This window comes from Malus sylvestris, chromosome 16 (assembly GCF_916048215.2).
Source record: "Malus sylvestris chromosome 16, drMalSylv7.2, whole genome shotgun sequence".
Classification (NCBI taxonomy): Eukaryota; Viridiplantae; Streptophyta; class Magnoliopsida; order Rosales; family Rosaceae; genus Malus; species Malus sylvestris.
In genome coordinates, this window is record NC_062275.1 from 4,633,161 (window position 1) to 4,742,758 (window position 109,598).

A 109,598-nucleotide genomic window follows, 5' to 3' on the forward strand; every position below is an offset into this window, starting at 1 on the left:
TATTATTTCTTACCTTAGTTAGTTCAAACTTATTTGCGTATCAAAAGGCAACCCTAAGTCAGCATTATTTTGTATCAAAAGGCGATCCTAAACCAACAATATTACTGTTCATTAGTTATTATTTCTTACAGTGATATAATTAAAGAATTTGTAACTTAATTAATTACGGATATTTATTTATGCACCTGAAGTTTTATGTTTGATTTACTCCACTCAAATATCATTTTGTGTATATATATATATATATGTATGTATGAATTGGATTATTCAGCAGTGTGTGTTTAATTAGCTGCTGATTCGATGTCATTAGAATCTTTTGCTTCTATATAATAAGGTCATTAGAATCCTGGATTATGGAAGCCATAAATAATGAAATTGATGTCTTCCCTACGTACATGACTCGTGAACCCCCTCCTCTCTGAAAGAGACAGAAACAGGTGGAGAGGTGGGGTTTAGGGTGACGTTACGGAAGTGGCCTTTTTGGACTGTCATAAAAGTTGTGAAAGAAGGGACATGAAAAAATCAAAGCAAATTATTCATGGCCAAATTGGGTTTGGTGATGGTCGTTGGGTCAACTTCAGGTGCTTAACTGAAACCCAAGGTAAACCCCCTCCTCTCTCTCTCTCTCTCTCTCTCTCTCTCTCTCTCTCCCTCTCTCCCTCCCTCCCTCCCTCCCTCCCTCCTGCAACTCCCTACAGAGACCGTGTAGGTTTCTGAACACTATTTGCTATTTTTGCTGTTTCTAGTTTTCTCACCTGCAAAACACACAGTCCTTTCTCTTCCTACCTAGCTTTTACTGAGCTCTCTCTCTCTCTCTCGCTTCTAATTTATTTTTCCGATCTTTTCAAAGATGACTTTGTAACAGTTCTTCAACGTAAAAAAAATGATGGCCAACAATGGTGCTATATATGCAACAGAAAACGCAAATGTCTTAAGCTGTTTCTCCTCCTCCTCCTCTTCTTCCCCTTCTTCAATGGGAATGGTTTATGCGGACATGGGCTCTCTTTCTCTGAGATCCAACTGTGGGGTATATTCATCAGTTTCTTCCCAGGACAACAGCTACATCTCTAAGCTTTCTGAACCAGAAAATGGGAGGGCTTTCTGGGGTTTTCCTTCTACCAGAAGTTATGAGGATCACCACAACAGCAGTGACATGAAGGGCTCAGAATATACCAGCAGTGATCATGATAAGAATCCTAATGAGAGTGGGGTGAGTGTTAGTGAGAGGGAAACAGAAAATGGGCGATCAAAACTGTGTGCCAGAGGGCATTGGAGGCCTGCTGAGGATTCCAAGCTCAAGGAGCTTGTGACTCTTTATGGCCCTCAGAACTGGAACCTTATTGCAGAGAAGCTGGAAGGAAGATCAGGTAAATAATATGTGAAATTTTATAGTCCTTTTTTTTTTGTATGGTTAAGTTTTCTTCTTGGGAAGTGATTTTCGTACTCATGTTTCCTCCAATGCACTCTACTTTTTTTCTCTTTGATTTTATGGTAGTCACTCTAATGAATATTTTTGCATATTTGTGTTTGTTAAAAAGGTAAGAGCTGCAGATTAAGATGGTTTAACCAGCTGGACCCAAGAATCAACAGAAGAGCTTTTACTGAGGAGGAAGAAGAAAAACTAATGCAAGCTCATAGAATATATGGCAACAAGTGGGCCATGATAGCCAGGCTCTTTCCTGGAAGAACTGATAATGCTTTGAAGAACCATTGGCATGTTATCATGGCCAGGAAGTACAGAAAGCAATCCAGTGCTTATCGGAGGAAGCTAAACCAAACTGTTTACAGAAGCGTGGACGAAAATCCAAGGGTCAATGCAGCCTCGAGGAGTACCGAACCTCCGCCACCTTACGTTGGTCTCAGTCTCCCCAATGGCGGCCTCAGCGGCGGTAGTTCTATATCGGATTTTTCATATGGAACAAGCTATTATGGTGGTGTTGGTTGTGGGGTTGGTTATTATGGCTCAAATGGTTCACAAAACTTGATTAGTTTGGGAGAAGAAGAAGCAATCACAAGGAAAAAATTGCTTTCTTATAATAATAGTGGATTTTGCTCACAACAACAACGAACTCCTTTTGAATTCTTCCCTGGTATGTCGTTGTTCTTATTCTTTTTAATTTGTCACCTTTCCATTTGCCTAAAACTCTCTTCCAATACCCTGCTTAAATTTGAAATGTCACGGTAGCAGTATCTTTTAAGTCCATAATCATGCATTGTCATGTGTATGATTAATTTGGGATACAGACGGATATCATTTTCTATGTCTATAATCACGCATTGTCATGTGTATGATTAACTTGGGCTACAGACACACGGATGTCCTAGCTGCATGCAAATCTCAAATACATAATGGTGGTTGTTTTATTGCAGGTCGGAAGAGCAATGAGGTGATGGGGATGATGAGCCAGAGCAGATGTCGGGATGGTTCAGGTGAGGTGGAGGATCATTCATGCGGGGATATGTACACCCACCATCCACCACCATACATGAATATGATGGCAATGCAAGAGTCAAACTTCCACAGCCTTGTTCATCAAAGCTACTCATATTCTTCATGTCAAGTTTCCGGCGGCAAACCCTCACCATCCTCATCAGCATCTGACAGAGTTATTGGCAGCGGCGGCGGCCACCGTGAGACGAGCATTCCACCACCGCCATTCTTTGATTTTCTTGGGGTGGGAGGCAGATGAAGTAAGAACCGCCCCCCCCCCCAAAAAAAAAAAAACCTGAAAAGGGTTGGTTTTATTTTTTATTTTTTATTATTCACTTGAATTATCAGAAAAAAGGGGCTCAACGTGGTTGTGGTCCAAGGAACACTACGAAGCTAATACCTTACCCAACTCTTAGAAATTTTAGGTTCTAATGTCATCTTCAATCGATCTGGCCAGAGGATCATAGGGCTAAAAATAGTCCGAAATAACACGAAAACTGTTTACAACCGATAATTAGGCCAAAGGGCTCGTGGACCCAACCAGGCCAAAAACACCAAATCAGGCCAACCAGCTAGCCCAAATGTTCAAATCCAACGACTACCTGGCGTCAGCATGACGCCAGCTAGCTAATGTCATGTTGACGCCAAGTTACTGTTGGATTTGAAAAAAAAAAAATCGAACAAAATTAAAAAATTTTAAAAAAAATTCTAATTTTTTTCCTATAAATACCTAAGTTATTCCTAAACCATTTCTTACATAATTTTCACCATGGCGGCTGATGATGATAATGATTATCGACTTTAAATTTAAGTTGTTGTAGTCTTTAATATTTAAATTGTAGTTTTTAAATTTAAGTTGTTGTAGTCTTTAATATTTAAGTTGTAGTTTTTAAATTTAAGTTGTTGTAGTCTTTAAATTGAAGTAATAAATTATGTTTGACCTATGACCCTTTGATCCCCTCGGTTGTAGATGGTTTTTTGTTACAGGACTATGTTTGGCTTATGACATTTTGGCCCCCTCAATTGGAGATGGTATGAAATATGGCATGACATTGTTCATTAAAATATAATTTCTTGGAGAGCTATAGGGCTAAAAAGAGCCATCTTGCCCTCATTCAGTTGGAAATGGCCTAAACTTACTCCAACTTGGTCTAACCTTTGGGACAAATATGAGTTTTAACCCAAAACTCATTTCTAGGACAAATTTAGCCCATAATTCATCTGAATTAGTAGGGTTGGTCCACCATATATGTGTAGTTTTTTTAGTTTATATTTATAAATTCATTGAATCCAACGGTTAAGATCTAATATGATCAAATCCAATGATACAAAAGATCCAACGGTCCAAATTTAAATCTAATAGTTAAAGTAATTAAAAAGATATTTTATGTGTTTCATATTCTTTTATAGTGTTTCACGTGTTTTATGGTATTGGTTTAATGATTTTTCAATATTTATAGAAATCTAAATTCTTTTACGTTAAAATGTTCATAAAATTAAATTAGAATAGTCTACAATTTTTTTTTTAAAGTTACTTCAAGAAAAAAATTATCATAAATTCATTCTTTAATAGTTTTAGGTTAAAATTTTAACTCAGAAGGGATTAGGGGAAAAAATTATTTTTGGGTTAAAATTGAAATTTTCTAGGTTAAAATTTTTAAATTTTAACCAAAGAATTGGAGATGGTTTTAAAGAAAAAAAAGAAAAAATTATTGTTGTTTTAGTTAAATCTCAGCTGACAGTGAAAAATTTACATCATTCCCTTTTAGTCATATGACTCATATCCTACCACCATCTTTTTCAATGTACCCCCAAACTCTCACGGGAGAACCCCTCATCAAAAGGAAAAAAACGAATAAATTAGATTACTGTCACACATTGACTTGTCATTTTTTTTCCATGTTTTCTTCTTTCCTTCAAATGCTGTACATGGAGCTCAAGAAAACAAAGATTTTTTATTTTTTTTGGTCAAATCAAGAAAACAAGGATCAAATTAACTTAAAGTATGGTAGAAGCGGATATTGCACTTCTTTTTTATACCTTGCAATCGCTCCTTATTTATTATTTCTTAGTCTTATATTTGAATAAATGAATAGAGAATTAAGAGACAAAAACAAAAAAAATGAGTGTAGAAGGACAAATCGTAAGTGAAAATCACACTCTTCAAATTTTGTATTTGTTTGAAGCTTAGGAAATTAAATAGTAGTAAAGGATACCAAAAATTGTGATGCTGATGAAATAATGAGGCAAAAAAAGACAAGAACAGGGGCGTTAGATGATAAGGGAAACGCTAAGGAGACTCTTTTAAAGTAAGATTTTTTGTGGATTCTCTATAATTTCATAGTTTAATGTTGATTTTCATATTAACATTATAAAATGTTGTGCCAAAAATATAAAGTATCAAAAAGTCTATAAAAAATTATACTGTGAGAGTCTCTCTCAATAGGACCCGGCTTCCCTGCCCTCCCACTTCCCATACACTCCCATCCCCTCATATTTTGTGCGGTCACGGTTAAGCCACGTCAATATTTTATATTGATTTTTTTTATAGAGATAATAAGATAAAAAACAATAATAATATAAAATGTTGACGTAGCTTAATTGTGATAGCACAAATAAGAAGGGGATAAGAGTGTATGGGAAGTGGGAGGGCAGAGAAGCTAGGTCCCTCTCAATATCCTTGGGAAATCCTGGACTCCTTGTCTCATCCCATCCCATCACATCCCATCCCACTGCAAAATAGTGATAAGTACGAATTAAGACAGTTCCATACGGCTATGTGCACACATCTCATTTTACTTCTCACACATCTTTTTAATTTTCGACCGTCGGATCGAATGAATTGAAGAAGATAAACGGACATAAATTATTAATAGGTGTATGAAAAGTAAAATGGGATGTGTGGATAGCACACCAAAAAAAAAAAAAAGATGTTCCGAATAGTTGTAAACATGTTTTATAATGTTCTATAAAAATTAACGTTAAACTGTGAAGTGACAGGAAATTCATAAAAAATTCACTTTGAGTGAATGTCCTTAGCATTTCTCAAGGATATTACTATTTGCTGAAAGCTTGAAACAAGTAACATCAGTGCTAATTGCAGATATTACTATCTGCTGAAAGCCTAAAACAAATGGCATTAGCCTAATCTAAAACCGTTCAACTTAGTCTTTGAAGTTAGTCCAGTTCGAAATACTCTGTCATAACAAATGCATTCTCGAAGTCTCCAATTCAGAAGCCAAAGGGGTTCTTTATTGTTAATCCAATCCAGTCCAATCCAACATGTATTGAACTGGTCCAGTACTGTAACACATAATTACAGTGAGATTTGGTAGGCAAGTTTTATTTGAAATGTCTGTCACCCACAACAGGAAAATATTGGGTGGTCATCCAGACTCCATGCATTGATGGAATTTGACTTGAGAGCTCTCAGTCCACATCAGCTGAGACTTGACATTGATAGAGGAGGTGCCACGCTTCACAAGGCTTAATTAGTGCTTGGGCCTTGGGCTTCGTACAAATTCCAATTTCAAGCCAGTTGTCTTGGGCTCAATTGGGAGAGATTCTTGTATACGACTATCAGTATGCAGCGTTAGACTTACTAGGGTGGAGTCAATTTTAGGGTAGTACAAGTACAACGGGATTATATCGATATCGATACCGGTTGTTTTAAAAAAAAATTATGGAAATTTGTAATAAGGTGGGTATATCAACACAGTCAGATTTAGTTGAAATTAGAGACAAGTTTCTCAAAAAAAAATCAAAGGTTCAAAATTTGCAATCATTTCTAGGAAAATTTCTCCAGTAAATCGGTAAGTATCGTCAATATTCATTGATTTTCATATATCTTACCGATAAAAGGTAGAGTTTGCATTTCACCTTTCTTTCCATATCGATTCTTGATTTTTGAATATTTCGAACTTTTACAAATATTTTAAACGCTGGGCCCAAGGCGTATGCCCTCTTCGCCTGCCTCCGAGTAGTTTGAGATACCGGGTTGGGCCCAACTAAAAGTCCAAAAGCTTTGAGGCCCAAAATTATTACTTTAAAATAACGAGGCCCAAGCGACGAGGAAATAATATACACGTGTGACGTGTCCGTTCAAACAACAAACAAAAGAAAATGAAAAGGTCTTCATACGAATTATCTTCTATTTTATGTATCAAAAGAGGAAATTAAAACCGTACGGCAGCCAGTAAAGAACGTAATTGGTAAGGTTTGGTTGAAAGTGTTGGATGTTAACACGCGAACATATTACAACCACATGAGCTTTTATGGATATTTGAATCAACGTCCGGTATCAGGTCTCGTTTAGAAGTGTTATTAAAATAACTGAAAGCATTTTTAATAAAAATATTTTTGAAATCAATTCTTAGTAAAGTTCAAGTGGATCCTGAAAAATCACGTGAAATACCTCTTTCAAGAAACATATATTTGATGATTTTCAACAAAAAAAAACCACAAAATACTTTTAAAATCTAAAATTAATTACACCAGAAACGCCTTCAATAATGCCTTTAGTTATTCATACTGCAAAAAGCAACATACTTTGATTTTACGATTTAATAAAAAAGGGAAAAAAAGTTTCTCCTTTTCATACAAGTGATAGTTCTAAATATACTGATTTACAGAAAAAAAATTTGAATTTAAATGTAAAGCGGCCGACACATTAACTTGACTGACTGGTGTGGACACCTGCAACTCATCTTTGTTTGCATCTTAAAAGTCTTGGTATTTTGATAAATAATATAAAAACATCATACATCCCAAATTTAGAAATTTTCTGTAAAAATCTCATGTAGTGGGTCCCACAACAACTAATTATGCGCATAAATTGTGGCCACATCCAAGTGACAACAAAGACAAGGAAATATCTGGATGCTTCGGTTGGTGAAGGATGAAAAACTCGTATAAAATTATAAAAATAAAAGTAATACTATTCACGTACTTCTTTTTACATTCTACATTTTTATTCATTTTGTCTATTACTTTTTTTAATTACGACGATCAAAATTAAAAAGAGTACGTAAGAAATAAAAATAAATATATAAATAGCATAGCTATATAATTGTTGAGTGTGATTTTGATATATTATCCAGCAAGCAAAGTGGAAAGAGAAAGAAAGCCACTTTTTTGTGTTTGTGGATATACTTGGCTCACACTGCCTTACACTTTATGGAATATTACCAATTTGGATTCCTTGTGTTTTTGAAAGGGAGAGGATGCCCCTCAAATTGATCAATAGTTGAAAGCTTATCTTCCCAATTGAGGCCCTACCTTGACTTTTCACTCTTTTGATTTTTCAATCCTTAAGCTTTCAAAAAAATTATTTCCCCACTAAGTTTTTTACATTTTAAAACACTGGTAATCAACGTTCATCTTTTTCTAACTTGTTAAGTTTGTGATACTTGATTAGATCAATACGTTTTGAGCTTGATCGACACTTGTTTAACACCAGCGTATCATAATTACCAAATAAGCACGAAAAACACATGAAATAAAAATTAAAGTTCATTCAACAAATATTGGATTTTGTTTACCTCGAAGTATCGCTCTTTTTATTAGCTATCTTATGTCTCGAAACACTTTCTGCAGCATCTAACTGAGTTGAAAACAAAAAGGACCTATCCATAATGTTACAAAGAGATTTAAGAAAATACATGTATATGATCTAACTCAGAAACAAAGAGGCTGATCAGTAAACATTCCCTTATGGTAAGCAAGAGAAAAAAGGTGTCATATTTGTCAGCAGCAAAAGGTTGAAGGGTCCCTTCCATCACATTCACATTGCCAAAGTTTTCAACTCAAACTTCAGCCTTGATCATGTTCTCTCATGGAAGTTGAGTGACCGGGAAAACGCTGCAGGATTCGATTGCAACGCTCGAGAAGCTTCAACTGCGGGACTTTTCTCATCTCCCTTTGATTGAAATGCCTTGAAATGACCTCCTCCCTCGTTAGCACAATTTCCCCTTTCATTCCTAATGCCAAGCGTTGCCCATGCAGAGCTTCTTGCAGCCTCATTAGAATCATCGATCCTTAATGTTTTTGGGATCCAAACACATCTTTCGGAACTGTAATCTTTCGCGGGCTCTTCATTCTCAGAGCTGGATGGATTAGGAATGTCCTCGTCTCTTGAATGTTTCCCTAAGGTTGGGGAATTTGGACCGGAGCTTGTAGTGCAATGGCTAAGAGTAGAGGACGGTGAGAGACATGGTACATTCCAAGAGCCCGGCACAGTGCAGCCCCAATATGGTGGTGCAGGGTAGAATGCCATCGGAAAGCCTGAATGGCAGAAGCCCGGTGGAGGCATTGCAGAGGCCCACTGAGCTGAGTTGCATGGATAAGGCCAGGGGGAACCCGGAAAGCATGGTACTTGAGGAGGGAAGCTTTGACACTTTTGAGCTGAAGGCTCTTGTAAATTAGCTTTGCCTCCTCTCTCTGTCGAATTTGAAGCTGTAATGGATGATCCACTTGAGCGGTCGTCCCCATTATCTCCAGCAGTGGGAGAAACTAGGAGTCTTTGTTCGGGTCCACGAAATCCATTTTGCATACAATTTTGGTTTTTCTCTGCAAGGTTCAACACAGAAGCCATTGATTCACAAAGAGGAGAATCTGAACCAAAGTTAAGGACAGTGCCGTTGCTTCCCAAAGTAGCATTGTGCACACCATTTGCAGCGCTAGCATGAGCTGCTTGGAAAGCATCTGACATTAATACGTGATGAAACTGTGAAGCTGAAGAGTTCTTATTCTTGCGACGACCAGCACCCACCGGCACATTCCTCATGATTCCTCCAGCAGTCCAATATCTCTGGCAGTTCTTGCAGAAATGGCGAGGCTGGTTAACATTGTAGTTGTTGTAGTAACAGAACTTGGTGTCCATACTATTACATCGAGGGCATGGAAGTATCTTGTCTGGCTTCTTCAGAGTCTTATCTTGTGAGCTACTAGTCTCGCTCTGGTCTCCATTCTTACATGAAGTTTCTCTATCAGCTGAAGGAGTTTTAGGATTCTCGCTAATTCCGGATGATGTTGTAGGAGCTTTTAGGTCTTCTGTGATTAGATCTGAGGTATCAGCATCCTGTTTATCAGCTGCCAGTTCTTTTCCTGATTTTGTTTCCTATATTTCAAACAATAATATCTGATCAGAAAAGTGCTTTACAAGACTAGTTCCGAGTTCCCTCAATGTACTGATAAACAGATTGTTGTGACCATACATGCTAAAACATTGATTTATAAATTAAACAGAGAAAAAGGGTATGAAGAACTTTCGATACATAAAATTTCGTTATTGTTTACTCCGAAACTTTGTCATTCACAAAACATATATAAAAACGGAGCTAAATAAAGAAAAACAAATGAAGTTACAGGAGCAGACGATGCAAAACATTAAAGTTGCCCAGAAAGAAAAAGGTATAAGAGGCTTTTTGGAGAAAAAAACTGAATCACTGCAGAAAAACCGAAAGCACATATCGGAATTTATAAGCAGTTGTTCAACTGGCACAGAGTTATCCAATCCCGACGAAAACAAAGTAAAACTCTACAATTCTCTGTTTTTTTTTCCTCTCTATTGTTTACCAGCCGCGTCAATCTACAAACTTGACATAAATGGATAAATCCTTCCTATAAAAACAGAGTAAGCACTTCAAAGTATCCGTGGAAGGAGTCTCAGAAGCCAAAAGCATAATCAGCTACTTCTAAAGTGCAGTGAAAAAAGCAACTTCTGCCTTTTGATTTCCAAACCATTTCAACTGAAATTTTATGATTATATTTTGACCAAAAACTAAAAATGTATTAACCAAATCAACAAAAATCCAATTTTTCGGAAACTTGAACGGGATCAAACTAAACCTAGAATAAGATTGATAAATCCAACACAGCCACCATCCGAATATCATGACGTAATCCTCGAGTTCTCCAGATACGACCTCAGGATAATCAAGAGGACAGAAAAGAAAGGAATAATCCAAACCAAATCGACAATCTTGACTTCAGGACAGCAAATAATCAAGAAAATTCAAGTAATTCAATTTTTCAGATCCCAAAATCACAAACTCAAGAGCAAGTAAAATCGACCCATTTAAACTTCTGAGTTTCTGAAAAATGGGTTGTTCTTAGAATAAAACAACAGCCGCCATAGAAGATTAAAGCTCAAACATACCTCTTGTTGTGCATCTCCTTCCCTCTCCAAGTTATCTTCCCCTGAATTGGTAGCAGCTGAAGAAGAGGAGGAAAGCTTCTGCCTGGTTTCAGAACAGTCTTCAGCACCGCCCCCACCCCCGCCACAAGCAGTGGCGGCGACATCATGGTCCACCGATCCACAAGGTTCGTCAATGGCGGAAGAAGACTCACGGTTCAGTGGCGCCATAGCCAAAGGTATAGTCTTTCCGAACAGCTTTATCGTGTGGCCTCCTCCTCCTTCACCCTCCGACGACATTCTTGTAATTCGATCAAAACCCAGAAGAAAAAATCCGTCTTCCGACCAAAAAGCACAGAAAGTTCGAGTCTTTTGATGTTTTTTGAGTACTGGTTTTGGTGCTCTCGGTGGTTGTTTCTGTTGTTCTGTTGAGAGTTTTGATCGAGGAGGGAGCAGAGGGAGTTAAGAGAAGGGGGAAGGGGGTGAGTGGGGTTTAACGGGGTGGGAATGCCACATCATCAAAGGGGGAGATTTGTGAGCCACAAGTTGTATGTGGCGTTTGGAGATCTTTCGCGCTGTTCGATTCCCCACATTTCCTAAAAAGATAGTGCTTCTCTTTCTCCTCCCTCTTTTCAATTCCATGTCAGCATTTGAATTTCCACCCCTTTTTCTCCATTTACCAATTATTCCTTTTCCGTCACGACATATGTTTCAATGTATTTATAATACAAACGCATACGTCATATCTCAATAAACAAGTGAATAGGCATTTAAAAAGACATTTCCTTTCACTTTAATAATAAGACTACCCGAATTTCAAACACATTGAAAAATCTTTCCTCCTTTATCTGCCTTTGTCTGGCTTCTTAAATATTCTCTTTTTTGTTTTCACTTATGTGTGCTATTTGCCTTTATTAGATTCTTCACTTATTTGCCTATGTTTTCTTTGCCTTTTTTTTATCCAAATTATATATACTATAAGAGTTAGGCAAATAAATTTGTATCGAGCTCTTCATTTACGATATTCGAAATTAAAATATCTCATTTATAAATTATGAAGAATCTCACTATAATGTAATATTGATTGCCAAAAAAAAACATTTTCTTATCACAACATTTTGTTCTGTACTCCGCTAGAAAATGACTTTAAAGTACTTACTATTGACTGTACAAAATTGATTCCTGGTGATTGGAACCTATAGATATTTTACCATCGATAAAGTATAGAACATAGCAATTTTTCAAAGATAAGAATGTTTGGATTTCTATTTACTTTTCCAAAAATATTTTTTTTTATAATCTGAATATTATACGAGTCAAACTTGTAAATAGGAAATGACTAAGACAAGTTCGGCGTCGACAAATGAAATATATAAACACTTACTATCATTGCCCCTATAGAATATCGTGAATTTTTAGGATAAGTATGTATGAAGTTGTGTTTCTAGGTTTCTACAAGAGAAATATCAACTGTGTTCATTGGGCATCAACTATGTATATCTCGTTGTTGTGGAAGGATTTCATAAATCCGTTTGATAGGCTAAATGGGATTGAGCCTTAAGGACATGATCAGATTGTAGGACAGTATTTGTAACTCATGTATAAAAATATGTTAGATAACTCAATCTCACATTTTGATACAACAAACAACAGACTGAACTCAAGTCTATTTTAATTGGTCATAACCTATCTCATCTAGCTCACTAAACAGGGCCATAGGGCTACTGATAACCCAACCCCCAAATGAAATTATATAAGGCTATTAAATACTTGCTATTGATGCAATGTGTTGAATCTTGTTTCTTTTTTATGATTAGAAAGTTAGATTTTGCAATGGGGGAAGTAAATAAAGTTTACCAAATGAAATATTACCTCAATAAACATAACCCAAGAATATTACCTTAATAAACTTTTGAATTTAACTGTCTTTCTCTCACTTTGTTAGGATACTTTCAAATCTTATTTATGTCTGTTAAACGACAAAGAAAGGTACTCATATGATATATCTTTTGTGATAGTTTCATTTTGCAGCATGTTTCATCACCATAGCACCACATTCATCTCATTCGCCCAACCAAGCTCGATTGTAAATTTGCACGACTACATCAACAGGAAGACCTAACTAGCCGGCTTGAACGCCGCGTAAGTTTTATAATGGGAGTTTTAACGAAAAGCCCACGGTATCGTTCACTTTAACGAAAAATCACATTTTTACACTAAAAAGTCAATCATGGTACTATTCATTTTACCCTTTATTTTGTCCTTATCGTTAAAACTCAAAGTTTTCAAGTTATTTTCATTAGTTTTTCTTTTTATAATTTGTAGAGTCAACACACGCATACACATTTGTGGACCTTTTTTTTATAATAAGAAAAAGATCAGAAAAAGGAAAAGAAAAGTAGGTATAATGATTAAATTGTAAAGTCTCTAAGAAATAGAATATTGTAAAATAGTGGAAGCGTGCAAGTTAACATGTTTGAACTTTTATAAAATAATAGCCTTGATATTGGAAATAAAAACCTCTGGGTATATAATTAAAATATTATCCAGAAATAGAAAATATGAAATCACTTTTGTGAATACTTTTCTTGGACATTGTGGTATAAACTAGTTTCGACACCTGAAAAGAAATCGGATAACATTTTTAAAAAAATATATCGGATATCATATTTGAGTTTGGACAAATTGACTAAAGTAAGACTCATTTGGAAATACTTTTAAAATAACAAAAAACACTTTTGAAGAAAATATTTTTCGAATCAATTTTTAGTAAAATGAGCAAGTGAATCTTAAAAAATCACTTTATTAACTTATTGCATCAAGCACTTTAAGTGCTTTTGAAATCAAATAAATATTTTTTCTAAAAGTGTTTAAATTGAGTTGCAAAAATACTCCCTAAATGGGAGTTTTTTTAATTTTTAATTTTATTTTTTATAATTTATATGAATTTAACATAAAATAGCACTAGTATATAAAAAGGAAGAAATGTAATTTCAGAATAAAAAATGTGGTAGTTGATTGTTTTTGTTGGAAAATAAAAAAGAAAGTATTTCAGGGATGTCATTTAATTAGTGATTTTACACAATTTAATTAAGATTTTTATATGATTTGATTTGGTCTGAATTTTCTTATTTTGTAAACGAATGATTTTTTTAAATTTATTTATTAATATTGCACGTTTATAATCTTATAAGTACAAGAAGAATAAAACACTGAAATTATACTTAAAAACTGTAAAATTGTAGATAATTTTAAATTTATCCTTAAACTTTATATTTTCAACTGTTTTGTGTTAGCCAAAATTCTTGTGTGGGTTTTGGTAGGCAGAGTAAGGTCGATATGTTTGCCAGCTGTGGGAACTGTAGATTGGGTTGGGTGCAGTAGAAAACACGTGGCGGCAGCAGCTTTGAATTCGATCAGCTACCAAGGAATGGAGGGCTGGGGAGGGACCCACCTGCAGAAAGCGTAATGAAAAGGGCATCTGATATCACCGCCGTTCATTCCGCAGTTCGAAGCTGATGGTACTTTACTGTCTCTCTCTCTGTCTCTCTCTCCGTGGCTGCCCTGCCAAGACCACTTAATATCTACTTCTGGTGGCTCCGCAAATTTGTATTATCTGATTTTTAATACCTAATATTTACATCACGTGACACATTGTCTTTTAATGTCTATTTTTCATGATTAGTTACGTGCCGATCCTTCTAATGAACAAACTAAACTTTACCTAAAAATGCGATTCATCTGCTAATATGAAGATCTATTAACATGCACGGCCGCTTATATAACAAGTAGTCTTTGATTTCTGTCTCGCGATTGCAAATAGATTTGCAACAGTTGAGGAGGGAGTCGAAGAAGCGAAGCCTATCGCCGCTTCGCCATGCCTACCATCAAATAAGAGATCGGGCCTCTTCTCATAGATTTGATAGAGCAAAGGGATATACCGTAAGTTTCTATGAGGACTTACAACAGGGTTTGTAGTCTTTTTTTGGTTTTACAAATTGTCTATTAAGAGAATTATCCAACAATGAAACTCAAATCTAGACCTTAATAAAGCGAAAAGAACGATCATTATCAACTCAATCAATACTCATTTTATTTAACAAAATAAAGAAGATGCTTGTAATTTCCACTTTTCTGGTCGACATATCTGTTAAAATAGTACGTATAGATATGTTGGCAAAGTCAAAAGGAAGGTGTCTTGTTTGTATTCTCTAAGATGCATGCACGTACACGTTTCTGGGTTTCCAGCTAACTCAGAAGGTAAAAGTTTTGTTTCTATATATGTATATTATGTATGTGGTTAGCTTTTCATCTTCAGGGATTCCACTTACGGAAGCTTTTAGTACTGCTAATTTATCTTTTAATTATTTATCGTGTGATCTAGTTTATAAAACAATAATACAATATCTGTGGCTGCCATTCCACACAGCTGATGTAATTGAATATCATAATATATTGCTCCAGAGTGAAATGCATATCAGATAGAGGAAGTAGGCTGGTTCAGTATACAGGTGTGGAACTGGAGAAGGTCGAGTGGAACGAGAGAGGATCCTCTCTGCATCCTCTTTGTGAGAATCTCGGGAATCATTTAATCACATCCGTTCATCGTACATCATGCGACCAGTTTTCATCAAGTACTGTTTATATTTAATTTTAAATAAAAAAATTTATAATAATTTCTGACCGCACGATATACAATAAATATATATAATTTGAAGATCTTCGGAATTTGACGAGGAACCTCACTCGAGTGGAACTTTACCCTTTAGAAAAGGATGTCGTGCTTGTGATGCTCATCCACAAACCACAATGTGTTGTGTTTTCTTTTCTCTTTGTTTTTTCTTTTCTGTTTTCGTACGAAAGAATAAGACTTATAGAGAGAGTTCCAAAATTCAAGTCCTTAATTATAATTGCTTGCCACAACTTGTTCTGCTGGCCGACATCAATATGTCTTGCATCTTAAAGTCTAAAACCAAAAGTCATGAACTTTTTGGTTGCTTGGAAAATTTTAAATATGATGTTCATCTTCTGCTTAGAATTCAAGGACCTACGCTTGTGATTCTAATTTGACATTCATTTTGTAAGACTCAATTCGTAATGTATTTTAAAAATTCGTACTGTTTCTTTTTTGGTATATCATTCATATATCATCTTGCAAAAAATTAGACAAATCCAAAACCATTAAGACAGTCATTTGAAGTGAAGAAAATGTACATATACGATTTTACGAAAAAAATAGTAAATTTCATCCAATAGTCATATGATTTAGATTTGGCTTATTTGTGGTGGACATGATTTTTGAGGGAATATCTAAAAAATTGACAATTCAAATTGTTAAAATACATTATGAAGCAGACCTTATTTTTTATTTTTTTTAACAAACGATATTATCTACACTAAGGGGGAGGGGATGAACTTATTCTCACAATGAGCTAGCAATAATGTAGTTCAAACTCGTATTTGGTGAAAATCGAATCTAAGACCTCTCACTTATAAGAGAAGATGAATACCACTAGACCAGAGTATGAAACGGATCTTTAAAAAACGTATACGTAGTTTAAGTAGTAGGACATATTTGACTTTCCATCGAGTTACATGGAAACTTAGATTTGAGTAATTTGACAATTACTTAATTTTAAAAGTAAGGTTGGATTTTTTTGACTATTTGAAATCTAGTTTAATTAATTAGTACACGCAAAACCACTGGAAAACTGGAGAGGAAACATCAACTTGTAGATATTCATCTATCTAATCTAATTCATTAAGCTAAGATTATTATCTTTCAATTGTAACATGAAAGTTGAGACTGTATTCACATCTGCTTATCTTATCTAATTAGTACTAATTAGGGTTCTCTTCTTTAAGCTAGAAATTTCAAATGCGACGTGAGCGTTGAGACCATACAAGAGTAGTACTTTGATGTAATATGTGTACATCACCATGCATTAGGGTTGATCAATCATCCTATGTAATATGTATCTTAACACATTTGTTAACTTTGAAAAAGTTATGAAGGGGGAAGGATAGTCTTCCATTATATAGTTAACAATGTATGTAAAAACTTACAGCTCAAGCGATTAGGATTAAAAAAAAAAAAAAAGTCTTGTACATGTGATTGGTGTATAAAGAGAGAAAGCAGAGAAATTGAAGAGACTGGAAAATTGAATTTTCTCATTACTACGTAAAGTGAGTACAAGAGTATATTTATGGGAACTTTAACGAAAAATTACATGCATTTTTTACTTTAACGAAAAACCATATTTTTACACTAAAAAATTAATGTTGGTACTATTCACTTTACCCTTTATTTTGTCTTTATCGTTAAAATTCAAAATTTTAAAATCCTTTTAATTAGTTTTCCTTATATTTATACATAAATGCCTACAGGTTATTACCAACTTACTAAGCAATAATACATAACCGAATATAACAGCCTAAAGCTTAACTACTAAGCTAGAATCTAATCTGGTGCCTTACGCTCATGATGAGTAGGTGGTCCTTCACTACTCTTAACAAGTGGTACATGCTTTTTTACTTATAACCTATCTTAAATTGCATTGTTTGTGATAATACGGGAATTAAAATTGAGACAATTGAAGCCACATGATCAAAAGTGAACACTTTGTTTGGCTTTTCATACACCAATGTTTATTCTTGACGATTGAATGAAATAAATCAAACGAAAACAACAGAAATGAATCATCAAACAAAGATGTGAATTTGACTAAGAGCACCTTTTTTTTACTCCGCTCCAATACGGTGCGTTCGGAAGCGGACGAGGAATGCAGAAAGAACGCACGAGATGACGTTTCGATGGAGTGCACTGAACTACTGAAGTGGGTGACGATGACAGCAATGAAAACAGCGCACTTTCTTCCTTCAATTTGCGCACTTGGGCTCTGATTTTTTGCCATTGCCGGAACTGGGTGCTACCTGAAATCTCTCTGCAACCACAAAGCCTTCAACTTTTTAGGTAAACCCCTCATCAATTCCTTACATTTTCACTTGTCTGAAACTGTTCTGTGTTTGATTAATGAGTTATCTGTTCTAAACAAATCATGGGTTTTTTTTATCCAATTGTCCATAATATTGTCTGCTTCGGAAGTTTTGAGGTGCATTGGCTGAAAAAAGTTGGTAAATCCTGGTTGTCCTGCTTTTTCCTTATCTCACAAATCACAAATCACAAATTGTGGTATCCATGACCAGAAAACTTTGTTAAGTGATGCAGCCCATTTGACATTCACCCTTGAAGCATGCAATAACCATGACCAGAAAACTTTGTTTCAAATCCATCAAATTTTCTGATTGTCTTGGTGTATTTAGTCTGAAAATACAGCTTACACTAATCGGAAAGCTTGTTTTCAGCATGCCTATCTTCTGCCTCGTAATTAGTATTGCTCAGCTTCTTAACCATTCTGCTATTCTGTGAATGATCTTGACTTGTGTAGACATCCCTCATCTAAGGAGTCTTAGATTTCCCTCACCTTTGGAGAACTTGGTATCATGATATCACCAACCCGGTTTGAGTATGTTTTCCACAAATGAGCCGGTAAAACTAGAGCAGTGGAAGTTTGACAACCTAATCTTTTGAGAGATGAGACTTCATAACGGAGTTAGATTTGGGAGGCTTAGGTGGGGTAAATTTGTGATATATCAAATTGTTTGAAGTAGGTGAAGTATTAGTTAAAATTAGTCTTTCTTAGCTCTTTTTAGTTGCTTAGAAGGAAGAAATAAGAATGGGCTCAAAACCATTACAAAGTTAGAAAATTTCAAGTTCCAAATCATCGTTAGCCGTTAGGCCTGTTATGGAACCTAGCAGGCATTAGGGGTCTTAGAACTTGTTCTTTGAACTTTTCCAGATACAAGTCACTGAAATGCGTGGTGTATGTGTAGTGAAGACCTTTCTCCGAAGCTACATTATATTGAAGGATTGTTACTTAGAAGTTGATGATATACCATATACATCAGATCCTTTTGCTGCAAATAATTCTTATATTCTGTATCTAATACTGCTAGCAATAACCACACAATGAGAACAAAAATATAACAGTAAGAACTTTAATAACAATAATAACAGCAATACTAATAACAATAGAGAGTAATAGTAGTACTACCACTAGCAGTAAATCAACTTCTCAATGAATCGAGTAGAAATTAGAGTGACCCTATTTGTTTTCTTGAGAATATTTATCCAATTAACCAGGGCCTTTCCTCTCCATGTACCTGCGCCACGCTGCTATGTCTTGGATTCATTGATGCCAACCAAGAGGTATAACTGTATCGGTTGTAATGTTTCGTTGGAAATAACCTGGTCTTGCATGAATTATTTGAGGGAATATTATTCTTCATGATTGTGTTTTGTGTAGTCATGTTATGGGGTCTTGACAAAGATGGCGTGCCTAGTACATATTCTAGAATTGGACGTCACTTACTTAAACAATTGTGAGATACGTACCATCTTGATTCTTGATATATCCACCATACGCTAATTAAACATGTGCTTGCTCGACCCTCTGTATATCTATGTGTAGCTTGCAACATTCTAAGATGTATAATGAACCTAAGCTTGCATGATCAGCTGAGCATACCCTACAATGAGAAGTTCTATTGTCGGAAAGTTCAACGGAAGATTGGCTTGTTGACTCTCCATACATGTTCCTTCTAGAAGTTATACACATATTTGGTATTGATCATTTGACTGGTTTCATTCTTTATTAGTCTTAATACTAAAGTGATATTGAGAGCTTGCCGCTCTGTTTTTCAAATCATTTGAGACGGTTGAATTTGATGCAGTTGGACACTCTTGTCAGTCATAATGGCTCTCCATCGTAGTAGATTCCCATCTCAATGAGGTTGTGTCGTATATTGTTCTTAGCGCACTTGCATTAAATACTAGGCCGAGGAAAAAAAATCCGACACACTGGAACGATATATAGCCCTCCTTTTCATCTGGAAGAAATGAGTCAATATTTTAGGTGTAGTGTTTTTCTCTGATTACAAAACCGAGTGCAGTGGTGTTCTAGGATTCATATAGCCAACCCCATTAGTGAGATAAGGCTTTGTTGTTGTTGTTGATTTGTTCGTGTAGAATCCATGTAAAAATAAGGACATTGACACCAGTTGCAATGTGCATGAAGACGCTTTGCGAACATGCTCGTATATTAATGTAACTGTTCTTTGATTTTGGGGAGTGGGTGTTCTCCTGCCCTTCACTATAACCCTTTGAAAAGTTGAGGTGCAAGAAAAGTATACAAGTTGTCATTTATATACAAAGATGAAGCCCATAACCATGGACTTGTGTGTTTCAGAAAGAAATTGATCGGTGACATAATGCTCACGTCATTTTCAGTAAGCAATTGTGATTTTGACGCAATATTACCAACAATTATTTATGGTATGCTTTTGGTGCGATTTTGACAGGTTCCTTTTGTTTCACTTTTCTTGATTCCTGAGGCCATATTCTTCTCATCTTCTATCTCCATGCTTTTGTATTGTGAGATCTCCAGTAACGGGGTCCCTTGAAGAATAATAATTGCTGAGAGAGTGAGAGGCACCTTTGTTTGTGTGACTTTATGATTCACTGGACCTTCACCTCCTGACGGAAAAATACCAGGGGCCATTTGGCATCGTCCTAGAATCTCCTTTACCTGTTATGGAATATATTAAAGCGACGAAAAGAGCTTCAAGTACAGCAGCTGGTTAAAGAGAAAGGTACGTCAATAACTCTTGCTTCTTTTCTTGGTTTTCAAACATTCGGGCCACACTACCATAAGAACTTGTCAATAATTATATTCCTTTCTTTGAACGTGAACTATGAGCTTCCCACTAGGGATATGTTAGTCCAATGGAGGAGAGGCCAATGCTTGCTCAGGAAGAACCCTCCACCACCACCATGATACTAGACCCAGCCTCTTGTGGGTCCCACCGCCACCGGTGCTGTCTTTCGACTAACCATTTTAGCTGAAGGAATGATGAGAGTAACAACCTGATTAGTGAAAATGTTTCCCCCATGCTAACGGTTTTAGGATCAAATGCTTGAACAGTCTCGACGGTGCAGCCTCTAGTTTGTTGATATCGTTAATGTGTTAAGAAATACTTAAATTAGTACTTGAACTTTGAATCCTGGGGCATTTGTTTATGTATGCAGCAGGCAGAGCAAGTGAATGTTAAGCACTGGGATGGCAAGTCTTTGGAAGATGAATAATCATTGGATTTTGATTCCCGTGATCAAACTCTTGACCACAACCCAAGAAATCCCGAGATCAATCCGATTCCGATTGACTTTTACGATTTGTTGTTGGCCACTGTGATTTGTGGCCTCCTTTTCTCTTTTCTTTTTCTCTTTTGTGATCAAAATTTTCTTTATATTCAGTTGGTTTTGGATATGGATTACAGATTTAAAGCTAACAATCCCATTGGAATATATTTCTTTTTGAGACTTTTGTGCAGAGAGAGAGAGCCCTGGTGAGTGCCCTTTATGTCATTTCCATTTGTTTAGAGAGAGAAATCAGAGAGAGAGAGAGAGGAGTTGTGTTGCTTCATACCATAACAATACTAATTCAACGTTCATCTTTCGCATCCGAGTTTGAATTCTCCACCGCCCTATATTAAAGTAATTTGACGTATCGTGAGAAAAACAAGTGCAATTATGATTCATGTATTTTCATGGAACATTGATTTTTGGACGTAATCGTCGTATTTGATGCAATTATATTCTGATTCCCCGTCTCTGATACATCCAAGGCAGGAACCATTGATTGATGTAACCTCATGTGGCATTTAGTCCTATATATTAACCCTTATAGTTGGCACCCTGGATTCCCCTCCCCTATATTTGGATAATGTTACAGGTACAAAAAACTACCACATTATCATATTTCGATCAATTTAGTAAGATATTGTCTCCGTCTTAACCACCTTAAACGGAAAGTTATACACAGAGTTCTGATGATTACGCATACATGTCTCTTATTTCAATAAAATTGGTGTGACTTGATTCACTTTATGTGGGAATACTTCTTTAGGAGAAAAAATACGTTAGGGTTTGGGGTCCCAAAATCCAACGTTAGATTCTTTGATTCCTCCATCCTTACAAAGAACAAAAGAATCTGACAATCACACACCACCTCCTTCCTCACGAAAAGAAATACCCAAAAAATAAAAAAAACTAAAAGAAATGGGAAAGAAATATTAAAAAAGAAAAGAAATCCCCATTTCCCTTTCAATCACCAAAAGAAAAAAAAAATATCTCAATTATTATTATTTATTATTATTTAGCTGCACTGCATTGCTTCTCACACCATTATTCATCATGGTGGGGTTCCTTATTCATCAGGGAATCATGCATTAGAGAGAGAATCTAGAGAGAGAAAAACAAACCCTACACTTTTCCTCCTTTCTCTCCTTTTTAAGACTCACAAATTGAACTCTCTGTGTTTTTGCTGCATCAGAGATTCTCTCTACCTCTTTCAAGTCAAAAGAAGCAAGAAAAATATATAATTTTATAAAATTATTTTTCTAAAAAAGTTGGTATGAAATGAGAGAGAGAGAGAGATGGAGGAAAGGAGGCACTACAGCTCATGGCATATATTCTCTGCCTCCAACATAACCCCACTTATGTTTCCAGATATGGAGTGAGAATATAGGACACCCCCACAACTACTCCCCTCCCAAATTATAAAGACCAACCCCCTTCCCTTATAGCTTGGATCATACAAAGCAGTCCACCATTATATATTTATGTTCCTGCAGTCTGCTGTCTCCATCTCTCATCCACCTCCACCACCACAAAAATGGTTCTGCAGAATATGCAAAATCAGAACATGAATTTGGTTTTGTCCACCGACGCGAAGCCGCGGCTAAAGTGGACTCCAGAGCTTCATCAGCGATTCGTCGAGGCTGTTAATCAGCTCGGAGGGGCAGACAGTGAGTATATGACCTTGATGATGTAGGGGGAAGGGCGGGTGGCTCCTAGAAGTGTAGGTCATGTCCCCTCTTCTTTAGGAGCTGACCTCGCCTAATCCCTATTTTTAGTATCGTATACAATACAATACAAAGTTCTAATGTGTGTGTGTATATATGGGCAGAGGCCACACCAAAGAGTTTGATGAGGATGATGGGAATTCATGGACTCACTTTGTACCACCTAAAGAGCCACTTACAGGCATTTTCTCTCTCGAGTTTTGTCACATCTAATCTTTGTCCAGATCATGATCGAAAAAGCGTAATTCTAAAACTCCTTTTGTGGTCTTGTGCAGAAATACAGGCTAGGGAAAAGCCAACAATCCGAAAACTGCGCTGACATTAGGCAAGAAGGTGAGTCCATCACATTAGATTCCGAAAACTATAGAGGATCATCATTTGGTGTTCATTCTTTAATCCTTGTGGATTCTTAATATTTGTCCTCTCCTTTGATGCAGATTACAAGGAGCTTCAGAGCAGTGATGGTCATTTCGGTGCGGATATCAGCGATGAAGATCACAGTCAGATTAATGAGTAATATAGTTAGAAATAGATCCCAATCTCTTCGATTAATTTAGATGGAAAAATGACACCACAAAGAGCTCCCTATTAATTAAGTGTTGTTATGTTTATATCAGAAGCTTGCAGATAGCTCGGTCTCTCCAGTTGCAAATGGAAGTGCAGAGGCAGCTTCATGAACAAATTGAGGTAAAAACGATAAACGAATACCATCTTTACCATTCTCGGTTCATAAAAAGATTGAAAGAGTACCATAACTTGCCAATAAACCCGGTTTTTGTTGTCAGGTGCAGAGACATCTTCAGCTGAGAATTGAAGCTCAAGGGAAGTATTTACAATCGGTGTTGAAGAAAGCACAAGAAACTCTTTCAGGGTATACTTCTTCTTCAGTGGGAGTAGAACTTGCAAAGGCTGAACTCACTCAGCTAGTTTCAATGGTTAACAATGGATGTCCGAGTTCTTCGTTCTCAGAGTTAACGGAAACAGGAACTCCAACCCTAAAAGACGTGGAGCGGAAGCAAATGAGAGGCTCCATGGAGAGTTCCTTGACATCTTCCGAACGTTCAGGAAGGGAGGACGAGAAGCTCCCTGAAAATTCTAATGCCACCTGTGTTGAACTACCATTAATGGACATTCACCCGGACAATAAGGCGTGGAATAATGTTGCAAATAATCATGTTTTTGGGAGGAAGAGAAGCGGCAGTCCGATTTCTGAAGGTGTATCTGTGGAGCAACCAGTTGCTAAAAGGACACAAACACAACGAGATAAAGGTGGAAACAATCTGAGAAAGTCTGGATTGTTGGCTACAATTGATCTGAATAGAAAATATCAGAGTGACAACATTGATTCGGGACCGAAAGCAATAGACTTGAACTGCAAGGGAATCTGATTCTTCAAATGCCTTGGAGCCATCTGGTTTAGTGATATATAGTTTATGGAGCAAACTTAATTCTCTCCAGTCCTAATCTTTTGTTTATATACATGTATGTACACTGTTATATATGTATGGCACTTTTGAAAGTATATTCATGTCAAAAGAAGGTGTAATATATTGTGGGGATACATCTCTTTCTCGTTCTCACTATCGCACTCTCGCACTCTCGCATGTGTGTCACAAATGTGCGCGTTTGAATGCCAGATGGAAACTGCTTATTGCTTAATGCTTCTGAGATCTGATTAAGCTAATTCGCCTAAAGAAGGTAGAGAATGTTATGTATATGATTCCCTACTTTTGTAGGTGCAAGTCGCATGACTTGATGTTAATCATGTCAATCACTAGAAATATTTCTTTTCAATGTTTGTGGAGGGACAAGCAGAGGAGGAGGGTGAGAAATCATCATGGAAAAGAAAATTATGAACTAAGCATGCGCATGTTAGCTAATCAATGCCTAAGAACTCACTCATTTATATGTCCCATCACACGACAATAAACTACGAAAACTCGAGAATGCATCAATGTATGGAATTCATTGCCCGGCGGGATCCTTCAGACCGTCAGATATGAAAGTTTCATCTGAAACGTTTAAATCTAGCCGTTCAGTTGAGCAACATAAAGTAGTTAAACTTCAATAAATAATTCATACCTTCATCTTCCTAATCCTTTTATATGAAAGCACCAATCTTGGAGTTTCTAATGCTACACACTAACTATTCAAGGCAATGAGCGTTTTATTCCATCTATTCCTCCTATTTGTAAGCTTGGTTTTGTGTTCTTCATGGATTCAAGGTTTGTTACTAACCCTATTTACTTTTAGTAACATCTCATTTTAGAAGCTTGAATGTTCTGCATTGATGTCGGTTTTCGAAATTGCAGGGCAAACACTCCCCCATATAACTTCAGATGTCAATGAAGCTTCGGGCAAGTCCTTCGATTACATTGTCATTGGAGGAGGCACTGCCGGCTGTCCCCTAGCTGCAACCCTGTCTGAGAAATTCTCAGTGCTCTTGGTGGAACGAGGCGGCTCTCCATATGGAGATCCCTTGGTGCTGGATACAAAGTACTATGGGTTCTCATTGCTCCGAACTGATCAATATACATCAGTTGCACAAAGCTTTGTGTCCAACGACGGTGTGAGAAATCTCAGAGGCAGAGTTCTAGGAGGAGGATCTGCTATAAATGGCGGGTTTTACAGCAGAGCAAGTGAGGATTTTGTCGAAAAGGTTGGGTGGGATAAGGAGATGGTAACAAATGCTTATCAATGGGTCGAATCTAGAATCGTTTTTAAACCCGAACTGACCCCATGGCAGTATGCTGCTGAGTTTAGCTTTCTTGAGGCAGGGGTTTTCCCTTACAATGGTTTTAGTTTGGATCACATTGAGGGAACAAAGATCGGTGCGAGCGTGTTTGATGAACAGGGACGAAGACACACCTCCGCTGATCTTCTTGAGGCAGGAAATCCAAACCATATCACAGTTCTTCTGAATGCAACTGTTACTAATGTCATCTTTCATGAAAGAGGTAAGCCTTAAACGTGTAGTATTCCTTTGCGGGGAGTGACTTCCGCACCCCACTAGCCTGTAGTCCCCTCATTTTTTATAGATTGGATACGTCAAAAGATAAGTAACCGATGGAAACAAGGAAAGCAGTGCAGAAGGAGAAAGGAGGAGCACAAAGATCACTTTCCTTAACCGATAACCCTATTTTCAGCTGAATTTCTAAATGATTTTGCAGGTGACAGAAATGAGACAATGGCTAGAGGCATAAGATTCATCAAGAGCAACGGAAACTCAAGCGAAATTTATGAAGCTCACCTCAACCAGCCAGAGAATTCATGCTCAGGGGGTGATGTGATACTAGCAGCAGGGGCCTTAGGCAGCCCTCAGATTCTATTGTTAAGTGGTATTGGCCCTCATCAACACCTAAACAACTTCAACATCCAACTAGTTCTCGACCTAGAGGCTGTCGGAAAAGGAATGAAAGACAATCCTGGCATTGCACTCTTAGCTGACCCTACCCCGAAAAATTTCCCACCAGAACCTCCAAAAGTTGTCGGTATAGCAGATGACTTCAAGATCATAATTGAGGCAGGAATTTTACCTGTCAGCTCCAATGCAACAATAATGCCAATAGCTGCGAAACTCGCCTTTCCAGAATCAGAAGGAAAGCTTGAGCTGAACAGCACTGACCCCAGAGAAAACCCTTCAGTCACATTCAACTATCTAGCAAAGGAGAAAGATTTGGCACAATGTTTGAAGCTGGCTCAGTTGCTTGAGCGAGTGGTAAGGTCTGAATCGATTGCATTCTTCCTGGGGATCGAACGCAAGCCAAAAGACAAGTTGATGTCTACGGAAGATGAGTTGAGAAAACTTTGCACGAAGAATGTGATTACATTCTTTCACTACCATGGAGGTTGCACCATGGGATCAGTGGTTGACAAGGATTACAGGGTTTACGGAGTTAAGGGACTCAGAGTAGTTGATGGATCAACATTTTTCGAATCACCAGGTACAAATCCAATGGCCACTTTGTTAATGCTTGGAAGATACCAAGGGATGAAGGTTCTTCAAGAAAGAGAAAATGCTTAAACCCGAAAGATCGATCCTAGATCCAACTTCATCAACTTGTACTTTCAGCCATACTAATCATGTCAAATTAAGATTTTCTTGTACAAACGCATCTTGTTAACAGTGGACTCTGATAAACCAAACAAACCAACCAACCACAAAGCAAATACCAAAACACCGAGCAAAAACAAACGAACACGAAGAACTTGAGTTAGGAATAAAATATAGAACAAATAATCGTGTTAACTGCAGACTTTGTGTTGGTGCAGCCAACGAAGACTGAATTGTTAATGCATAAAAATGGGAGAACTGGTCTATTGGTTTAATTAATTTAATAGCAATTAGCTGGTAACAGATAATTGACTTTGCCTATTAATCCAGAAAATATGTTAGTAGAAGATAAGCTTGAGAGAGAGAGCATTCATGGCAATGGGGTTTTCATTGTATCTGTTCCTCCTGTTTGTTCATCTGGCACTGTGTTGTTCATGGATTCAAGGTATGCTATGTCCTCTAATTACCTTCCTGTTTAATTAATTTTAAATCCCGTTCGATAACTATTTTATTTTTTAATTTTTAGCCAAGCGATGGATTTTGTTTGATTAGATGTTTGATTAGTGAAATTGAAAAATGAAATGGTTACCAAACGGCCTATAAAATGCCATTTTGTAGCTTTAAATGTTGAGAATTTAGGATCTATTCTGATTTCTTCCTAATGGCAGGACAAACACTCCCTCGTAAGACTACTTCAGATGTCAATCAAGTCTCGGGCAAGTCCTTCGATTACATTATTGTTGGAGGAGGCACCGCCGGCTGTCCCCTAGCCGCTACCCTGTCTGAGAAATTCTCGGTGCTCTTGGTTGAGCGAGGTGGCTCTCCGTATGAAAATCCCTTGATCATGGAAAACAAGAACTTCGGGCTCTCATTGGTCCAAACTGACGAGTACACATCAGTTGCACAAAGCTTCGTCTCCAAGGACGGGGTTTCCAATCTCCGAGGAAGAGTTCTAGGAGGAGGATCGGCTATCAACGGCGGGTTTTTCAGCAGAGCAAGTGAGGATTATGTCAAAAGGGTTGGGTGGAATAAGCAGATGGTATCGGACGCTTATAAATGGGTGGAGTCTAGAAATGCCTTTAAACCAAAACTAACCCCGTGGCCCTATGTTGCTGAGCTTAGCCTTCTTGAGGCGGGGATTTTCCCTTACAATGGTTTTAGTTTGGATCACATCGAGGGAACAAAGATTGGCGCGACTATTTATGATGAACAGGGGCGAAGACACACCTCAGCTGATCTTCTAATGGCAGGGAATCCGAACAACATCACACTTCTTTTGAATGCAACTGTGACAAGCATAATCTTTCATAAAAAAGGTAAGCATGAAACTTTTGAGAGTCTGAATCCCACGTCGGAAAATTAACTCTATTGATTATGGCTACATTCCTAAATGGATTTTGCAGGTAACAGAAATGTGACAGTTGTTCGAGGCATAAGATTCATCAAGAGCGACGGGAGTTCTTCGCAAACCCATGAAGCTTACCTCAACACACAGAACAACTCGAGGAGTTCAACAGGCGATGTGATACTAGCAGCAGGGGCTTTAGGCAGCCCTCAAATTCTATTGTTAAGTGGCATTGGCCCTCCGAAACACCTAAACAAGTTCGACATTCCAGTTGCAGTGAACTTAAAGAGCGTTGGAAAAGGAATGCAAGATAATCCTTCCATTGCACTCGTACCTGAGGTAGCTGACGCGAAGCCCAAAAATTTCCCACCAGATTCTCCCAAAGTTATCGCCATTGCAGACGACTTCAAACTCATAGTTGGGTCAATGATTTTACCAATCAGCTTCAACGCAACAATAATGCTAATCTCATGCAAACTTGCCTTCCCAGAATCAGAAGGACAGCTTGAGCTGAACAGCACCGACCCTCGGAAAAACCCTTCAGTCACATTCAACTATCTGGCAACGGAGAAAGATATGGCAGAATGCGTGAAGCTGGGTAGGTTGCTTGAGCAAATTGTAAGGTCTAAATCGATTGCTTACTTTCTTGGGGTCGAAGGCAAACGCAGAAACGAGTCCATGTCTACCGACGATGAGCTGAGAAAACTTTGCAAGAACAATGTGAGGACCTTCTACCACTATCATGGAGGTTGCACCATGGGATCAGTGGTTGACAAAAATTACAGGGTTTTCGGTGTCGAGGGATTGAGAGTAATTGACGGGTCAACTTTCCTGGAATCTCCGGGCACAAATCCAATGGCCACATTGTTAATGCTTGGAAGATACCAAGGGATCAAGATTCTTCAAGAGAGAGAAAATGCTTAAACCCTAGTGATGATCGATCTTATATTGAGCCTCAAGAGCTTGTATTAGCCATATAATCAAATAAGGGATACTTCGGATGCGGTTTCTAATCCTTAACATTCTTTGACTAAACTTTAATGGTATTCAAAGTTTGATCAAAGTCCCTTGACTTTGTACACCTCATTATATTACTATTAATATTTATATTTTTGTAGTTTTGACATTAATTGTTTGATATTTTATGAGATTTATAATCCTAGAAATTTAAAATCCCTCATTATAATACTATTAGAAATGGTTACAATAAAAAAATTCAAACATTTTGATTGAATAAATATATAAAAACTATGTAAAAATAAGAAATAATAAATGGCAAAGGAATGTATCCATAGTGTTAAAAAAATTGGTACATTTTACAAAAAAATTGGTACATTTCACATATAACAAAGTGGTACATTAATAAAGAAGAATGGATACATTATAAATAAATTAGGATACAGATAAAAAATTAAAAAATTATGAGTACAAATGAATTTTTAAAAAATATAGGTGCTAAAAGAAATTAATACATGGGTACAAAATAAAACTAAAAATAAAATACTACAAATTTAAAAAAATGTTGCAAATTAAAAGTGGGTACAAACTAAAAATATAAATATATGATACAAAGTTTAGGCATAAAACATAAATATACCATATGTAATTTTTCTATCATTGATTAAATATACAATGTCATGTAACGGTATACACATGGGTACAAACACAAATAAAACTTTAAAAAATATGGGCACAAAAAGAAACTAATATATGGGTACAAATTAAAAATGAAAAAAAAAATTGGTACAAACTAAAAATAAAAATATATGATAAAAAATTTAGCCATAAATATAAATATACTAATTGTAACATTTTTAAAACTAAAGGAATATATTTAAAAATAAAAATATTTTATTATTCAAATAATTAATGATGTTATTAATACCCAAGGATTTTGATAAAAAATTGAAAATGAATAGAATTTTAATCAATGAAATAGTAAAAAGAATGATGTGAACCTAATTTCTCTATCAAATAATAATCATGTCAAATGAAAGCAGTATAGCCAAATTTTAATTATTATAACGCCGACCGGTCCGGTAGCTAGGCCGAACGGTTGCTCCATGTGACGCTCGAATCCTGATGCCTTTGTGAAAAGAAAAAAAAGACGGGTCGGCCTGTCTCCACTAGTAAGCAAAAGCCCGTAGTAGCCAACGGAGACTGAATTGTTAATGCATAAAAATGGGAGAACTGGTGTAATAGTTTAATTAATTTAATAGCAACTAGGTGGTAACAGATCAATGACTTTGCCTACTAATCATGTCAAATTAAGATTTTCTTGTACAACATCTTGTTATCAGTGGACCAAAACAAACCAACCAACCACAAAGCAAAGACCAAAACACTGAGCAAAAACAAACGAACACGAAAAACTTGAGTTAGGAATAAGATATAGAACAAATAATCGTGTGAACTGCAGACTTTGTGTGGGTGCAGCCAACGGAGACTGGATTGTTAATGCATAAAAATTGGAGAACTGGTCTATTGGTTTAATTAATTTAATAGCAATTAGCTGGTAACAGATCATTGCCTTTGCCTATTAATCCAGAAAATATGTTAGTAGAAGATAAGCTTTAGAGAGAGAGAGAGCATTCATGGCAATGGGGTTTTCATTGTATCTGTTCCTCCTGTTTGTTCATCTGGCCCTGTGTTCTTCATGGATTCAAGGTATGCTATGTCCTCTAATTATCTTCCTGTTTAATTAATTTTAAATCCCGTTCGATAACTGATTAATTTTTTTTTTCCCAAGTGATAAATTTTGTTTGATTAGATGTTAGATTACTCACGAGGTTCGAACCCACGCCGTGATGAGGGCTTAACTCCCTTCCACCATTATGGGAAATGGCTACTTGCATAACTAATTCAATTTTTAGTTTTTAGTTTTCAAAATAAGTAAAAACTGAAAACGAAATATCAAACGGCATATAAAATGTCATTGTGTAAGTAGCTTTGAATGTGGAGAATTGAGGATCTATTCTGGCTTCTTTCCTAATTGCAGGACAAACACTCCCTCGTAAGACTACTTCAGATGTCAATCAAGTCTCGGGCAAGTCGTTCGATTACATTATTGTTGGAGGAGGCACCGCCGGCTGTCCCCTAGCTGCAACCCTGTCTGAGAAGTTCTCGGTGCTCTTGGTGGAGCGAGGTGGCTCGCCGTATGAAAATCCCTTGATCATGGAAAACAAGAACTATGGGCTCTCATTGGTCCAAACTGACGAGTACACATCAGTTGCACAAAGCTTCGTCTCCAAGGACGGTGTTTCCAATCTCCGAGGAAGAGTTCTAGGAGGAGGATCGGCTATCAACGGCGGGTTTTTCAGCAGAGCAAGTGACGATTATGTCAAAAGGGTTGGGTGGAATAAGGAGATGGTGTCGGATGCTTATAAATGGGTGGAGTCTAGAAATGCCTTTAAACCTAAACTGACCCCATGGCAGTATGTTGCTGAGCTTAGCTTTCTTGAGGCAGGGATTTTTCCTTACAATGGTTTTAGTTTGGATCACATTGAGGGAACAAAGATTGGCGCGACTACATTTGATGAACAGGGACGAAGACACACCTCAGCTGATCTTCTCACGGCAGGGAATCCGAACAACATCACACTTCTTTTGAATGCAACTGTGACAAGCATCATCTTTCATGAAAAAGGTAAGCAAGAACCTTTTGAGAGTGAATCCCAGGTCGAAAAATTAATCCCCATTGATTATGGCTAAATTCCTAAATGGCTTTTGCAGGTAGCAGATATGAGACAATAGTTAGAGGCATAAGATTCATCAAGAGCGACGGGAGTTCTTCGCAAACCCATGAAGCTTACCTCAACACGCAGAACAACTCGAGAAGTTCAACAGGCGATGTGATACTAGCAGCAGGGGCTTTAGGCAGCCCTCAAATTTTGTTGTTAAGTGGCATTGGCCCTCAGAAACACCTAAACAAGTTCAACATTCCAGTTGCAGTAAACTTGAAGAGCGTTGGAAAAGGAATGACAGACAATCCTTGCATTGCACTCCTAGCTGAGATAGCTGACGCGAAGCCCAAAAATTTCCCACCGGATTCTCCCAAAGTTACTGTCATTGCAGACGACTTCAAACTCGTAATTCAGGCATTGATTTTACCTACCAGCTTCAACGCAACAATAATGCCGATCGTTGGCAAACTTGCATTCCCAGAATCAGAAGGAGAGCTTGAGCTGAACAGCACCGACCCTCGGAAAAACCCTTCAGTCACATTCAACTATCTGGCAAAGGAGAAAGATATGGCAGAATGCGTGAAGCTGGGTAGGTTGCTTGAGAAAATTGTAAGGTCTAAATCGATTGCTTACTTCCTTGGGATCGAAGGCAAACGCAGAAACGAGTCCATGTCCACAGACGATGAGCTGAGAAAACTTTGCAAGAACAATGTGAGGACCTTCTACCACTATCATGGAGGTTGCACCATGGGATCAGTGGTTGACAAAAATTACAGGGTTTTCGGCATCGAGGGGTTGAGAGTAATTGATGGGTCAACTTTCCTGGAATCTCCGGGCACAAATCCAATGGCTACATTGTTAATGCTTGGAAGATACCAAGGGATCAAGATTCTTCAAGAGAGAGAAAATGCTTAAACCTTAGTGACGATCGATCTTACTTTGATCCTCAAGAGCTTGTATTAGCCATATAATCATATAATAATCACGTCAAATGAAGGCAGTATAGTTAACTTTTACTTATAACGGTGGCCGGTCCGTAGCTAGGCCGAACGGTTGCCCTATGTGACACTCGAAAGTCGAATCCTGATGCCTTGGTAAAACAACGACGAGTCACCGGTCTCCACTCGTAAACAAAAGCGATTTCAGTGGTAGGGGCGAGCTAAATTAATGGAGCGGCCTACATCCACCACACTTGAGTGCAAACCAACTTGACAAGAGGTTTTGTGTCGATGCAGCGAATGAAGAATTTGCCGTGCAGGTGCAGCAACCTTACCTTCCGCAATTTGATGAAGACCTGTGTATTGATGGAAGACCAAACTTGGTCTTCGTTTGGATATTTTGTTGGGGATCCCTCGACTTTAAATGGTCATTCAATTACCACTTAGTACTACGGTCTGATTGTATTCATTTTCACTTGTAAGTGAGTGGTTTTATATTTGATTCTTGTCAAAGATGATTTTGAACCACATTATTGCTAGCTCATTGTGAGACTTAGTTAGCCCGCTCTCACACCCTCTTAATGTAAATGATATCGTTTGTTCGAAAAAAAAAATATTGGTTCCTCAACTAAAAATCCTTAGCCATTGGTCCCGTAACTCATCAAAACGTGCAGTTATGATTGTTTTCGTCAACTCCGTCAAAACTCTAGTTAAAATGAGTCATGTTAAAAGAATCATTGCTATGATTGAGTTAAGGTTGAGGGAACATTGCTCTAATAGAGTTAAAGTTGAAAACTTAATGGATTAAAGTTGAGGAACCATTTCTCAATTTGGATTAAAATTGAAAAAAAACATTGTTACAATCTTTTCATTTTGTTTTCTATATTTGTCTTTTGATTCAACTTCATGTGCATGGCACGTGATTCATTTTGACAAAAATTCAAACGGAATTGTCAAAAAAGACCATAACTACACATTTTAATGTGTTAAGCGATCAATAATTATTCCAATAAAATTAAAGTTAAAAGATTATTGCTGTGATTTTCTATGGTGACTTCGTGTATTTTTTAATGTATGAGGTGTCCCATCACCAATGGGTGACAATCTAATGCAGTTTCATATAGCATGAGGTGGTAGAGTACTTTTAACCCTCGAGTCAAACGATAAGCCAAATCATAGCTAGTTTTGAACTCAGATTGAGGTCTCCAACGATAGCTTGAAGTCGAAGAGCTGAGGCAAGTGCAAGAGGTCTCCAACGATAGTTTGAAGTCAGTATATATAATGAAGAAGAGCGGAGGCAAGTGCAAGAAGAACGTGAGGATTCACTACCATGGTGGTGCAAGGATTCAATACCATGGTGGTTGACCAGATTATCATGGCCACTTTGCTAATGCTTGGAAGATATCGAGAATCTCCAAGCCACTAAAATGCTTAATCAAATTCGTAGTTATCGTAATCCGCTTATTTATATATATATTTTAAAAAAGAAACCAATTAGATTTGTCATGGTAATCCTCTCTTTCAAGGACCAAAAGAATTCACAAAAACGTTTCAACCTTCCGTTAGACTAGAGTGCGATTCTCGGTATTTTAGAGTATCTTCGAAAGAAATGTCAAAAGATAAATGTTTAATTTGATAATTGATATGATAATATTAAATTTTTTTTGTTTTCTAACCGATATGTTTTTTTTATTATAAATAATATTTGTATGATTCATTTTAAAAGAAATTAATTAAAATAAAATTTTCAAATATATAATTAGTACATTAATGGGACTTATACAATAAAATAATTTAAAATTATCACATTTTCTCTAACTCAATTTTATATATAAAAACTCATATGTCAAAACATATAAGATTGGCATATCATTTATAACTTACTCGTATCTTCAAATTTGATTAAATGACATTCCATTTAAAGATTTGACATCTTCTTTAAAGATAGTCTTAGCCTCCTCTAATCACTCTCAGCAATTCACCGGTAATTCAGCCAAATCAAACTCAAAGCGTGCCATATAAAATAGAGTCTGAAATTCATCCCTAAATACTAAGCAGTTGTTTCCAAATCCGCTTGTTTCAGTCAATCAAATTCACAAATTTCACAACAAGAAAAAAAAAAAAAAAAAAAAAAAAAGACTTTATGAACAAAATATAAAATTTATTTTGAAACAAAAATAAAAATAATTTTGCTTTGAGATTCTGTACAATATTCCTAATCGTTCACAAATTCATAATTTTCTCCTAACTCTGCATCGTATCCTCATCACTGGCTTGATCTGGACCCTCACTTGCTCTCCTGCGATTGTGAACAAACACCCTGACCCTAATCTCTCCGTCGACCCTCCTTCCCTCTCCGCCCGTTTCTTCGCTCTTCTTTACCACCTCCTCCTCCTCAACCGGCATCGTAAACCTGCAAACCGGGCACGACCCATGAAGCGTCAGCCACTGCTCTATACAACCCCCATGAAACCTGTGATTGCAAGGCATCTCCTTCGCCACGCCGTCCACCTCAAACTGCTCCAAGCAAATCGCGCACTCGGACCCACCATCCGCCTCGCCAATCTCCACACTCGGCATGGCGTCGATCGACGCCTTCGACGCCGGCGGCTGACCGTCCTTGCCACCCAGCCCCTGGAGCAGCGAGTCCAGGTCCGAACCACCTTCGATCACCGCCACGCGTTGGCTGAAAGGGTCGATGAGGACTATTCGCTCCCGCGGGGTTCGTCTTTCGGGGTTTCCTCCATCTGGGTCTTCCGTGTCGGGTGTCGCGGCGGAGGCCGCCGCGGCTGCACCTAATATTAAGGGCATGAGCACAGAGAGCTCTCGGGCTCGATCCCTCCTCGTGAGCCAGTCGAAGAAGGAAGAGAACTCAGCTTCGGAATCCATGAAATTCTCTGGGTTTTTTCGGGATTGAGAACGAAAAAAGAGAGAAACTTTGAGAGGGATTTGGGAAGACGAAGAATCAGAATGGTTTGGGAAAATTGCAGGATGAGGGTTTGGGGATTTGGAGGGGGAGGATTTAAGAGGGGAGAGTGACCACATAAAGAAGAAAGAAGGGCGTAGAAGGATCTGGAACTTCTGGAGAAAAATGATAAGTATTAACGTCATAGAGTGAAGAGAAACTAGGTAGCGCCGCACGACACGTGGCGAGTGCTGTAAAATTAAGCATTTTTTGTGTTATTTTTATTCAAACAATTTTTTTGTTATATATAAAAAAGGAAGAAGGAAATATTGCCAATATTCATACAGGACAAATTCAGGTTTACCTTCATCTTCAAAAGGGTGTCTTTTTTCGGTTTGGGAGGATATTTTAGGCGTGAGTATCCTCACTGAATCTTTTGTGACGGATCCTTCAATCACATTCGTTTATCATATATCGTGCGTCAATTTTTATCAAGTGTTGTTTATATTTAATTTTAAATATAATAATTTATAATAATTTTTTATCGTACAATGTACAATGAACATATGTAATTAAAAAATCCGACCAGGATCCTCGGAGATATTTTAGGGCATAGGATGCCTTTAGAATCTTTTATTAATGGTATCTCCATGAAAAGATAAGAATATATATTGTATAGGGCAACTCAGTTCAAATTTTTAATAATAATTGTCACAAAGTAAACTTTGTTGTTAATGCGTTTGTGATTGTCTAATATTCTAGTAGATAAAATATTGACATTTCACCATGCATTTCAGGTTCAAAACTCTCTCTTGCTTAAATTTTAATAATGGTTTTGAACCTTCATCTCTTAATCTTTATTAATTAATGAAACATTCTTTGTCAACCAAAAGATTGTGAAAAGACAACTTAGTATTCTATCACACAAAAAAAATTATGGGCAATAATATAATTTCACAGGTCTAAATTTTACTGTTTTTTATTGAAGCCTCACATACCGGTGATGTTAAAATATCTCTAATATTTAAAATAAAAAAAAATAACTAAAAACAAAAACCTCCAGCTCCCCCCCCCCCACGTTCTCTCATTCTTATTTTCTAAAAAAATGTGTTCATACACACAAAGTGTGTAGGCAAATGCTAATATTAATAAAAAAAAGTTAAAAACAAAGGACAATTTTAATGAATTAAATTTCCTTCTTGTCTTAGAGACTCATCTCCATAATCTTTATTTTCGCTTTGAAAAAAATAAATAAAAGTCGCCTGTATACTCAAATTTTGACCAAAATTCCCAGAAGAAAAAGCCAAATTTGACACGCACCGTCGTAGTTAATACGACATCGTCTACCAGTAAGCATTTCTGCTACGTTCAAGCTGGACTTTTATTTATTTTCTTTTTAATTCCTGAGCCTGCTGGATTTCTCGAGTAATCTCCACTAAGCAGATTCCACAGAGCCGCCAAACAGGAAACTGCACCTCTTCGCCAGAATACACCCGCTACGAAACTTCTAAAATATTCCAATTAAACTTCCTGAAAAGGCCGCACGTAAGGTGTTTGATGAAATTCCTCAACGACCTTCTTTCGAACGTAAAGTGATATGGCCCTTGCGAATGCTGCTGCTCTCAAGTTCTCGACTTCTGCATTTTTGGGTCTCCGTTCAGCAACTTCCAACTTTCAAATTCAACCCATGCAGCAGACGAAAAGAACAAGTAAGTGAATGATCCCAACGTACACTACTAGGGCGTGCAACTTTGTACTACGGGTTTACTCTCAAATCTTGGGTTTCATGTAGGTTTCTCGGCGCAGCCGTTAGTTATGAGAGCGAGGGGGAATGCCAGGACGGATAGTGCGAAAACTCGTAACAGAAGAATGCAGAAGAAGGTATGTCATTGGCGTCTTCCATACATTTGATGGAATATGTGTGTTTTGGTGTTGAGACCCCACATTGATGGGAGGAGGGACTTGCATGAGCTTATAAGAAGTTGGGTACCCCACATTGATGGGAGGAGGGACTTGCATGAGCTTATAAGAAGTTGGGTTAATCTCCATTTTTTTCAATTGGTTTTACGGTGGAACTCCAATTTTCTTCATGATATCAGAGCATGTCCCACATGTGAAGTCAAAAGACCAAGCGCTCCATGTGTTAGGTTTGAAAATTTCCCACCCGTGAGGGGCATGTTGAGAATGAATCTTACATTGATGGAATGAGAGACCTTGCATGGGCTTATAAGAGGTTGGGCTACTCCCCATATTGCCATATTGCCATATTGCCAAGAGATTGGGCTACTCTCCATATTGCCAATTGGTTTTATGATGGAACCCAACTAACTTTCTTCATTTGGTTGGTTTGAATTCGAACAGATTGATACTCTTGTTTCGTGAGAAGTATCATTGTTGTAGTTTCTGATTCCCGGAATGGTGTTTTTTTTGTTTTCACTTCTGATTCAGTACAATGGCACGTCTAAGAGACCGAGGCTTTCGGTGTTCTGTTCAGATAAACAGTTGTATGCAATGCTGGTAGATGACCAAAACAAGAACTGTTTGTTTTACGGAAGCACCCTGCAGAAATCTATTCGTCAGAATCCCGATTGTAGTACCAGCGTAAGTAATCCAAGCTTGTGCAGGAGAGATCTCAGCTACTGACGATTTAGACAAGCATTGCGTGACGCAAGCTCTCTAAACTACTTTCTGTTATTACATCTTGTAGGAAGCTGCTAAACGCCTGGGCGAGGAGCTCGTCAAGGCCTGCAACAATCTCAACATACACGAAATATCATCGTATGATCGCAATGGTTTTGCCACTGGGGAAAGGATTCAGGCTTTCGAGATTGCAATTTCTCAGCATGGTTTCTTGCCAAGATAGATTTGTATCTGCTTCTGTGTACAACTCTTGTTGATAACGATAGAATGGAATCGTTCTTTTGCAATATAAAACTGGGTTAGATTGTTTTCGTTGAACGCTACATCTCTATTTTTCTGTATTTTCCATTGAATTACTGCAAAAAAAGTATCGGATGCAAATGGAAAGAGCCAAGAGTGCGAAAATAACGCTAATGCTACTCTGCGCGGATTCTACACATCAACAGATCTCTCCACCTCTCCTCTGTCATACTATATCCTATGGCACACCTAAAATATACAGTAATAGTAAGCTCGTTACTAAGATGACCATCTCCTCTCTTAGTTAGTGCCTTGGTAGGGTCTCGGCTCTGGTCAATCTCGGTCATCTACTCTCGACAAAATGATCGGGCTACCAAGATTTCTCTCTTCAGCTTCGGAGGTTGATCGTGAAACTCTTAACTAAAAGGTTCCAATATGGAACGAATGATCTAATTGTGTCTACCTATCACCACCACAGCATTTAGCAACTTGCCCTTCTTGAATTTTCTGCCAGAGACAAAGCATCTCCCTGGGACCTTGGTAATGTGCAACGACATACCCGTCCTTGCACCCTTCGTTGTAGACCTTCTCTTCCTTCTCATACCGTACATTCAGACCTTCCTTTTTCATATCCGCAATCCAGATTCCCATCGCCACATCTTCCAGCTTAAACATCTGATCATAACAAAGCATCATTCTCTTTCAGATACAGAAACCATTCCAAATCCAAATAAAATTTTGATGGAGAAGCTATAGTGATAACACTGGTTGCAAAATGTAGATTGTTTCTTACCTTTAATCTGCCGTTTTTATATCGCTGGGAAACTGTCTTTGCTATGTCATTCGATACCACATAACCAGGACCATGTGCCCAAGGTGGGTAAGTCTCTTCGGGCCATTCCTTCATTAGCGCAGCAGACACAACGAATGGAACAAAAAATGTGAGAAGCAGAATACGATTTCTTTAACTCTTTATCAATGATAAACTACGCATCAATTAACTTGATTCCTAATTTGGAGAACAAACCGAGTTATACCAGAGCTTGCAACGTTGGCAAAGCTTGAAAATTACCTCAGAGCTGATATACCATTTGCTGTCTGGATTTCGATGAGGTCGGGAATCTGAGTTAATGAGGCCATAAAGCAAGCCACGATTCACTTTGATCCTGTGTAAGGAAGCTAGCACTTCATCCACACGAACAAATGCATCATCATCCGTCTTCATGACAAACTTTGCTGAAACAACCTCCGTCTGTTGAAGAGATAAAATCAATTAGACAAAGAAGGGATCTCCCTGCGCACTCGAGGAAAAGTAAGTATTTTACCCCAAAGATGCAGATGGCCAGAGTTTTCCAGGTAATGAGGCCATAGTAATCAACAAAAGGCATCAGCTGTATGTCTCCATAGGTTTGTGCCTCTTTCCAAAGTTCCTCATTCACTATTTGGTTCTTATGCTGCATTACGTTACAAACTCAGATGAATAATTTAGCAAACAGACTCAACAAAAACATAACGAGGATATAAGAAAGACAGCATAAATATGTTGTGGTGAAAACACAACATAAATTTTGCACATTAATGAACAACACACCCGATGTCGAGAAAATAAACATTGTAATAAGTTAATAACAAAGAACAAGGTTTCACAAGTGAGCTCACCAAACCAACAAAAAAGCGCACTGAAACTGCCCCTGATCGTACAGCAGCATACTGCATCCATGTTCTTCGAACAGCCATCCGTCGTTTAAAATTGTTTGCAGTAGAGAAAACACCAATAAAGAGATCCATTTGTTTGTGAGGCGAGAGAGGAGCAGATTTGAGTTCTTGTAAATTAATTATGTGCTCTGAATCCTCTGACGTGGGTAAACCGCTGGCTAGGACAGAAATTAATTTCAAGTCTCCAGATATCCTTAATTCACTGACAAGCCATGGCTCCAATGTCTGAACAAAAAACCATGAAAACAGCATATGAATTCACAGGGACAAGTGTTTATCATCTACTTCCAAAAGCAACACGAAGAATTAAATTTGAAGAACTTACTTCGCGGAATGCAAAAGACGTTAGATGCTTCCCATCAACGGTCATTTGGATTCCTTCTGAACCCACTCTAAGTGTAGCAACAAATGGATAACCTTGCTTAAATGGAAAGTATCTTCTGGACTTTGATCCATCTTGTGCAGTTGAAGCCTGCCTTGAAACATTGGAACGTATTCTCTGCTCTTCAGTTTTTCCGACTATCTTGTTGCACTGGTCCAACTCATCCACTGGCAACAATTAAAATTTTCAAGGCAAAGTAACAGTAAGTATAAATAGGACTTATAGAACAATGCCGAATAAGTGATCAACTGTAACATGTTAATATACCAAGTTATATACTAAATCTTTGATATAATTGACTAATAGAAGAGACAGGTAAGTTACCCTTATTGTTCTTTTCAGGAGTTGGAGATGGGCAACGCTCTTCTTCACCCCAATCATGAGCAACAGTCCAGGTGTTCTGGACAATTACAGGGTCCTCAGTTACCTTATCACCGCTTAGCCTAACATTATAATGCAATATTACAGGTGGATCGGGCTCCCCCGGAAGAGGCTCGCCCATCAATTCAATTCGAAAATTTCCAAGAAGTCCATTCGGAATGCCAATAACTGTAATTGAAGAACCTTGGGTTAGGCCACAAGGGACCCGCAACTTAGAAACACTATTGTCGACTCCTGTCCCGTTCATTTTATTAAGAAAATGAGGACACTGTTTTTCTTTTGTTTTCCCAGGTGAACTTTCGTTTGTATAACCAAGTCTTTGCTCTTCAACCGAAGCCATAAGACTATTCCATGCAACTCCAGCTTCCCTTATAGCGTCCACCGCATTAGGCAAACCCCGAGTTTGATTAATCAGGTGTTTCAAACGGTTCCACGTCTGCATAGTTTGCTGCTCTTCATTGGATACATTCCTCTGAGCAAAGAGGCTAAAGACTATAATCTCGGCAGAAATCACTTCAGAAGCATTCTCTCGATTCTGAACTGCAGGTAGAGTAGTATTTAACCATTCAAGAGGATTACTAGTATTGATGTAGAGTGCATTGCTTAAGAAACTATCCCCAGCGGGATAGTTTAAGATGCCATATCTCAAAACTAGCATCATGAATAGACATGCAGCCACAATAATGCCATACGATTTCTTCATTCTGGTGATTACAAAATTTCATCAACAGCTCTGAGCCCAATTTCCCAAGTTATTGCTCATCATGAAGCCCAATTAACACCATTTGGTAATCATGTGCATGAATCAATAAACGTCAACCCCTCACAGGAAAATCCAAGAGACCAGGTGCTTATACAGAGAGAGAAGAATGATCTGCCAAACGCAAATAGCTAAGGATCTTCAGTAAGAGATAAACAGGTCACAAGATGTATACGTGGAAGGATCTCTACTTCTGTCAAGTGTCAAGTAAACGTTTCACATCTTCCTTTTCCCACTGCCATCCAAAGAGAAACCAACTATGGTTCTGCCAACAAATTTATCCTCCAGAGACACTACCACACTGAAACCAAACCCAAATCAATAAGTCTACAAAAACTCACAAAAATCTGCTTGTGAATCATAAGCCAAACGATGACGTTTGTGAGTGCAGATTCATGTAAACAAAAGATTCATTCAATGTTCAATAGCAAAAAAAAACACTAAAAAAAACTTAAATGATAAGAAAGCGCAGATGGTTCCATACAAAAAAAACAAATTATAGATTCATCTTACATTAAATAGTGAGAACATCTACTGAAACAAAAGAGCAACTGAAAAATCCGACGAAAACGAATAACCAACAAGCAATGCCATACATACATATAATTCTCAAGGTCCAACTTCAATCGTTTCGATCGCATATTATCTGGAATCAAAATCCACTTTGCTTCCCAGGCTATTTCCAGAAACACCAGAGACTTGCTCTAACGAAGATGAAAACTTCCATTAAAAAAAGAACTTGTAACATTTAAGACTTTTCAACAAAATACAACCAGTAGCAGTTAATTCCTTGCATAAATTTCCACTGACCAATTAGTCAAGTCAAATCCCTACCAGTAGTTTACGATATTATTATTATTATTATTATTATTATTATTATTATGTTTTCCCCTTCACCAGATGAGAAGCCACAATGCTATATTTTACTCAACTATGGCGTACAGAAGTAGGAAACCAGGACGATTCTGCAATAACTAAAAGTTCACGGACCATAATGAAAAATTGAAATCTACAAAACTCACAGTGAATTAATAATAAATTCATACAAAATTACGGGAAAATAAGTGAATTAGATTTTTCGGTCGAATCATTATAATTATACATGCTTAATTTATACAACATTTTCTTCTTCGACTCATTCGAAGCGTAATTTACAGTAGAATTTTCCAGAAAGCAAAAATTAATTAAAATAAGAGTAAGAAAATCAATCTTCTTGTTCTTGAACTCATACAAATCTACTCTGAGCAAAATAAACTAGATTAAATTTCGAAATTATAAATCATCGAAGTTCTAGAGTGAAAAATTCAATACCTCCGATCGTCTTGTGACTAGAAACGGCAAATACAAATGCTAAGCTCGATTCTGGTTGAATAGTCAACTTTCCCGGCAACCAAACAGTTCTCGAATCGATTGAATCAAGAAGCAAGCTACTGGACTGGACTGGACTGGATTGGCAGATCCGAACGCGGAAGCAGCCGAAGAAGATCAAAATGCAAGCTACAGTACAAGAAGAAAATTATAAAGAGAGAAAAACAGAGGACTTAAAATTAGCGATATGACTAATAAGGACAAAGGTTCAAAGTTACCTCGTGAGGAGAAGAAGCCGAAGCCGAAGCGGAAACTTTCTGTTTGGGAAGAATGCCGGAAAGTGAGAGAAAATTCACCGAGAAAATTTGAAATGGGAGAGAAAGTGCAGGGGGTGATGGATCGTTGTCGTTTGAAAAACTTCGCGTCTACGCCTTAACGGTGGGAAACCATAAAGAAGAAACTGTTTTGGTCTTTCTTTATAAACTGTTGATTATTTCGTCCCCTTTAAACGTCTTGGTTCGATCATTTTTACTTTAATTTAACATCACTTTAATCGATTGATTAGGAAAATTAATAACAATATTTATATTTGTAACATAATGTTTAGGAAGAGATTAACTACTTTCATCAAAGTCAAGCTAAAAGTACTTACTCGTAACACCTAACTGTCATCTAAGAATTTAAGTAGAAATTTACAGATAATGCACCGACAAGAATCGATGGCAGCTAGATTAATAATATTTATTTGTAGTTAATGCATAATTAAAATTATTTAAGAATTGAGACATAGTGATTTGCAGTTCAACTTTTTATTTTCTTTTTTTCAGTCAAAAGTAAATGAACGATTTTCCTTTGGGACAAAGTTAATTACCTAAATAGAGTTTTCTTTGCTTGTACTCTTATTTAACAGGTGATATTTATTTGGACTGCAATTAATATTACTGATATCTTCGTAATTGCCACGTCATTAACATAATACCTAAAAGGTTAAGATGTCATTTTCTACCAACAATATCAGTAATTTTTTTTTAGGTGAAACTGTTATATTGTTATGTGATTTATTAATCAACTTATGTTATCATACGTTTCTCCATTAAATTTTTGACAAACGACAAGATAATATATTCTTCTAAATTATAAATAAGGGGAAGGGAGAGTATGAACTCAAGCACAATGAGTCAAAGAAGAAATGTTTTACCACTAGAGCAATTCACAACTTGTATATTTATTTATTAATAAATAAAAACATTAGATCCATAAAATATCAATTATATCATCCATCTGAATTATAATACATGTTCGTTACAATGTGTTAGTTACATTAAAAAAATTTCTCAAGACCAGTTTCATATTTATGAATTTCTTTTACAAACTTACTATTTGCATGTGAGGCAAACAAATTATAGTTAGGAAAATGCTAGGAAGACTATTTTTGTAAACTATATTTTGTAAACTACATGATACGGCGTTTGATGATTAGATTATTTTCTTAATGATTTAGAAAAAAATCCAACCATAAATTGCTACTTTATGTTTTCTACAAAATTCGTTCTTAAAAAAAGTCTCTCTCTAGCATCTCTTGTGGTTATGTCAAAAACTAAATTATTTGAACCAAAATAATTTAGGCAGGTAGCTCTTTATCACAGTAATGAAAAAGTGTTGAGCCTTTATATGACGGTGTGAATTCAAATCTCGTCGATGATTAATCTAACAAAATTCATTATTTGACAAAAAAAAAAAAAACCAAAATATTTTAGCAACATGTTCATCCGGTCTGAGTGAGAAGGTGGTATTAATTGAAGAAAGCTTTTTGGTTTTTACCAAAAAAGAAAAATTGAGAAATGATTTCCCTAAAATGTCCCGTCCAGCCGTTGACGAAATTATTGAATATTGACCGGGAAAAACCGACCGGACAACGATAATTTGCGCGTTGGCGGTCGTTTTAATCTCCCTAACTACGTGGCGCTCTGTCAGTGGCCGGCCCCATGCTGTATGAAATTTTATTTTATTTTATAATAATTTCACAGAGTTTTGTCCATTTATATGGTAAGGACGTTACTTAGTACTACAATTTAGTGATATTATTTTTTCATTTGTAAGTGAAAAATTTTAAGTTTGATTCTCACAAATTAAACCATATTATTGACAATCTATTGTGAGACTAAACTCGACATTTTTTTTTAATATAGATAATATCGTTTATTAAAAAATAAAAAATAAAGTCAGTAACAGCTCAAATGGATCGATAGAAATCATGGTGAAGTGATGAGTCCTTCTGGGATGGGACCCGCAAAGAGGCCCGCCTCATAAACATCGAAAGGCGGTCCGTACGTTACCAAGTGTGTGTTTGCTTGCGCCTTGAAATTGCAGGCGGGGGCCGACTGCCGATATAGTTAAAGAGTGTGGGTAGTGCTCAAAGGTACATGGACGGTTTTGTCCTTCAACTTGACCCATAATTCCGAGAATTTTCAGTGTAATAGTCACAATATCCCGTAATCTATTTATATATATAAAGTGAGCATCTAAAATGACGAAACATTTAAAATACCATAAATTATCTTTTAAGAATTTCATAAATTACAATTGAACCAAAAAAGCTAAAGTATTTAACCATATTTTTATTTTGAATTAATTTAATATTTAAAATTACAGAAAACAAAAACAAAACCTCCCACGTTATTAATTCATTTCTTTTTTTCTTAAAATATATTTTTTTAAATATGTAAATTAATTATTTAAATAAAAAAAATTTAAAATGTCAATTGCCACACGCATACGCGTGTGGCAAGAGGCTAATATTCTTATACATTCGCTCATGCTATGTGCATGTATAGATTGATATTGTATCATGGATTCATGACATACAACCATATCGTCTATCACATCACACCTTGTTGATTAGTATTGTACAAGGAAAACTTTGGTACGTCAATTTTTCATGCCACGATCACAAAGGATGTGTTTGTGAGGATTGAACGTTTGATTCATATGGATTGGAATTGGATGATACCTAAATATGACGACTCTTGTTCTTTGTGAAAGTGTATAACCATTTAGCTAGTCAAGATGTCATAAGGTGAAGTTATTGTTTTTGTACTTATATGAGCTCAAATATTACCTAATGTAATGATCCTCTCATTTCTTTATGGAAATATCTAACCATCCAACTAATTATGTAGTCTTAGACAAAAAATTATTTTGTAATATTACATGTTGGTATAACTGTTTTAGTAAATTTTTTACCCATAATCAACATTAAGGCCTTATACATTACTGTTATCTTAGTGGAAGTTTAATATATTAATATCGCACTCATGAATTTAATATATTTAACACATAATTTCAATATAATGGCATCCTACTCAAATTTTCCAGCTCTCTATAAAAATAAAAGAAAACTAATAAAAATAGTTTGAAAATTTTGAGTTTTAACGATAAAGATAAAATAAAGGTAAAATAAATAGTACCATAATTAACTTTTTTATATAAAAATATAATTTTTCGTTAAAATAAATAATATTGAGAGTTTTTCGTTAAAATTCTTTAAAAATAATTCCTATATAAGTACAATACATCTCACAATCGCTTTTTTTAGTCTACTGTGTAAGACTTTAGTACTATTTAGCGGTCCGTAGTTTGCGGGTGAAATGCAACTTTCAACAAGGGTGGCCATAGGGGCAGGCTTTAGCTAGGGACAACTCAACAAGCGACTTTGCCAAAGGTGGAATAATGACCAAATCAACATCACTAAGCTTCCCTTTTATTTACTGAACAATACTTGACTACTCAAAGATGAATATGAATTCATATTCCAAAAATTTTAAAATGGTTCATTGTTAATTTATAGAACTTCATGTTTATAGTTAGAACCGTTCATATTATAATTCACCTTATAAAGATCGTCTCTGCAAAAAATAAATTAAAACTAAGATTGTTTAGTCATAAAACTATTTAAAAACAAATGAATGATATTTGTAAAAGTATTACGAACCGTCTATGTATTTGCTATAATAAATTGACTAAATGACCTTAGTTTTAAGGGAACTTTAACGAAAAGCTCCCGGTCCTGTTCACTTTAATGAAAAACCACATTTTTACACTAAAAAGTTAATCCTTGTACTATTCACTTTACCCTTTATTTTTCCATTATCATTAAAACTCAAAGTTTTCAAGTCCTTTACATTAATTTTCCTTAGTTTTAATTTATTTTTTGCAGAGATGATTGTGATTCATAATATGAAAGGTTCTGATCATAAGCACAAAATTATGTGATTAAAACACTAAAAGTTTTAAGTAGGAGTTTCAACTCATTTTTAAGTAGTCAAGTATTATTCGTATTTATTTTGTTTATGGTTGTTAATTAAGGTAAACATAGCATCATTAAGCTTTGGACGTTGATTAATGCCATGTTTTGCATATAATGAAAACATTTAGTAAAGCGGTACCATGCACGACCGACAGGTTTTTTTTTTTTTTTTGTTGTACGACCGACAGTTTGCCAAATCTTACGGTGAAGGTGAATGTAAATTTAATAATAAAAAAAAGAATTAATAAATGAACTAGACTTGACTGCTGTAAATTCAGCAGCGGCTACGGTTTATACCTAATTTTGACTGGACTCATATCTGAATTTTAATTATTTTAATCAAAACTAAGATACGTGTCCAACTGGAATTGAGGGTAAGCAGCAGCGAGTGTTCACCTTATTAAATAACGTTTTTCGGGGGATTAAATTTGGAATAGGACAGCCTACTAAAAATAAAATAGAACAGCTCAGGCACGTGTAGGGACGAAGAAACAGATCTCTATTGAAAAATGTAGGGATCCAGTAAACAATTGTTACTCAAATTATTTATAATTTGCCATATGTCAGCGCGTAATGTTTTAATGCTTTCTTTTTTTGTTTTTGAATAATATTTGAGTACTGACTAGTTGTATTTAAAAATGAAAACCTTTAAAGGAATGGATTTCTATTTAAAAAAAATAAATAAGGACATCCTCTTGACTGTTAAATTTAGCTTGAATGAAATTTTGTGGTTGAGATTCTGTGGCTTGTGATTTAATCTCAGCCACAGAATTTCATTAAAGTCAAATTTAATAGTCAAGAGAGTGTCCCCATTTTTTTTGAAAAATGGGGATCCCTTCCCTTAAACGGTCTGTTTAAAAATACCCACATATGTTCTTTTCCTACAACGTCAACTTTTGCCCCCTCATATCCTTGTTTGTTTTTATATTATTACCAGATATATTTTTATTATAATTTAGATTAGAGTAAATTGTAGCTATGGTCTCTTAACTTTAACGCAATTGGAGTAATGGTCCTTCAACTAAAAATTCATTACCACTAATCATTCAACTCATCAAAACATGCAGCTATGGTCCTTCAACTAAAAATATATTACCGTTGGCATCTCAACTTTAATTCAATTGGAGAAATGATCCCTTAACTTTAACCCAAGTGTAGCAATGGTCTTTCCAACATAACTCGATTTGACAAAAAATTTGACGTAGTTGACGAAAAGGACCATAATTACACACTTCGATGAGTTGAGGGACCCTAATTATATAAATGGTTATTCCAACATAACTTATTTTGACAAAATTTTGACGAAATTGATGAAAATGACTATAGCTACATATTTTGTTAAGTTGAGGGATCAATGGTAATGGATTTTTAGTTGAGAGATCATTGCTCCAATTTGATTAAAATTAAGGGATCATTGCTACAATTTACTTTTTAGAATAAAGGAAAAAGAAATGTTTAAATGCAAGATGCAATAGGTCGAAGAGATAGAGTCCGCTCATCACGAAAATCCATCACTTGCACCCTTATTTTGGTCTTTTGACCTTTCTTCTTAATGCTAACGTAGGGTTGCAACTTGGGCTGGGGCCAACCTGAACCTTCCCATGTTCAACCCAACTTTAAGTTTTTTTTTTAGTTATAACCCGCCCGAAACCCCCCCCCCCCCCCCAAAAATTTCAACCCGTTCATTGATTGGGTTGAGCTGTGCAACATGCTTCTCAATGACCTTTGCACCTTCGTGGAGGATTCACTAGTGACTTTTAATGGATTATGATAGAAAAGTGCATGGAGTTGCAATAAGCAATTGTTTTTCTGGCAGCCGTACTTTGATTTTTGCTCGAATAAGGCTTGTAATCTATGTCTGGTTGGGTACTAGCTTTGTTTTTCTGCAGGAGCTTCGAAGGACAAGACTTGAGTTGGGTACTAGCTTTGGTATTTCTTGTATTTTAATTCAAACTTCGCATGAACCCGATTAAAACTTGAAAAAGTTGAGCAACCCAAACCCAATTAAACTTGAGCCCGAATGAACCCAATCCCAAATTGTAAAAGTTGGGTTAGGATTGGGTTGACTTTCCAACCCATCCAACCCGCTTGAGTTGCACCTCTATGCTAATGAGTAATAACTTTTGTGTACCTTAGAGGTCATTTGATAACTATTTTATTTTCAGTTTTTTTCTTTTTGAAAACTGAAATCTTGTTTAACAACTATTTTTAGTTTTTAGTTTTCTAAAATATGAAAACTAAAAAAAAAAAAACCTAAGGTCGAATTTTGAAAAAAGAAGAAGAAGAAAGAAAGTAATTTTCAGTTTTTGAAAACTGAAACTAGTTACCATAGAAGATTTTAGTTTTCAAAAAAGTAGAAGTAAAAATTGAAAAACTGAAAACGAAATGATTATGAAACGGCTCTTGAATAAATTTAGTTGATTATGCTTTCATTTAAAAAAAACTAAAAGAATCCATCAACTCACGAAGCTTGGTAATTCATGATAAAATGAAACAATTTCACAGAGATAATACTTGGAGGCGTTATTGGGCCATATTTGAGAGAGATGGGCTAGGTAAGTCAAGGCGGTTTCGGACTTTGGAGCGTCGACATGCAATTCGGCCTAAGGATGTACTATCCACACACCTCATTTTACTTCTCACACATTCCTTGATAATTTTTGTCCGTTGATCTTCTTTAATTCATCAGATCCGACGGCCGAAAATTAAAAAGGTGTGTGAGAAGTAGAATGGGTTGTGTGGATATCACACCCCTTCGGCCTATTATGAAGTTGCGAGGTCCAAAACGGGTAAAAGGCCCAATTAAGGATGAAATCAGTTATATCATATATGAACCATGCATCACTCCAATTTATGACTTTTCCAAATTTCATAATTGTTAGATTGCTAAACGATATTCGATTAAGTGATTTTCTTAAGTATGAGACGAAACTGAATAATAAAGTAGAAAATGGAAAGTAGCCGGTATTTTTCTCGTGAAAATTTATGAAGTGAGTGCCTAGCTAGCTCAAAGCAACAGCAGCAGCCAAATTAACAGAAAAGATACATACAAGTAACAAATTACAAAGTAAAAGATTAGCCTGAAAGAATTACAACAATGCTTTAATCAAAATTTAGGGAACTGAACTTTGGAAGCACATCGTCCCCTTGGAAGGAGAGGACACTCAATGATGTCTTGGCCGGAAGTGTCGACGCACAAATAAACTTGGGCTGTGCCCAGCACCTTCTTTTATAGCTTCCGCTGTGCTCTCTAAGCTGTAAAGTTCATCATTTGAGTTCGTAAGTGTTGAGTAATATTACGAGATTTTTTTGGAAGCGGTCTCTGGTCAGCCCAAACTTTAGATTCAAACTCTATACATTCTAATGTTTTGAAATTAGTTAGTTAATTAATTACCAGCTTTTTTCAGGATTTGTAGAAGGTTACTTTTACTCTGAGTTTGAGGGCTGCTTCAAAGTAATTTTTCTGATCGAGCTCGGACTCGGAGCAAGTCCCGTGCTTTTCCCATTCTTGTTAAGACTGCTCAACAGTTTTTGAGATCTAATGCGATGTCTTGGCATGCCACGATGCGAGGGTTGCAGTGTCAAGACAAGCCATGATAAGCCATTCCAAGTGCGTAAAACGTCGGCAAAATGCATGCCAAGACATGTCATCGCATGCAAACAACGATGTTTTCGGTGTGTGGTTTACCTTCCTCAGCTTTACCTTGATGACATCATTCGCTTTCGAAATTCTCCTTTGAATTTTCTTTGATAAACCGGCTCTATCACTCGCTGATCACGTAAGCCTCTCTTTCTCTCCTTTCCTGATTTTTAGTTTCAATTTTCTAAATTTTCCGAGAAACCAAGTGGAGCATTAGGGTTTATAGAGAGAATGCATGGTGTGTCATGACATGCATTCTGCCGCCAATTTGTGACATTGTCATGTCGTGGCCAACATCGATGTTCTAGCGTGCCACGATTCGAGAGTTACCGTGTCAAGATAAGTCATGCCTAGTGCACAAAACGTCGGCAAAATACATGCCATGACATGTCATCGCATGCCAACAACGATGTGTTGGCGTGCCACGATGTGAGGGTTATTGTGTCAAGACAAGTCATGACACAGATCTTTTATTTGCACAACTTCTTGCCGGTAAGAATACGTTTAATATCTGAGCTGAATATTTACACAGCTTCTTACCGATAAGAACACGTTCATTATATGAGCTAAATATTTACATAGCTTCTTACCAGTAAGAACATGTTCATTATCTGAGCAGAATATTTACACAACTTCTTACCAGTAAAAACACTTCATATATCTGAGCTGAATATTTACACAGCTTTTTACCAGTAAGAACATGTTCATTATCTGAGCAGAATATTTACACAACTTCTTACCAGTAAAAACACTTCATATATTTCCTAGATTTTTTTTATTTTTTATTTTTTTTATTTTATGTAAATTACTCCATGCACAGACCAATTGATCTTTTCTCGTGATATACACGGACCATTGTTAGATTATTACATACACAGACCATTGATTAGGTTGATTCTTGTTTAAATAAACCATTGGTGGTCATATACATAATTATATACCTGAGATTTGTCGAATATGCTGTCGGAATTACAGTTAGAGGGGTAGCCGCCATCCGGGGATTAGTCTTTTAAGTAATTTATAAGATGGAGCGCAGGGCGAGCAAGTTACTTTCCAGGCCAATCTTAGAGGAAGTTAGCTGCAGGTTTTTCCTTGCTAGATCAGGCTTATCGGTGTTGCGTGTAAGTCATTTTTGCTTACGGACACGACTAATGGAGATATGGGCTTGTATTATACCTACCTGAGTAACACATTTTCAAATGAATTCCATTTAGTGTCAAGCCATACTAGATCAGATGGTGTCTAAGTGTTGGATTTTTATACTGCTTGTGGAGGAAAATTAGTGTCCAACCGACAGATCATGTGTCTATGAGATGCCACGCACCAAATCACCCTTCCATTTATATTGTGTTACTCAAACCCACCATTAATCACATATTTATAATGAATGTTGGATGCGTCGGTCGTAGACAAATTTTTTTCATAATTAAGGGTTTTTATCACAAATGGTCCCTAAAATTAACCCACTCCATCAAGATGGTGCCTGAAATTGAAAATCAATCAATGTAGTCCCTGAAATTGGGTGTCGCAAATCAATGTAGTCCTTCCGTCATAACTCCGTTAAAATTTATGTTATGTGCTCATGTGGCAAGTGACGTGGCACACTTTATATTAAAAAACTAATAAAATATTATTAAAAACTAAAAAAAAATCATTTAATATTTTTTAAATGTTAAAATAATAATTAATTATTTAAAATAAAAAAAAAATAAAAAAAAACCCATGTTTGTCAAACCCCACCCCACCCACCCCGTCCCCTTCTCCCCCAGCCCCTGCCACCCGACGAAGAAGAAGAGAAAAAAGAAAAAAATAAAAATAAACCCTTCTCGCCCACCCCCTGCAACCCGAAGAAGAAGAGAGAGAAAAAAAAAAAAAATCCTTTTCCCCCACCCCCTGCAACCCGAAGAAGAAGAAGAAGAGAAAAAAGAACAAGAAGAAAAAAATTATATATTAAATGATTTTTTTTTAATTTTTAATAATATTTTTTTAGTTTTTTAATATAAAGTGTGCCACGTCATTTGCCACATCAGCATATAACAGAATTTTTAACGAAATTATGACCGAAGGACTACATTGATTTGCGACACCCAATTTCAGGGACTACATTGATTGATTTTCAATTTCAGGAACCATCTTGATGGGGTGGGTCAATTTCAGAGACCATTTGTGATAAAAACCCTAATTATAATTATGTTTAGTGGCTAAGATATGACTCATACATTTTATGTCACGTTTGGTAACGTGACACCATGTCCAGTCCCAACCATCAAACGAACCCTCTGTATATGCTTGGCCATATTATGAAGACCCTTTTATTGAAAATTTTCCATTGTGAAAAGGAACTTGCATCAGCGCCACGAATACGTAGGAAAATCATAAGATAATTTCATGCATATATACGGTTGAAAACGGGAATACATCTATAATTCAAGATTAGTGAATGATGGATACATGAAATTTTAGACAAAGCTGATGCTGCTGTGATATCCGAGTCATCTTTCTACATATCTAAAAAGTTGGGAATTCAGTCTGTGCACCACACTGTCCATGGGGAAAAACAGGACACTCAATGAGGTCAGAACCAGAAGTGTCCACACACAAGTAAACCTGATAAAGTTGGCTGTTACCAGATTCATCCACATTGCATTCAATAAATGGAGTGAATCCAGTTGCATCTTTCACTGCCCCCGTGATGTTCTGTAGGGTGTATGAGTCCCCATTTGGCTGTATACCTGAAATATGTGATAACATTATATGTGTTTAATTGGATCGATGAACACGGAAAGATATTAGCATCAATAGTTACTGACATCAATGGCACAATATGAGGTGACTACAACTTTTAGCAACTAATAATCGTGTGTAATAGCTATTAGGCATTGGTAATTTAATCAGATTAGTTTGTTAATTCAATTGTTACCTGCACTTTCGAGGGCTTGGAGGAGGTTTATTTTCTTTTTGAGGTTAAGAGCAGCTTCAAAGTAACCGTGTTGGTCGATGACAGACTCTGAGCAGGTGCCATGTTTCTCCCATTCATGTGTCCAGAACGCTATGCCGCTGCTGCTTGGGCAAGCTAGTGTTGGCCATTCTTTTTGCATGCTGCTTCTTAGATCTGAAATCTGTGACATCATTTTCCATGATTGAAATAATTATAATTAGCATTTGGTGGCATCTAAAGGCTGATAACGTTCGTTAATTATCAAGATCTATATGTGTGTGTGTGTATTTATATATTGTAATAGTTATAAATTCTTCATTTTGTCAAACAACAGAAGATTAAAGTAGTATGAAAAAAATAGAATAAAAGATAAAACGAGCTATAAGGCACATTCCAGGCGATGGGGGCATTGCTTGCACAGTTGCGCGCAGGGGGTGTGAGATTTGAAACCAAACATCACGCCACAAAACCAAGTTTGAGCGAGATTACGTGGAGTTACTTGTTACATATAATTATGTGTTTATGGTTCTCATAACATGGCAGGTCACGTTAAGTAACTAATCACATGATGAGAGATAAACACATGATTATACACAATTAGCAAAAATGTGAACTTTCACCATGCTTTTATGCAGGACTTGTTCATATATCGATCAAGTGCATTTTTGTCCAATGAGATCTCGACCATTTCTTTACAATTTTAATACTGTTAGGTGCATTTTGACACATTTTTTAAGAAAGAATCGATGAAGTTGATGCCAAAATGACGAAATGTAACAGATTTGCATTATATGGCCGACCTTAACATGTAGAAAGAACTAGAAGATCGATAATTTTGATGCCAAAAAATATAAAACGAGGTCCTTATGGACATTTTCAAGATTATATTAATACAGCAAATTAGCAATTAGGTACCTCAGATTGATCAAAGGGGTTGCTAGGATCGCAGTTGGAGGGATATGAGCCGTCGTTGTAATTCGGCCAAAGCCCATGAATGCCGAAATCAGCTGCAGGCTTCCCTGTTGTTGGATAGCAGCAACTTGTCTTTGTGTCACAATATGATCCGGGCCACTGCATTACTCCAAAAAAAAAAAAAAAAAAACACACACACAACAATTACAAAATAATCGTAAGAACTAACGACCACATAGGTCAAGGGTTCGATTTCATCCAACGTAACATGAGATAGAATGTCCTGCTAACCTGCTGGACAAAGTAGAAGAAATCAAAATCTTCTGCAACGCAAACAACTGAAAGACATCCTATCAGTAAAAGCCTGACCAAGGTTGAGGGGTTGGACTTCATCTTTCTCACTCACTCTCTCTCTCTCTCTCTCTCTCTAAATTTCTCTCAATAGGTTATGGCGTTTGACTCTTGAGTTGAGACTGGTTAATTTGAAGAGGATGATAGTGTATATGACAGGGAGGTGATGAGCCGTATTTATAGGCAGAAATATGGAAAGGTTGAGGGGCCGAATATCCAGCCTTAATCATATGCTTTAATCTTAATTACCAAATTTATGAGGCGACAGCAATGCATTTTTACGTGTGCAACCGTTGCATGATGATTGTTATATTTCGGCTCACCTTTTCTGTAAAAACAAAAGTTTTTCCTTTCATATTTGTGGGATTTTTTCCTGTCTCTTTCATTTTTTCCTTATTTTTTGTTGGTTAAACTAATTAAAATTAGCCATTAATTAATTAAAATCTCAACGAGGGATTCTTCTGTGATCTTGGCAGATTTTTATTTTATTAAACGGAGGATTCAAAACTATTACAATAACTTATGAGAGGGGGGGGTTTGAACTTGGACTGCATGGGTAGAAACCGAAGATCTTATCAGCTAGCATATTGGGTTATATGCAAGAACGTTTCTGTAATTTTGGCAGATTGTGTTAAGCTCTTTAGCTAAGGTTTGAAACGGGTGTAAACAAGACATTCTGGTGCATAATGTATGACACACTGTTGGCCATATTTGTGACTTTTTGCGACCTCGATTAATAAAAGAATTATTTGAAATATTGTAAGCAGCTCTATATATAAATACTTGCACCAATTATCTGATGGAAATTTTGAATAGCCTTCCAAGTTATGTTGAGGAAGTAAAAGCTTTCACACTTGATTTGTTTCATTGAGGGCTGTTTTGGTATTGTTGTGCTTTGAAAAAAACTGTTGTGAGAATAAGCGGCTGTAAAATAAATCAGCAGAGTGTTTGGTAAACTTTTTTGTAAAAGTGCTTTTGGAAAAAAAAAAAGCAGTCTGATAGTGGGTCTTTTCATTAAAGGAGCACTGTAGCTCCGTGTGCTTTGAAAAAAAGCCAGTTTTCCAAAGCTGCAAATAGCTGCTTAAGCTTTTTCCTTTGATTTCAGCTTATTCTCACAGCAGCTTCCAAAATAAGCCCCCTTTTTTTTAGTTTACCAAACACCTAAACCCTTACAGCTTTTTTTCATGGGTGCTTTTTTTTTTAAGCACCTCACTCCCAAACCACCCCTAAATAAGAAAATATAAATCATGTGGGTGTAACATGCATGCATTTTTAAATGATCACCAATAAGATTGCCAAAATATTGAAATAGCGTGCCGTGATTTTCATACAATCCCTTCACATTGGAAAACTTGGCATTGATCAAGGATATTCTCTCAGCTCCATTCTGGCACCGATACGATGATGCCTTTTACATTGCATCAACACATCCAGAACAAAACTACGTTGTCCGACTAGCCAATATACGGCACAAGAGAGAACCGAATAAGACCAACTCTAAGTGTGTTAGCCATATTAATCTCATCACGTGTTTAGAACAAAATATTATTCTACATACAGTGTGCCGATTCTAGGATAGTCATATTAACCTCATCACTTAATTAGTTATGAGTCTGTTCACTTCTAATGTACAACTACACTGTATCTAGAATAGAATAGAAACAAAGGAAAACTAATGAAAAATGATTGAAAACTTGAGTTTTAACGAAAGTAACAAAAATGTGTTGTAAGTGAATAGTACCATAATTGACTTTTTAGAGTACAAATGTGATTTTTCGTTAAAGTGAACAGTACCGTGAGTGTTTTGTTAAAACTCCTAGAAACAATGTATCTAAAATAATACTTTTTTCTTAACGTCACAAATATACATATATATATATATATGTGTATGTATGTATGTATGTATTGCGTCAAACCTGAAGACTTATTTTAACCAAATGAAATGACAATCACTAAACTAAAAGTTAAATGAGGACAATATTTGACCTCTAAATTGAGGTTTTATTGGGGCCACAAATTTGAGCACACTTTTGTACATGATTTCGTTTTCAACTAACACAAATCAAATAGTGCCAAGAGTGGAGACAAATTGGAGAAGTATTATGTCTCGTTGTCCAGATTAGAAGTCATATGTCGACACCGTGAATAACCAAATTAACCATTACACTTCGTGGAATACTTTCATGCATATTTGTTGATTGTTTATAGGATTAGAAGTCATCAGGTGCTAAAGCCACCAATATGAAATGGTGAGCAATTGGGATTGGAGAAACTGAAAACTACAAAAATTAACAAAACAAATTTTATTGATGGATACACCAGAAGAGTACACTTATTTGTTGCAGCTAGAAAACTCACGAAGCACTTTGCTAGCTACTTATTAAGAAGTGAGAGAGCCCAATGTCCAATAAGAGAGCTGAAATAATGGAAATTCTACCACGCTCCAATAATACACCTGAATTTTTGGCCATCAAAGCTTGGTCCGAAGGATACTAGAAAATCTCATCATATTAAGGTAGCTAGAAGGAAGGGAACTCAATTTTGGAGGAGCATTTCGTCCCGGGCAGTACTGGACATTCAATAATGTTTGAGCCAGATGTGTCCACACAAATATAAACCTCATAAAGCTGGCTATTCCCAGATGCATCTTCGTTACATGTTATACCAGGAGTGTACCCAATTGCTGATTTTATAGCTTCTTTTATGCTGCTCAAGCTGTAAATATTCCCATCTGCTCGGATTCCTGCAGTAACAACGGTTCAATGATTTAAAAATTTACCTCCCAAAAATAGTAAATATATAGCTTAGGAAAAAAAAACCATAGAATAGTAATTAATAAAAATTACCAGCATTTTGAAGGATTTGGAAGATGTCTAAGTTTTCCTTGAGGTTGAGAGATGCCTCAAAGTAGCCATGTTGGTCAAGCACGGGCTCGGAGCATGTCCCATGTTTATTCCACTCATGTGCCCAAAACTTTGAGCCATTCCCGCTGGGGCATGCCAGTGTAGGCCAATCTGCTTGCAGTCTGCTTATCAGGTCCGAGATCTGCATAGATCATATATTACTTAGTTAGAACAAGCTGCGCATATATGGGTTAGGTCAGTTGGCTAGGATAGGATATCCATCCCATGACACCCTAGTTCTAATTATTACTACCTTCGATTCATCATAAGGGTTGTCAGAATCACAGTTGGATGGATAAGAACCGTCATTATAATTAGGCCAAAGCCCATGGATGCCGAATTCTTGTGCAGGTTTTCCTGTCGTTGGATAGCAACAACTTGCGTCGGTGTCACAGTAAGATCCCGGCCACTGCATTGCAACATATATCAAATTCCAGTCTTCACAACTGTAAATTAATGAAAAAATAAAACAAGCGGAAATATTCACCTGCTGTACAAAATAGAAAAAATCAAAACTCTGAGAAACAGAAACAACTGCTAGACACTGTATTATGAAGAGCCTGATGAACATCGAACGGTCGAATTTCGAATCCATCTCTCGGTTCCTTCCCTGATTTTTCTAGTTCAAGAATAGTATTGTTCAATGTGTTCAGTATTGTATCATGGTTTGCTATTTAAAGACAAAGTAGAACAATGTGTACAGAGAATTATATACAAACATAATGCTAGGTAGACCAATTTTTAAACTAAAATTGCAAATTATGTGATATGTTACCAATAATAAATAAGCACGTTAATCGACATTTCAATAATAACTCAATCATCATCAACAATATCAAATGATTTACAAAATATAATTTAAATGGATAGTCTCTCTAGCATTACCCATTAAACAACTTTCTCCCTCTCTAGATGAATCCCTATATTAAAAAGTGGATGGAGAGCATGATTGGGAACTCAGTTACGAAGCCCATAAAAATGTTATAATTTAAGGAATCGTGACCGTTCATCGTATATCGTGTAGTCATTTTTTGTTAGGTATTATTTATATTTAATTTAAAATTTTAAAATTTGAAATGATTTCTGACCACATGATGTACGATGAACGATCACGATCACGGGATCCCTAGGATTTTCAGGAAAAGGATCGGTCGAGGATCCTTTTCCATAATTTAATACATATTTTTGTGCATGGATCACATTCTTAAGTTTATTATGTCATAGAAGATTCTTAGGTCAAACTAAGACCACTTTGAGTTTATATGTGAACTCAAAAGTAAAAAAAAATTCTTACAAACTTCTTATAAGAACATATAAGGTCTCTTATTTTATTAATTTTGATATTTACATTCTTAACACGTCATCTCACGTGTGGGGCTAGCTCTAATATCATGAAGGAAAACGAGTTCCACTATAAAAATAATTGGCTATTGATGAGTCAATATTTTACTATATATTTTACCCTAATCTTAGTAATAATTTATTGATTATTTTGGTGAGATTTTGATAATTTGAATTATATTTCTAAAGTAGTACATTCAACTTCCTCCGGAGAAAAACATGATGAAACAGATGAATTTTGGAGTGATTCAAATTGGAGGACGTTCATGTGTCTCTCAACTTGTTCGTGTTAAAGTTTCATAATTTTCTATCAGGCGATTAGAAGGAGAGGAAGAGAACACACACACTCATTTGGATTGACGATTCAAGTTTATTTTCTAGGTGTTTTCTATCATTGTTCTTAATAATATTTATTTTATGATTGTTCATAACTAGTTTCGTTTGCTAGGATGAGGCCACACCTTTAGCAAGAATATGTAGTTTCTTTTCAATTCACTTATGATATTATGCATGCATGTTTTCAATTATTAATCACTGTTTTAAACTATCTAATTATCTTAGTGATTCGCGACCATTAGGATATTTAGAAAAGTAATTTGATGCAATTTTAGTCGAAAGGTTCCCTGAAATTGGCGCTAGTTTCTTGTGGTTAATAATTGTAATTTCACTTAGGATGAACACCACGTCTTAAGGGTTGCATGGTTTTTCAAAGGGTTTTCACAAAACTTAATGAGTCTTCATGTTCATATTTGATTCGAACGTCCGGACGGGTTGCATGTTAGATATGCGTTCTATGTTGGAGGTTCCAAGTAGGATATATATTAGGAAAACCTAACCTTTAAAATATGCATGCGTAATTCATAAATAATTGGAAGAATTACATAGGATTGTTAAGGTGACGGCATAATCCTGTAAGGATATAGACAATGGCTAGGATCATGCCATTTGTCCAAAGGTTGTAAACCTTAGTTAGATAGTTAGTTAGAGAGTTAGTCTTCTATATAAATACATCATTGTAATTACTTTGAGATTAAGAAAAAGATCAATATAACAGTTTGCAACTTCTCTCTCTAAAATCTTTTCTCTCTCTCTCTCTCTCTCTCTCTCTCTCTCTCTCTCTATTTCTTGAATTCTGATCTTCTCATTCAATCTTCCTCTGTCTACATTAACATGGTATCAATCGCCATTGTTTCTCGCGCTATGTTCTTCGATCGGCTGCTTCCACTCATCTTCTTGCTTTGTGATTTGCTTTCGCCGATCGTATATTGCTGCATTCTTGGTCGACTTTTGGTATCTTCTTTCTCTGTGATTTCTAGGGTTTCTGAATTTCCCGATCTCCCTCTTTCTGCCCCTATCAATTTGTGCACACCAGGTGTTTGTGATATTTCTTCTCTCCCATTTCTGTCTTAATTCTGCAAATATGGTTACTGCATCTCAATTACAAATTCTACAATCACTTATTACTGGCCTTATCTCTACAATTTCTACATCTGTGAATGTGAAGCTTGATGATTTTAATTACTTGAATTGGCATTTCCAAATGCAAATGCTACTTGAAGGGCACGAGATCATGAGATTTGTTGATGGCTCCACTCCCTGTCCATCTCGATATGTTACGTGTTTTGGTGTTGATGCTCCAAATTCGTCAACTCAATATGAGAATGAAGATTACATTATTTGGAAGATGCATGATCGGGCCCTTATGCAGTTGATTACTGCAGCTTTGTCACCGGTTGCGATTTCCTATGCTATTGGAAGCACAAGTGCTTGTGATCTTTGGACCCGGTTAAAGGAACAATTTTCTGTTGTATCTCGGACTAGTGTTTTTCAACTCAAGTCGAATCTTCAAACCATCAAGAAAGAGACTGATTTTGTGTCTCAAAATCTGCAACGGATTAATGAAGCTCGAGATTACTTGTCCACTGCTGGAGTTGCTTTTGCATATGAGGATATTGTTATCCTCGCCCTCAATGGATTACCTCCCTAGTATAATACGTTTCATAGTGTTAAAAGGGGTCGTGAGAGTGTAATCTCTCTCCAAGCATTTAGGGTGCAGCTTTTTGCTGAAGAACTGATTGTGGACAGTAATGCGAATTCTCAGTTTTTGTCTGCCATGGTGGCTAGTAACTCTGGTCCTAAATCCCATCAATCTAGTGGTGCTCATCCGGGGTTTTCAGGTCCTCATCCTGGTTCCGCTGGTGGGTATCAATCTTTTAATTTCAATAAGAAGGGTAAAGGAAAAACTAATCAAGGTTATAGGTATTTAAATCCTAGTCCCAGACAACAGTTTCCCAATCATGGTTCACCTTCAGCACCTGTTTTCTCTGGAGTGCTTGGACCCTCTCCATCCCAGTATATTGGACACTCCTCTATGCAGCAAGTACCTTGTTAACTCTGTAATCAGTTTGGCCATATTGCTCCATTTTGTCATTCAAAACAGTTGGAAAGACAAGGCTGCCAAATTTGTGACAAGACAAATTATACCACCTAGTATTGTTTTTTTTTCCAATGATAAATGTCCCAACTTTGGTGGTCCACACTACTCTTAAATATCTACCAATGAATATGCTCATTCAACACCAACTTTCTATTCTCAATCCAATATCCAGGATCTGCACACAGTATCTTCTCAGCCATCTTCAGCTCCTACATCACAGATTTGGCTTACTGACTCAGGAGCTACAAACCATATAACTGCTGATTTCAGTAACTTGTCATTGGCATCTCTTTATCCCTCTAATGAGACAGTGCAAAATGCTAATAGTGAAGGTTTGCAAGTTTCACACATTGGTAGCTCCATCATTCAAACACATGTGCGACCACTAAAATTGAATTCCATTATCTATGTGCCTAGGCTATCTCAAAATTTGTTATTAGTTCATCGCATTTATCTTGATAACAATTGTTGGTTAGTGTTTGATGCTTATTGTTTCTGGATTCAAGACAAAGCCACATGGATGATCTTGTACAAAGGATAATGCAGTAATCGACTATACCACATTCCATCACTTTCCAATCATCAATCATTTCATTCTCAAGGCCATTCTAAAGCTTCTGCATTGCTTGGACAACTTATTAGCTCAAATCTTTGGCATAGTAGGTTAAGGCATCCTTCAAATACCATTGCTTCTATCATGCTTACTTGTACAAAGGACATTGTTCATATGCTCTGTCATAGTTGTTTAGAGGGAAAGTTTACTAAATTGTCGTTTCAGTCTAGTGCACACAAATCTGTAATTCCTTTCGAAACTGTACACAATGACCTTTGGCTCCTTCTCCATGTAATTCCATTAATGGTTAAAAGTATTATGTAACTCTCATTGATGAGTGCACTAGATACTGTTGGTTGTTTCCTCTTGTCAATAAATCAAATTTCTTTGACATCTTTGTTGCCTTCTATTCCTTTGTGCAAACCCAATTCTCTGCTTGTATTAAGACTTTATAAACTAATGGTGGTGGTGAATATTGTAGCAATAAACTTCAAACTTTTCTTACCAATAAAGGTATACTTCATCATAGACCTTGTCCCTATACTCCAAAACAAAATGGCTTGGTCGAAAGAAAACATAGACACATTGTTGAAACCACTATCACATTGTTACAATCTGCCAAATTACCCTTCTCCTTCTGGACCTTTGCTTGTCAAGCTGTTGTATATCTTATAAATTGAATGCCTACACCATTTTTGAATAATTGTTCACCATTTGAAATGCTTTTTGGCACTCCTCATGTTTTGACACATCTTAAGGTGTTTGGGTGTTCCTGTTTTCCTTTATTAAGACCTTACATTCAGACAAAGTTATAAGCTAAAACCACAGAGTGTGTATTTCTTGGGTATGCATCAAATATAAGGGATTTATTTGTTTTAATGTGTTAAAAGGTAGGTTCTACATTTATAGACATGTCGTGTTTGATGAGACTAGATTTCCCTACCCTCACTTGTCTGCATTATCTAAGCACAAACCTATGACATCCTCTTCCTCTCAGTCATGGTCACCACTTTCAGTTCCTAATATGCACAATACCTTAGTTCCCTCTCAAACAAACCCAACACACTCACCTCTACCACCAAACTATCCACCTACTGAAATATTATCTTCCCCATCAGTTTCTTCTACATTACCCCATTTGTCACCAGCTTCACCAGCCAGTACCTCTTCTCAGTCCATTACTGCTACTGCAAGTTCTATTTCTCAACTCCCTATGAACTCTGAATTTAGTCCGAATTTACTTCAAGTGGTGTTACCACTTGCTCCACTTAATATGCATCATATGCAAACTAGAAGTAAGAATGGAATCATTAAGAAGAAGGTATTTTTCAGTCAAGTGGCTGAATCTCGTGATGTTGATTTAACTTTGGTGGAACGTACAACATATAAATCTGCAATGAAGGTACCCGTTTGGTACAAAGCAATGCATGAAGAGGTTAATGCATTGCATACACAACATACTTGGAGTCTTGTACATTTGCCTCCTCACAAGAACCTTGTTGGTTGTAAGTGGTTTTTCAAACTCAAAAAGAAATGAGATGGGACTGTGGCTAGGCATAAGGCTTGACTTGTTGCTAAGGGGTTTAGTCAAGAGCCTGGATTGAACTATGGTGAAACCTTTAGTCCCGTGGTTAAACCAACCACTGTGAGGTTAGTTATAGCCTTGGCAGCTCACTTCAATTGGACTCTTCGACAGTTGGATGTCAAGAATGTTTTTTTGCATGGTTTGTTTAATAAAGAAGTGTACATGTCTCAACCTCCTGGTTTTGGAGATCCTGTACATCCTGATTTGGTTTGTAAATTACACAAGTCACTATATGGATTGAAACAGGCTCCTAGAGCCTGGAATGACAGATTTACAAGCTTTCTTCCCACTCTTGGGTTTCAATCCACATATGCTGATTCTTCTTTATTTGTTAAGATTGTTGGCAGTGACATTGTGGTACTCATACTTTATGTCGATGCTATTATTATTACTGGCAGTTCTCATTCAGCTATTCAACAGGTGATCAACTCTTTAACCTCTGAGTTTGACATCAAGGACTTGGGGGAGCTCCATTATTTTTTAGGAATTAAGGTTCTCAAAACTGCTACAGGATTATTCTTGTCTCAGTCCAAATATATACTGGATTTGTTGCAGAAAGTTGAGATGGTAAATTGTAAGCCCTGTGACACCCTATGTTTACCTTACAATCGGTTGGTTAAAGATGATGGCACTCCCTATAATAATCCAACAGCATACCAGAGTATTGTTGAAGCCCTCTAATACCTCACTTTCACTCACCCGGACATTGCCTTCTCAATTCATCAAGTCTGTCAGTTTATGCAATCTCCAATGGTGTCACATTTTACAGCTGTAAAGAGGATTTTGAGGTATCTAAAGGGGACATTATATGTTGGCATCTCTTATACTCGAGGAGATTTAATACTGAAGGAATTTAGTGATGCAGATTGGGCTGGTGATCCCAATGATAGGTGTTCAACTACTAGTTTAGTTGTCTTCTTGGGCAATAACCCTATTTCTTGGTCCTCCAAGAAACAAAACACTGTTTCTCGTTCCTCAACGGAAGCAGAATACAGAGCTATGTCTACTACATTAGCTGAGCTTGATTGGATTCAACAGTTGCTAAAATTTATGCATCTCAAGCCTACTGTTCCTCTTGTTCTCTTATGTGACAATCTTTCTGCCATAGTATTGTCTTTTAATCTGGTTCAACACCAACGCACGAAGCACATTGAGATCGATGTACACTTTGTGTGTGAAAGGGTTGCTAAGAAGAAACTATGTGTTCAGTTTGTCTCCTCTCGAGAACAATTTGCAGATATTTTAACTAAGGGCCTTAGTACTCCTCTTTTTCAGTCTCATTGTTTCAACCTCATGCTCGGATCATCCACTCATGAGTTTGAGGGGGCATGTAAGGATATAGACAGTGGCTAGGATCATGCCATTTGTCCAAAGGTTGTAAACCTTCTAGGATCATGCCATTTGTCCAAAGGTTGTTAACCTTAGTTAGATAGTTAGTTAGAGAGTTAGTCTTCTATATACATACATCATTGTAATTACTTTGAGATTAAGAAAAAGATCAATATAATAGTTTGCAGCTTCTCTCTCTAAAATCTTTCTTTCTCTCTCTCTATTTCTTGAATTATGATCTTCTCCTTCAATCTTCCTCAGTCTACATTAACAAATTCTAGGGCTTGTACAAATTGATTTTCTTTAAATTGGTTTCTAGTTGATTTATTTAATTGTCTTTATTTTAAATTCGTTTTTATTATTTTAAATCTCAAAATCAATATTTTCCAAACTCTATTTTAAATAATTAATTAAGAGTTGGTTTTAAACACCAAATATTCATTCAATCCCTGTGGAAAACGACCTTGCTTGAGCCGTTTATACTACAACTACCTTGTTCTCTTGCAAGTATTTTGTGTGATTTTAACCTTCTTTTCATAGGTTCTAAAAATCCTATCCACTATATAAGAAATAGTCAAATTGCTTATAAACACATACAAGATCTCTTAATTCCTTGATATTCTTTTCAACTACAAATCAAATAGTTCCAAATTTCCAAGTGTGAAGACAAATGGAGAGAACCGATGTCTCTGTCCAATTTAAAAGTCATATACCATTACCGTGTATGGAATATTTGTAAACACGGGTGATTGTTTAAAGAATCATGCGTTGTGTCTAATGTGTAATAGTTATCTCTACGAGTGTTAATTTGGGTAACATGAGTTGGCGGTTATCTGCAATTTGGCAGAGCTATATATATGTTATGATAATTAATCTGGTTGGATTCTCACTTCACAATTGCACAATTGCAGTAGTTTAGAGTATCGCATTATCCAAAACGAGAGGAAAATTCTGATGGACAAGAACTTTTACATTGTAATGGTTTAGGAACATTGCCGATTCATCTCTCTTTCTCTCAGTGCCTTCTGGGATTTTTCGGTGTCACCATGTTTGATTTCGATGCATTCAATGGTTCATGTTAAATTTTTAAAGACAAACTGAACATTGTGTACATAAATATGACCTGCAAAAGAAATCAGAATTGTAAGTTGATTAGAGTCGTGCGCTTCTCTTTATGTTCTTAAGTTCGAATGTCCATGATTTAGTGTAGAATATTGTTTGTTCAAAAAAGAAATGGTACTAAGATTGCAATGTGACACTTTTAAGCGGCCTTCTTTGGTGCATGTTCAGGTGTGTCATTGCAATCATACTAACATGATTGTTGCACTTGAAGATCAACAGTGATGCTCGTCTTAATTCCGGAAGAGCATAGTTAATCGTAATTAACGGGAACAACTGGTTTAAGTTGTTACTCCCTAATATCAGAAACTCCACAGCTACCAAATATAGCTTGTTTGTATTATACTTGAATAATCCCGAAACTATCAAGCACCGGTCAACTTCATACGTTCAAGGACCCATTGAGGGATTCATGCTGAGACACCCCTACCGAAGCACAAGAGTTTTCTTCACCCAGGAGGCCAATCCCATCACGACACGTGGCAACATAAGAATAAAGCTCCTAGAGTCCCACATCGACCATGGATGAAAGCTGGAGACTCTCCTCAACTATAAAAGAAGACCATTCTCCTACAAATGGCAAATGTCATTATTGTACTTAAACTAGTTATTAGAACCCACTAATGATTATTATGCTTGAACCTATGTATTTATGTAATATTAATGAGAAATCCTCTACTCCGTGGACATAGCTAAATTTAGGGTGAACCACGTACGTCATGTGTTTGCTTCCCTATCTCTATCTCTTTACACACCATCATCACTAAGTGACCGGAGCAACCGAGCGAAAATTACAAACTTGACACTTTAATTTGTTCTAAAGTCTTCACTAGTTTTGCGCATCAACATAGCTCAAGGTACATAAAAATGGAGATGGTGAGTCTTACCTTCTGCCCATAAGCAGTTTTCCAATGTCGGGATAACTCTTGATCCGCCGATTCCCGTCCATGCATCGTTGTAGAAGCAACCCGGCATACCAACAAAAGAACTGCCAACTGGAAAAGAAGGATTAAGCTCAGCCACCCTCATTCAGAAAGTGCAAATGGAATTGATAGAATCCCAACTCTTTAAAACTTAAACAAGGCAATTAAGAATGTTTTGGACTAATAGGGTTCATACATGCTCAATAGCCAACTGAACTCATTTACGTTTGTTAAGAAAGTTAAAAATTAACGTGGCATGACAGAGAGAAAAAAGAGAGGAATTGACCTGATAGTGCTTAGCCTTTGGAAAAGTCAGTGTTGTCAGAACTGTTAGAATTGAGACACAAAAGAACCCCTATTTGTGCTTAGCCTTTGGGCACAAAACATCCTATTGTGTGCTATCATCAAAGGCAATGCCTATAGAGGGCACAAATAGAAATATAGTTGATGCACTGTTGCTATTGGTCTATGAGTACAATTGTTGGTGCTTTTTGACCTCAAAGGGCACAAATAATTTATTGTGTGCAGTGCTCATATTTTTGTAGTGTAAATTATTATTAGTAAAGCAGTGTAAAAAGTTAAAAGCCATGATCCGGATTTGAACGTCTTGAACGATAATTCATCGTCAAAAGTGCTTCTGCATAATTGCAGAAAATCGGAAAAGAATCGTGGTGAAAATTCTACTTGTTGCAGAAGTTTATCAGAGTCACTAATTAAAATGCTCCAATATATGATTTCAGAATTGTCTTACAATTTGTATCACAGAAATGTACGTACCCACTACGCCAACAAACGACCCTATAACCATAATCCCAACAATTACCACCAACTCGAACCCAAATCTCCGAGCAGCAACGTTAATCTTAAGGTAGAACAAGCACGGCAGCAAGACTGAGACCGTCACGCTCAAAGATGCGCCGACAAAAGCCATTAGGTAGCTAAAAAAAGGAATGGATAATGCCACAATTACGGTGCTAATTACAATTAAGGTTCGCACGAAGATGCTAATAGTTAGGCTGTTGCGAAAAGGGCGTGTATCCTCAATAGCAGCAGCAATTGGAGTGATTATAATTGCATACTTTGTGAGGGGATTAATTATAGTAATGTAAATTGCTATCCTTGAACTAATTTTTCGTATTGGAAGATTTAATGTGACTTGAGACTTCAAGTCTTGTCCGAACATCAAGTAACCCAAAACCGCCATTGATCCGTAGGTGATGGTGCTTACAACGAAGCAGAAAAGTAACACCTGCAATGAGGGGGGAAATGGACATGGTCAGATCAGTGCAAAAGATTTCAGGAAAATTGCACACAAAAGAACCCGTTACAAATTTTTGATCAAAAATCAACTTGAAGGAGACTAAACAGACAATAAGCCGTACGTGAATCACGATTTAATGCCTCTTTATAGTCCGCTTAAGTGTTCCTCTAGTTAGATACCAATTAAGTGTTCCTCTAGCTCAACTTTTTTTTTTTTTGGTCTTAAAAAATTGTCAATGTGCGCATGTTTCCCTGAATTTTAACCGCACTTTGAAAATACTGACCTTGGAGAATTTGCTTCTATCTTTCATGGAATTGCACAATGTGGGGAAAACTGCATGGCCACAATAGCAAAACAGGTACAAGCTCACAGCAGTAGGCAATCCTTTGAAATTCAGAAGAACATCTCCTTCATGAAACCCTACACCATCAACTGTGCCAACCCAAAACACGAAAGCAACCAAAAGAAGAGAAGCAAAAACCCCTCCGGCAGAAACATACGCCAACAATCCCAGATTCTTCAGCCATGTAGTTGGCAGAATTACAAGGGCAGTGAGCAAAACAAAGCATTGTTTGCCTCCAACTTTGAAGCCTGCCATGTTGAACCCCATGCTTGGGAACAACTGGTTTAAGTTGTCACCTTCTAGTATTAGAAACTCAACAGCTACCAAATACAGCTCAAGGTACATAAAAATGGAGATGGTGAGTCTTCCTTTCTGTCCATAAGCAACTTCTCCAATATCGGGATAACTCTTGATCCGCGGATTCCCGTCCATGCATCGTTGTAGAAGCAACCCGGTATACCAACAAAGAAGCGCCAACTGAAAAAGAAGGATCAAGCTCAGCCACCCTCCTTCAGAAAGTGCAAATGGAATTGATAGAATCCCAACTCCTGAAGAATTAAACAACGTGATTAACAATGGCAGAGCTAGAAATTTTTCACAAGGTGGGCTAGCTTAAAATTTTAAATCTTTATAAACAAAGAAACTTGATACTATATTTTTTACAATATCAGCTAGTTTAAGAAAATTTTCACAAGATGAGCCAAGAACTTTTCGTTATTCAAACAAATTCAAACTTGTACATGTACAAGAAGCGATGAGAAAAAGGATGTGAGAAAAATAGATGGTTTGTAAACTGTATTATATCATTAAACCTAGAGAATTCGAATCAGTGACTAAATATACGGTGGGCTACATTCGAAAATCAATAAAAATTACATGTAAAATTTTATTTTCTACCGAAAACTACCTGGGCTACAGCCCAAGGTAGCCCTTAATGTGGCTCCGCCAGTGGTGATTAAGAATGTTTTGAGCAAAAGAGGTTATACATGCTGGTCTAACCATCTGACCTAATTTACGTATGTCGTAATTAAAAAAATAAAAAATATGGTATGACAGAGAGGAAAAAGAGATAACTTTACCTGATAATGTGTTGAGACCATTGAAACATGTTCTGCAAAATGTTGTGCCTCCACAATTGGTTGGTTCCTGTGAGGGTAGGTTTTGGCTCTCAATTTTCTTTGCTTTAAGGCAGTCCATTTTTTTTGCTGCCCACTATGAAACTTTGGTTCCGATGAGAATGCAAGGGATATCCAGATATATAGTGCAAAAAGTTGACCAGCATTGCCAGAAATGATTGAATTTCAATAACAAATCATTTGTTCCTGGAAAAAATAAAAGGGAGGATGATGGTGAGGATGAGTAGATAGCCACACAAACAAACATCATAACCAATAAATTAAGGATCATGTTAGGACGACCAAATTTATAAACTAAATTTACAAATCAAATGATGTGTCATCAATAGGAAAAAAACACATTAATTAACACTTAAGTAACAATTCAATTATCAACAAACAAATAATTTGATTTACAAAATTTGGTTTAAAATTTTTATCTCATAACATTATCCATAAATTAAAGAGAGCATTAGCTAGGCAGCTTGCAATATTTGGAATTTATTAATGGTTGAAAATCACATGCCTATGTTGCTAAAGGTTTCAAAAGGAAACCCACTTACATGTCACAAACATTGATGTGGAAGAAATTAAGCTTACTTTCCCTGAGGGTCCATTTTGAGAGGAGACGTATGCCTTTTTTGTCATGCATTATTTGTGATATCATTAATAAGAGTTTGGAGCTGTGATTGGCACTCATACGTAAAAGTTATTCCACACTTCTCTTATTTATAGAATATTCTTGCAAATAGAACTTCTAAGAATGTCAATAACGGACCATAATTGTATTTCTTTATAGATAAAACTAACACCAATATTAGATTTTTTTTTTTTCAGCGTATTTCTTGTGTTTTTCATACACTAAAAAAATTAGTAATGACATTAGTTTTGTCCTCCAATTATCAATTGGAGGGATTTCACGTCATCAATCATGTAATTATTATTCGACCTAAAACAACACGTACTTGTTGATCTAGATATCAGCCAAATTAAGATAGTTGATTATAACAAAATTTTACCATATAGAAAAGTATTTAGGTTGTCAAGTAAGTTCTTTTCATGGGAAACAATGGCGAGTTTAACATTTTTTTATAAGCTTATTCTTCTATCTTAAACATATCTTTTTCCTTTTTATTCCTTATATATTCACACTCCCCGTTAGAATCAGAAAGAAAATTAGATGCAACATGAATGTAAAACTGTCGATATTTTATATTTATTATGTACTGATATGTATTTTAACTCTCTTTAGCATCATTTGATGACTAATATTCTTAAGTATCAAATCACTAATTTGGTCAACATCCATTAAGTTCCCATTCTAAAAGAATTATGAATACACATGAAAATGGCACAACCCGAAAATCCACTCTCCACGTTCCTGGTTTTATCTTAATTCACGATCAAACTGGAACACATGCCCTTTTCAACGCTTTTGTTTAAAGGTAATTAAAATTGTTTAACACAGAAGAATATTTTAAACATAATCAGTGTGCATGTTCTGTGCAAATTTTAAGGCGCAAAGAAAAACATATGCTTTCTGTTAAAGACAACGAATACTGTTTTTAAATTTCTTTCCTAGGAATGGATTGCTTTTAGTGTTAGTAAGTGGATGATGCTCTTGGGCACACAGGTCTTGCACTATAGAAAGAACAATAGGAGCATTGGTCTCTTAATTAAAAATTTGTAATCGGTGGTTTCTTAACTCATCAAAACATGCAGTTATGATTATTTTCTTCAACTCCATCAAAACTTTCATCAAAATGAGTCATGTTGGAAAAATCATTGCTAAAATTGAGTTAGAGTTGAGGGACATTGCTAATTTGCTACAATGTTCTCATTTGATTTTCCATATTTACACCTTGATTCAGCCTTACGTGCGTAGCACGTGACTCATTTTGACAAAAGTTTTAGAGGAGTTGATGAGAAAGACCATGACTGCACATTTTGATGAGTTGGGCGACCAATGATCATAAATTTTTAATTGAGGGGCCATTCTTCCAATTAGGTTAATGTTCAGGGACTATTACTACAATTTCCTCTTTACAATATTGGCACCTATTGCTTTATAACTGGGACGTATGTCTGAAATGACTCATTTAAACGATTCTTTACCTTAGCCAAAGATTGAACCTCTGCAATTTTAAATGTGAAAAAAGCTCGCCTGCTTTCAACCAAATTCGATATATTTATACTGAAATTATCGAAAAAAAGTACTGACTACTAACAGTGAACCCTAGGGTAAGGGAGGGGCATTGTTAGATTGAAATAATAATGGTTAAATAGACTTTTGATACAAGTGATCCAAATTTTGAGACTGAGATTTGAACGCAGGTGTACAAAAGAAGCACATTTGCTCTAACTAATGTAGTTACACCTATGTCTAAAAAAAGTAGTCTAATATTAGATTTGTATACATTTTTTTTTTTTTTTGGTGAAGGTATAAATTTTAATTTTCCAATAGACAAATAAACATCTTATTTAAGTGTGCCACTCCTTTTTTAAATGATTCCCATGATCGATCGATGTTTCGAAGCGTCAAGTCATCTAGTGGTATTGTCATCATTTGCATAGCATTATACATGAATAACATGTATAAAGAGAGTGGAAATATGAGAACATGAATACAGATAAAGGTGCTTCCATGAAAGGCGTATCCGAAAAAAAATATTCGGAGGGTCATATGCGTAATAGTTCACAAACATTCTTACCTAAATAATGGCCTTGAAATTAAAACATAACTCCATTATTCATAATTTCATTAGAATTGAGTGCAGTTGGAAATTTTAGTTGGCTTTGGGGTCTGTATGATTAGATATCGGTCTGTTTCTCTTGTGTAAAATCAATTTTTTTTTTTTTTTTGTAAGTGAATTGAACCAAAGGTTCAAAATCAAGCGTATTAAAAGGAGAAAAATGAGTTGGGGGTACTGCGTAGCAACAACAAAACACTAGCGCGCTGAAACTAGTACGCACACAATCATATCCTGCCCTGCCCATTTTTCGTTGAGGCAATTTATCAAAGCATTTGCCGGCAATTTGCGAGGGCAGCTAAAACTTTCAAAGGGCCAGAACCAGGTCTTCCATGAAGGTTTGGCACAATTGAGAGGATCAGCTGACTACCTCTATCCTTACATGGATCCACCCCAGTGCATATGCATATGCATACGCTTGCATGTATAGATAACATGAAGACGTTAGAGATCATAATCCATCACCATTTACATATGATCATAATCAATCACCATCTAAGTTTCGTAATGAATTTGGTATGAATCATGAAAAGATTCTAAAACTGGAAACATCGATCTCAGGGAACCTAACTTCTTCTTCTTTTGGTTACCCAGAGAAAGGGCACACATCACAGATTCTTTATGCAGCCTTTAAAGACTCTCAAACCTAACTGATTGCTTGGGCAAATAAAATTTATGGACGTGGATCAGTGGTTCTACTTTGTAGACTTAAAAGAAATTGCATGGAATATGCATTATTATTTTCAAACTTTTTGTAAAGAATTTGAAAGGAATGTGACAAAAAAAAAATATATGTCACGATTAAAATATTCAGGTTTAGTCACAGTTTGGTGTCTGTATTGAAGATGTGATTAAAGAAGAAATTAAAATATTGCGTTAAATAAAAACTAATTTATTTCAATTCCCGTCAAAATAGTAAGATGAGAAGTGATAAATTTGTTTTATGTCTGACCCCTTATATTCACCTCAAGGTTCTCCACTAGAAGTTTTCTGGCGTATACTCGAAACACCGCCATATGATATTAGAGTTTAATTCAATTTATAATACTTTTTTTTTACAAGCAATGATATTTAGTATTTTAACACAAAAAATACATAGGTGCCAATTGCGTACAATCTTTTTTTTTATTCATATTATAACACAAAAAATAATACATGTGTTTTTGAACAAATTAACGAGACCATAAGCATAGCCTATAGAGTTTATGGCATGTTTAAGCATGAGTAATCAAAATAAAAAAGTAAAATTGAATTCAATTACGAGATATTTCGGTGTTTACTAAATATTTAAAATTCAAACACTAGGTGGGACCCTCGTAAATATTGAAATCCAACTTGAAAATTTAGAAGAATTGAATTCCATACGATTCGATGGTATTCGGATTTCGAATTTCGGATTGTTGGGGCGTATATACTTTAGGCCAACTCCAAACTTGGGCTAAAAGCCAAATTTTTAGCCCAAAATTCCCCCCAAACACCCCCCAACCCAAGCTAAAATATTGGGCTAAAAGGGGAATGCTAAAGTTGGGCCAAATCCCCCCCCCCCAAACGCGTGGACTCGCCCCGTTTTGGGCCACTCTCGGCCCGCCGACTCGCACACGCGCCCCACGCAGGCAAGTTGCAACCGGAGCCCGACAGGAAGTGGGCCCAGCGTCAGGGCCTTGTCGGCCACTCACCCGAGCCCAACGACTCTTTTCAAAATCAGACGGCCAGCATTTAAGGACCGTTGGTTGATCCAACGGTCCAGATTCAAATTACATTTTTAAAAAATATGTTATTTTAAAATACATTGAATCCAACGGTTGAGATTGAATATAATCAAATCTAACGGTAAAAAAAAAGATCTAACGGCCCAAATTTAAATCCAACGGCTAACATAATTAAAAAAAATTATTTAACTCAAAATTCACCCAAAAACTCTATAAATACATGTTGAGCAAAAATTGTACATAATATGTAAACAAATAATTCACTCGACACAATTTCACCCTCGTTCAATTTTCCGAAGAGGGTTTTATTAATTCGAGTTCGACCCATTCTAGGTTACGCGCCTATTAATTACAACCTTCCTTTTGGGAAAGAAATACCCTTTGATTCCAATTCGAATAAAATGTAACTTGAGGATTTTTGTGCTTGTTTGATTTTGTGACTGCATCTAGGTTGAATCCTAGATTGCCTACGTACCCTCTTGAGGGATCAAGTCACTCGTAGTTCATGGATTTGGTACTTATTTGGATTTGATGCCTTGTGCAGTTTTAGCTCATGCGGACGAGGATCATAGTGCCTTATGCAGTTTCAGCTCATGCTGGCGAGGCTTCGTGCCCTTTGAAAACTTTTCTTCGACTTCGTACCATTTTGGTATTTGATAGCAGGAGTGAATTTAGTTTATATAAACCAGGGATTCGTTTCGACTTCACGGTTGCGTCTAAAACTTGATATTAGACTGCCTACGTATCCTTAACGGAATCAAACCGGCGTCGTTCATTAATTTGAATGACTTTTGAAGCGACTTTATGCCTTTGAGTTTTGACGCGGCTTCGTGCCATCAGAATTTAATACGACTTCGTGCCATTGAATCGGCTTTGAGCCATTTGAGGCAGCTTTGTCCCATTTAAAGTGGTTTTGTGCCACTTAAACGTAGAGAAAAATTAACAAGTTTATTTCTGATAAACCCACTAATATTTTGGCATTTGACTCTAGCTTGGTACCATTTCTTACTCCATGTTTAATTTTACTTTTCCTTTTCGTTTGCCCTTTCTTTCTCTAATAGGTTTCGTATGAATTCAATCCTATTTGAAATAGGACTTTGAAAGCATGAAAGCTGTATCTTTTTTATTGTGACAAAGACTAGTTTTGACTTGTCTTTCCTTTGTCTTGGGAATCCTGTTAGTTTGTCTCCATGCTTTTCACAAAGCCCATAATTTAGATGGGGAACCATGACTTTCCTTTGTACTCCACGTGAGTGGCTTTCCTGTTATCAAGAAAGAAGACCACATCAACATTTTTAAATTTTACTTTTGATGTAACAAAAGCCTCTTTTGTATTTTTGGCTGAATCTCTTCTCTTCCTTTGAGTTTTTAACTCGTTTTTTCCTTTTCCTTTGCAGCTTCTTTCTTCTAACAAATTTGTAGAGAATCATGCTTGGAAAAAAAAATATTTCCTCCGAATATTTCCTCCGTTCCTTCACAGGATTTATCCCACAAGGGTTCTGTTCAAAGCAGCAGAAGTGAATTTAGTTTATATAAACCAGGGATTCGTTTCGGTTTCACGGTTGAGTCTAAAACTTGATATCAGACTGCTTACGTATCCTTAACGGAATCAAACCGGTGTAGTTTGTAAATATTTACGAATGAATGAACCACGTGAATAACATGGGGGTGTGTTTTTCCCACTTGTAACTTACTTTTTGTCCACACTTTCCTTTATCTACTCTGCTTTTATTTGGCACAAACTAGTGATCAATGCATGCAAAGTCACTTAATAGCTCGCCAACTTTACCAGGTACTAAAGCACCATTGCTATTTTTCATCTCTCATGTTTTTGTTGGATTGCCTATTGTGATCAGTAACTGTGAGAAGAGACCAAACTGAGTTTGAGACGAATTTAGCATCCAAGAACTGCATGAGTTTTGTACCCAAATACTTTGCGGGATTTAACACTTACGAAACGTTCATGGAGGTTAATGACCTGAGTTTTGCCGTTGTGGGATTTAATATTCAAGCTTTGCTCTTTGTAGAGCAAACAAAACCTGAGAACTTGATCGTGGGTTAAGTATCCGATTCTTCATCGCAGGTGAAATGCCCATTTGTTTTGTAGCATTTGTCAATTTTACTTACTTTTCCTTTGCAAACCATATTTTCCTTTGCAAACCTTCTAGATGCCTGAGCAGCCCTTTGTGTTCTCTCTTCCGTTAGTGACCTGAGAGCAATCTTTATTCCCGCTGGTGTTTGAAGTTGGCGTCATTCTGGCACCCTTTGTAACGCAGGAAGACTTCGGCTGATTTCGTTGTTGCTGGTCCATGATTCTTGTTGTTTTTCCATGTTCATGCTTGTTGCTGCAGTGTTTGACATCTTCAACTTTGAGAAGACAGAGCATGGCGTCAGGACTCTCACGGAGCTTTCAGGTTTGATTGGAACTTCATGGGGTGGTTTAGACCACCCCGAAGAAATTCATGGGACTAACTGCAGCGGCACAAACTGCTCATTTTTCTTCTCGGCAGGGACAAACTTGCTGGGGCAGAGATCACGGCATGGCTGCTGCTTGGCCAAAGGAAGAAGATGACGAGGGAGAGTGAGCACTGCACTGATGCGTTCCTCTTTTGGTCTTCTGTTTGGTATTGGTGGTCTGATCCTGCTGCCACTGTTGAGAGACTTGGATTTGATCTTTTTTTTTTTGTAGTTGCAAATCTCCAGAGGCCTGCGGCTTTATACTCTGGTTCGGAACCGCCGGAGAAGAATAAACTGGTAGTCAGCGACTCGGCGCTGCTCGGCCGAGAGAGAGAGAGGAGGTGTCACGGGGAACTTGAAATGAGGGTGGTGACTGGGTTTTTTCAAAGCAACGCCCCCTATTAAAAGGGGTGGGTTGCTTTACCCGTTGTCGGCAAGATTGTAGAAGAAGGAGAAGAGATTTTTTTTTCTTCTCTTATCTTTTGGCTGCCCTGGGGAAGTTATCCCATCCTTCTGGCTTCGGTGAAAGAGGAAAAGCCAAGTTCCTCTTTTATTCATCCTGCAAAAAGCTGCACCTTTGGGTACTTTGATGTTCTTTGCCGTGTGCACCCCTTGTGCCTTTCGTTTTCTTGCTTTCTTTGTTCTTATTTGTCGTCCGTTCCTCACCGTCGTTCTGCAGCATTCTCTTTGTCTCCCAATTTCTCTCTTGATTTCTGCAGGGTCTCCTCTCTCGTTTCCTGTCTCCCCTTTTTTGCTGTGGTTGATGCCTATTTATAGGCATCTTATGAGGTTTCCAAAGTTCTTATGTGGGGGAGGATAGAGGCCTTTCTTTTCGCCACTTTCTCTTAAACTGACTCCACTTTTCTTTTTGTTGCAGAAAATGGGGGAGCCGGTGATTTTGTATGTTTCTTCGCTCTTTTGTAGGGAAATGCATATTTTATTTATGGATGTATGTAAAGCCCATCCTCATTTTTGTTGAGCTGGATTACATCTTGTTTTGCCTTGTAGTTTGACCCAATTTGTATGGACTTTATTTTTTTATACGTCATGTATTTTTATTGTTCAACAATACCTATGTATTTGTTCAAACATCCACACAAAACTCAATTTTCTCCTATAATTCTTCCAATTTATCTTTCTACAATTTCTTTCCATTTCCAAATTGTTCAACATGGCAAGAGAGCATGTTAGAGGTCGTAATTGGACCTGTGAGGAAGATGTTGCTTTATGCTTGGCATGGGTTTCTGTTAGTGAAGATGGTGCAGTTGGCACAAATCAAAATAAAAAGGTTTTGTGGGATAAAATCATTGCAAAGTTTCAAGAAAACTGCAACGGCGGAGGGTGGGACGGTGGTTGTGTTTATGATCGATGGAAGACTATCAACAAAGCATGCACTTTATGGAAGGGAAGCTTGGAGAGAGCCATGGTTGACATGCCTAGTGAAAAGAGCGCCATAGAAATTGTGAGTTTTTTTCTTGATATTTTATTTGTCATGTACATAATATTATTTTGCAACTAATTATTTTTATGTATTTTTTACATAGGGTGACAAAGCAATGGAAATTTACAAGACAAGAGTAACACCAAAAAATCAAGTTTTTAAGTTGCAACATGCTTGGGACGTCCTCAAGGACTGTCCGAGGTGGGCAACCGATGCAGACCAACAATGGGGAAGACTATTTCAACGTGAAGCCGCACCGAGAAATGAAGGTGTCGATGAAATGACCTCATCTCCTTCTTTACCAAGACCCCCAGGAAGAGATAAGCAAAGAGAAAAGGGAAGTCCCATGATTCGACGAATGGAGACTTTGCAACCGGAATTGCAAAATTGCACGAAACTCATAGCGCTCGCCAAGAAGAAGCGGCCTGAATGCGTTTGCAAATGAAGGAAATCTCGGATAGGGAGGAAAATAGGTTTGAAATTGAATTCATGATGAAGGACCTCAGCAAATACACTCCAAAAAGGAAGAAGTTCTTACGTGATAAGCAAAAGGAAATTATGTGAAAGCCTGCCTCAAGGAGTATGTTTCAAGATGATGAATCCTCTGAACCCTATATCCCAACATTTCAACGAAGTCCATCACCAAGTGAAGATGGTGGATATGATTGTTAAGTTTATGTAGTGTATGAATTATGTGCTTTATTAATTAAGTTTATTAATTGTTGTTTGTATTAAGTTTATGTTGTTTATTATGTGGTTTATGTACTTTATTAAATTTATGTCTTATTAATTATTGTGTCTATTTAATCTAGATGTCTTCAATAATTATTGTACTTATTATTCTACACTTTGTGAAAAATTTAATGATTTTTCAATATTTATCGGAATTTAAATTTTTTTAGATTAAAATGTTCATAAAATTAATTTACAATAGTCTACATATTATTTATTTATTTTTTTAAATTTGATTTAAGAAAAAAATTAGCCTAAGTTCATTCTTTAATAATTCCGGGCTAAAACTTTAAGTCAGAAGTGTTGGAGCAGAAAAAATGTTTCTGCGCTAAAAGTCAAATTTTCCGAGCTAAAAAATTTGGCTTTTAACCCAAAGGTTGGAGATGGTCTTAGAAGGGTGAAATTGGATGGTTTTGGGTTTTTAATCATTTTCCTAGCAATTGGATAGCCCGATGCTGGGATATTATATGTCTTGTTGGTATGGCCCAATATGGTGCGTGGGCTAAACACACTGATAAATTTTAGATAAACCATGGACTAATGGATTTCGCTCGCTCACCATCCATCATTAAACCCCTTAATTTCCCTCTTGTTATATCTTAAGTCATCTTTAACTGAAAGAGTTAAAAACAGTTCCGTTCAGACTTATACTCCTGTAAAAAATTGTTTTTAAATAAACAATGTCAAACTATATTCATATACCATCTTCAACCGAAAAGGCTAAACATAGTCTCTTAATAATTTATTAGTTTTGAGTTTATATTTTAAATTTATTGGATAACTTAGTTAAACTATTGTTGGATGTCTTCAAATCCAATTGTTGAATTTGAATCAAGTATTGCAATTAAGGAGATGTGCCAAAAAAAAGGGCTACATTTGGCTAGTCTGATGTCCTCTTAGCCAAAAAATGGCCTTATGGGCTCCATAAAGTTCTAGTTCAACCATTAATTGGAAATGAGTTTTTGGATAAATTAGACAATTTTTTAGTTTTTAGACCTTTAGCCCTCTTCATATAGCCTGATATATTACAACATTTAAGCATGAGTAAGTTTTTTTTTTTTGAACGAACGATATTATCAACACTAAGGGGGAAATGGTGTGCTTAGCTTCATAACGAGCTAGGAATAATGTGGTTCAAATTCGTCTTTAGCAATAATCGAATCTAAGATATTTTACTTATAAATGAAGAAAAATATCACTAAATTGTAATACTGAGTGACTTAAGCGTGAGTAGGTTAATTGTCACTAACTACTTTTCTGTCTCACTTCATACGGTTTACCCGCGTTTTTCCTTGGTTGTCATCCAAATATCATCTCTCCACAAGATTAGCACATGGCTCACGTGCAGGATTGACTTTTTTTCACTACACACAGAGCTAGAAGACTTACAGCACGTGACTTGAGTACATGAAGGCTTAAGCAAAGTATCTTACACTTTTAATATTTTGTATATATCAATGTTTTTTTTTGTTACAATATATAACAACATTTTAATTTATTCAAGATTAACGAGAATTATGATTCATACTTAGATGAAGGATGTAACTTACTTAACAAAATCATGCGATTGACTAAAAACATTTCCAAATTAAATAATTTTTTGCATGTATAAATTTCAAATGATCATAAAAAAATAAACGATTCTAATTATATAATGTTCAAAAAATGAAAATACGTTATTCGTAAGTAAAGAATAAGTATATTCCCCTATAAAAAAAACACAAATATTATCCAATACCTTTCACGCTTGCTAAAAGATAATCAATATTTTCGCGATTGCGTGTTTACTCAACTTTCTCAAAATAAAATGAAAAGCATCCTTTCAATTCTTCTGATAACGTTTTATTGCAGTAGTTAAAAGCAATTATACCTGAATCCTAGTGCCGTTCGATCCCTACCAATCATTATACGTGATAACTAATTAACCGATTAACACAAAAAAATAAAAAAATAAAAATTCCAGGGCGGCAAACCGTAAAGAATGACAACTGGACAACTGGACAACTGAACCGAACCGGGAATTGTCGGAGGAGAGCTAGGAACCTGCCTCTTTAGGACGCAACGCGCAAAACCAAAAGGTCGATCGTTTTTCCCAGATACCAACATCTGCGACGACCGACAGAGAGATCGAGAGGGCGACACTTTGATCACTGCCCTCTCCGTCTCGGATCAAACACCCCCTCATTTTTCATGTTTTTACACATATACATTTGAATTTAATTGTTCATTGCGTTTCAGTTAAGAAACCAAGCAAGGACATCATCCTTGTTGTCGTCGAATTACCTGCGAAAATTCCTATGATTCTCGGTCCCCTTTCATGCGACGATTGAATACCCGTAAAGGGGTCAATTCGAAGCCTGCCGACGACGACGACGACAGCAATATGGATCCGGTTAAGCTCCAAATCCGACCCATCACCCGATCCAATCTCTTCTCCCGGAGCCCCAAGCACAACCCCAGATCGAGCCTCTTAATCTTCGCCTCGGTCGCCATCGCACTCGCTCTCACAGTATGCTACTTTCTCGTTTCCGCGCGAGATTCAATAAATTTTGGTACGAAACGGTACGGGATTGTCATTGACGGTGGGAGTACGGGCAGCCGGATCCACGTTTTCGGGTACGGAGACGATGGCGGTAATGGCGCCGTGTTTGATTTTGGAAAGGACGGGTTGGCATCGATGCGGGTCAATCCTGGGCTCTCGGCGTACGCAGAGGATCCAGAATCGGCAGGCGGGTCGTTGAGGGAGCTCGTGGAGTTTGGGAAGGGGAGGGTTCCGAAAGAGCACTGGGCGGAAACGGAGATTAGGCTTATGGCTACGGCGGGGCTCCGATTGCTTGATCTGGGTGTCCAGAATCGGATTCTGAATTCTTGTAGGAAGGTGCTTCGGGGTTCCGGGTTTAAGTTTCGTGACGAGTGGGCTTCCGTCATTACAGGTACTGTTAATTGTGAATTCATGGTGGTTTTGGTATTAATTGCAATACAATTGAAGTGAAATGAATAAGCTTTGAAATTAAATTTAATGGCATTGTGCGAAACAAGCCGATTTCGGATGTTAGGAAAGATTGTTTGCAATGATGTTCTTAGTTAGTTTTATGTCAACTTCAAGTTCGTAGATTTTTACTTTCGGAGTTAGTCTTCAAATTCGTATTGCTGAAAATTCTGGTTGATGTAGGATCTGATGAAGGATTATATGCTTGGGTTGTTGCAAACCACGCGCTTGGGACTCTGGGTGGTGATCCAATGCAGACAACTGGGATAATTGAACTTGGTGGAGCTTCTGCTCAGGTTAGGTGACTTCTATCTGTTATTCGGGAATTGGTATTGTATTGGGAAATATGATTAGGTATCTCTTCATCCACAAGCACTAAAAAGTTTAGGTCTTTTCACTTAATAGTCCTTGATAATAGTACATTTTAGAGAAAAACGCTTCAAGTACAATGCTTTTAGAGGAAAATCCAGCTGACGATGAATGGGTGAATGACAACAAAGGAATTTCGCAAGTAAGAATTAGTTAGAATATGAAAAGTGGCTAGCTGAGTTGTTTTTTAACTCTAGTTAAACTCTTGAGGTGTTTTTTCTAACTTACTGAAAAAATTAACGGAGAAAAGAGTTGGGAGAGTTGTGCATGGTTCAAGCAGTTAGGAATTTGAAGTTTTTAATTTTTGGTTGTCTAATAATGTTCAGTGCAATTTTATTTTAGGTGACATTTGTTTCAAGTGAGCCGGTGCCTCCCGAGTTCTCCCGTGCTGTTAAATTTGGAAATGTCTCTTACAATCTCTACAGTCACAGCTTTCTTCATTTCGGCCAGGTATTTATTTAGTTCTATTAACTCTGTTTAAAGTTGCCAGCCAAATGGAAGCTTGAAACTTTAATTTTCCTTAAGGCATTACTTTATGGTTTGAAGTTTAGAAGTAATTTGGTTTTGCAGAATGTTGCGTTTGATTCATTGAAAGAGGGTATTGTTTCAGGAGACTTCGACTCAGGTAAAGATACAAGCTTTGCTTTCTTCACTGATTATATGAATGCCTTGAACCTTGAGTTATTTGACTTACTGAATTCCAATATATTCTTGTGAGTCCGGCATCCTTGAACTTGATACTTCTTTAAACACAGAGTGTCATTTCCTGTCCTGATAGGATCTGTCTATATTTGAAGGCAATGGATTTGTGCTGGTTCACATTTGTTTGTGCTGAATTCTACAATTGATGGTTCATAAATTCTTAAAACAGAATTTTGTAGTTTTGAATTATACTCGTGTCTAATGTTTAACAATAGCACAATAGTTATATGAACTGCCAAATTCCTTTTTTCTGCTATTCATATACTAGGAATTTGACTTGACTTGACTGTTTGGTAGTATGGAGCATATTTATGCAGTTCATACTCCTCCTTTTGCACAGTTATTTTGAAACAATTTTTATGTCTTTATGTAAAGTTCGTTTGAATTCATTATTGTAATCTGATTTAGTTGTTGATTCCTTCCTTTGATCAAATGAATATTCGGCGTACTTGTTTAAGTCTCACATTTAGAACAGGATATTTTTTCTGGATTTCTTACATCCTTTTCTCATTAATACAGCTGCCGAGTCACTTCAGGAAAGAATGTCATCAGATCCTTGCACTCCTAAAGGCTACTCACATAAGATGCAGTCTTCGAAGCTTTCTCCAAGTTCTTTGGTTGGGAAGAATAGACATCTATCTGCTCTACAATCAAGGGGTAACTTCTCTGAGTGCAGATCTGCTGCAAAAATTATGCTGCAGAAAGGAAAAGGTTTTAGATATTCTTCTTCAATCTTCGGTGTATTATTACATTTGCGTGCCACATTTTGTATTTACTCTCATTTAACTATGATTATCTCTTTGCCTGTGATCAGAGAAATGCTCCTATCAACATTGCGATATAGGATCAACTTTCATTCCTAAGCTTCGGGGAAAGATTTTGGCTACAGAAAATTTTTTCTATACATCCAAGGTTTTTGCTTCTCACTTCTCTATTTTTCATCAGTTTCTTCTTAGTACTGTTCTTACCGTTAGTTTGTAGTGTCGAGCAAGAAGTATACCTTTTCAGATTTGAAAAAAGGATTTTCAATTTTTGTATTTATTTTATACTTATGTTAATAACTTAGTCAGTGTACTTCGATGCATTCAATTATGTTTCTTATACTCTCTTTTTTGCCACAACTTGCTTAGTTTTTTGGTTTGGCCCCAAAAGCATTTCTTTCGGATTTGATGATAGCTGGACAACAATTCTGTGGAGAAGATTGGTCAAAAATAAAGAAGAGATGGCCAACACTTGATGAAGAAGCTTTGCTGCACTATTGCTTCTCTTCAGCATATGCGGTGGCCCTACTTCACGATAGTCTTGGACTTGCTTTGGATGATGAAAGGTGTTACTCGTTTTACTTCAGAATTGTATATTGTATTGGATGAGAATGCGAATCTGTACCTTATTGTTTGTCGCTTTTTTTTAATTACCAGGATCGGGTTTGCAAATCAGGTGGGAAGTATTCCACTCGATTGGGCTCTGGGGGCTTTCATCTTGCAAAGTACATCTGATTTGGACGTAGGGCACTCTGATTGGCTTACCACCATAATTGGTGATGGATCTCCCACATTGCTATCAATAATTTTCATCTTTTCAATATTGATGTTTACAGTGTGGTCTGTGTCAAAGTGGAGGAAGCCACAGCTGAAGACAATTTACGATCTGGAGAAAGGGCGGTATATAGTCACTCGTGTTAGTAAATGTTGATAGCGTCATCTAGAGGAATGCACATGCTATGTAGATTCGGATTGAAAGAGTGGTGCGATGTGCCAAACCCGATTCACTTGAGCAGCCTCGGCTTCTTGCCAAAGGCCCACCCTCTCGATGTTACCAACTGGAAATGAGACTCTGGTGTGCATCTATCTACACAGAATTTAGAGGTAACTTATTTGTGCCAGAGCTAGTCTTAGATCCCCATTGTATTCGGAGGAAGCCCGATACCTCCTATTTGTTATACCATATGAGCTCTCATTGCCCCCCAAATGCCATTGAGAAGGTTAGGATAAAGGGAATGGGGGCATGTTGGTTTTGGAGATAGATGTAGAAAGTTGTATCGTTGTATGATAATGTGGCAATGCACGTGATTTATTCGTCACAATTGTTATTCTCGTTTGGATTAATGAAAGAATTTGCAGTTCTCTCGATCGTCTGTATGGAGTGAAAGCCTCTTGTAATGTATATGTTCAGTGAAAATTGTCGTTGTTGATGCCATGAGATCCCTCCATTTGAAGGCTGAAGCTGAAGTCGATCGGAGCTTTTGTATCAAAGTTTACGGAAATGAACTCGCATATTTTCGCTCGAAACTAAGAAGCCGGGTAGAGTACGGCCTACATATTAAATGTCCGGCTCTTAAAGAGAATCACCGCTAGACTTCTAGCTAGTTGGTCACAAAAGGGAAAAACTAACCCTACCATTTTTGTTTGACCGAGTGTATATTTTGAGCTGCTGTATCAGCGTGACAAAAAGAAGGGACATCTAGAAGCAATTAATATTTTAATTAACTTTTTTTGTAGGGAAATTAATGGTCTCTTCCCAATTTGATGTGTGCTTTATCCTACCTAATTAATTAATACTGATCCAAACCTAGCTTCACTAGCACGTTACTTACACCCCCAATTTTGGATAATTAAAGCAAAGTTAGGAAAATTTAAGACCATGATTTTGAAAGTCAGTCGAAGGTGGCAATCTTCCATTGGCGGATTGGAGCTGCGTAGGCTTGAGGGTCGGTTCAAAAGTTGGATTTAAGTGCCTAATTGGAAACATAATTACTCTGAGAAATTTGTAAAAGTAACCAAATTAGAGGGATGTTAATGATTTGTAGGCTTACCCAACTAATTGTCTGTTTGACACTGTTTTTAAAGGGGCTAAACTCGTATTATTACAATTAAAAGCATTCTGACTACGTTTAATAGAAAAAATCCAAAGTGTTTTTGGGTTGCAGTGCTTTCCAATGAATCATTTGACTTCTTCGAAAAGCACTTCAAATTCTAATAAAAATTTCCACAATTTTTTTTTTTTTACTAAAGTCACTTGTAGAAAAATCGATGCGTTTAATACAAACACTTTATACATAAGTATTCCCAAATGAGTGCTATTTGTTGACTACCTAACATTATTCTTTATAACATTTAGCCATTTGAGGGTGTTCGAGCAGTGGCATAGCAATTAAGGGACTATAATAGTCCCTGGCCTATCTTGCCTTTTTTTTTTTTTTTTGTGCTGCATATCAATCTAATACTCTTAAAATTCAAGTGTATTCTCAATCCAAACTCTTTTATGTTCCAGACACCAGATTAAATTGAGGGCATTGCATATCATTCTAATACCCTTACTGTTGTTTTGTTAGCTTAATCCAAACTCTTTATCCTCAAATTTTTTTTTTCAAATCATTTTGACCCATTATTTATTAAATTGAGGGTGTTTTTGTAATTTTGATCCTTATTTAGCAGAGATCTTTCACCGAATGGCCAAAATGATTGATGGTAGACAAACTCATGAATCACTTCTGTTAATCAAAATGAAGTGTTATGACAATCTTAGAGACAATTTTGAGTTAAAATGCCTTCCCTTATTTGTTAAATTTGAAGTTTGCATAAAGCTAACAAAGCAACAATAATTGTGAATGGTTGAAGGCTAATACCCACAAGATTGATAATCTGCATAGGATTGAATCTTTTCGCCATTCGGATGTTCCTCCTTCAGGTTGGTATAAGCTTCATGTTGATGGTTGCAAGAAGGGAAATAATAATTATATTGGAGCAAGTGGTGTTTTAAGAGATTCTGATGGTAAATGAATTTATGCTGAGAATTGCTTCCAAGATCGTGGCAATGCAAACTTTGACACATCTACAGAGAAAAAAACTTTGTGACAGATAGTTTAGTGACTTATAGTCTTGATTTAGGTTTAGGTAATTTTTTATTTTAATAATAATTTTTATTTAGTTAGTTTCATTTATAATGATCAATTTATAATATCTCGATCCATATTTATTATCGAGTAAATTTGTCTGGGCTCCTAATTTTAACCCCTTTTCCAACCAGAAAAAGAAACAACAGTAATTAGCCGGCGGGGAAGAATCTGATGACGAGGATGACAAAGCAATTTCATTTGTCCGAATCAATGTGGTTTTATATAAATTTCGGACGTGCACAGCGGAACCGGTCGTATTACGCGGCAACGTAAAATCAGAATGACGAAAATACCCTTATAGTCGTTCGGTGAAGTCGAGGACAAGACACCCAGCACTATATATAGCAATTTCGCTAAAAGCAAATCGGACACTGGTATTTTCGGCAAATCCAAATTATCAACGACATTCTCTCTCTCTCTCTCTCTCTCTTCCCTGGTTATCTTAACGCGCTTTCGATTTCTTCTCCAATTCGGAGGTAAGATTTTTTTTCTCCCGAAGTCGGAAAGCTCCGATCCGCTGTGTCAATCCAGCGCGATCCCGGGTTTTCTAGGGCTTTAATTTGACCCGAAATTCGATTCTTTTGGTTGGTAATTTGTGTTGGCTCAATTCGGTTAGGTTCCTTTTTTTCTGTGCAATCGGCAATGAGCGACCACCTAGTTTTGTACGTTGACCGTCTCCTTCGGCCCATGGCAGCGCAGCCGCCTTCCCAGCCTGCTGCTGAGGCCGGTTATGTGCCCGAGCCGGCTGGACCGGAGCCGGAGCGGGATGCTGCCGGGCCGTCTTCGAGTTCGTCGGCGGAGGAGGACGAACAGCTGATTCAGACGGCGGAGTGCCGCATTTGCCAGGATGAGGATAGCATTAGCAATTTGGAATCTCCTTGCGCCTGCTGTGGCAGCCTCAAGGTATAAATTTGCCGTCTTTGTATGAAATTTGGATTTATTTTTTTTAAATTGAAATTGGTGCGGATTTGAATTCAGTTGTGTCGTTGTAGGGCATGTTTTCGAATTTGTATATTACTGTTTAGTGCTCGGGACGGAGAGAGTATCATGAAATGTCCCCAAATGAAAGTATGAGCATTTCGACATCGATGGGAGAGTTTTCTAGCTAGTTTTTTTTTTATTTTTTAATTTGTGGAATCCATTAGGTCAATAGGATATGCTGTGCCACATTTCGTGTTGAAATGACCGATCCTGCCCCTCCTTGTTCGCGCATTTTTCATCATTGATGTTATTGACAAGTTGTTGCAGTCCATAATTTTGATTTGTAAAGCATATATTGTTTTTCATGAGCTAGTGCCTAATAATCTATATTCTTGTCTTCTTATTTTCGGTTTCTTGTTTGTCTGATCGCATTGTGCGTGGTGAAGTTTAATTTACATCTGTCTATCATGTGGGTCTCCAATTGATTTCGCACTGTTTTTCTCATTTATTTTTCAGTATGCTCATAGAAAATGCGTTCAGCATTGGTGCAATGAGAAAGGAGATATAACTTGTGAAATTTGTCATCAGGTATGCCCCTTGAATTTTCTGTACCTAGTTTTGGCGCTAATCTTATGTTGCACATAAGCTTATATGTTTCATTTTCCGACCACCTTGGTTACTTGAATTTTCATTTGTTGAAAAGTGAAGTGTTAATTTTCTTTTAGAATCCTCGGCCTGCACTGCATCATAAGGAATTAAAATCTAGTAATGGGTGGATGACAGTTGAATTTATGCGGTGACATGGTAAGGGGGGAGATGGCCCTTGACCTTTTCCTAAATGATGTGATACAATTGGGACATCTTTACCTATAAAAATTAGATTTGAGCGGGTGAATCAAAGTTAGATAGCTTACATTGCTTTCAGAGTTTGGAATAGTATCTTCTGTTTTGTATAAGCACTTTGGGATTAAATTAGATGGAGAAATATTTTGGATTGTTATTTGCATCTTATCTATTTTGAAAATTTGAAGTCATTCCAAGCAATCTTAAATTGCATTTTGTCCTAATTGGTGGTCTTTGGCATTATGTACAGCCTTACCAACCTGGCTATACCGCACCTCCTCGTCCGCCATCTGATGAAACTACTATTGAATTTGGGTGAGTCAAATTTTCTTATGTATTTGTTCATGTTTTAAAGCCGATCAAAGACAGAATATATAGAGTGCAGGTTCAGTGCAAATAGAGGCCAAAATGAGTTAGGGGTGAGGATTGGAGATCAGGAAATATCAAAGAGCGACCGCTTTCGCTACCTAGGATCTATCTTGAAAAAGAACAGAGAATTAGATGGAGACCTCAACCATAGAATACAAGTTGGATGGATGAAGTGGAAGAGTGCATCCGGCGTGTTGTGTGACTGTCATATGCCACTGAAGCTCAAGGGAAAATTTATAGGACAACAATAAGTCCGGCGATGCTGTATGGCACAGAATGTTGGGCGGTGAAGCATCAACACGTACATAAAATGAGTGTAGCGGAGATGAGGATGCTTTGTTGGATGTGTGGGCACACGAGAAAGGATAAGATTAGGAATGAGGATATCCAAGGTAAAGTAGGAGTAGCCAAAATTGAAGGAAAGATGAGAGAAAATCGGTTACGGTGGTTTGGACATGTGCAAAGAAGGCCTACTGACGCTCCGGTTCGAAGATGTGACTACGGGACAAAGGTTCAGGGCCGAAGGGGTAGAGGAAGACCTAGGAAAACTTTGGAAGAAACCCTAAGAAAAGATTTAGAGTACTTAGATCTAACGGAGGACATGACACAGAACCGAGCTCAATGGCGTTCTAGGATTCATTTAGTCGACCCCACTTAGTGAGAAAATGCTTTGTTGTTGTTGTTGTTGTTGTTGTATTTGTTCATGTTTTACCCAAGTGTTTGTGTGATTTCTCTTGATTATTTAGGTAACTGTGCTACTTAATACTTCTGTCATGTTTATGAATAAAACTGTTATAAAAGGCAATATGGAGGCCTTACAGACTTATAGTTATCTTACTTATCTATGGCTATGGATGTTTCTTGCAGTGGTGCCTGGACACTTTCTGGCACTCCCTTGAGTTTGGATGATCCACGCATTTTGTCAATTGCAGAGGCAGAACGTCAGTTTATGGATACTGAGTATGATGATTATTCTTCAACTAGTAGTGGAGCTCCATTCTTCCGTTCAGCGGCCTTGATTGTAAGACAAATAATTTTCAAAACTTACCAAGAAGACATTTAATTTTTTTCTCATAGTTCTTATTCCTCATGTATGATAAATAGCTTTGGTTTTTTATGTTGCAGTTAATGGGCCTTCTAATCTTGCGGCATGCAATGAGAGTCTCAGATTCTGACTCCGACTCTGGGGATGACTCATCTGCTATTTTCTCTGTAAGTGGATTCGAACTTGCATTTTCTATCAACACGTTTGCTGGTGCTACATTTTTTAATGAATGTGAGATACAGTTCATTGAGGCTGATAAACTGGCTGGTGCTTTTGCAGCTTTTCTTGCTTAGAGCGGCTGGCTTTCTTTTGCCCTGCTATATTATGGCTTGGGCCATCAGTATCTTGCAGCGTCGACAGCAAAGACAGGTCAGCATTACGTTCAGTTCTGTTTTCAAATGTTAATTCTTACCCATCGTTGGGTTTTTTTTTTCTGACTCTACTCTTTCCGTGTTGGACTTACTTAGCTACATGATAATCACTTGGTATATTCGAAAGTAATGTCGTAAAGTAGAGTCTGAGATTTGAAAACTAACATGATCCATAGATTTTGTGCTTATTTCTATCGCTCCTTATTGTTCTCATTTGTAATATGGCTAAACAGGAGGCCGCAGCAATGGCAGCAACCCAAGTTGCTTTTGTTCTTCAATCCGGGCAACATAGGGGTGTACAATTTGCGGTAGCGCCAGGACCCAATGGAAGTCCACATCAAGAAACTGCCTAATTCATGGAGCCAAGAAAACACCAGAGGGTTTTCCGTGCCATGGTGAGGGTGATTCAGCGGGAAAATAAATGAAAACGTTTACGTTTGTTGGAAAATATAATTGGAACAAACAAAAAGTGCAAAACAATAGAGAACAGAGAAGGCCTACAGCAGTGAGAGTTCTGTATAATTGCTTGTTGAAAAGGCTATGTCGTGCAAGTCTTGGTTCGTTCCATCTTCGGTTGTCCTGTATTTCATGTATATGTACGTTAATTTCGTCCAACCAGAGAAAACTGTTGATTTGGTTCTCCAACTTGTTGGGTAGCTCGAAGCAGTTGGTTGTTCGACTTGAATATCTTTCCTGAGCTGTATATTGTTATATTGTTTTTGGTTGTCACTTTCCAATGTTTCAGCACTTCTTTTTGTTCTCAACAAATTCACGACACAAATTTTCACTTTCTAGCATAAAAAATGCTCAGGATGTTACTTAGAAAGGTGGAAACTGAGAACAAATTACCGATAATGCGATGAGGTACTTTATAGTTCTATAGAACCTTGAGCTAAAGAATTCGATAAATGAACTAGAAAATGACCAGATACTATATCTTTGAGCAAACTTTATGATGTCATTTGAAATTACCTTGTAGTGTATTAGTAGAGTTAGTAGTAGCTTTGTAATGCTTTAGTAATTTGTTGATCTTTTTGTTGTGCATCTTAAACAATTATGTCTAAAGTATTTTAAAGTTCCTCGTCCAAACATACAACAACAACAACAACAACAACAACAACAAAGCCTTTTCCCACTAAGTGGGGTCGGCTATATGAATCCTAGAACGCCATTGCGCTCGGTTTTGTGTCATGTCCTCCGTTAGATCCAAGTACTCTAAGTCTTTTCTTAGAGTCTCTTCCAAAGTTTTCCTAGGTCTTCCTCTACCCCTTCGGCCCTGAACCTCTGTCCCGTAGTCACATCTTCGAACCGGAGCGTCAGTCGGCCTTCTTTGCACATGTCCAAATCACCGGAGCCGATTTTCTCTCATCTTTCCTACAATTTCGGCTACTCCTACTTTACCTCGGATATCCTCATTCCCAATCTTATCCTTTCTCGTGTGCCCACACATCCCACGAAGCATCCTCATCTCCGCTACACCCATTTTGTGTACGTGTTGATGCTTCACCGCCCAACATTCTGTGCCATACAACATCGCTGGCCTTATTGCCGTCCTATAAAATTTTCCCTTGAGCTTCAGTGGCCTACGACGGTCACACAACACGCCGGATGCATTCTTACACTTCATCCATCCAGCTCGTATTCTATGGTTGAGATCTCCATCTAATTCTCCGTTCTCTTGCAAGATAGATCCTAGGTAGCGAAAACGGTCGCTTTTTGTGATCTTCGCTAGATTGCTCCGGTCATTAGTGTGGATAAGTATATAAATGGATAGAGATAGGAAAGCAAACACAAGATGTACGTGGTTCACCCAGATTGGCTACGTCCACGGAATAGAAGAGTTCTCATTAATTGTGAAGGGTTTACACAAGTACATAGGTTCAAGCTCTCCTTTAGTGAGTACAAGTGAATGATTTAGTACAAATGACATTAGGAAATATTGTGGGAGAATGATCTCGTAATCACGAAACTTCTAAGTATCGGAGTGTGGTGTCGTCTTGACTTGCCTTATCTGTCTCATAGGTAGATGTGGCATCTTCTCTGGAAGTACTCTTCCTCCATCCAGGGGTGGTATCTTTAACTGGTGGAGATGCACAAGGTAATGTATCAATTTCACTTGAAGCTTACTTGTAGTTTCAGGCTTGGTCAAGCGCGATACAAACCATGTAGTAGGAGTCCCCCAAGTCGCCGAGCTAGGGGGTCTGCTGAAAGAGGTGACAGACAAGGTAAGCAATCAGAGCTCCGACTGATTGTTCACCTTCTCCCCATCTTGCAGCAGCATGAAGGATAAAGAGAAGAAAAATGAGAAGAGATGATATGAGATACTTTTGCTTTTGAAGAAGTAACTTTCCACAGGCTTATTCTTGAACTGAGCTGGAGGGTTTTCTGGTTTCCTCCAGAGTATAAGGCCGACTGAAGAATTTGAGGGTCAAAACAAGTCCATCAAATCTAGAGTACGTTCCACCCTGCTGATATGGGATACTTTTGCTTTTGACAGAGTAATGGATGTATCGGCACGTGTGCTGTTACGCTTGTCTCCACATGCTTCCTTGTATCCTTCGCACTTGCCCTATCTGTTCCTCAAGCAGATGCGGAATCTTCCCTGGAAACATAAGATGTTGAAGATGAGTACTCGAGAGCAATGCCAGGTAAGTAATCAGGTAAGGGGTTCCAGGCAGTCAGTTCCTGGCTGGAAGCTTGATTCCAACTGCTGACTGATTGCTCTCTTTCTCCTTGTCTTGCAGGTAAAAACAAGGCCAAAGGAAAAGACAGGGAAAAAGCATGATATGGGATACTCTTGCTTTTAACCCTGATGATATGAGATATTCTTGCTCTAGTATAGCTTGTTTGCAGAGGTATTATCGGGGGGAAAGAAAGCTGAATATTTCGAAAGGCTTCGTTGGGAGTGCCCTCTCAGATATGATGAAGGGTTGAGCATTTTTGCAGGTCTGCCTGTCCGTTGGGGATGGAGGTCGACATATATAGGAGTCTCCCTAACAACAAGTAGTAATGCTATTCCTTTACCCTGCTTGGTCATAGCACGGTAGTGGGAGCTGCCAGTTTCACATGTTTTAACTCTGTCAGAGCACTTTGAAAAAGTGGTCTGTGGTATCTGGCTCTCGAGATTCGGAAAACGATGCCTCTTCGATTTTTGAGAAAGCAATCATGTTGGGGGTCTGACTCTCGAGATTCGGAGAGCAGTGTCTCTTCGATTTTTGAGGAAGTAATCATGTTGGGAGTCTGGCTCTCGAGATTCGAAGGGCGGTGCCTCTTCGATTTTGGAGCAAGCAATCTTGTTGGGAGTGTTGTCTCGAATGTGAGTAAAGGTTGGGCATGTTTGCTAGTCTACCTTGCCACGAAGCACAAAGGTTGACACACAGGGACTTTCCAATTATCCAGCAATGGTACTGTTCCTTTACCCTCTCTTCAATTTTGAGAAAGTAGTCATGTTGGGAGTCTGGCTCTCGAGATTCGGAGGACGGTGCCTCTTCGATTTTGGAGCAAGCAATCTTGTTGGGAGTGTTTTCTCGAATGTGAGTAAAGGTTGGGCATGTTTGCTAGTCTACCTTGCCACGAAGCACAGAGGTTGACACACAGGGACTTTCCAATTATCCAGCAGTGGTACTGTTCCTTTACCCTTGTGGGTAATAATATGGTAGCTAGACCTTCAAAATTTATGTGTCTAAACTTTGTTAGTGCTGTTTCTTTGCTATTCTTTTACCTTTCTTGGTCAGAGCGATGTAGTGGGAGCTGCAAGCTTCACGTGCTCAACTTTGGCAAAGTTATATGTGGTACCCATGAGCTATTGTTGCGTGTGGGAAGTGGGTGATTGAACAGTAAGATTCATGTGCTTTCTACTTCACCAGAAGTCTTCGACAGAATGCCCATAATTTCTGCAAAGCTGAGTGTGCGTGTGACAGGTGCTGACAAGGCTAGAAAAGTAGGTGCCTCTTCGATTTCTGAGATTGGCCCTCGTGGTCTCTGAGCAGCCCAGCTTTTGAGAAAGCGAGCGCCTCTTCGATTGATTCGGAGAACGATGCCTCATCGATTTTTGAGAAAGCAATCATGCTGGGGGTCTGGCTCTCGAAGATTCGGGGAGCAGCGTCTCTTCGATTTTTGAGAAAGTAATCATGTTGGGAGTCTGGCTCTCGAGATTCGGAGGGCGGTGCCTCTTCGATTTTGGAGCAAGCAATCTTGTTGGGAGTGTTTTCTCGAATGTGAGTAAAGGTTGGGCATGTTTGCTAGTCTACCTTGCCACGAAGCTTCTCTTCGATTTTTAAGAAAGTAGTCATGTTGGGAGTCTGGCTCTCGAGATTCGGAGGACGGTGCCTCTTCGATTTTGGAGCAAGCAATCTTATTGGGAGTGTTTTCTCGAATGTGAGTAAAGGTTGGGCATGTTTGCTAGTCTACCTTGCCACGAAGCACAGAGGTTGACACACAGGGACTTTCCAATTATCCAGCAGTGGTACTGTTCCTTTACCCTTGTGGGTAATAATATGGTAGCTAGACCTTCAAAATTTATGGGTTTAAACTTTGTTAGTGCTGTTTATTTGCTATTCTTTTACCCTTCTTGGTCAGAGTGATGAAGTGGGAGCTGCAAGCTTCACGTGCTCAACTTTGGCAGAGAACTTTGGCAAAGTTTTCTGTGGTACCCATGAGCTATTGTTGCGTGTGGCAAGTGGGTGATTGAACAGTAAGATTCATGTGTTTTCTACTTCCCCAGAAGTCTTCGATAGAATGCCCATAATTTCCGCAAAGCTGAGTGTGCGTGTGACAGGTGCTGACAAGGCTGGAAAAGTAGGTGCCTCTTCGATTTCTGAGATCGGCCCTCGTGGTCTCTGGGGAGCCCAGCTTTTGAGAAAGTGAGCGCCTCTTCGATTTCTGAGATCGGCCTTTGTGGTCTTTGAGCAGCCCAACTTTTGAGAAAGCAAACGCCTCTTCGATTTCTGAGATCAACCCTCGTGATCTCTAAGCAGCCCAGCTTTTGAGAAAGCAAACGCCTCTTCGATTTCTGAGCAGGCGCCTCTTCGATTTCTGAAGCTCCGTCGAGTGCAGATTTTTATAGGGGCTGGCATTAAGTTCCAAAGCACACTTGAATCTCCACCAGTAGAAGCTTCATTCTTGCACTTCTAAGATCTTGATTTGTCCGACCTCTTCTCTCTTCAACACCTTTGAAAATGTCTGGCCCCTCCGACCGTCGTTTTGACTTGAACCTTGTTGAAGAGGCAGCCCCGCCTTCTCCAGACAACATATGGCGTCCATCCTTCGTCTCCCCCACTGGTCCTCTTACCGTTGGGGATTCCGTGATGAAGAATGATATGACCGCTGCGGTGGTGGCCAGGAACCTTCTCACTCCCAAAGATAACAGACTACTTTCCAAACGGTCTGATGAGTTAGCTGTTAAGGATTCGCTGGCTCTCAGTGTTCAGTGTGCAGGTTCTGTGTCTAATATGGCCCAACGCCTATTTGCTCGAACCCGCCAAGTTGAATCATTGGCGGCTGAAGTGATGAGTCTCAAACAGGAGATTAGAGGGCTCAAGCATGAGAATAAACAGTTGCACCGGCTCGCACATGACTATGCTACAAACATGAAGAGGAAGCTTGACCAGATGAAGGAAACTGATGGTCAGGTTTTACTTGATCATCAGAGATTTGTGGGTTTGTTCCAAAGGCATTTATTGCCTTCGTCTTCTGGGGCTGTACCGCGTAATGAAGCTCCAAATGATCAACCTCTGATGCCTCCTCCTTCTAGGGTTCTGTCCAGTACTGAGGCTCCAAATGATCCCCTTCCGGTGCCTTCTCTTTCTGAGGCTCTACCGACTGCTGAGACTTCTCCTAAGCAACCTTTGTGAAGGCTCCCTCTTGTGTGTTTATTTTGACTCATGTATATGTACATATTTGTAGCTTATCGGGGATATCAATAAATAAGCTTTCCTTCATTTCAACGTATTGTGTTAAATACACCAAAGCCTTATTCGCTAAGTTCTTTGAATTTTCTTTTGTTGAAGCTTGTATGTTGAAGCTTTCTGAGTGGAGCATGTAGGTTGGGGTAGTGTTCCCTTAATTTTCCGAGTGAGGAAAACTTCTCGGTTGGAGACTTGGAAAATCCAAGTCACTGGGTGGGATCGGCTATATGAATCTTAGAACGCCATTGTGCTCGATCATGTGTCATGTCCTTCGTTAGATCCAAGTACTCTAAGTCTTTTCTTAGAGTCTCTTCCAAAGTTTTCCTAGGTCTTCCTCTACCCCTTCGGCCCTGAACCTCTGTTTCATAGTCGCATCTTCTAATCGGAGCGTCAGTAGACCTTCTTTGCACATGTCCAAACCACCGTAACCGATTTTCTCTCATCTTTCCTTCAATTTCGGCTACTCCTACTTTACCCCGGATATCCTCATTCCTAATCTTATCCTTTCTCGTGTGCCCACACATCCAACGAAGCATCCTCATCTCCGCTACACCCATTTTGTGTACGTGCTGATGTTTCACCGCCCAACATTCTGTGCCATACAGCATCGCCGGCCTTATTGTCGTCCTATAAAATTTTCCCTTGAGCTTCAGTGGCATACGGCGGTCACATAACACACCGGATGCACTCTTCCACTTCATCCATCCAGCTTGTATTCTATGGTTGAGATCTCCATCTAATTCTCCGTTCTTTTGCAAGATAGATCCTAGGTAACGAAAACGGTCGCTCTTTGGTATTTCTTGATCTCCGATCCTCACCCCTAACTCGTTTTGGCCTCCATTTGCACTGAACTTGCACTCCATATATTCTGTCTTTGATCGGCTTAGGCGAAGACCTTTAGATTCCAACACTTCTCTCCAAAGGTTAAGCTTTGCATTTACCCCTTCCTGAGTTTCATCTATCAACACTATATCGTCTGCGAAAAGCATACACCAAGGAATATCATCTTGAATATGTCCTGTTAACTCATCCATTACCAACGCAAAAAGATAAGGACTTAAGGATGAGCCTTGATGTAATCCTACAGTTACCATGTGTAAATCCTTTTTCCCATCTCTATATCTTTCCATCAATCTTCGTAAGAGATAGATTGCCTCCATGGTTGAGCGCCCTGGCATGAACCCGAATTGGTTGTCCGAAACCCGTGTCTCTTGCCTCAATCTATGCTCAATGACTCTCTCCCAGAGCTTCATTGTATGACTCATTAGCTTAATACCCCTATAGTTCATGCAATTTTGTACGTCGCCCTTATTCTTGTAGATAGGCACCAAAGTGCTCGTTCGCCACTCATTTGGCATCTTCTTCGTTTTCAAAATCCTATTGAAAAGGTCAGTGAGCCATGTTATACCTGTCTCTCCCAAAAGTTTCCACACTTCGATTGGTATATCGTCTGGGCCTATTGCTTTTTTATGCTTCATCTTCTTCAAAGCTACAACCACTTCTTCCTTCCGGATTCGACGATAAAAAGAGTAGTTTCTACACTCTTCTGAGTTACTCAACTCCCCTAAAGAAGCACTCATTTCATGTCCTTCATTGAAAAGATTATGAAAATAACCTCTCCATCTGTCTTTAACCGCGTTCTCTGTAGCAAGAACATTTCCATCCTCATCCTTGATGCACCTCACTTGGTTTAGGTCTCTTGTCTTCTTTTCCCTTGCTCTAGATAGTTTATAGATATCCAACTCTCCTTCTTTGGTATCTAGTCGTTTATACATATCGTCGTAAGCCGCTAACTTAGCTTCTCTGACAGCTTTCTTCGCCTCTTGCTTCGCTTTTCTATACCTTTCACCATTTTCATCGGTCCTCTCCTTGTATAAGGCTTTACAACATTCCTTCTTAGCCTTCACCTTTGTTTGTACCTCCTCATTCCACCACCAAGATTCCTTTTGGTGTGGGGCAAAGCCCTTGGACTCTCCTAATACCTCTTTTGCTACTTTTCGGATACAACTAGCCATGGAATCCCACATTTGGCTAGCTTCCCCCTCTCTATCCCACACACATTGGGTGATTACCTTCTCTTTGAAAATGGCTTGTTTTTCTTCTTTTAGATTCCACCATCTAGTCCTTGGGCACTTCCAAGTCTTGTTCTTTTGTCTTACTCTTTTGATATGTACATCCATCACCAACAAGCGATGTTGATTAGCCACGCTCTCTCCTGGTATAACTTTGCAATCCTTACAAGTTATACGATCCCCTTTCCTCATTAGAAGAAAATCTATTTGTGTTTTTGACGACCCACTCTTGTAGGTGATCACATGTTCTTCTCTCTTCTTAAAGAAGGTGTTGGCTAAGAAGAGATCATATGCCATTGCAAAATCCAAGATAGCTTCCCCATCCTCGTTTCTCTCCCCAAAACCATGGCCACCATGAAAACCTCCATAGTTGCCTGTCTCCCTGCCCACGTGTCCATTTAAATCTCCTCCTATAAATAACTTCTCCGTCTGAGCAATTCCTTGCACCAAGTCTCCAAGATCTTCCCAAAATTTCTCCTTCGAACTCGTATCCAACCCTACTTGAGGTGCGTACGCACTAATCACATTGATAAGTTCTTGTCCTATTACAATCTTGATTGCCATGATTCTATCTCCTACCCTCTTGACATCTACAACATCTTGTACCAAGGTCTTGTCCACGATGATGCCAACACCGTTTCTCGTTCTATTTGTGCCCGAATACCAAAGTTTAAACCCTGAGTTTTCTAGATCCTTTGCCTTACTACCAACCCACTTAGTTTCTTGTAGGCACATAATATTTATCCTTCTCCTCACCATAACTTCCACTACTTCCATAGATTTTCCCGTTAAGGTTCCTATATTCCACGTTCCTAAACGCATTTTGCTCTCTTGAACTCTACCCTTCTGTCCTAGCTTCTTCACCCTCCCCCGTCTAATAGGATCAAAGTACTTCTTTTGTGTGTCCCGGGTAAAGTTGATAGGAGCATATGCTCCCAAACAACTTTGAGTGGAGTCGTTCGAAAAGAAGTTTCTATGGCCCCCTTGCTCATTTAACACTGCATCCGGGTGCCGATGGAGATACAGCGACCCTTGCTCACTTATCACTGTGCTCGGGCCACACAGCGCGCCACTTACGGGTGACGCCCTAGCTTTAGCGCGATTTTGTTCTGGATTCATTTTCATAAGGATTCGACGTGATCATGGAGTGCCGGCTGTCGACTACCTGACGCCCTCCCCCTCCTCCTTTATCCGGGCTTGGGACCGGCCATGTAAGACATAGGCGGAGTTTTCCTCGTCCAAACATAGAATTGAAGAATTTGAAAGAAAAAAAAAGATTTGTTATATATAACGGTTAAAATTTGCTAGAAAAACATAATCATTAGACGTGTAATTTAGTACTATCAACACATGCAAAATTTAGAAGTTGACATCCATTTCTTACTTTCATATGCATTGAATTTAGTGTGTTATCCATACAAGAAACATATAAGGCATAAGAGTCTAAATAACTAATTTGATGATCTAAAGCCCTAGGTTTGGAAGTGATCCCAATTGAGTTTCTACAAAGCGATGGATGGATGGTAGCCTTGGAGCTTTTGTGATTCATGTTCGAAGTGGTCTTGTGTTTTAACACAAGGGCGGATCCACCTTGGGGCAAGGTGGGTCAGCTGACCCTCCCAAGCTCAGAAACCTTTCATGGAAGAGCTAGGTGTTATCCTACGAAAATCTGAGATGCTCCTGAAAGCTGACCCTCCAACAATTGCTCAACGAGTTGCCTATGTGGACACTGATAGAGTAGCTGCTAGCTATGCCTTAGTATGTGCTATGGGCATATGATGATAGACTCACTCGGCATATGTTAGCATCTATCGGCATGCTTGTTCCTAAGCTATCGACATCAGTCAACATGATCGCTCGGAAACTGTTGGCATCTGTCAACAAGCATGCAATATGACGGTATATGACATCAGGCTTACCGAGACTCGATGACATGCCAATTTGCATGTTATTTCGTCCAAAAAATTTTGGATGCTGTGCACGATATTTTTACTGACCCCCTAAATAATATTTCTTGGATCTGCCACTGATCCTGGACCTGGTTGGATTCAAGAGGGATTATAAAGGATTTGTACATTGGTAATAAACAAGGCAAAGCATTAAGCATACATTTATATTCTCTGTCACACTGTTTGGTATGAATTGTATGATGGTGAATCGTAATCCAGGAAGAATGATCGTAAAGTAAAGCAAAGCAAGCATCTCTCTTTGGGATATGGTTTTAGAGTTTTAGGATATTCTCTTTGTAGTTCCCTACTTTGTTTTTTGCTATTAAATACTATATGGGCTTATCAAGAATTTTAAACCTCCTAATTAAATCATTAATTGCGACAAATTTGGGTGTCAATGGTAACTTTTAATCTCTTATGTAAAAATTATTTGGATTTCAGACTTCTCATATGTCTATTAATACATATGAATTCGTAATCTAATATCTAAAAATCAAGAATCATATCTATTAGGAAGTACTTGATCTCATACTTTCCTTCTTTCGTTTTTAGGATTCATGACTTTCCTCGTTCCAAGTAAGTAAACATTGTCATGAGTCATATACATAGTTTTAACTTAGCTTTAAAATAAAAAAAACAAAAAAAACCCATCAAACACAAGGAAAATAATCATTAACTTAAACACATGAAATTTGAACGAGAAAGGAAATAAAGAAGGCAAAAATACCATTGGCATATATCCTTTGCTTTATCTTCTTTAACTTGCTTTGGCACTCTTTGTTTTGGTGGCTTATGAATGCTGTCATTGTATCGAGACCGTTCTGGTGGAAGGTTTAAACTTTCATGGGACCAGTTCTCCAGTTTTAAACATGTTATTAGAAAGCCATAACTTTAAGACCAACCTCGAGAATCTACAAAAGCCCGCCCTATACGAAATATATTAACTCTTTTTCTTTAATTTTAATCTTAGTTTTTGCTTTTAATTATTGCTCTTAACATGGTATTTAAGGATGGGATCCACCAGATTAGTAAGAATAATGTTGCATGCTTTACAATTCTAATCTAAGTGCATAATTAGTTAACTGATTTAGTGTTACCTTAGAACGTAGTACGTACGTAGCCGTACAACAATCCAAAGAAGCAAAGGGTCCTACTCACACCATTTATCTTTTTCCTACTTTGGCAAAAGCATTTGTGGAGGCAACTTAGGGTTTGCGATATAAGTTTTCTACGTAAACATTGATTCTGTTTCGGGAATCTGGGATTAGGTATTGTGAGATTCTCATCTAACATTTACTAGTGCGTAAGCAACTGTTTTTAGAATTTCTTGATATGTAAAAAAATTCTTGACGTCCTGCATGCCTTTAAAACATAAATGGTATAAAGGCATTAAAGAAAAATCAATTTTCAAGCAACGTTAAGGCGAAAGATGCAACAAATGCAACTTCAAAATTACTTACAAAGTACACAGTTTCTGAAGGTATTAATAGTCTCTCTTTCCAAATTGAGTGATCTAAGTTCTAAATTTGATTGGCAATTAGTAGTTAATCTCGCTTAATCTTTTACACGTTCATTAAAGTACCTGAACACGATATTGGTGTTCAAATTAGATTTATCACTGTAAATATATACTATATTTATATATGCATGGTTGGTCATAGGAAATCTACCAAAGGAGATTCTAAAAATCTTATGGAGAAAAAAAAATCGACCAGAAAGCTACAACTCAGTTAGGTCTCTTTTCACTTTCATATTGATAAAAAGCAGAGAATCAGCACATTAACAAAAACATTCAAGCCCAGATTTTATTCGACCAGTCGCCATTCATCTTAAGGCTACATGTCACCCACATTTGATAAAGCACAAGAATTTGTGCTTTAGGATGTTCCAACTTGCATGTAAAACTTTGTTAATTATATATAACATATTAGTGTTGATTAAATCTCATTAGTTATAAAGAAAAGGTGGTCTAAATTACAAAACTGAAATGGGTCTTTACTCTCCTAAAAATGAGATTCTCAATGGAATCTCTGACACCTCATTTTTTTGCACAACATTTTATAATATTAACACGAGAATTGATATTAAAACGTGATGTGACAAAGAGCTCATAAAAATTTTTATAATATTAACACGAGAATTGATATTAAAACGTGATGTGACAAAGAGCTCATAAAAAATTTTACTTTGAGAAAAATCCCTTATCATTTCTGAAGCAAAAAAAAAATTGAAGAGGAGTATTGAGCAAAGTAAAGCATAAAGAAAACACATTTAGCACAAGAACCCAAGTATACCAGTGTTGTTTTTGTTGCATTGGGAAGGGAGCTTGGAATTCTAAAGTTTCAAGGGAGATGGGAGATCTTAGAAATCCTAAAGCAAGTGTTTGTTTCTTTACATGCAATGCATGGCTTGCTTCTGATTGCGACTGTAGCATCTGCTAGGTTTACTGTGGTGTCTGCCCAGTCATATATTCCTATTAGAAAAACAAAGACCTCCTTTACTTAGCGGGAAAGGAAATGTATTATACCAAAAACCCCCCAGCACACATCTCAGATTAAGGAGCCTAAACCGCCTAAACCCCTTTTATCCCAATACAAATATCAGATTAATGAGTTAACCATCAAAATCTAACTTTTGTCAGGCCAAAAAGAGACAACAAGCAACTTGACGGCTAAAAATATTTGGCTCCTTACATGTATTGATTCAATTCCTCTTATAAATCAATCACAATATGTGTGTATAAGTTTTTTGTTTTGTGATTCTAAAAAATTCTCCAACATATATGAACATGTGATTTTCATATAAGGATAAACGACGACTTAACAGTAAGAAGGCAAACAATGTTCGTTAATGTAATCTACCTTAGTTGAACATTGAATATGAGCATACATCCAAGATTGTTTTAGGGGTAAACTTGTTTAGTTACCATTATAATATTTAGATACATAAAACTAATCACATTGCTGACACTCTAATTATTATAGACTCTATCATTGTATGTCATTCAGATACACAAAACTTATCACATTGCTGACATACTCTCTAATCATTATGAACTCTATCATTGTATGAATGACAGACATGTATTGTAAAGTGGTGTTAACAATATGGTCGATTTTGTACGTCAAAATAGCATAACTTTGATTAATTAACTATACATCGAATTCACATAAGCACAGTACATTGATGTGGCAAAGAGAGACCAGTAGACTGGATTTGGCCTTTATTTTCTGATTAGACAAAAGCTGCGCAAATGATAAGAGATGTAGGGGAGGGAACAATTGAAAAAAGATACTTGGCTTATCAAGGGTATTGTTCAAATACCCTTTATTCATCCATGTCAGATTGTTCAATATAACAGCCTTAATTTGCTTAGATTGCTGCGGACTTATGATTTGGGTGAATCTAAAATTCCTTGTTGGTGTCTTGGGTCCCTCCATCGATAGTTTTACACTTTAAATCCCTCTCTTCCAAAAACCAACACACATAAATGCCGCTGTTGCACCTACAGGAAGATCTTGTTATCTCCTACTACTCTTCTTGTTAACTTCTTCTGTGTCGAAATCAAACCATGATTTGCAGTAATCATGGCGTGTTTATTCTTCTTCTTATCTGTATTGGGTTCTTAGTAGTTCAACCAGATGAAGTCTTTGCCCTCACAAGTATAGGTGCTGCCCTCAGACAGAACCGAGATCAAGATCATCGTTGGATTTTGCCGCGGAATCAGCGCAGTCTCAAGGCTGTCACGATGGAGGAAATGAGCACTGAGAAGAAGAATTCAACAAATACAAACAACTTTGATCTGAATCAGTCTAGCAAACGAAGAGTGAGGCGAGGATCAGATCCTATCCACAATAGGGCTTAAAGGAGCAAAGCTGACATTTTTACACACAAAGTTGATTCGATTTCAAGCAATGCAGCAAAAACCAGAAGGTAGTGAATTGCTTCAAAGATTCAAAATTCAAGAGCAACTTTTATATGATTGGTTGGTTGATCTTTTTCCGTGTCTTGCTTTTGAGTTTTTATAATAGAGACATCTGTATAGTGAATTAACAGAGAAGTCGCTAAAGGGTTTCAGCGACCGTGGAGGCAACGCCGTCCCTATATTTTGGGCCAACATCACAAACGAATGAGAGGCAGCAGAGATGATGGCGGCACCTCCAAAATGAAAGAAACAATATATTTGTTTACAAAATTTTTTACTTTTTATTTTTTGAAGAACAATGTTTTGTTTCGGTTTGCATCAGTGTCAAGAGTTTTCTTGCATATCATAGTGAAATTCTTTTGTAACCCTACTTACGATAATGTTACAATGCCTTTCGAACGTAACAAGCGTATTCTATCCCTTGCTTTTCAGAGTAGTCCGTCACTTTTTCGCTTCGGAAGTTGCAATTCCGTCGGTTAAATTCCACATATATTCATGTACATTTGTAAAAGATATGCAGTAAGGTGACATCCAGAGTAAGTAAGAACACAGATTTATAAGAAGTGAAACATATCAATCATGTGGTTGTTGAGTTTCAAGGATTACGTTCGAAAGGTTGTACTGTCACCTGATTTCAAATTGAATCTAGACAATTATGTTGTTGCGTTTTACAGTAAACAAGATCCCAAATTGGCTACTACAAATGCAGGACAAAATTATTGGACATGTTTTAGTACGTCATTTCTAACCGCAGGGGTTAAATATAGCACCGTCCAGAATTATAGCTTTAAAAGAAATATAGTTTGTAAGGTAGCCTACGCTCAGTTGAATTGCAATCAGTAAATATGGTGGGGCTAGTGCTGGTTGTGGGACAAGGTTAGATGCCATTAGGTCATCTCCAACCGAAAAGGCTAAATATAGTCTCATCCAGAATTATGGCCCTGTCAAAAAATTAATTTTAAATGAGTCCCTCAATGATTTATTAGTTTCAGGTTTATATTTTAAATTTATTGGTTAATTTAGTTAAATTACTGTTTGATGCTTTCAAATCTAACCATTGAATTTGAATAAATGATTGCACTAAGCCACTAGGAATAGCCTAGTGGTGAGGGTGTGGGTAAGGGGTGGTGAGGGTAGCTTTAGGTCCCAGGTTCGAAGCCTGGTGTGGGTGGGGTGGGATTAAAAAATAAATAAAAAGAATAAATGATTGCATTGAGAAGCTGGGTCCTAAAAAGGGGCTAAGAGGGGCTGCTGACATTGGTCAGCCTGATGCTCATTTGGCCAAATAAAGGCCTGGTGAGCTCCACATAATTATAACCTAGACATCGGTTGAAGATGAGTTTTTGGGTAAATCATGACATTTTTTTGCTTTTGAACTTTTAGCCCTCTCTATTGGAGATGACCTTAGAATTTTTCAAACTTAGCCTTAGGATCTGTTGTTGGGCCCTAGCAAATGGTTGGGTGTAGCTTAACTATGATTTGGTTTGGTGGGCTCCATTAATTTTTAACCTAATCGTCAGCTGGAAATAAATTTTCTCCAAATCAAACTATATTTTGGCCCTTTAACTCTTTAGCCCTCTCCATTGGAGATGACGGAATGACCGATGTTGTATTTTACAAAGGCCAAGTCTATGCAATTAGAAATTGTGGCCATGAGGTGATACACTCACTTGCAGTAGAGACGTTTTACAAAAACAATTTTGTACCTAGAGTAGACTTGGGATTTTCTCGTCGGGTATATCTTGTGGAATCAACCATGGGAGACCAATTCTATGCTCGAAGCGTTCAAACAACGATGAGAGCCCTTCCTCATATGACTAGAATTCATCGTTGGTGTTCCATCATAAAGCGAGATTGTCGAACATGTTGAGGTGAAAAGCATTGGAGATGAAGCTAATTGGTTTGTCGATGGCAACGGTTCATTTTCTGTTGTGGCTTTAAAGGCTTCTGGGTGTACACCAAATTCCATATACCACAAGGATTTGTTGAGTGTGATATGGTTATGTTCAATTTACAAGACAAAACCAACAACCCAGTTAACTTTGCAAAACCTGCAACTTGGATTGTGCAAAATGACTTTGCCTTGTGAACATATATACTTTTCTTCTTATAACGGCTGCTAGCTTCTAGTTCATCTTACAATTACACTTGTTTTAGGTACCTGTCGAACTCTCTCTATTTTATGTTTTCAATGTAACATTACAATTAACTAACTACTAATCTAGTGATATATTTTTGGGTAATGCTCGAGTTCTTCTCATGTGGAACCTACTTGTTTTTCCACTTCTGCGTACATATCTTCACCGTACTTTACAAATATCATAATCAAAACCATTATTCATATTCTTTGGAGATGGTACGTACTCTCTAGTTAACAAAATCACCTTTGATGTTTAAGTAGTAATCTTAATTACAAAGATAGGTTTATTTTAGAGGCTACTAAGTTGTCCTTTTTTTTTTCTATTTAAAAAATGGGACAACTGGTGGCGAACTATGATTATTCACCATTTCCCAGCCCAAAAGTGGCTAGTTGGGAATTGCACCCTACTCGTCGCCACAATTAAGCAAATTCACAGCTTACAAGTATCGAACTTAAGACCTCCCGTTATTTTTCTTTAGAGAGCTATTGTTTGCACTTTTTCACTAGACCACTTGCCGTGATTCTAATCAGGTTGTCCTTGACTGCAAAGCTATTGGCCATGATAACTCATTTTTAATTTGGAGACGATGTACTTGCTTGCTGGTCCTAGTAATGCTCTTGGCATCAAGATAATAAGATTATCTACTAATCCAAAAGTGCTATAAATGGCTGTGTTAGACTTCGACTTAGACACAACCTTTACTTGAAAACGAACCATCATTCATTATTTGTTTCTATCTTCTGGAAGCAAAACTAAATTATTTACTGCTGCATGATTTGGGACACTTTAATTTGTGAAGAACAAATCAACGGTTAGAGAAAATAAAAAAGCGGATTAGTGATGTGATTACATATGCAAAAATAGTAATAAGATAATGCTTATCCATCCTTTGGGGGATTTAGCAGGCTTTGCGGGAAGTGGAAGATATCTCAGTTTTGGGTGGAAGCTGGATTGGTGTTTATCTTGTTGTGTAATATTTGCAGGAAAGAACATAATGCCTTTAGGTGGATGCTGATCCACCCATAAATATAATTTCAAGCATGCTCTTGTAATATTATTATCCCCTTTTCTGTACTGCATGATCAACAAAGGATAAAATTTTGATCGTCCATATTCTGAAATTTGGCCCACGCATGCCAACTTGTAATGGTAATGGACCCTTATGGAATCGGGTTCTGTTCGTTAATCAGCCAGAGCTTGACATCTCTCTAGTCTCTACTCTCTCGAAAGAGTAGCGATATCATTAACATCGTTGATATTATCTTAACTTAATCACATATTATTAACTATTGAGTATTATCATAAAAGATGTCAGTAATATTAGTTGTGAAACTCCCACATAATGTTTTATATTCTTTTGTTATATTTTTGCTGTGCGATTTTTCTCCAACAATGACATTGATGCTACAAAATTTTGGAACTCTGAAGCGTTAACCCAAGTTCAAACTCTCACGTAACACATTTTGGGAATGAAGGGTTTATTTTTCTTTGTTTCCTCAATTAGATACTTTTGTTTTGCCTTGCGTGCCAAAGAAACAAAACCCAGATTGAAACAAAGGACAAATTGGAACGAACCAATGAAGCTTTGTGAATGTAAATATGTAATATGTTCACTGCATGCTCTAATTTGGTCGTGGAAGCACTCAAAAACTAATACTACCATAGAGAGAGAGCCATTTTGTATCATTTTTCTCATTGCGCGTGCTGCCGGAGAATGACAGAATTGTCAGAACATTGTTTGAACAATTAAGAGGTTTTTGACTCCCTCAATTCCTAAACCCCTTCTTTTTCTACGGCCTATGCCCGAGTAGCTAGCTAGGTTTCAAGTTGTTCATACAAGTCCCTAATCACTACTTATTGGGTTCCAACTAATCTTTATTCTTTTCCGACCCTGAGTATTTGTTTGGTACTAGGATGCTTTTATAAAAAATGGGTATAAAAAAAAATTGAGCTTAAAAATATGTTTGGTAAACATTTAAAAATAGCTTATTTTCACAGTTTTGGATGGAAAAAAGCTAAAAACATGAAGCAGCAAAAATAAGCTTATTCTCACAGCACAGCATAAACAGTTTTTTTTCAAAGCACAGCAATACCAAACCAGCCCTGAGTGTGATCACACTGATTAATCACTTGTGTTTTTAGAGCTGGTCAAGCATATGTCCAGGCGCTAGTTTTAAGTTTGGTACTATGGTGCTTTTATAAAAAGTGGGTATAAAAAAAAAACTGAGCTTAAAAATATGTTTGGTAAACATTTAAAAATAGCTTATTTTCACAGTTTTTTAATGAAAAAAAGCTAAAAACGTGAAGCAGCAAAAATGAGCTTATTCTTATAGTACAGCAGAAACAGTTTTTTTTTCAAAGCACAGCAATACCAAACTAGCCCTAAGTATGATTACACTGATTAATCACTTAGTGTTTTTAGAGCTGGTCGAGCATATGTCCATGCGCTAGTTTTAAGTTTTAACCGTTAATACATGTGAGTGGTTTACAAAATAATCGAAATCACAACCATCCATAGCATCCTTTTATAGGATTTAGGAAGGATTTTGAGACCCCATTATGATCGTATTTTCTGTTTTATTGGATTCTAACAAGAGCATAATTGAGGTTTTGAAACATAAAAGACAAAATATCACATCCCAAACAATGGACAGAGAGATTAGGATTATTCCAACGTTATGTGCCTTATGTTTTTTGTTTTTGTTTAGAGATGAATAATATCAAATCTAAATGCTGCTACCATGATTAATATGAGAATAATAATTGGTCACCAAAGAATGAGTAAGAACTTCTATTCAAAAGTTCTCGTGTTCGAATCATAGAGTTTTTGTGCTTATAATCAGAATAGCTCATAATATGAATTACTTTATAAAGATTAAAACTAAGGTTGTTTAGTCAATCTATTGTAGCAAATACATAAATGGTTTGTAATGGTTTCCGTTCATCCAGTGGCGGATGCATTGAGGGGCAGGGGGTCAGCTGACCCCTCAAACTTCGGTGAATGTCCATAGATATTATGGGTGCTGACCCTCCGATCTTCGATGAATGTTCATGGAT

General features: G+C 37.3%; 13 protein-coding genes and 2 long non-coding RNA genes across 25 annotated transcripts; 7 read left to right on the plus strand and 8 right to left on the minus strand.

Annotated features, from left to right (window-relative positions):
- Positions 1-589: 589 nt before the first annotated feature.
- LOC126606802 (transcription factor CSA-like) lies at positions 590-3,373 on the plus strand. Of its 2 annotated transcripts, XM_050274188.1 has the most exons (4): positions 590-601; positions 851-1,367; positions 1,539-2,090; positions 2,371-3,373. In XM_050274188.1, the coding sequence occupies exons 2-4, from the start codon at positions 884-886 to the stop codon at positions 2,688-2,690; spliced, it is 1,356 nt and encodes a 451-aa protein (XP_050130145.1). In that variant the 5' UTR covers positions 590-601; positions 851-883; the 3' UTR covers positions 2,691-3,373. The 2 variants fall into 2 exon arrangements, with proteins under 2 accessions (XP_050130145.1, XP_050130144.1); XM_050274187.1 differs by lacking the exon at positions 590-601 and having other exon boundaries at positions 669-1,367.
- Positions 3,374-7,961: 4,588 nt separating this feature from the next.
- On the minus strand, positions 7,962-11,231 carry LOC126608938 (cyclic dof factor 2-like). Its single transcript, XM_050276950.1, has 2 exons — positions 10,590-11,231; positions 7,962-9,548 (listed from the first exon to the last, which is right to left on the minus strand). The coding sequence occupies exons 1-2, from the start codon at positions 10,863-10,865 to the stop codon at positions 8,253-8,255; spliced, it is 1,572 nt and encodes a 523-aa protein (XP_050132907.1). The 5' UTR covers positions 10,866-11,231; the 3' UTR covers positions 7,962-8,252.
- A 7,610-nt stretch (positions 11,232-18,841) lies between these two features.
- On the plus strand, positions 18,842-19,749 carry LOC126608080 (uncharacterized). Its single transcript, XR_007617749.1, has 2 exons — positions 18,842-19,248; positions 19,359-19,749. It is a non-coding gene; the product is annotated as an uncharacterized LOC126608080 (long non-coding RNA).
- Positions 19,750-21,869: 2,120 nt separating this feature from the next.
- Positions 21,870-24,127, plus strand: LOC126608078 (myb family transcription factor PHL8-like). Its single transcript, XM_050275843.1, has 6 exons — positions 21,870-22,490; positions 22,652-22,728; positions 22,823-22,880; positions 22,985-23,060; positions 23,165-23,234; positions 23,333-24,127. The coding sequence occupies exons 1-6, from the start codon at positions 22,358-22,360 to the stop codon at positions 23,933-23,935; spliced, it is 1,017 nt and encodes a 338-aa protein (XP_050131800.1). The 5' UTR covers positions 21,870-22,357; the 3' UTR covers positions 23,936-24,127.
- A 373-nt stretch (positions 24,128-24,500) lies between these two features.
- Positions 24,501-32,625, plus strand: LOC126608076 (protein HOTHEAD-like). 5 transcript variants are annotated; one of them, XM_050275842.1, is made up of 3 exons: positions 24,501-24,772; positions 24,860-25,504; positions 25,718-26,658. In XM_050275842.1, exons 1-3 carry the CDS (start codon positions 24,706-24,708, stop codon positions 26,569-26,571), a joined length of 1,566 nt encoding a protein of 521 aa, XP_050131799.1. In that variant the 5' UTR covers positions 24,501-24,705; the 3' UTR covers positions 26,572-26,658. The 5 variants fall into 5 exon arrangements, with proteins under 5 accessions (XP_050131799.1, XP_050131798.1, XP_050131797.1 ...); XM_050275841.1 differs by lacking the exons at positions 24,860-25,504; positions 25,718-26,658 and adding exons at positions 27,270-27,917; positions 28,005-29,027 and having other exon boundaries at positions 24,515-24,772; XM_050275840.1 differs by lacking the exons at positions 24,501-24,772; positions 24,860-25,504 and adding exons at positions 30,945-31,592; positions 31,679-32,625 and having other exon boundaries at positions 26,579-27,046.
- On the minus strand, positions 28,589-32,497 carry LOC126608079 (uncharacterized). The gene is made up of 2 exons (XR_007617748.1): positions 32,349-32,497; positions 28,589-28,674 (listed from the first exon to the last, which is right to left on the minus strand). It is a non-coding gene; the product is annotated as an uncharacterized LOC126608079 (long non-coding RNA).
- Positions 32,626-34,707: 2,082 nt separating the features above from the next.
- On the minus strand, positions 34,708-35,693 carry LOC126609382 (E3 ubiquitin-protein ligase MPSR1-like). The gene has a single exon (XM_050277315.1). It carries the CDS (start codon positions 35,676-35,678, stop codon positions 34,812-34,814), a length of 867 nt encoding a protein of 288 aa, XP_050133272.1. The 5' UTR covers positions 35,679-35,693; the 3' UTR covers positions 34,708-34,811.
- Positions 35,694-36,632: 939 nt separating this feature from the next.
- On the plus strand, positions 36,633-38,430 carry LOC126608443 (uncharacterized). The gene is made up of 4 exons (XM_050276318.1): positions 36,633-37,181; positions 37,265-37,353; positions 37,921-38,073; positions 38,180-38,430. The coding sequence occupies exons 1-4, from the start codon at positions 37,070-37,072 to the stop codon at positions 38,333-38,335; spliced, it is 510 nt and encodes a 169-aa protein (XP_050132275.1). The 5' UTR covers positions 36,633-37,069; the 3' UTR covers positions 38,336-38,430.
- Positions 38,378-43,371, minus strand: LOC126608442 (beta-1,3-galactosyltransferase GALT1-like). 4 transcript variants are annotated; one of them, XM_050276316.1, is made up of 10 exons: positions 43,178-43,371; positions 42,903-43,088; positions 42,192-42,295; positions 40,775-41,705; positions 40,394-40,617; positions 40,012-40,293; positions 39,678-39,806; positions 39,425-39,604; positions 39,146-39,253; positions 38,378-39,027 (listed from the first exon to the last, which is right to left on the minus strand). In XM_050276316.1, the coding sequence occupies exons 4-10, from the start codon at positions 41,532-41,534 to the stop codon at positions 38,812-38,814; spliced, it is 1,899 nt and encodes a 632-aa protein (XP_050132273.1). In that variant the 5' UTR covers positions 41,535-41,705; positions 42,192-42,295; positions 42,903-43,088; positions 43,178-43,371; the 3' UTR covers positions 38,378-38,811. The 4 variants fall into 4 exon arrangements, with proteins under 4 accessions (XP_050132273.1, XP_050132272.1, XP_050132274.1 ...); XM_050276315.1 differs by having other exon boundaries at positions 40,775-41,892; XM_050276317.1 differs by lacking the exon at positions 42,192-42,295.
- Positions 43,372-50,311: 6,940 nt separating this feature from the next.
- LOC126607812 (ribonuclease 3-like) lies at positions 50,312-51,701 on the minus strand. The gene is made up of 5 exons (XM_050275529.1): positions 51,668-51,701; positions 51,536-51,556; positions 51,436-51,456; positions 50,636-50,712; positions 50,312-50,428 (listed from the first exon to the last, which is right to left on the minus strand). Exons 1-5 carry the CDS (start codon positions 51,699-51,701, stop codon positions 50,312-50,314), a joined length of 270 nt encoding a protein of 89 aa, XP_050131486.1.
- A 1,546-nt stretch (positions 51,702-53,247) lies between these two features.
- On the minus strand, positions 53,248-55,177 carry LOC126607143 (extracellular ribonuclease LE-like). Its single transcript, XM_050274609.1, has 4 exons — positions 54,987-55,177; positions 54,699-54,854; positions 53,766-53,964; positions 53,248-53,577 (listed from the first exon to the last, which is right to left on the minus strand). The coding sequence occupies exons 1-4, from the start codon at positions 55,086-55,088 to the stop codon at positions 53,354-53,356; spliced, it is 681 nt and encodes a 226-aa protein (XP_050130566.1). The 5' UTR covers positions 55,089-55,177; the 3' UTR covers positions 53,248-53,353.
- A 2,357-nt stretch (positions 55,178-57,534) lies between these two features.
- On the minus strand, positions 57,535-63,838 carry LOC126607144 (extracellular ribonuclease LE-like). The gene is made up of 5 exons (XM_050274610.1): positions 63,804-63,838; positions 58,437-58,509; positions 58,203-58,358; positions 57,893-58,091; positions 57,535-57,789 (listed from the first exon to the last, which is right to left on the minus strand). Exons 1-5 carry the CDS (start codon positions 63,836-63,838, stop codon positions 57,566-57,568), a joined length of 687 nt encoding a protein of 228 aa, XP_050130567.1. The 3' UTR covers positions 57,535-57,565.
- Positions 63,839-67,932: 4,094 nt separating this feature from the next.
- On the minus strand, positions 67,933-70,205 carry LOC126607134 (amino acid transporter AVT1I-like). Its single transcript, XM_050274588.1, has 3 exons — positions 69,920-70,205; positions 68,781-69,388; positions 67,933-68,485 (listed from the first exon to the last, which is right to left on the minus strand). Exons 1-3 carry the CDS (start codon positions 70,035-70,037, stop codon positions 67,973-67,975), a joined length of 1,239 nt encoding a protein of 412 aa, XP_050130545.1. The 5' UTR covers positions 70,038-70,205; the 3' UTR covers positions 67,933-67,972.
- Positions 70,206-81,040: 10,835 nt separating this feature from the next.
- Positions 81,041-85,233, plus strand: LOC126607129 (probable apyrase 6). 2 transcript variants are annotated; one of them, XM_050274582.1, is made up of 9 exons: positions 81,041-81,977; positions 82,217-82,329; positions 82,745-82,852; positions 82,973-83,027; positions 83,624-83,815; positions 83,919-84,016; positions 84,235-84,431; positions 84,523-84,607; positions 84,702-85,109. In XM_050274582.1, the coding sequence occupies exons 1-9, from the start codon at positions 81,362-81,364 to the stop codon at positions 84,735-84,737; spliced, it is 1,500 nt and encodes a 499-aa protein (XP_050130539.1). In that variant the 5' UTR covers positions 81,041-81,361; the 3' UTR covers positions 84,738-85,109. The 2 variants fall into 2 exon arrangements, with proteins under 2 accessions (XP_050130539.1, XP_050130538.1); XM_050274581.1 differs by having other exon boundaries at positions 81,042-81,977; positions 84,523-85,233.
- A 2,114-nt stretch (positions 85,234-87,347) lies between these two features.
- On the plus strand, positions 87,348-91,277 carry LOC126607139 (uncharacterized). Of its 2 annotated transcripts, XM_050274603.1 has the most exons (8): positions 87,348-87,475; positions 87,616-87,902; positions 88,437-88,508; positions 89,014-89,078; positions 90,000-90,153; positions 90,237-90,344; positions 90,457-90,546; positions 90,782-91,277. In XM_050274603.1, the coding sequence occupies exons 2-8, from the start codon at positions 87,642-87,644 to the stop codon at positions 90,899-90,901; spliced, it is 870 nt and encodes a 289-aa protein (XP_050130560.1). In that variant the 5' UTR covers positions 87,348-87,475; positions 87,616-87,641; the 3' UTR covers positions 90,902-91,277. The 2 variants fall into 2 exon arrangements, with proteins under 2 accessions (XP_050130560.1, XP_050130561.1); XM_050274604.1 differs by having other exon boundaries at positions 87,361-87,902; positions 90,258-90,344.
- The last annotated feature ends 18,321 nt before the right edge of the window (positions 91,278-109,598 follow it).

Coding starts and splice junctions, on each gene's coding strand:
- LOC126606802 (XM_050274188.1), top strand. CDS start 884: ATGATGGCCAACAATGGTGCTATATATGCAACAGAAAACGCAAATGTC. Junction 1,368..1,538: donor GAAGCTGGAAGGAAGATCAG/GTAAATAATATG, acceptor TTTGTTAAAAAG/GTAAGAGCTGCAGATTAAGA. Junction 2,091..2,370: donor TCCTTTTGAATTCTTCCCTG/GTATGTCGTTGT, acceptor GTTTTATTGCAG/GTCGGAAGAGCAATGAGGTG.
- LOC126608078 (XM_050275843.1), top strand. CDS start 22,358: ATGGTTCTGCAGAATATGCAAAATCAGAACATGAATTTGGTTTTGTCC. Junction 22,729..22,822: donor ACCTAAAGAGCCACTTACAG/GCATTTTCTCTC, acceptor GGTCTTGTGCAG/AAATACAGGCTAGGGAAAAG. Junction 23,235..23,332: donor AGCTTCATGAACAAATTGAG/GTAAAAACGATA, acceptor TTTTGTTGTCAG/GTGCAGAGACATCTTCAGCT.
- LOC126608938 (XM_050276950.1), bottom strand. CDS start 10,865: ATGTCGTCGGAGGGTGAAGGAGGAGGAGGCCACACGATAAAGCTGTTC. Junction 9,549..10,589: donor AAGGAGATGCACAACAAGAG/GTATGTTTGAGC, acceptor TTTGAAATATAG/GAAACAAAATCAGGAAAAGA.
- LOC126607812 (XM_050275529.1), bottom strand. CDS start 51,701: ATGGTCCGTGTATATCACGAGAAAAGATCAATTG. Junction 50,713..51,435: donor TAATGAACATGTTCTTACTG/GTAAGAAGCTAT, acceptor AGTCTTAACAAG/AATGGGAAAAGCACGGGACT. Junction 50,429..50,635: donor AAGCAGCCCTCAAACTCAGA/GTAAAAGTAACC, acceptor CTATAAAAGAAG/GTGCTGGGCACAGCCCAAGT.
- LOC126607134 (XM_050274588.1), bottom strand. CDS start 70,037: ATGGACTGCCTTAAAGCAAAGAAAATTGAGAGCCAAAACCTACCCTCA. Junction 69,389..69,919: donor TGGTCTCAACACATTATCAG/GTAAAGTTATCT, acceptor TTAATTCTTCAG/GAGTTGGGATTCTATCAATT. Junction 68,486..68,780: donor ATAGAAGCAAATTCTCCAAG/GTCAGTATTTTC, acceptor CCCTCATTGCAG/GTGTTACTTTTCTGCTTCGT.
- LOC126608443 (XM_050276318.1), top strand. CDS start 37,070: ATGGCCCTTGCGAATGCTGCTGCTCTCAAGTTCTCGACTTCTGCATTT. Junction 37,182..37,264: donor GCAGCAGACGAAAAGAACAA/GTAAGTGAATGA, acceptor GGTTTCATGTAG/GTTTCTCGGCGCAGCCGTTA. Junction 37,354..37,920: donor ACAGAAGAATGCAGAAGAAG/GTATGTCATTGG, acceptor CTTCTGATTCAG/TACAATGGCACGTCTAAGAG.
- LOC126607144 (XM_050274610.1), bottom strand. CDS start 63,838: ATGCCTAGCCACAGTCCCATCTCATTTCTTTTTGA. Junction 58,359..58,436: donor TTTTCTATTTTGTACAGCAG/GTGAATATTTCC, acceptor GTTGCAATGCAG/TGGCCGGGATCTTACTGTGA. Junction 58,092..58,202: donor ACCCTTATGATGAATCGAAG/GTAGTAATAATT, acceptor TGATCTATGCAG/ATCTCGGACCTGATAAGCAG.
- LOC126607139 (XM_050274603.1), top strand. CDS start 87,642: ATGAGCGACCACCTAGTTTTGTACGTTGACCGTCTCCTTCGGCCCATG. Junction 90,154..90,236: donor TCCGTTCAGCGGCCTTGATT/GTAAGACAAATA, acceptor TATGATAAATAG/CTTTGGTTTTTTATGTTGCA. Junction 90,345..90,456: donor ACTCATCTGCTATTTTCTCT/GTAAGTGGATTC, acceptor GTGCTTTTGCAG/CTTTTCTTGCTTAGAGCGGC.
- LOC126608442 (XM_050276317.1), bottom strand. CDS start 41,534: ATGAAGAAATCGTATGGCATTATTGTGGCTGCATGTCTATTCATGATG. Junction 40,618..40,774: donor TCCTGAAAAGAACAATAAGG/GTAACTTACCTG, acceptor AATTGTTGCCAG/TGGATGAGTTGGACCAGTGC. Junction 39,807..40,011: donor TGCGCTTTTTTGTTGGTTTG/GTGAGCTCACTT, acceptor AACGTAATGCAG/CATAAGAACCAAATAGTGAA.
- LOC126607143 (XM_050274609.1), bottom strand. CDS start 55,088: ATGAAGTCCAACCCCTCAACCTTGGTCAGGCTTTTACTGATAGGATGT. Junction 53,965..54,698: donor ACCCCTTTGATCAATCTGAG/GTACCTAATTGC, acceptor ATGATGTCACAG/ATTTCAGATCTAAGAAGCAG. Junction 53,578..53,765: donor CCAAGCCCTCGAAAGTGCAG/GTAACAATTGAA, acceptor CACATATTTCAG/GTATACAGCCAAATGGGGAC.
- LOC126608076 (XM_050275840.1), top strand. CDS start 26,974: ATGGCAATGGGGTTTTCATTGTATCTGTTCCTCCTGTTTGTTCATCTG. Junction 27,047..30,944: donor GTGTTGTTCATGGATTCAAG/GTATGCTATGTC, acceptor TCCTAATTGCAG/GACAAACACTCCCTCGTAAG. Junction 31,593..31,678: donor CATCATCTTTCATGAAAAAG/GTAAGCAAGAAC, acceptor TGGCTTTTGCAG/GTAGCAGATATGAGACAATA.
- LOC126609382 (XM_050277315.1), bottom strand. CDS start 35,678: ATGACGTTAATACTTATCATTTTTCTCCAGAAGTTCCAGATCCTTCTA.
- LOC126607129 (XM_050274581.1), top strand. CDS start 81,362: ATGCGACGATTGAATACCCGTAAAGGGGTCAATTCGAAGCCTGCCGAC. Junction 82,853..82,972: donor GCTTTCTTCATTTCGGCCAG/GTATTTATTTAG, acceptor TTGGTTTTGCAG/AATGTTGCGTTTGATTCATT. Junction 84,017..84,234: donor ATTTTTTCTATACATCCAAG/GTTTTTGCTTCT, acceptor CAACTTGCTTAG/TTTTTTGGTTTGGCCCCAAA.